Consider the following 118,146-nt stretch of genomic DNA (forward strand, 5'->3'; position numbering starts at 1 on the left):
CCTAGCAAGTGCCGAAGTGGTGTCGCCTGCGCACTCGCAGTAGTGGCCCAGAGCGTAAATTTGAATGACAGGTGACGAGAACCAATCAGATTGGATAAAATAACATGTATCCAATTCTGATTGGCCAGGGACGCAACGACTTGCGCCCCGAGGAGAATCTTTAAGAAACCAATTAGAGACCAGCTTCAGGTCACATGCTGTCCGAAAATTTAAAGTCTCACATAGACATCCATTTGTCCGGCGCCCCGCATGAAACACATTGAAAAACATAGAAAATATTTGACCGATTAAAGCCAGTTTTTATTAAATGCTGATGCTTTTCTTACTACGAGCCAGCACATCGTATGAAAAAAATATTTTATTTATGTATTTTTATATATTTTTTGTATATGTATATTTCTTGAATATTGATGGGGGCGGCGCCCCTGCGCCCTCTATTGACGAGCCGCCACTGCAACACATTACAACAATATTTTTAAAATATATACCCAGAGAGAAAGCTAAAACGGAAGCTTTAATAATATCTGCACGAGGGGGGTGGTGTCCACAAAGCAACAATTTTGTGAACCGTATTGGGCTGTCCAAGGCATGGATCAGGCTCGCTCTGATCAAAGTAATGAAGGGGTCCATAAAGATATGGTGTCATTGGAACAGGGTTACTCTCTTGCCCAGGCAAGGCAAATCCTGCCAAGTCGCAATCTGCTTTTTAGTGAATAGCAGGTACCTTTCCTGGGCTGCAAAGATACAACCACAACAAGGTTTCCGACCTTAACAGCAAATCGGGGAATTTATAAAAATAGCCAAATGCCTCGTCATCTAATTAGTGACACGCATGAATGGATGAACGAGATTCCCACCATCCCTATCTACTATCCAGCAAAACCACAGCTAAGGGAACGGGCTTGGTGGAAGACCCTGTTGAGCTTGACTCTAGCCTGGCACAGTGGAAAGGCATGAGACATGTAGGATAAGTGGGAGGTGCTTGTCCCTCATTGCTCTGGGTGCCGTCGGTGAAATACCACTAATCTAATAGTTTTTTCACTTACCCGGTGAGGTGGGGAGGCGAGCCCCACGGGGGGCTCTCACTTCTGGCTCCAAGTGGGGAGTTTGACTGGGGCGGTATACCTGTCAAACGGTAATGCGGGTATTCTAAGGTGAGCTCAGGGAGGACAGAAATCTCCCTTGGAGCAGAAGGGCAAAAGTTCGTCAATCTTGATTTTCAGTACGAGTACAGACCATGAAAGCAGGGCCTCACAATCCTTTTGAAGCAAGAGGTGTCAGAAAAGTTACCACAGTGATAACTGGCTTGTGGCGGCCAAGCGTTCATAGTGACTCGCTTTTTAATTTTTCGATGTCGCAGGATGTTAAATCTCGCTGCATTTTGTTGGTACTTTCTTGAAAAAAATTGGTCAATTTTGGGGGGACCGACTGTCAGAATATGATGAAACTTGTGTGTCCAGGTCGGAATGAGGTGTCCAAAAAGAGGCAATGAAAACTATTTCATGACTGCATTTGTTTTTATTTTGTGAAGAGCAAAAAACGTTCGTCTCCATAGGACACAGTGTTAAGTGGTCGCTCGTCCATTTCACTTCGCACAGCTTAACGACTCATATCGTTGGATCCCTCTCGCAGACGCTTGTGAGACATTCCGTTCCAGAGTTTGGGAATTTGTATATGGAAGACTTTGAACCAAAAGCAAAAGCATCAAGCACACTAAAAACCCTATTTTTGGTTTAGATATCTAGATGAAACATTCGTGTTCTGGCCACACAATAAAGATGTACTTAATTAATTCTAAATCATCTCAACTCGCAAAAGCCATTTATCTAGTTCACTATGGACGTGGAGGTTGATAAAACTCTCCCATTTATGGATATTTGCTCAGAGCCGGCAGAAACGATAACACACAGCGTTTTACCGAAATAAAGTGCCCTCTGATGCCTATCTGAATGAAGTCCCACCACCACCTCACACAGAAACCCTCTCTCATTAAGACAATCATGCATCGGGCTAAGAATGTGTCAGATGATTCATTCATGAGGCGATCCACATATACAAACACAGAGACAATTTCAACCGAGAAGATGGATTCTGGCTCAGCAATCATTGGAAGGACGTAATAAACCATTTCGGATCTTAACTGATTGTGTTCACGTTTACGGTGACTTTCAGACCGCAGTCCACTCACTGGCATTGACAGTCAGTGGCTCTGGATGAAGAGGAAAGACCCCAGCTGGGCCCCAAAGTGAGAGGGCCAGGAGGTATGCAGTCAACAATGCTTGACTCAGGGAGGAGGACGCCCCTGCCATGCATAGTCCCATGGGATGTTGGCTATCAACAACAAGGCAACTCCTATGACTAATTGGGAATGGGACGCAAGCGTAGGATTGATCACCCTGTCGCTGGCCGCCTTTGGGGAGGGTGAGTAGTATGAAAGGTCGAAACACCCTAGGACCCAAAGGTTCACTACTGACGATGCGCTCCCCAAATTTCACCAGGCTCACTGTTCATGAACTCTTGGAAGTGCTTGCACAAAGGATAGTAACATCTCATCCTGTGTTCTTTGGAATCTGATTTTGTATTCTCCGCAGGGAATGGATTCTTTGCTCCGCTGCAAGTCTCCTATCACCACTCTCCCACTGACATATTTCGTTGTTTCCGCTTAGTATCTTTCACGCGACAGTCAATGGTATAGTGTATAGCAGATTGTATATTAATAAATAGTATAAAATTGAAATGTTTAATACAATGTATAAGGTAATATATAGTATCGTAATTGTATAGTGAATATACAGCAGTGTGGTATACAGTAGGGTGGGTAGAATAATACATAGTGTAATATTACAATGTATAGTAGAAGGTATAGGGTGGTGTATAGTAATACAGTATATAATTTAATGTTGGGTTTGTCTATGGCAGTATATAGTACGGGGTAGACCCGTGTGATGTAAGAGAAAAAGGTTTAGCTGGAAGCATATTCTATTTTTTGCGACATAGAATTGTAATGTATTACTTATTGTTAGTAGCTCAGCTTATTGGAGAGTATATTTAGTATACTGATGATACTATGTAGTTTATACTTTAGTTTTTTACGTGGTGGTTTAGTTACTGCAGCTACATACTATTAACATTCCTTCCCTTTATTAATGCTACCCCTATCCCTTCCCTTTGATGCTGCTAATCCTGCATAATGCACGGGCATAATATGACTTTGAAACCCCCCGCCCATGTCCTACGCATTTCACAAGTAGTGACTAATCCCATATCTGCATTTCCCATAAATATGCTAAAATCCTCTTGATATGCAAATTATTTTGTCAAGGCGCTCTTCCCCCTCCAACCCAGCTTAAATATATGCTCCAAGCCTGGTGGTGTTTTATTTAGATGCTGTCTTTCCGACAGACCTGTTCTTCACCTGAGGACGGCTGCTTGCGTTGTGGCCGAAACGTTGTGAGAATTATTTTAATATGTTTTATTTTTATTATTTTATTATTTCCCTTCTACCTGACTTTACCGAAAGAACCAAGAAAATGTGTCAGATGGTCAACGTATGAGGAGTGAGATTAAACATGTGTAGTGTCAGCAATTCAGAGACTGAGTCTCTAGGAGGCACCGTCTTTATTCACAACTTCCACGGTCTCGTCTTCACATTCTCCACCGTTACTTAGCCTTACCTGTACACAACCCTAACCGTCAAACACTGATGGTGCTGACTGAGATAGGTAACAACTTCCAGCAGCGAAATATCTCGTGAAGATGGCAGCGACGACGGCGACGAGACGACAGCAACGACGAGACGAGTCCACTCCCAGAACCGGCCGCCCTGAGCCCCCCGCTCTCGGCTCTTTTATGCTACCCAGCACGGCCTGGCTCCGCCCTGACCACGCCTCCATTTTCGAACCCGCTAGCAAGTTCCAGGGGCCTCCAGACTGCGTCCTCTGTGACCCTTACCCTAGTACCTCTCTCTGCCCACACCCCGTGCATGCCCTCACCGGCGTGTGTACTGTCTGTCCACAACAGCTATCGCTGCTGTCCACCAGCCAGCGCTATTACACTACACTTATGTGATGAGGTGAAAGAGAATCCATCCTCCAACATTCAGTTTGTCCGATGTGTGTTTGCGGAGGGAGGGGGGGTATGAAAAGTTTTGCTTGTTTGTGAAAGTGGGAGCTGGAGCATGCCTAAATATGATATGAAAAGTGATAAAAGTCTGGGCATGATTCATTCAACAAAGCATCTAGGTTTGATCTGCTCCAGATTATGCAAACGAGAGTGTTAAAAAAGGCAACACAAAGACCACTTTTGGGGAGTCAGAGAAATGAAGACTCACGCGGTAGGAAGAGGAACCAGCCATCAGCCAACAACCACCAGCACGAAGGACTGAACATCTGTCGGAGTGTGGAGCAACCAAACCTCGTGCAGCAGGAGGGTCTGGTCCACTGCTGGAATATGGAGGAACCACACCCACTGCTACAGGAACCTCAAGCAGTGCCACCTCAGAAACTGCGAATGCCATACCCCGAGCTGAGTGTACTGTACGGAGAGGCATCGGAGCAGTGTGTCTACTGCTGGAGTGCGGGGACACGCCACGCCGAGGGCCACATAGTCTCTTTTGGCTGCGAGTTGTGAGACAGCCACGCCCTCTCTATCGTGACCACACTGAGGGGCAAAGGAGCCACATCCACTCGTCTGGCCTCACAAACTCCCACTGTTATAGGTAAGACTCTAGATCAAGGGACGCTGTTACCAAAACCCCGAATACGGATCTCCAATGCACCTGACCCCCGATCAAGTGGCTAGTGTCAGGTGGCGAGAAATACATGGCAGAAGCATACCGCTCCTCCACTCAAAGGTGGACCTGGCTAGGCCAAAAACTATGGGACTGTGGGAGAAACCGCTCTGTCAACCTATCCCCCCCACCTAAAAGTAGGCACACATTTGGTGTACCCCTTCGACATGCCCTAGATCGCACCCACTAAAAAAAACGAGTTTAAATTTACGCATGGAACATACGTCACTAATGAGAGGAGAGTAAAATTCTCTAATTCCCCCGGACTGCCCCAGGTGCCCATAAGGCACCACCTCAAAATATATTTTCATGCCTTTTGGACATGTCCTGACGTGGTAGAACCATATGCAGACATCACTAGACACGTTAACAGAGTCAGCAACACAAACTCTGTACAACCACTCGACTCCAAAACCCCCTTTCATTTCAAAGACACACCCCACTTCAGGCCTTGAAACATCTCGACTGGGAAGGTCATACTGAGTAATTGAAAGGACTCTTACCCTCCCTCCCTAAAACATTGGTAACATTGATTGTACACACTGGCCTAAATGGAACATATCGGTTATAAAAAGGAGGCAGAATCGAAAACAATCTTGAAACCACTTCCTTTTCTGCCCATCCAATCGAGCCCCTCTCCGGATGTACCACGGAGTAGGAACCGAGACAGAGGAGAGCAGTAGTCACCCCGGAGCCCCCGTTATTGGCGCAGAGAGGGGGCGGTGTGACGGGAAGCTGGCAGGCTCACAGCACCTTAACGGCCTAACTCATCTAACACGTGGCAGCTAATCCATAGCACCCTCCCCCCACTTACGCCTCCCAAATAATGTTTTTTCTTGCTATGCTCCCTCTCACCCTCTCCCTCTCCCCCGTTAGGAAATGGCTCCGTCTCCATAAAGCCTGCCCATATAATGGAACTGTAAACCCAGAAGACCCTAACCGTTCAGCCGATCGCATACACCCTCCGTGGAGGCCGTGTACTGTAAGTTGCGGACATGTACAAATGCTCAATAAAAATGTATAAATGGAAAAAAGTGCACGTAGCCTGGCACAAAGCTCCGTGGTAACGTCACCACCACTCATTATGGAATGTGCGTGAGTGTGTGTTTGGAGCGGTGGCACAGTGGTTAGCGCACTGCACTATGAACCAGGCAGACCTGAGTTCGATTCTCACTCACGACTACCACGATCAACCCCAGTAACGAGTATCTGAACCGCTCCTAGGTCGCCCATAGGTTGACTCAGCCTCAAATGAGTATCTGATACGATGTGTATATATTGGTGCTGGGGAGACAAATGCGGTCGGGCGTGGTGCTGGTCACCCACCCCCTCTTGTGCCGTGCCGGCCTTCATAGGTGCTCCTCATTAACATCACTTGTCCTACATTGTGTGGGCTACACAGGGGAGCTTTGTATTCATCTGTGTCTGGGTCTGCTTCAGTCCCGGATGTAATCGATATTTCCATTGATTTAAAAAAAAACTTCAACTGAGTTCAACTTACAACGCCAAACACATTGTCAACATCATCAGATATAAGAAACATCAGCAGCAGCCTTATAGACATTGAGAACAGCATCAGCACATCAACAACATCATCATCACATGAACAATATCATTACATGAAACTAAGTCCGCATCATCGCAAGAACTATCAATACAACAATCACCAACATCACCATCAGGACAGGTGAGTCATTGTGTTGTTAGTGGTTGCGATGTCGATAATGATTAGCACGGTGGGCTACATACTGAGCGAAAGAACGTCAAGATACTTACATGATGATACTGATGACGATGTTGTTTAACGACGTTGATGATGCTGAAACAGACGTTGATGATGATGCTGATTTTGTAAATTGAGGTTGTCGTTGCTACTGCAGTGCTTACGATGTCAATTGTGTTGATTCTGATAATGATGATATTAATGATGCTCATGATACTGCTGATAATGCTGCAGATGATGATGTTCTTCATATCGTTCACCTTCGTCAAATAGAGCAATCATGAGTGCATTTGTGGAGAAAATAAGCAACACAGCCGTAGAAAAGCAGTCGAATCACCTCTTTCAATATTAATAGTATTTGTACACATCCAATTAAATTAGCGTAAAACTCTAGAGCGATATCTAAAAACAGTGTATCAACGGCATTCATGTGTGAATAAGTAGGTGGATGGACAAGTGAGTGGGCGAGTGAGTTGGTAGATAGGTGAGTGAGTGGGTGAGTAAGTGAGTGGGTGAGTAAGTGGGTTGGTGGGTGAGTGAGTGGGCGGGTGGCTGAATGAGTGAGTGGGTGAATAAGTAGGTGAGTGGGTGGAAGGGATAGTGAGTAAGTGGGCGGGTGGCTGAGTGAGTGGTTGGGTAAGTCAGAGAGAGCGTGCGAGTGGATCGGTGAGTAAGTGGAGCTTGTGAGTGAGTGGGTGCGTAAATTAATGAGTAGGTGAGTGGATGGATGAATGAGTAGGTGCGTGAGTGAATGAATGAATAAGTGAGTGAGTGGGTGAGTGAATGAGTTGGTGGGTGAGTGTGTGAGTGGGTGAGTGTGTGATGCGCCTAGTGCAGTAATCATGATTAGCTTAGGTGCATGCCAGCTTGCTTGTATGCCTGCCTGCTGCTCTGCTTGCATGTTTGCTATGTTTTGCTACCCATGCTGTCAAACGCTGCCGTTGGCTAGCCGTCATGGTGAAACAGGAAGTAGAGTGCGTAAGTCTTCTTGCCAATACAAAGCCTCTCCATCACCAAGTCTCCTACTCTGCCTCCCCGTTGGCAGCCCCGGGTTACTGGTGTACCGCGACACTAGGCCAAACCAGTAGGGTATCTCGGAACTGTAGTGGTCCCCAAAGGCATTTACAACTTGCCAAACACTGCCCCACTGCCTTGTGGGTAAACTTCAACTGGGGGAGAAACCCCCTGACTCCAAGTCTGTGGTGGGGACCTGCAATGGAGGTGTTCAACAAATCGGATTTCCGGCAGTCCCCTGCAGCTCTGGCCATACGTCTGTTTGCTTTAAGTGAAGATGGCGGGCATATGTAGTGCACACCCCTAGCCTCACCTGAATCCACTCCTAGCGCAGGCCTCTTGCTCCAACCTAACCTCCCCCCCATCTTTTAAAGCCCTGCGGCAACAGCGAATGGCGGAAGGTGCAGTTCAAAGGATGTGACTGGGAGCATCTAGCCAAACTCTGCAAGTAGGCGGCAATGGAGTGTAGGTCGCCGAGACACGGGATGGAACAGCGTCGTGTCTCCTTGGCAGCTTCCATCGTGTTTGAGCAACCCCCACACTGCTCACCCCTGATATGGAAGGACCTAGAAGAGGTGGACTATAAATTGACTGTTCCATTCACTCCGGGTGGTTAGCTGCTAACACCGGAGTGTCCCATTCAGCGGCCGAAAGTCAAGGAAATCGAAGACTCGTTTGCTCCTTCAAGTTGTTTATTGGAATGTCCGCACCCTCCTGAACTCTAACGAAAAAAACTGACAGAACAGAAGGACAGCCCTCGTAGCCCATGAACTCAGGAAATACATCAACATTGCAGCACTCAGTGAAACCCGCTTCAATAGAGAAGACTCTCTCAAAGAGGTTGGTGAGGGCTACACCTTCTTCTGGAAGGGTGTTCCAGAAGATGCTCGCCGCCTCCAAGAAGTGGGTTTAGTTGTGAAAACCTCAATCCTTCAATGTGTCACTGAATTCCCTTTTGGCATTAGTGAGGGGCTGATAATGTGGCACATTACCTTGGCTGGGGAGGGGGGGGGCACATTGCCATGCTCATCGGTGCTTATGCTCCTACACTGGACACAGACAATGGCGCCAAGGAGGCTTTCTGTAAAGCTCTCGACGCTGCCATTTAAAACACACCGCGTATTGACAAGCTACTCCTCACGGGAGACTTCAATGCCGGGTATGGGCTCAGAACACCAGATCTGGGAGCATGTACTAGGCCGCCACAGGGAGGGTAAGCAGGACAGCAACAGGCAGCGGCTACTCTCCCCATGCTCCGAACAACACCTAGTGATCTCCAATACCATGCTCCAGTTGAAGGATCAAACACGAGAACCCATGCCAATACCCCTGCTCAAAACACTAGCGCCTGCTAGATTACATCATCGTCATCAGTGCGACCAAAAGGAGGTGCTAGTGACCCTAGCCATGCGTGGGGTGGAATGTTGCGACTGATCACCGTATGATCAAAGCCAAGCTCCGAATTTATATCCATCCATGCCATCGAATGTAGGCCCCAGATAAGAGCCTCAACTGCAATGCCCTAAAAAATCCAGCTGTCCCTAACAACACTGCGGCATATCCCCTCCATCAAACTCCCCGCAATCTGCCCAGACTCCGACCCCAACACCGCATGGACTGAGTGGCGCCATCCTTGAGGCAGCCTTCGAATCAGTCAGGTACACCAAAAAAGGGTCACCAAGACTGGTTCTATGAGAACGCTGCCGGCATCCACACACTGCTGCAGAACAAACGCCAAGCCCACAAAGCCGTTACTTTCCAACTCATACTCTCCTACTCTCCAGTCCTCCCTCTCCAAGGCCAAAGCAGAGTCCCAGCGTGCTCTCCGTGCCATAGATGACACCTGGTGAGTCCAAAAGGCAGATGAGATCCAAAGCCTCGCAGACACAAACAACACCCAAGGGTTTTATGATGCCATCAAAGCCCTCTATGCCCCCCCCAAAACAAGCCACCGCCCCAGTCAGGTCTGCTGATGGCAACACTATTTTCAAGGACTGAAAAAATATATTTAAGAGATGTTCAAAGCACTTTGATATTCTCCTCAACAACACCAACCCCACAGACTTGCTCATACTCGACGCACTCCTTGATATACCACCCATTCATGAACTCAACACTGCACCACAATTTTCTGACGTCCACCTGGCATTCAAAGACGATTGGGTGGATGGGTAAATTAGTGTGTGAGTGGACGGTTTACTGGGTGAGTGAATGGGCGTGTGATTGAGTGTGGAAGTGAGCAATTGAGTGAATTGTTGAGTGGATGAATGAGAAGGGAAGTGGATGAACGAGTAAATAAGTGATTGAGTGAGTAGGTTGGTAATTGGGTGGATGGGTGAATGAATGAGTGGGTGGCTTACTGGGTGAGTGAATGGGCATATGATTGAGTGGTTAAGTGAGGTGAGTGAGTTGGGGAGAGAGAGTGGTGGAATGAGTGGTTAAGCACGTGGGTCAGTAAGTAGGTGAGTCAGTGGGTAAGTTCGTGGGTGAGTGGGTGGATAAATTATTGAGGGTGGGTGCATGAATGAGAAAGTGAGTCAGTTGGTGAATGAATACATAAGTGAGTTCTGGAGTAGATGAGTTGGTGAGTGTGTGAATCAGTGGATGATTGTGTGTGTGGGTGAGTGTGTGAGAGTGTGTGAGTGAGTGAGTAAGTGGGTAAGTGGGTGAATGAGTGAGTAAGTGGGTGGATGGGTGAGTGGGTGGGTGAGTGAATGGATGAATGACTGTGTGAGTGAGTGGGTGAGTGTGTGAGCGAGTGAGTGGGTGAGTGAGTGGGTGAGTGAGTAGGTGACTCGTTCAGTAACTGGGTGGGTGGGCGGTGAGTGACAATGGGTGGGTGTGTGGGTGAGTTACTGGGAGAGTGAATTGGTGGGTGGGTGGTGAGTGAGAGTGGGTGGTTGTGTAGGTGAGTTACTGGGAGAGTGAGTTGGTGAGTGAGTGTGTGGGTGGGTCGGTGTGTTAGTGGGTATGTGGTTGAGTGAGAGAGTGAATGAGTGGGTGGGTGATTAGGTGGATAGGTGAATGAGTGAGTGGGTGGTTTACTGGGTGAGTGAATGGGCATGTGATTGAGTGCATGGGTCGGTGTGTAGGTGAGTAAGTGGGTGAGTGAGGGGGTAGATAGGTGAGTAGGTTAGTCGGTGAGTAAGCAAGTGGGTGATTGGATGCCTGAATACGTGGATTGGTGAATGAGTGAATGAGTGAGTGAATGAGTGAATGAGTGAGTGGGTGAGTGGGCAAGTCAGTGGGTGAGTGGGCGAGTGATTGATCGTTGGAAAGAGTGGATAAGTGAGTAATTTAGTGAGAGGGTGAATAGAGCAGATGGTAGGAGAGTGGGTGAATGAATACGTGAGTGAGTGGATAGGTGACTGAATGAGCATGCGAGTGAGTGGATCAATGAGTGTGTGGTTGGGCGGGTGAGATACTAGGACAGTGGGTGAGTGTGTGGGTGGGTTGGTCCGTGGGTGGGTAAGTGAGTGGATGGGTGAGTGAGTTGGTAAGTGTATAAGCTAGTGCGTTGGTGGGTAGATGAATGAGTAGGTGGAAGGGTGAATGAGTGATTGAGTGGGTAGATGGTTGGCATGGTTAGTGAATGAATACGTGAGTGGGTGCGTGAGTATGCGAGTGGGTGAGTGAATGGGTAATTGACTGGACATGTGGGGTGTGACTGAGTAAGTTATTGAGATGGTAGATGGATGAATGTGTAGGTAAATGAGTGAATACGTGAGAGTTGGTAGGTGACTAGGTGTGTGTGCGTCTGAGTGAGTGAGTGGGTGGGTGAGTTAATGAGTGAGAGTGGATGGTTTGGGTGGATGAGTTACTGGGATAGTGAGTTGGTGTTTTGGTAAGTGTGTGGGTGTAAGATTCAATTATTGGGTGGTCGAATGAGTGGGTGGATTAGGTTATGCATACCTGGATGATTGAGTGAGTGGCTTAGTGAGTGGTTTGGGTGATTTTATGGGTGGGTGGATAAATGAGTGAGTGGGTGGGTCATTTCGTGGGTGAGTGAATGGGCGCGATAGTGAGTGTGACATTTTGCTATTTAGTTAGTTATTTCGTGGATGAATTAGTAGTTAAGTGGGTGAATATCTGAATAGGTTATTGAGTCTGTGGGTAGGTGAGATAGTGCGTGGGTGAGTGTGTGATCCAGTAAGCATCTGGCTGAGTGAGTTGTTGAGTGCATGAATGAGTGAGTTAATGGGTGAGTAAGTGAGTGGGAGGGTGAATGGTGAGAGCTTGAGTGCGTGACTGGGTGAGTCAGTGTGGAAGTCCGTAAGAAATGGAGTAGGTGCGTAAGTGGGTGAGTGAATGGCCTTGTGAGTGAGTGGTTGAGTGCGTGGGTCAATGAGTAGGCAAGAAAGTGTGTGAGTAAGTGGGTGGGTAGCTGGTGGGTTGGTGAATGTGTGAATAGGTGGGTGGGTGAGTGAGTGAATGGCTGAGTGAGTGGGTAGTAACTCAATTAGTGGGAGGGTAGGTGGATGAATGAGTAGGTGAGTGAGTGGGTGACCGAATGAACAAGTGAGTGAGGGGTTGGGCAGGTGAGTGGGTGAGTTGGTGAGTATGTGAATGAGTGGGTGAGGGAGTGGTTGGGTGGGTAAGTGAATGAGTGAGCGAATGAGTGTGTGAGTGAGTGGGTGAATGAGTGAGTTTGTATCGGCGATTGAATTGACGTGTGAGTGACTGGGTACGTGAGTAAATTAGTGAGAGGTTGGATGGATGAAAGGGTAAGAAATTAGGTAAACAAGTGAACAATTGAGTGGATATGTGACTGTGTGATTGTTCGAGTGAGTGGGTGAGAGAATGGTTTGGTGGATAGATGAGTGACTGGTTTGGTGGGTCTGGGAGTGCATCGGTTAGTGAATTGAGTGGGTGAATAGGTGAGTGTGTGAGTGATTAGGTGGTTGTGTGGCTGGGTAAACGACTGAGTGAATGGCTGGGTTGTTTAGTGTGCGAGTGAATAGGGGATTGAGTGTTCAAGTTCAAGTTCATTTGTTAGGTATAGCCCTGTAAGCCATTCGGCTCTTGAATCGGGTGCAACCGCAACAAACCAAAAACTAAAACATGAACAAGAAAACATCTTAAAGTGACTGTGCAAACAGAACATCCAAGAAAAGACAGCAAAATATTGCAGAAAAAGCACTGTACACCAACACTGTGTGCAAAAATCGCAGTGAGATGCAAGTCAAACAACAACAACCACAAGACAACTTAGATTAAGGCCACCAGTCTAACTCTGTACTACAACAAACAAACATGGCCAAACCAAAAAACTTTTCGAAAATCACCAAAATAAAGTCATAAAAGCAATGAAACAGTGGTCATAGGAACTGTGACCGAATTTTCACAATAAACGACGTAAACAACATGTACTACCAAACTCTGCAGCCATAGCTGGCTGCATGAGTCACTCCACAACAGCAGGAGCATCAGTCGGAGTATCAACATTTTTCAATGCACCTTTAAGATCAGCACACTAAATCAAAACACACAGCAGCGATCATCCGGAGCGAAACACAGTGGGTGGGTGAATGGGAATGTAAGTAATTTGGTAGGTGAGTGAGTGTGCGTGGGTGGATGAATGCATACGTAGGTGAGTGGGTAAGTTCGGGAATGCGTGCGTGAGTTAGTGAATAAGTGAGTGTGTGAATGAGTGAGTGGATGGGTACGAGCGTGGGTAAGTGTGTGAGTGAGCCTGCAAGTGCGTGGCTGAGTGAGTATGTGTAAGTAAATTGGTGAGTTTATGAATGAGGGAGTTCATGGGTGAGTATGTAAGTGGGTAGCTTAGTAGGTGAATGGGTGAGTACATGAGCTGGGGATTGGTTACGTCATTAAGCAAGCGAGTGAGTGCGTGGGTTGATTAATAAGTAGTTGAGTGGGTGAATGAGTGAATAAGTGAGTGGGTGGATGAGTGAGTGAGTTGGTAAATGGGTGAATGGTGAGTAGGTGAATGGATGAGTGAGTGAATGAGTGTGTGAATGCGTGAGTTGGTGAATGGCCTTCTCCGATGATCTCCACCTTGCCGTGGTGGAGCAGCTTGTGCATTCTTGAGATTCCATTAGCGATGCCGTCTGGAGCTTAGCCATCAATATGGGTTTACGCTCCCGGTAGAGTCACCCATAGCGGTAATGTCAAGGGGGAAGTGTCCAGACAAAGCCATGAAGGGTGGAGCAGGCAGAAGATGACCTCAAGTCACAACGGTTGTGAAGGCGGAGGAAGGCTGCAGCAGAGAGAGGTTGCCAATCGTTGTGGCCTCCATGCCATTGGACTCTGATCTATCTCTGTCAAGGACCGTGTTTGTGGCTGCATGTGCATCTGTTTCCCCAGATTACAAGATGTTACGCGCAGGCGTCCTTTTGAAAGGGAACAATATCTTGCACATCTTGGATTCAAAGCCCTGCGGCAATCAGCAACGAGTGACGAGAGCATGATAGTGATAGTCTGGCAGCAGCGAGCCAGGAACTGGCACACAGGCAGTGGGTGTTTGATTCAGTCGTCTTGCTTGTGGACAGAGGCAGATAGAGCTTTGAGCAGCTGCACCCATGACTGAGCAGCCCTTTTTGAGATCTGCTTTGCTTACCCCAGTAGGGGAAGGGGCTGGAAAAAGTGCCCTAAAACAGGCTGCCTCAAAACTCCCGACTGGATTACCACGTCCAGTCGTAAGAAACAAAGAAAAAATAAATTTGGAGCCTGGAATGTATGAATTGTGATGTAAATTTCAACCAGCGATCGACCTGAGAGACAAATTGTGATCATCATAAGAGAACTGAGAAGATTTTGGATTGACATCTCTGCACTCTTCTGAAACCGGACTGGCAGATGATGGGCACATTAAGGAGGAGAACGGCATTTACACCTTCTTCTGAAAACGTAAACCAGCTGATGAACCCAGGAACCATGGAGTTGGTTTCGCTATTAAGAAAAGACTCATCAGCCACCTCTCAGAACTCCCTGTCGTCATCAATTAACGCCTCATGACTGTCTGTCTAAGGCATGCAAATATACCGGGTCGCCCTATCCCTCTGCTCCCGGTGATAGTAACAAGGGGACAGGCCGGTTAATAAAGATCCATGACTCCTGTCACAACTGGAGGGTTTCAAAACTCGATCTGAATCTTCAATTGTCCTTAGACCTACCCTCAAAACCTGAGGCCAAGATGCCGGGCCGTGGTGCATATGTGAACCCTATAGGTGTTACATGTGCTTCTCATTTCATTTTATCTGCCATTTGACACACACAATTGGAAAAAAAATTGTGCGTGTTTAACAATGCCGGATGCACCAAACACAATTTTTCTTATATAAAGTAAATAACGACAGTCAGCTACCCACGCACGCAAAGCAAGCTCTCGACAGCCAAATGACAATGACTTTTACAGCAAAAAAGTGTAAACTGGCTTGCCCTATCCTTCTCCTCCTGGAGATAGTAACCGGAAGACAGGCCGGTTAATAAAGACAACATGAATAGACAAGTTTGGAGGCAATGAGAGGATACGCTGCATTGTGTTCTGACCTCCTCTTGAGGTTTGAGTGACTCCACCACCAAGGGACACCAAAGGATTGTGGAACTGCAACTCTTTATTTCCAAGTGATTTTCCCTCCTCTTAAGGATCGAGTGACTCCACCACTTAGAAACATCAGAAAGTTATGGAACAGGAACTCTTTATTTCAAATTGTTCTTCTGAGGAGCATTAGTGCATCTGTAATTATGACCAGATGCACACCAATCGACCGCACGTTAGACAACACCTCGCTGCTCAATCCATGTACAGCTTCCATCCGAATATCAATAGATTCCCTGTACCCTGAATTGATTGCTCCACAGGTGGGCGTGGCCTACTGTGCAGTCACGTGAGTTTATGTGTCCCATCCATGGTCATCATTAACGCCATTGATAACACTGTGTGTAAAAAAAATTGTTCCTGGGTTCTAAGTGTTATTTCCTAATTGCGTATGCCTCAAAAGTACAGAAAATGGCTATTATTCCACACAAACTTAGCTTTTTGACCAGGACATTGATATTTTAAAATGTACTTCTTTTAAATGAGAAAACGGTCGAAATTTTTGTTTTCGTTCACGTAAAGTCTGAAAAAAACAACATATGAATCAAAATGTACATGTATTTATACTAAAGTAATACAAAATTACTACAAAAGGTTTAGACACCAAGGCGCACTACCACAGACAGGACTGGCCACAGCGGACCGATTTATCTGTGGGGAGTTATAACGTTAAGTGGCAGCCACCGGTGGACCCCCGGAAGGTGCTGATACCACCACTGCACATCAAATTGGGCCTTATGAAACAATGTGTCAGAGCTGTAGATAAGGAGTCGGCAGCCTTCAAGTACCTTCAAGACTTCTTCCCTAAGCTGTTTGAGGCAAAGGTCAAAGCCCGTGTCTTCGTCAGACCACAGATGAAGAAGATCCTGGAGTGCAGTGAATTCCCCAAGAAGCTCACTAATGAAGAGAAAGCGGCTTGGAACAGCTTTGTTGCAGTGGTTCGTGGCTTCCTGGACAATCACAAGGTCGGCAACTATGTGGAGCTGGTTGAGACTCTGGTGAAGAACTACGGGGCAATGGGCTGTAGGATGTCCCTCAAAGTTCATATCCTTGATGCTCATCCTGATAAATTCAAGGAGAACATGGGAGCGTACTCGGAGGAGCAAAGCAAGCGCTTCCACTAGGATATACTGGACTTTGAACGCCTCTACCCATGATAGTGTAACTAGAACATAATGGGAGACTACATTTGGGGCTGATTCGTGAAAGTGATTTATGGTTTAATCGTAAATTTCGAAAAACTACTCACTTCTAAATCTTTTGTAATAATTTTTGAAATTGCTTTAGTAAAAATACATGTTAATTTTGATTCATATGTTGTTGTTTTCTGACTTGATGTGAATGAAAAGACACAAATTCGCCAGTTTTCTCACTGAAAATAGATACATGTCAAAATATCACTGTCCTGGTCACAAAAGCAAAATTTGTGGGGAATAATAGCCATTTTTATACTCTTTGGTTCTTTCGGTAAAGTCACGTAGGTAGAAAATAAAATAAATCACGACGTTTCAGGCGCAACACAAGTGTCCATCATCAGGTGGGAAAGCTTGTGTTGCGCCCAAAACGTTGTGGATTCCTCCAGTCACGAAAGCTTCAAATCAAGATTAGTAGCCATTTCCTATACTTTTTAGGCATCACCAATTACGAATTAACACTTACTACCCAGGAACAAAAATTGTGTTACATAGTGTCATTATTTGTGTGATTCATTACATTAAGCTCATACCGACTAAATTAACAACCAAATAGCCACATTTGTGAGTGTCTATGCCCCAACCCTGGAATCACAGGGGGAAATGGAGGGTTTCCATGCCAACTTGGACACAATACTCTCAAGTATTCCTAAGGAAGTCAATATTATTGTTCTTGGGGATTTTAAGGCCAGGGTCAACCGGGTCCATGACCTTTGGAGAGGCACAATTGGAAGGAAAGGTGTCAGCAATACCAACTCAAATAGAGTTCTTCTCGTAACCAAATTTGTTTAGCATTACCTCATCATCACCAACATACTCTTACGTCAGAGAAACTAATTCCAAACATCCTGCATGCACCCCGCTCCAAACTCTGGCTTCTCAATGACTATGTCATTGTCCAAGCCAAGCACTGTCGTGATGTGAACATCAGAAGAGCGATGACGAGTGCAGACGACTATTGGACAGGCCATTGCCTGATCCGCTCCACTATGTATATTACACTGATGAAAAAAAGGTTGAGATGGCCAAGACTTAACATCGAGAATTTGCGAGATACCAGCAATGATAGCACTTCCAGAATATTCTTGGTGCAAAACTCCCAAAATAATATCCTGATATCGAAAACCTGGGTTAAACAGGGCCGCATCATTGCGTCCATCGTGTTTTCAATCTTCATTGATGCTATCCTCCACCTCACAGACCAAAATCCTGTACAGAACAGATGGCAGACTCAACATATTCAAGTCAAAGAGCAAAGTTTTCATCACTTCCATCATGGTACTCCAGTATGCAGATGACAATGCCATCATTGCCAACTCATAAGAAGACCTGCAGTGCGTCCTGGATGTCTTCACAAAGGCATACAAATTCCTGGATCTGGCCCTAAACATAAAAAACACAAATTCTCCACCAACCACCACCTGACGAGACACCGGCCCCAGCAATACATTCTGACAATGTCACCCTCGAAAATATGGATCACTTTTTCTACGTTGGCAGCCTTCTCTCCTTTAAAGCAAGCATCAACATGGAAATACACCACCGCCTAAACTGTGCCAGTAGAGCCTTTTTCCTGATTGAGGAAAAGAGTCTTTGAAGATCGTGGTATCTAGGTAAAACCTAAACTTCACGTCTACAAACCCTACTGTATGGGATTGAAATCTGGACCACGTACAGTAGGCACCTTAAAGCCCTGGAGTTGCACCAACAAAGGTGCCTTCACAAAATCATGAGGATAATTTGGAAAGACAAGCACACTAACGCCAGTGTCTTGGAGGAAGCAAACATTAACAGCATCACCACTACCATCACCCAATACCAGTTCAGATGGACTCGCCACTTTGTTAGAATGCTCAACTCCCACCTCCCAAAACAGGTCCTGTACTCCCAGCTAAACAAAAAACAGCAGGTCCCCGGAGGACAGAAGAAGCACTACAAGGACAACATCAGGATCAACCTCAATAAGTGTCACATCAACACCACCAATAGGGAGGACATTGCTCAGGACAGAACCACGTGGAGGAAGGCAGTCCACGAGGGGGTCACACTCAATAAAAAATAACTTTGCCGTGCCACAGAGGACAAGCGATAACAATATAAGGAGAGGCTTACTACCAAAAAGGCCCAACCATCATCCACCACCACCATCACATACCCTTGCCCACATTGCAGCAGAATTTGCGGATCTTGGATCGTCCTCTTCAGCCATCTGAATATCCACAAACAGGACCCACCAGGAGGACAATCATACTCGACCCCGAGTGATCGCCGATGATGGATGAATGGCTGAATGAGTGAGTGAGTTAGTGAAAAGGTGAATGAGTGAGTGGGCAATTGAGTAAAAATGTTCTCCAGAACAAAGAGCGCTACAACGAGTCACATCATTCTATGCTAAGCGAGGACTGCCTGTACTCTGACAACTTGGCAGAACCCTCGTGAAAAAAAAGTTTTGAGACTCAGTGATGCTTTTCTGGGTAAACAAAATGATATAATAAGCATTCTGTGTACCACCCCACACTCCTTCCCACCCTATCCAGGTATCTCTAACACACCCCTATCCTAGTTCCGGTCGTATCTCTATTTACGAACTTCCTCTGTTTTTTTCAACTACTATACCTCCCCCTACCTCCTCCCCCATGACTATTGGTGCCCCGCTCAAGGATCTGTCCAAAGAAACTTGCTCTTCTTTTTCTTCGATATCTTACCTCTGAAAGCTGTAATTTATTCATTTATTTTTCCCAATCACTTTTTCGCTGACGAAATCTAGATTTGTTTTCCTTTCCCTCCCTTAGTCCTGATCTGCCCTCCATTTTTTCTGACTGCTTAACCACTGGCCAGTCCTGTATGTCATGCCACTACCTCTCCATAAATCCTTATGAAACTGAAATCATTTTCTTCCCTTCTCTCCACTCCCGTCTACCCTGTGCTACCTTCTAATTCCCTCCCTTTTCCCGCACCCCTATCTCCTTTGTTCGCAACCTCGTGGTAATCTTCAACTCCTCCCTCTCCCACCACATCTCTGCGACTACCCACACTTGTCGCTTTCACCTATTCAATATTCGCAAAATCCATCCCCTCATCTCACTATCAGCTCCTAAACTACTGATTCACTTCCTCGTTTTCTCTCACCTTGACTACTGCAACTCTCTTCTTCTACGTCTTCCTGCCTACTACTTTACTCCTCTCCAATAACATCATTTCGGATCATTTTAACCTTCCCCACAATACGCTGACTTCTGCTCTACTTTCCCAACATCATTGGCTCCCTGTCGACTTTCGCTGTCTGTTTTAATGTCTCACTCTTGTCTGTAAATCCCTCCATGGGCTTGTCCCACTATATCTTACTTATTGTATCTCTTACTACTCTGTCCCATCCCGTCCTCTACACTTACAGTTTATACCGTCCCTCTCTGTGCTTCCCTCGCCGTGTTAGCAGTCATGATCTCGTTCCAGTTCCTGCTCCCCTTCACTGGAACCAACTCGCACTGCAGCACACGAAGCAATGATCTTTACCATAACAACCTACAGCTTCCCTTCCTCCCTTTAAAACAACCCCCATCTCTTCTCCACTTTCCCATCACCCTGCCATCCCGTGCTTCTGATATTCCCTGTCCCCACCCCCCAGATACGACCATGCCTACCCCAACCCCTATCACTGCCCCTATCGCAAAACCTATCACTACTCCAACCCCTCCTTAATCACCCCACCTGTCCTAACTGTCACCATTACTACACCACCAATTTTAATAACAACCTTAATCTTTATTTTAATTACTATTATATCGTGTACAATTTCACAATAATTGTAAAGCACCTTGGACTAAGGCAATTTACAAATATCTCACAAAAAATGTATACGTTTTATTATTAAGTGTACATGTTTGAAAATTATCCTTTTGTTTTCCTTAGCGGAGCTGCATCGGCCATTATGAACCTCACCACCCTCTTGGCCATGTACCTCACTGTGGCATGGCACGTGGTCGCCTCCTCTGATGTCACGGGGTCGCCCCAGGCTGCCACCTCTGACGTCACATCGGACGCGGAAGTCGTCTGGGAGAACATGAGAGATGAGGCCGTGGCGTTTTGGCGGGAAAACCGATGCGAATTTCCACAAAAGGAATTTTATCCCAGGCAAGGCCCCACTGCAATACACAGTCGTGTCTCACTTAACGAGCGTTTTGTGTTTGTTTGATTTGTTACCATAAATCGCTATCACAAGCTATTGAACTTCGCTCAATTTGTTCCAAAACGAGTGGTTGGCACTCAGGCCTGAGCCAGAGTGCCATCCAGCAGAACCTCCAATTTTTTTGGATTAAGCAGCTTTTTGTGTATCATAAAAATATTGATTGCAATAGATGTCAAACCATGAGATTAAATTGGTGATTGGAGAAACGTATATTGAAAATAGGAAGGGCCCGAGGATGTTTACCTGTGGTGTGCCAACTAGGCATGTCATAGACAATGGCTGTTCGTCACCCAGCTTGACGAACTGTAATCGAACAATCCACCCCAGTACCCTACCGGATACACCGAACCTTGACCATAGCCACCAACTAAGTATCTAATTGTCGATAGTGTCAAAGGTGGCTGAAAATTGAGGCCAACCAACGCTGATCTTGTAGAGGTCATCAGTAATCTTTAGTAGAACCGTCTCAGTGATATTAAACTTCTGGTATGCCAACAGCAATGTTGAATTTGCCCATCGCAGCAATGCTATATGACATTTGGAATCGTACTCGGGTATCTATGTATGTTGAACTTTGTTCACACTATACGAAACCAACCTTACGCTAATTGGCGGTGTAGGGGAAGGACAATAAACTATTCGCGCAATTTTTAACCAGTCTCAGAAACGGCCCTAGCTGAATGAAAGATTTGTCAGGTGGACAAGCAGCAGTGCAAGCACGTCCGATCATGAATTGAGGATATACGTGTGGATTAATTCGAGCAGCGATGTCTTAGTTGGCAGTCATGTGATGAACATCGACACCTCTGACACCGATGTTGGTACTCGGGTCTCGATTTTTGCATTGGTTCCAGGTTTATCAAACTCAGATCGCATACCAAGTGAATGGATTTCGTTCAAGTTAGAAACTGCCATTTTGATCGTCGCCATTTTATTGGCAAAGACAGTCGCAAGTACTCTGCAGAGGCCTGGTTGACTAGTTGATGGGTGGTTGAAGTGCAGCAAACCCTTTTTGACGCCCCACAGTGCATGGGGGTCCTCAGCTGACTCATTGAAGTGCAGAGCATAGAATGATCTGCGAGATCGAATAATACGTCGTTTGTCAGATTTGCAGGTGGCTCTGTAAGCGAGTCAGACAGTCTCGAAACCAGTTTTCTAACAAAGATGCTCCACCCTGTTCTGCATCGCAGTGATCGCCTCTGGTAACAGCCAGTTCCAGCATTATTTTCCCATTATCTTTGTGCTTAATACGGATGGTCTAGTCGTTTCCACGTTGCACGTCACAAGACTGTGATCTGAAATACCTACTTCAATTACAACTTCGATGACAGTTACAGCATCAACGGATGTGAAGATGTGATCGAGGATATTTCCCAAGAGACATGTTGCGCCATTGATTTTCCGGGTGAAACTGTGACTGTCGATAATGTCAGCGAGATCGATACTGATTTTACCACAAGAACCAGTTGGTTTGGGACAGTTCAGATGACCACAGATAATGAAGTGAGAGCCAAGTGACCTACAGTCTAGCAAACCAGAAAGCTAGGAAAATTATTCTGACAGCAGCGATGATGGCAGTCGATAGATAACAGCAATCGTAAGCCCCCGCATGCTCTTCATTATTTTCACATGCAGCAGCTCGATTGACGCGATTGTTAATGAGTCATTCAGGATTTTAACGCAGATGTCTTCATGGTAAATCAGTTCGATCCCACCACCATGCAGGCTGCCAGTGCCAGGCTTCCCGCGATGACGCTCATGTGCAATAGCGTATCAATTACGTGGAGCCTCACACTTAATTACGTCTCGTGAGTCGCCATATACCCAGGTTTTGGTAATGGTCAATATGTCCAGTCCACAATCATTGATCAGGTTTTCCAAAATCCGGCGAAATGTTGGGATTATGGTCAGGGGTGTTGAGACTGAACGGATTTATTTATTTTAATTAATTTTCTCTGTGATGATATTTTTTGTTACATGTATTTTATGTATCCGTTTTTGATTTTTGATTTGCTAAGTAGTGGGGTCTTGTTTTTGTATTATCTTTTCAAGGGACTGGTTAATTGATGTGCAGTGTTGTGGGATACAATGGCATGAATGACGCTATATAAATTACATTATTATTATTTTTGAAAAGAGCTTCATATCTCACCGGATTCCTTAGAAATCTGGAAACGGAAAGAGACACGTAGATATACATTGAAATATATAGATATTAATAGAGACCCACAGAGATGCATAGAGACCCATAGAGATACATAGATACCCGTAGATGTATATATCTAAACACAGACAGGCTCATAGAGACTCGTAGAAATACATAGCGACTCCCAGAGACCCATGGAAACCCGTAGATGTACAGGCTTATAGAGATGTAACTTACTGAACTGCCTCTTCTGGATGTCTGCGATAAAAAGCTTCACAGCTCATCGGATTCATCCAGTCTAAATAAACATTTTGAAAATAAAGATTCTGATCTCTGGATGACACCAACTGAGTATTCTTACAAATTAGACTATCCTGGGAACTGAGTTTTAAAAGAGTTTCAGAAAACGCTTCTCTTTCGTATTGTGCGCGAGTGTATGACGTGCGTGAACGTTTACAATGTTATTGTGTGACTTTACTCTGTGTGTATGTGTGAGTGACAGAGGGGGGATCAGGCATACAAAGGTCAGTGCGCTGTGCTGCAAACCCGGCAATCGGAGTTCAATTCCGCTCACGACCACCAAGATCAGTGACGGTTATCTGAACCGGTCTTGACCCTCCCCTAGGTCGACTCAGCCTCAAATGAGTAGCTTGTGCGACGTGAAAACATCGCTACTGGGGAGGCAATGTCCGTCAGGCGTAGTGCTGGCTACCCAGCCCCTCGTGTACCGTGCAGGCCTTCATAGCTGCTACTCACTGACTGCACTTGTCCTAAAAGTGTTTTACGGCTACACGGGGACATCTTTGTCTTTGTCTGTGTCTATAGGTTTGACGTCTGCTCACGTGTCTACATCCCAGGAAACCAGGTCATGTCGCTGTGCCGTGCTCTCTTTAACATAACACGCGCACTCTGCCACCCGCAAAGCGCCAACTCGGATCTTCTGGACACGTTGCTACACATTGAGGACCTGGTGGGCCAGGAAAACACCACACAGGTGGCTATGGTCTCTGTGTGTGAGTCTGTGGGTCTCTGTGTGTGAGTTTGTGGTTTTCTGTGTGTGAGTCTATGGGTCTCTGTGTGTGAGTCTATGGCTCTCTGTGTGTGAGTCTGTGGATCTGTGTGTGGGAGTCTGTGGTTCACTGTGTGAGTCTGTGGGTCTGTGAGTGGTGAGTCTATGGATCTCTGTGTGATAAGTCTATGAGTCTCTGTGTGGTGAGTCTATGGGTTTATGTATGAGTTTGTGGATCTCTGGGAGAGAGTGGTGTTCATTCCGTTTGTTGCGCCAGCCGAGCCAGGATTAAGAAAAAACTTCACTCAATTTTCACCCATGCAAACGGAGAATAGCACAGACTAATTGTGTTACTAATCTAACATGCAAATGAACACAATACCATATTTCAAAATCACAATTAAGGGACAAACAACATTATATATATGCTCTTTAAAAGAACGATGTTTGTTTCTTAAAATGCCATTCATTGATTGGGAGGGAGCGGTGTCCCAGCTTAGGCTGTGGTGGGTTGGCAATTCAAACTTTGTGGTAAAGTGGATTTTCAAAAATACCTCTCCGTATGTGAAGCACCCACTCACAAACCCACTCATCCACTCACAAACACAAGACAAAGATCTACCATATAGCCTTAACTGACTGTTGAGGCAAGTGCTATTCGCCAGCACCTATGAAGGCTAACACAGCACACAAGGGTGTGGTTGGCCAGCAACTCGCCCAACCGCCTTTGTCTCCCAAGTAGCAATGTTTACACACCGCGCCTGGTACTCATTTGAGGCCGAGTCGACCTAGGTGAGGCCTAGGACCGGTTCAGATAATCGTATCTGATGGTGTCCCTGAACAGGAATTGAACCAGGGTCACTGGATTCGTAGTGCAACCCGCTAACCACGACACTCGCTCCCGACACACCCACTCACTCACCCACTAAACTAATTAATTCACCCAATCAGCCATCCAATCACTCACCCACCCTCCCACCGACTCACCCACCCAACTCACTCACCCACTCACTGCAGGCATTAATATTGAACTTCTTGCACACCATGTCTAAACAATCAAGCTAATCAGAGGTGTGTGGAAAGGATAACAATCTAAACACAAAAAGCAATTCTGAAGAAATTAGTTTGTAATCTAGATGATTTAAAAATGTGACAGCTCCAGTGGCTTCCTAATTTCGTAAGGAAGAGCGTTCAAGACGGCCGCAGAAGCGCATCCGAACATCCGGGATGCAGTGACCGTATTTTGTTTGACGGCGAGCCAAAAGCCGCTGCGAGGATGATCGGAGGTCGCGTGATGATGTATGCTCCTTGACGATATTTGGCAGCTATTGTGGTTCATTTGTGGTGAGCACTTTGTGTAATGACTGGCACCTGATTATGCAATCATTCGGCAACTCGAAGCCAACGCAGGTCAGGGAGCACTGTATAGACGTTCCCAGATCTTGTAGTTCCCGTCATGACCGATGCCGAATAATTGTGTATACGCTGCGGCTGGGTAATGTTTTTTTGTCAAACATCCCAAAAGGTAGTATGCTGCAATAATGCGGCCTTGTCGATCCTATGCTACACCGCCACGGTGTTGGCGACGTCACGACTCAACAGAGGTCGAATGTGTAGTCGAGTTCCGATGTGAAAATTGCAGGACCTAACTATAGTTTGCATGTGGTCATCAAACGACGTGTTACAGTCGAGTGTGGTGCGACGACTATTGAGATGAGAAGAACACTGCATCCGGGTATCTGCGACCCTCCACATTTGATTATCCCACAATTTTTTTTCACTTACTGGCAAGGGAGGTTCCATGGTGTTTTCACTTCAGTCCGAGTGCCAACCAGTGAAACGGCTGTTTTTATTTTTGGATGAAGCAGCGTTTCGTTTCATGAAAACCACACGTGCACTGCTTACATCCACCCTTCAGTGTTCACTTCACTGCGGAGTACAAATAACTTTACCGGGGTCTACCACAATCATGAAGGTCCTTCACTAAGGTCCTTCATGATTGTGAGCAGAAGGCATGGCACTCCAAAAACACAAAGAATAATCTAAAGCCCTGGTCTTTTAATGATATCATAGGCCTTGACCAGGTCAATAAATCAGAGATGTAGGTCCAGTTAACATTGTCTACATTTCTGTTTAAGCATTCCGAAAGAGAAAATGGCACCCATGCACGACTGCCCCAATCTGAAATCACACTGGGGCTCCGCAAGCGTCTCCTCGTCATATCTGGCAAGGCGATATTGGATAATTATTGCCAGAACTTTTCCCGGCATACTGAGGATGGAGATGCCTTGGTAATTGTTGGAATCAGTGCTGTCCTTTTAAAAAAAAAATAGGGAGTAGGCCACTAGGGCATCCTTCCTGTCTTGCGGATCCTGTCTCGTGGACCAAACAGTTGGAATGATGTTATAGAGGGCAGTCTGAACACACACACACAACCCTCCCTCAGCAGTTCCCTTAAAGGATCATCTCTCCTCAGAATTTTACCTGGTTTAAAGCTTTGGATCGCCCTTCACACTTCCTCAACAAATGGCACATTAGCAAACCACTCATAAAGAATGGCGATTTGCTCCAATATTTGAGGCACAGCAGCACCAGCAGGGTCAACCCCACATTGCACGTTGATGTTGTTTAAGCTGAGCGGGTTTCCTTCCCCCAAAACATCACAAAAATTGTCAGAAAACCTGTGAACTATTTTTGTGGGTCGCTGTTTTGAAACTCATTCTTTTCAAATCAGGAGGAGGGGAGGAGTTGCAAGTGATGATGAAATTCACATCTGCAGCTTTCATCAGCTAGACGAGGCCAGACTATTGGGGGTTTGAGTGGGGTCCTTGATGGATGATTGCCACCACAGTCAAAGTATGGTATGCACATCTTACAGATGACAAGCAGATGGTCACTCGAAAGATCAGCTCCACTGTAGGTCCTGATAGAGGACTTGGACCCCTAATCACTGTTCCGTAACAATGTAGTCCAGCAAATGTTCTTGCTTGAACCCGGCGTGCAATAATTATGTTATATGAATGCACCAATGCCAGAACAGCTTGTTGGTGATTTCAAGCCATGGGATGCACAGAAGTCTAGCAGCCTCCTACTATTGTTAGTGAGCTGATCTGGGCTATACTTTTAAATCACTCCAGACCAGATGTCTACGTCATGACCCACTCGGGCATTCAAGTCAGCTAAGAGGACGACTCTATCCCGTGTGGCCACTTTAGCCAGCACATCGGACAGGAGGTCATAAAAGACATCTGACTCATCAGCCATTTCTGCAACCTCCACTGATGTTCATCTTCAGTGGGGGCGTAAGCCAACATCACAACCATCGCTCCACTCCTATTGATGGGGATGATCTCCCACAAAAGCCTGTGACTCAAGGATTCTTACACCTCGCCTCTATGCTCCTACGCCCCTTCATTCTTTTTTTCAAAAGTGTCACTTCTTGTTGTTTGGCAATTTCTTTCCCTGAGTGAAGAATTGTCCACCCCTCGTGGTGACTGGAGCCAAATCCATTCCACCAAACCTCCTGTATATCACATAATTCCAAGCGGTACTAGTCCAGCTCTCGACAGATGAAAGGAAGCCTCTCCTTTGTAGTGAGTGTACAGATATTCCGCCTGGCCGACCTCAGCCTTTTCTAACCCGCGAAGGGAGTGGTACAGTCTGGCTCCGTCAAGTGTGGTTTGGAAGACGGCGTCATGCCTTTCCTCCCTGGGGACTCCAGCACAAGTTTAAGTGGGTGTTTCCATCATGGCTACTGGTATGAATTAGTTCTAAAATGGGGGGTGGGGGGGAGGTTACCGACTCCTGGTACACACTGATCTTGGTACACACGTACATACAGACATATGCACGTCCTACTCACACTCAATTCAGCATCACCTTCGCCTAAACACACCCATCACTCACCGCAACGCACTCAGGTCTGCCTTACTGTATTTACCCTCTCACTGCACTCTCACATATATTGACTGTACTATAGACCGAACCAAACCACTACACTCTATACCACACACACACCAAGTTACACCAAAGACCGCAAAATGTATCAAACACTACTGTAAACTATGCCACCTACTCACCTATTAACACACTCACCCAACCACTCACTCATCTAACAATCCACCCAATCGTACACCAACCCACACCCCCACTAAATTACTCACTCACGAACTAATTAACTCACCCACTCACTGGCTTACCCACCCACTGAATTATCCAGTCGCTCACCCAAATACGTATTTATCTATTCACCCACACAGTCACCAAATCACTCATTGACAAAATCACTTCGTCACTCACTCATCAACTAATTATGTGACTCACCCACTCAATCACTTACTCACATACTCACCCAATTACATACTTACTCAGACATTCACCCACTCACTCATTCACTCACCAACTCATTCACCCACACACATTCACTTACCCACTGAATCATCAACTCACCTCGTAACTCACACAATCACTCATCCACCCAATCACTCAACCACCCACTCACTCAGCAACCCATCCACCGATACACCCACCTGCTAACCCACTTACCCAATAAAAAAAAGAATCCCCGTATAGCCGTAACAGACTAATAGTGGTGTTAGTGAGCACATATGAATATTGATCTGGCACACGAGAGGGTGGTTGCCAGCACCATGCCCGGCCGTCTTTGTCTCTCCAGTGGCGATGCTTACACACTGCACCAGGTACTTATTTAAGGCTCAGTCGACATAGGGGAGGCCCAGGAGTGGTTCACATAATCATCACTGGTGTTGGCCGTGACCAGGAATTGAACTCAGTTTGCCGGGTTGGTAACAGCGTGATAACTGCGACACTACCGCTCACCTTACCCACACACTCACCCACCCACTCACGTGCTCACCCACCCACTTGCTCACCAACTAATCAACTCACTCACTCACTCACGCATCCACCCACTTACCCACAACTCCACTCACCCACCCACTCACTCACCCTCTCATCCACTCACCCACAAACCCATCCACTCATCCACAAATCCACCCACTCACTCACTCACCCACCCACTCAACCACTCACTCACTCAACCCTGTCTGCTCACTACCCCCACCCCATTCGAGGTCTGTTCGGCTCTGGAGCGGCTGGACTCGATGGGCGTCATCCCGCAGGGCGAAGCTTGGTTCGTTCCTCTGAGGGCGGTGCTCACGCACAGAGCCATCTGCTCCAAGTTCTGCGCCTTTGGGCAGGCAAGGCCTCTCTGCGTCTCTCTGCACCTGGCCTACAACTTCATAGCACAGGAGGGCTGGCCCGGTAAGGATCTGATGGCCTGAGCCACACACCCACACACGCACCTACTCATTCACCGACTGACTCACCCACTCTCTCACCCGCTCACTCACCCACCCACTCATCCACTCACTCACACAGTCACTCATACAGTCACCCACTCACCCACCGACTCTCACCCACTCTCTCACTCACTCACCCACTCACTCACTCACCCACTCACGAACTCACCCACCAACTAACTAACCGACCCACTTACCAACTCACTCGCCCAGTCACCCACTCACTTACGCACTCAATCGCCCCCTCATCAACTCACCCACTCAATCACGCACTCACACAGCCACTCACGCACTCACACAGCCACTCACGCACTCACCCACCCATTCACCAGCCACCCACTCACACAGTCAATCATCTGTCACTCACTCACCCACCAACCCACTCACTAACTAACTCACTCACTCACCCACTCACTCCCTCACCAAGTTACTCAACCAGTTACCCACTTACCCACTCAATCAACCACTCACTCACCCACTCAATCAACCACTCACTCACCTGCTCACCCAGTTACTCGTCCAGTCACCCACTCACTCACCCACTCACCCACTCACCCACTCACTCAACCACTCACTCAACCACTCACTCACTCACACACTTACTCACTCACCAACGCACTCACACACTCACTCAACCACTCACTCACATACTCACTCATCCAATCACCAACTTACTCACCCAGTCACCTAGTCACCCAGTCACCCAATCACCCACCCAGTCACCCATTCACACACACAGTCAGCCACTCACCCACTCACACAGTCACTCATTTTGTCACTCACCCACCCAGTCACTCCCTCACCCATCCACTCACTCACCCAGTCTCTCACCCACTCAAACACCCACTCATCCACCCACTCATCCACCCACTCACTCACACACCAACTTACCCAGTCACTCACCCACTCACCCACCCACTCACCTACTCGCTCAACTGGTCACTCACCCACTCACCCACTTGCTCAATCACTCACTCACCCATTCACTTACTCACCTCCTCATTCACACAGTCACTCATCCAGTCACTCACCCACCCAGTCCCCCACCCACTCACTCACTAACTCACCCACCCATTCACTAACTCTCTCATTCACCCACTCCCCCACCCAGTCAACCAGTCACCCACTCACTCACCCAATCACCCACGCAGTCACCTAGTGCGATGGATATATTGCCACTGGTGAGACAAAGGCGGCTGGGCGTGGTGATGGCCACCCACCCCCTCGTGTGCCTTCATAGATGCTACTCACAAGCCGCACTTTTTCCAATAATTTGTTAAGGCTATGCGGGGGATCTTAGTTTTTGTATTTTTTGTGTTTGCTAATACTGTGAAAGGCAATGGTTTGCTGTACTTGTACATACTAATATATACAGCAGGGGTCCTCAAACTTTTTAAACAGGGGGCCAGTTCACTGTCCCTCAGACCGTTGGAGGGCCGGACTATAGTAAAAAAAAACTATGAACAAATTCCTATGCACACTGCATATATCTTATTTTGAAGTGAAGAAACAAAACGGGAACAAATACAATATTTAAAATGAAGAACAAGTAAAGTTAAATCAACAAACTTGCCAGTATTTCAATGGGAACTATGGGCCTGCTTTTGGCTAATGAGATGGTCAATGTCCGGTTCCATATTTGTCACTGCTAGTCGTAACAAGTGATGCAAGTGTGCATCCGTTAGTCTAGATCTGGTTGGAGATTTCAAATGTTTCATTCTGGAAAAAGTCTGTTCACAGACATAAGTGCTGCCAAAGATGGTTGCCATTTTGAGTGCATGGTTCCTGAGATGAGGATATGTCTCAGAGAAGAGAGATGCATATAAACTATGAAGGCTGCTTGACTTGAATGCGTCTTTCAGAGAGTCACAATTCTGCAGTTCAGCCAGTTCCATTTGGTAAATTGTATCCACATTTTCAATGTCAATAGAAAATGGGTTACGGAAAAGCTGTATGTCCTGTTCATGGAGATAAAGCTCTTTAAATCCAAATTGGAACTCCTTTTGCAATTTTTCCAGTGAATCCACACATGTTTTGTTTGGGAATGCAACCAATGGTTTTTCCGCTAACAGATTTTGAGTTGTAGGGAGATGGCAGAAGTTTTCCTCCTTCACTTGTTTGATGAGGAGGCCTAATTTTACTTCAAATGCTTTGACATGTGATTGCATATCACAGATGAGCTTCCCCTTTCCTTGAAGTTGCACATTGAAACTGTTGAGTAGCTCTGTTACATCTGTCAGAAAGGCAAGGTGCAATTTCCATTCTGCATCATTGAGCTCTGGTACTTCTTTGTTTTTTTAAAGCAGAAAAGCTGTAATCTGTGGAAGTAAGTCATAGAAACGTTTCAAAACTCTCCCTCGACTCAGCCAACGGACATCTGTGTGATACAGAACAGCTTCATAGTCAATATTTAGCTCAGACAGAAATTCCTGAAATTGTCTGTGGATTAGTGCATGAGCTCTAATGAAGTTAACACAAGATACCACAAATTTCATAACAGTCCCACTTCAGTGATTTACTACACAGCGCTTGTTGGTGGATGAGGCAGTGTATGGCTATTGGATGAGAATGGTTATGTTTGTCCATCTCTTGGTTAATGCGAGCAATTACTCCTTTCTTAGACCCCACCATGCTAGGAGCACCATCAGTTGTCACACTGGCTAGTTTAACCCAGTTCAGCTCCAAACCATTCACATTTTGGCAAACCTTTTCATAGATATCCTGTCTTCTTGGTTCTTTCGGTAAAGTCACGTAGAAGGGAAGTAATAAAATAATAAAAATAAAACATAATAAAATAATTCTCACGACGTTTTAGCCACAACGCAAGCAGCCGTCCTCAGGTGAAAACCAGGTCTGTCGGGGAGACAGCGTCTGAATGAAACAGCACACGAGTTTGGAGCATATGTAGTGGTGGTGTTGACGTGCGCCGACTGTGACAGTGATGGATCACGGGGCGGCACGGGGTGCGGGGTTGGGCACGCGTTGTAGGCGTGGTATGGACGCGCGCGCCGGGAGTGACAGATGACGGGGCGGCGCGGCGTGGGTGGTGAGGCACGCTGAGATGTGGGAAAACAGGATCGTAGCCAGCGCCCAGTGATTGGTCGAATAGGATGGGTGCTCGCAGCGACGTCCGCAGGTGGGGTATAAAGGGGGACGCGCGAGAGCACTCGGGGAGAGTTATCCAGTTGAAGACCGAAGACGGAGTTGAAGACCTAGTGCCCCGAGACCCCTAGTCCCGCCGTCCTTGTAGGGACCGGGGCCCTGTGTGGCTCGGAGGCGAGACTGTGGGACCCGGGGTCCGACGCCCACGTGGGTCGGGCTGGGGACCCACAGTCAAGACGGACACCCCGGGCAGGGAGTGTCCAGAGTAGCTCAGTGGGCGTTAGTCGCCGAGTAGCTAAGTGGGTGTTGGTCACCCGAGTAGCTCAGTGGGCGTTAGTCGCCAGGGTAGCTAAGTGGGTGTTGGTCACCCGAGTAGCTCAGTGGGCGTTAGTCGCCGAGTAGCTAAGTGGGTGTTGGTCACCCGGGTAGCTGAGTGGGCGTTAGTCGCCAGGGTAGCTAAGTGGGTGTTTGTCACCCGAGATACTAAGTGGGTGTTAGTCACCTGTGAACGAGTTTGGTGAAATAAAGAGTGTGCTACCCGTGAAGTCGTCTCCCGCCGAGTTACTACATTACAACTGGCGTCAGAAGTAAACCTGTCTTCAAGAAGAATGGACACGAGGAAGACTACCCGTACCCACGAGTGAGGTCGGGAAGACGACGGCGTACCGGGGACACCAACCTCGGGAGGAGAGGACGAGGAGTTGCCGCCGATGCAGCACTTCGCGGTGATGGCCGACGCTCCGCTCGCCTCCGACACCAGCCTCCAAGACGCACACTCCCGGTTGGCGGAGTTGCTACTCGCCGCCGCCGCTGTCTTGGCGGACATCTCCGTTCCGGCGAGCGAAAAAACGGCTGCGGGGTTGGTGGAGAAAGCGAGGTTGGAGGGATCCAGCCAAAAGGCGCTTCGCGCCAAAAGTCTGGAAGTTGCCGCCGTTTTTGAGGGGCCGCCATCGATTGGCGGGAAGCACGGACACCACGTGGCCGGAGACCTCCGCTCAGCGCAGCCCACGTCATCAGCGCGCGCCGGAGCTCTCCATTTTGCGCCTGTCGACCGAGCCGACATTTTACACAACTACAGCGGAGCGCGGGAAAATCTCTCCGACGTCGACGACGATCGGGTCCTCCAGCAAAGATTGCCCGCGCTGTCGGCGTTCAAGGCGGATGGGGGCGACTGGGGAGCCTTCCAACGAAGGTTCCTCGCTCATCAGGAAATGTCGGGGTGGTCCGACACCACTGCCCTGCGTGCGTTGCCAGCGATGCTCGACGACGACGCGCTTGCAGCCTTCACATCTGCTGCAAGGTCGTCCCGCTCTACGCTCCAGGCCGCACTACACCTGATGGCGAAGGTGTTCGGACCGCCCTCCACCTGTCGCCACCAGTTCTACGATCGGCGAAAGGTGGCTGGAGAAACGACGCTCGCCTATCGCACGGCGCTGCTCGCCTTGGCGGACGCAGCTTTTCCCCGCATGGACAAGGAGGGGAAGGACGCCATGGTGACGGAGCAGCTGCTGGCGTTGGCCCACGAGTTGGGGGTCCCCATTAATGTGGCGGACGAAATGGATATCTGCTCCCTGGCGATCGCCACGAGCATTCACGCGTACGAGGTCCTCAAACGCAAGCCGGGGGTCGTCTGCAAATTGGCGGGGAACGCGGCACTGGCCGCCACGATCGCCGAACCTCAGCCAGCTGCGGATCAGGAGCAGGCCTTCGCTGCATCGCGTCCGGGGGAGTGGAGAACGGGAGGTCGTTCGCCCACACGTTCATCCCGCAAGCTGGAGCAACCGAAACCTACGACGTCCCTCGTCGTCTGCTACAACTGCGGCCTTCGGGGTCACGTCGCAGCCGGGTGCCGGGCCCCGCGTCAGCGCGCCACAGGACCACGTCGGGACGACGACCAGGCCCACAAGTCATCCCAACAAAACCCGGCAAGTCGCGGCACCTCACACGCTCGGTCCACATACACGGCACGTTCGGGTCGCCGCTTGGCGGTGGGGGGTTCGCGGCTGGGTGCCGGGGGTTCACTTCGGCGAGGGGGGTCCGTACACGGCCCGCAAGCAGTCGAATGGTCCGAATTGGCCCACAGGATAGTGGCTGCGTCGGCCGGGTCGTCCGTGGTAACGGGGTTTATTGACGGGGTTGAGGTCCGGGTGCTTGTGGACACGGGTGCGTCGGCCACTATCATTTCGGACCTTATTTATAACATTCTTCCCGTCCAAAGTAGACCCCTTCTGCCAGTGGACGTGTCATTTTATGCGGCGAATGGGGGATCCCTGGGGATCATCGGCCAGATTCGGGCGACTATTTGCATTGGTGACATCAAATTGGCGGGCCCTATTTTTGTATCATCATCGCTGGCCGTTCCCTGTTTGCTAGGTACGGACTTTTTGTCCAAAATGCCCATCAAAATTCTCATAGATCAGGCCTGTATTGAGCTTCCGTCGGGTCGGCGGGTTGCGTTCTTGACGAGCCCTACCAAAATACGCACGGTTTGTGCGACGGTGCAGGCGCTGGCAACTCAGACTGTACGGGTGCCCCCGGGATCGCAAATGTTGGTACCCCTTCGGTTGAGGAAACCACTCGAGGTGGGTGCGGAGGCACAGGGAGTGCTGTTGGGGCCGTCTAACAGGGCCAGAAAGGGCCTCGACTTAGCGGTTGCTCAAACCATGGTGAGAGGGGACAGTGAGCCGTTCGTAATGGTCCTGAATACGGGGTCGCGGCCGGCCGTAATTGCGCAGGGAACGGTGCTGGCTCACGCCGCGCCGCTACCCGTTGAGGAACGGCTCGTGGCTCAAGCAGATTTCACTGTCGAGTCGCATCCTCCAAGTGATGAGGGGACAGAGTGGTTGGACTCGTTGTGTGCCGGTTCTGCTAACTTGTCCAAAGTGCAATTGGGAGCATTGAGGGGTTTGCTACTCGAGTTTGCTGACGTGTTCAGCAAACATAAGTACGATATCGGCTGCACGGACCTGTTGCGCCACCACATAGCTACAGGGGACGCGGCCCCTATTCGACAGAATCCCTTCCGGCTCAGCCCAGCCGAGAAGGAGCATGTGCAATCGGCGGTTAATGATATGTTGGCGGCCGATATCATTTCGCCCTCTTCTAGTCCGTGGGGTGCTCCTATTGTCCTAGTTAAAAAACAGAACGGGTCCTTGCGGTTTTGTGTCGATTTCCGCCGCTTAAACAAAATCTCGATGGCGGATGCGTATCCGCTCCCCAGGATGGATGAGTCGCTGGATGCCTTGGCGGGAGCACAGTTTTTTTCCACACTCGATCTGCTTTCCGGATTTTGGCAATTGCCACTCGATAACGAGTCTAAACCTAAAACCGCTTTCCGGACACCTGGTGGCCTATTTGAATTCAACCGTTTGCCCATGGGCTTACATTCCGCTCCCGCCACGTTCCAGAGACTCATGGAATTGGTTTTGTCGGGCCTCCAATGGGACACCTGTTTGATTTATCTCGACGATATCATCGTCTTCAGTCGGACTTTTGAGGAGCACCTCCAGCGATTGAGAGCGGTGTTCCTCAGGATGCGTTCCGCTAAGCTTAAATTTAAACCGGCTAAATGTTTTCTGCTGCGGGAATCGGTCAGGTATTTGGGCCATATCGTGAGTCGTTCAGGGATCTCGACAGACCCTGCTAAGACGCACTGCGTCAGCTCATGGCCAACGCCAACCTCGGTCACGGAGGTTCGCAGTTTTATTGGTTTCGCCTCCTATTACCGTCGTTTTGTCAAGCAGTTTGCCACCATAGCCAGGCCCCTGCACGCTTTGACGGCTAAGGGTGTGCGGTTTCACTGGGGGGCGGAAGAGGAGGCTGCGTTCTGCTCCCTTCGTGACGCCTTGGTGCAGGCGCCCCCCTTGTGTTACCCCGATTTCACACAGCCGTTTTTGCTTGACACAGATGCCAGCAACACGGGTATCGGGGGGGTGCTCTCACAGGTGGTCGGGGGGGTTGAACGGGTGGTCGCCTACGGTAGTAGAGTTCTTTCCCCCGCCGAACAACGCTATTGCGTGACTCGCCGTGAATTGTTAGCGATTGTGTTTTTTACACAGCAATTCAGGCCGTATCTTTACGGCCGTCATTTTACGGTCCGTACGGACCATGCGGCTCTACAATACGCTATGCGCGTGGCACAGCCATCGGGCCAATTGTCCCGATGGTTGGAGGTCCTTCAGGACTACCAATTCACGACGATTTACCGCAAGGGATTGCGACACTCAAATGCGGACGCCTTGTCGCGGTTGCCACCGTGCACGGACTGCACATGTTTGCTGGGATCGGCGCGGTGCAAACCCCCGGTCGCCGACACCCCGGGAGTTGCGCTCGCCGCCACTGACACCCCGGGAGTCGACGCTCCCACGGGGAGGGATTCGCTGTTGTCGTTGCCCCTCATTGAGTGGGGCCGTCTCCAAATGTCCGACAGCTCCCTACTTACGCTACGTCGAAAAGTTGGCGCTCCCGAGGTAGGGGATGCGCGGGTCGGTTCCTGGGTGTGCAGACAGGGCCTTTTGATGAAGTGGGACAACATGTCCCGGCGTCACGTGCTCGTTGTGCCTGTTGCTATGCGGGGTAGGGTCGTTCTGGCAGCTCATGAACGGCTCATGCATCTGGGTTTTCACAAAACGCTCGCCCTAATCCAGCGAGACTATTATTGGCCGGGGATGGGTAATGACGTGGCGAACATTCTTAAGGGATGCGTAGGGTGTGCCAAAAGAAAACCGCCACCATTGGCAGCTAATCCACCGCTGCAATCCATTCAAGTTTCGCGCACAAACGAATTGGTTGCGTTGGACATCTTGGGGCCCTTTCCTGCTACACCGAGGGGAAATAGGTTCCTGCTGGTTGGCGTAGAATACTTCACCCGATGGCCCATGGCATGGCCACTCGCCAACCAGTCGGCTGCAGCGGTGGCGGACGCCTTCGTCCAGGGTTATGTTTTGGACAAGGGCGCCCCCGAACGCTTGCTGACGGATCAAGGAAATAATTTTTCGAGCGTTTTGTTGCGCGAGGTGTGCGACCTGTTGGGTACAAAGAAAGTGCGTACTTCCCCCTACCACCCGCAGACTGACGGGATGGTTGAGCGTCTGAACAGGACGATTACGTCTATGCTGTGCCAACAGGTCTGCGACGATCAGGTTGATTGGGACTTACAGGTGCCGGGGGTACTCGCGGCCTATCGAATGGCCCCTCATGCGGCGACGGGGTTTTCCCCATTTTTTCTTATGTATGGGCGGGAGGCCGATCCGGCCATGGACGTCCAACTGGGGATTTCCCAGCCACGTGCAAAATCAAAATTGGCAGACCACATCAAATTTAATATCGCCAAATTGACTGAAGCGCGGGAGGCGGCGAGGTTGAATTCGCGGTCTCGGCAAATCGCGAACGAGAGATTGCATGGGCGGAGGGTGCATACGTATGATTGGAAACCAGGCGATAAGGCCTGGCTGCATTGTCCACATGCACCGTTGGCTACGTCCCCCAAATTGTTGAGACCTTGGAGGGGACCGGTGGAAATTGTGCGGGTTGCACGACCCCAGAGTATACAGATTAAATGGGAAAAACGCCGTTGGTACGTGCACCCCTCCCGACTGAAGCCCTATGCGGCACCGTGTGACCCCGTTCTGTGCCGTAACGACCGGGCGTGTGATGTGACCGTCGACTTGGGGAGGGAGGTGTCGCAGGCTGATCCTCACGTGTCTCCACCTGACCCACCCCCAGGTGCCTCGGGCTTGACGGCTGCTGACCGTCGGGAACCGGAACCCCGCGGCACGCACGGGTCCTCGATGCCTGGCCAATGTCTTCCTGAACTGCCGGCACCACCGGACGGTCAACCGCGTCTGGTGCCGTACGACGGACCGGCAAGGCGGACTCGGGCTAGGGCACAACAATTTTCATGAAGACATTTTTTTTCTTCGACGCCGAGCTCGCCCGGTGTTCCCCTCTGCCGGGGTAATGTCCCGTTGTAGGGACGCTCGGAAAGAATGGGACGCTGCACGAGTCGTTGAAAAAAAAAAAAAAAAAATATTTCCCTTTATTTTTCTTTCTGCATACACATTGGTATTGTCACTCGCCGGATTGTATATATTGTTCTGTTGTCGCGGTGGCATTGGTTGATGGTTGCGGATGGTAGTGTTCGCGTTGTGTTGTGTTGTTACGTTAGTTGTTGTTCTTGTTGTTGTGTTGTGTTACGGGGCACACAGGGGGGTTTGTATATTTTTATAGCAGCCGGGTCGGCTGCGAGCTATGTGGTAGGGGGTGATGTAGTGGTGGTGTTGACGTGCGCCGACTGTGACAGTGATGGATCACGGGGCGGCACGGGGTGCGGGGTTGGGCACGCGTTGTGGGCGTGGTATGGACGCGCGCGCCTGGAGTGACAGATGACGGGGCGGCGCGGCGTGGGTGGTGAGGCACGCTGAGATGTGGGAAAACAGGATCGTAGCCAGCGCCCAGTGATTGGTCGAATAGGATGGGTGCTCGCAGCGACGTCCGCAGGTGGGGTATAAAGGGGGACGCGCGAGAGCACTCGGGGAGAGTTATCCAGTTGAAGACCGAAGACGGAGTTGAAGACCTAGTGCCCCGAGACCCCTAGTCCCGCCGTCCTTGTAGGGACCGGGGCCCTGTGTGGCTCGGAGGCGAGACTGTGGGACCCGGGGTCCGACGCCCACGTGGGTCGGGCTGGGGACCCACAGTCAAGACGGACACCCCGGGCAGGGAGTGTCCAGAGTAGCTCAGTGGGCGTTAGTCGCCGAGTAGCTAAGTGGGTGTTGGTCACCCGAGTAGCTCAGTGGGCGTTAGTCGCCAGGGTAGCTAAGTGGGTGTTGGTCACCCGAGTAGCTCAGTGGGCGTTAGTCGCCGAGTAGCTAAGTGGGTGTTGGTCACCCGGGTAGCTGAGTGGGCGTTAGTCGCCAGGGTAGCTAAGTGGGTGTTTGTCACCCGAGATACTAAGTGGGTGTTAGTCACCTGTGAACGAGTTTGGTGAAATAAAGAGTGTGCTACCCGTGAAGTCGTCTCCCGCCGAGTTACTACATTACACATATATAAGCTGGGTTGGAAACGGGGGAAAGAGCGCCTTGACAAAAGAATTTGCATATCAAGAGGAATTTAGCATATTTATGGGAAATGCAGGAATGTTATTAGTACTACATATGCAGCACGGGCATATGTAGCACGGGCATATGTAGTACTAATCACATTCCTGCATTTCCCATAAATATGCTAAATTCCTCTTGATATGCAAATTATTTTGTCAAGGCGCTCTTTCCCCCGCTTCCAACCCAGCTTATATATGCTCCAAGCTCGTGTGCTGTTTCATTCAGACGCTGTCTCCCCAACAGACCTGGTTTTCACCTGAGGACGGCTGCTTGCGTTGTGGCCGAAACGTCGTGAGAATTATTTTATTATGTTTTACTTTTATTATTGTATTACTTCCCTTCTATATGACTTTACCAAAAGAACCAAGAAGATGAATCCCTGCAGTCACGAAAGCTTTAAATAGAAAGATATCCTCTCCTGTAGTTGTTCCTTTGATGCTTTGCAGTGCAGCAAGCTCTTCTGTGACTTTGAAATAGTCATTCGTCCCACGAATAAAAATTAGAAGTTGTGCAGAATCACGAACATCATTGCTTTCGTCGAGTGCCAAGGAAAAATAGGAAAGTTTTTTTGTAGAGTTTTACAAATGCTGATGCAAATTGTCTCCCATTTCTTCAATCCTCCGTGTAATTGTAGGTCCTGAAAGACTCACTGTACTAAATAAATCGGCATTCTCTGGACACATCTCTTTGGCAACAGAAAGAAGGCATTCTTTAACAAATTCTCCCTCCACGAATGGTCTGCCAGTGCACGCTATTAGCTTGGTAACTTGAAAACTTGCTCGTAGTGATGAAATATTTAGCTGCTTCTGCTTCACAAAAGTATTTTGCTGAGTTGTTAATGTATTTTTCAGTTTAAATATTTTATCTTTTCTCACTTCTCCGACCAAACAATCATATTTATCTTTATGTTGAGTTTCATAGTGTCGACGTAAATTGTATTCTTTGAACACAGACACTATATTCTGGCATATCAGACACACAGCTCTTTCCTTGTACTGCATGAAAAAGTTATCATAAGTCCACTGTTCTTTGAATATCCTACACTCCGAGTCAATTTTTCTCTTTCTTGACATCATTGTTTCCTAGGGAGTCAAAATTGCTATTAGTAAAATACCAATATATATACAGCGCTACAAAAACAATATACCAGCAATAACTTTGCCCACACAGAGACATACAGACTGCACTGCCCATCAATGCAGTCTGATTGGGGGGAACTCCGCCCCCTCTCCCTCTTCCACCAATGACCGTCCTTCTCATGTAGAAAAAAAGTAACAGACAGGCAGCGGCGGCAAAAACACCCGGCGGGCCGGATAAATGTCCTCGGCGGGCCGCATGTGGCCCGCGGGCCGTAGTTTGAGGACCCCTGATATACAGTAACACCTCGATATTCGTTCCTGGAGCTTTGTTCATATATTGAAATTACGTATCTTCTATATAAATAAAACCTTAATCTATGTCTCAAAAAACCTCGAGTGTGCTTATTGACAAGGTAGAAAGCTGACATTTGGTACATATTCTTTGGGTCTTTTGGTAAAACCACATAGATAGAAAAATAATAAAATGAATAAAAAATAACAATATCACTACGTTTCGATCACAACACAAGCAATCGTCATCAGGTGAAAAATATAGCGGGAGAGCTGCTGAGGCAGGAATGAATATATGTCGGGAGCGCTGCTAAGGCACGGTGTTATAAAGTTTTGAGATGGGTGTAGCCCAATGGTCAGTGGGCAGTGCTAGAGATGAAATTTTCATGTAAATGTAAGATCGGGTAAATCTTGACAAACGAAGCTGTAGGGGTGGCCATTGTATTGTGAGAGATTAGCATGTTAATGTAAGAAATTTGCTTGTAAATGTAAGCTCAGAGAGAGCTCGGAAAAAGCCATCTCTACATGGAGATGGAAAAGGATGGCAAGCCGCCATTTACTAACACAGCTAACGGTGGCTGTGTTAGTGAATGTAACTCAGAGAGTCAAAAATAACTGCTCACATAGGTAGGTAGGAAGGGAACAACACAGCCAGTTATGACCTAAGCTGGTTAATAACGTCCTTCCAATGATTTCTCAGTTTGTATCCATTTTCTTGGTCGAAATTGTGTCTGTGTTTAATATATCTGGATGGCTTCATGAACGAATTTTTGCTGATAGCCAGTCGGTTTGCAGAGTACCTTCGTCTTAGAAAAATTGGTGCATAGGTAGTTTTTAGGACAAAAACAATACAAACAATCTGAAAATCCTAGATTTTTTTTTTCAAGGCACCCAAATCTCGATTTTAAGTGCCCCATAAACATGTTTGTGCGTGTCATTCGGAAACCTGTGAAAACTATAAGATTGCGGGGTTTTTTTCGGTTGATAGAGCGTTAAACAGCAAACAATATTAAAGCAAGAACCATTGTTTTATCTTTTATTCTTTTGAGATATTTCAGATTCAAGCAGTTTCGAACGAACAATACGCATGTTTGATGTTCAAATCGTAATAATTCGAAAACGGTAAAAGACAGAAGCTTCCTCTCAAGATATTAAGTTCATTAATTTGTGTTATTTCTCATTTCAAAAAGTAACGGAATATTTAAATCGAGCGGTTTCCAATTGGTACGGCTTTAAATATGAGAAGTTGATCAATAAAATAAAATTGGATTAGATCGCGTAAATATATTAATGTGTCGTTAAAACCACCACCACCCGACACAGCCAACTAGTAAGTGTTGTCACGTGAACAGAACGTGCCAATTCGTCACTAGTACAGCACACCAGTGTGTTGGAGAGCCAAGTCACAACATTTATAATCTGAGTACGACGTTTATATATTTACGCGATCTAACCCAAAAAAAACGCCATGTGGATGATATTGGTCGCGAAAGCCTACGCGATAAATAAGAAATTGAATCAAGTCGTCAATTCTATTTTTTTTGCGGAAAAATACAAATTTTTGAGTAGTTGTTAGTGTCTGATCGTACGTACAAAAATTTGTCAAACATCATATTAGGTTATATTTATCGAAAACTTTGCCTAGCAAAGACAAGCTTCATGAACTATTATTTAAGAAGTTATGACATTAGTATTCTGATGATGCATTCCCAGCATTTGTAACATACCATTTAATTTCATAAAAACTTAATAACTTACCATTCACATTGTAAACAAATGCAATTTATATTTAAAATAATATTTAATTTCATACAGCACACCATTACAATGAAACAATGAAACAAATCAAATAAACAGTGCACTGTAAAATATATTCACACTTACCAGCATAGTCTTAAGGTAGTATTGCCCACCAAATACCTTGGCAACATAGTGCATTGCTGTGCGCTGATTGGCCGAGACGACTGTAAACACTCTGACCATCGCGATCCGCAACGCTCAAGAAACCGTATCTTATTCTAATTTAATTCTTATATAAAATAGTAATGTAGATCGGTTATAAATTATTGATTAATTTCAGTGTATTTTGGTATTATTTTCTTTTACAAATTTTACCATTCAAAAATGGTAATACATCCAAAATTCGTTCCAATGAAACTTCACACATCAAACATTCGCACATCAATATGTTACTATATATATATACGTTAGAGATGATTTTATAAATATATTTATTTTTCCCTGACGTGGTTACCTTTTCTCTTTGTTTACTCCTATGATTTTTGTTGTTGTTGGAACTTGCTGAACCATCCCCGACTGGATATCTGTGAAAAAAAGGCTTCACAGCTCATCGGATTCCTCCTCCAGTCGAAATGCTCGTTTTTGATTCTGACATCACCAGCACGTGCACGCCAAAATCCCTGATGTTAAAGGCTACGGCAGGACGTGTCTGAATTTGTTGATATTAAGATTTAAAATCAATTATCACTCTGCCCTCCCCCCTCTTTCTCTAGCTGAATATGGACTCAATCACGCCGCAGTGAAAGTCACCGAACAGTCGCTCCTCAACCCATCGGATCCGAACTTTGTAGAGGAGCTCATAGACATGGTCATTGACGAGGTGGAGGTAGCACAAGAAGAACTGGGCACCTCTTCTGCCCTATCGTCAACATCATCACAGTCTTCACCACCACGACCATCATCATCGTCGTCGTATGTGTCCGCGCAAGATTCTACAGTCGTGAACGCTGACGTCAAGTACGCACTGTGGGCTCGATCCCCTGCACATTGAGCAGCACTGCCCATTGACTCTTCATTGCCCATAGACTCAGACTCCACACTGTCCATAGACTCAACAACACTGCTCATAGACTCAACACTGCTCATACATTCTAAATTGTCCATAGACTCAGGACTGCTGATAGACTCAACAACTTTGCACATAGACGAAACACTGCACTATTGAATCAGCACTGCCCATAGACTCAGCACTGCCCATAGACTCAACAACACCGATCATAGACTCAACAGTGCCCATATACTAACACTGCCCAAAGGCTCAATACTGCATATAAACTCAACACTGCCCATATACTCAACATAAAGTGGGTGTGCAAATGGGTGAGTGGGTATGTGGGTGAGTTGATGAGTGAGTGGGTTGGTTCAATGCGAGTTGTGTTTTACCTTGTGTGTGTGCGCCGTGTCAACCCCTCCACAGAGAGCTCGCCAAGATCGTGGGAGAACCTCCAAAGCAATCTCTCCGTGGCACTCACATTGAAACCTCCAATCAGGTGTGTTCATCAAAACCTTACCCATCGCGGATTTAGCCGTTTGTGACAATCTTATTGAGATTCTTAGGTTTTTTCGGTAAATTCACGTAGGTAAAAAATTAAAATTAAGGAAAGTAAAATAAAATAAAAATCACGACGTTTCGGAGGCAACACAAGCTTCCGTCTTCAGGTGGAACCGTCACAGCCCGACAGCTGTATCAAGAAAATGAGAGATTACAGGAGATACCACTCCGTATATATAATGGTTGAGGGGGGGGGGCAGGAATGGCCCACTTTTATTATTATGGTAAGGTGCGGCTTGAGACTATGAATAGACTGCATAATAAAAGACTGAGCCTTTATTATGGAGAGGTTCGGTTTGTGACTACGCCTAGCCTACGTAACAAAAGTGTGCATAAAGAAAGCTAAACCTGGTAGAAAGCTAAACCTGGTAAAACAAAACTACCAGGTTTAGCTTTCTACCAGGTTTAGCTTTCTTTTTTCACACTTTTGTTATGTAGGCTAGGCGTAGTCACAAACCGAACCTCTCTATAATAAAGGCTCAGTCTTTTGTTATGCAGTCTATTCATAGTCTCAAGCCGCACCTTACCATAATAATAAAAGTGGGCCATTCCTGCCCCCCCCATTATATATACGGAGTGGTATCTCCTGTAATCTATAATTTACTTGATACAGCTGTCGGGCTGTGACGGTTCCACCTGAAGACGGAAGCTTGTATTGCCTCCGAAACGTCGTGATTTTTATTTTATTTTACTTTCATTAATTTAAAAATTTTTACCTACGTGACTTTACCGAAGAAACATAAGACTATGAATCCTTGCAGTCACGAAAGCTTCAAATCTAGAATCTTATTGAGGTACGGTTCACAGATTGCGCTCCTTTGGCTCGTACGTGTACGTATGTTGAACTTCTTTCACCACCATACGAAGCCAATGTGGTTGACCACGAGATTCCTGCACAGTAATGCATCGTAAATAAATACTGGGCAGGTATTCTATCTGTACTGCTCGCGGTAATGCTGCTACGGAAGAATACACGAGCTGTCTTGTCTCCGTTTTTTCTCCCAGCGGTCAATCGCAGTTCCCAGGTCAAGTGGTATTCCCAACCTCCAGTGAGGAAGGCAGTAAGGTTCAGCCGCCCGTGACTTTTCAGATTGTTTGTATTTCACATACTTTGTCTTATATACTGTGTGCCTGGGTATTTTGTACCATCGGAAACTCCACCCCCACAACTCCCAATTGGTGATGGGTAAGTTGTGGCGAGAGTGGAGAGTTTCACATACCTGGGCAGTGTGCTCATGACTGGCTCCAGTATTACAGCAGAGGTCTCACTCGGAATCAATTAAGCAGCATTATTTTATCATCGGTTGCGTAACGCTGTGTGGAAGTTACTTGGTCTGTCGCTCCACACGAAGCTTCAGGTCTTCTCGTCCACAGTTATCCCTTCCCTTCTCTATGCTTGCGAAACGTGGACCACCGCAATGGAACATCTTTGCCAGTTAAAAACGTTTAGGCTGGCCTGTCTACGATCCATCCTGGGTTTAACCAGGCTGGATTGTGTGAGGAGCTCACAAATTCTTGAAAGATGTGGACAAAGTACCATTGGTGAGCTCCTGTGGCAGGCAAGGCTGCGTTGGCTGGGTCATGGAGCCCGCATGCCCTGCCACCGAATGCCTAAACAAATTTTATTCAGCCAGATAGAGGGGGCTAAACGAGCACGGCACGACCTAGAGAAGAGATGGAGTGATGTGGTACAGGAGGATGTGGAGCTGAGTGGACTTTGCAATGACTGTCAAGATCGGCCTCTGTGAAGGAGGCTCGTGAAGGATGCTACAGGGCAGTTGGAGGCAGTCGCCCTCCAACAACAACGGAGGGTGGATGAGCGACGCTCACAACAACGAGAGGAGTGCCGTGTGGATAAAGTACAGCAAGTTGGCACAGTAGGGAGCACAGGTGGTGCATGAGCCAGTCATCTCAGTCAGTGGCACCTGGGTCTGCCCCGTAGCCTTCTGCCAGCGGGCATTCAACACTGCACCTGGCCTCAACGTGTACATATCCTGGCACAAGGACCGTGGTGACATTACCGCCACTCAGTGGCGAATCGCGGATGCTGCTGATACTTGGTGGTAAAGGCTGTGTGTAAGTGGAGCAGGCTATGTGTGTGTGTGGGCCATGGTGGTGTGAGTGGGGGGAATGTATGTAGCTAGAATAGTGTGTGCAAGAGGCTGGTAACCCCTCCATCTGGTACTTATTCTAAAAGGCACCCCGGTAGAAACACCAAAATAAGCTCGTGCAAGAGGCTGCAGGCGGACAGGCGTTTATGATGCCTTCTGACCAAGCTGCATCTGGCCGAGACAGACTAAACCCCTCCACTCGGGGTTCCTCTAGGTATAGGATACTACTGCGATTAGCCATGTTGGGACTATCATTGCGGAGAAGAGGCTACCACTCATCTGTCGGGAGATGGACTGGTCCCACATGGACCTTTGTGGAATGCAAGATGTCTGACAGTGCGGTTATGGCTCCAGTCATCACGCGTGGTGGAGAGTTCTCTACTCGGGACAGGAAACTGCTAAAGAACAGAGAGTGGCACTTATTTTGAACAAAAGAAGAAAGGAGGTGTGGGAGCATGGCAGTGTGGTATGGGAATCTATAAGTCCCAGGCTACTCTAGGCTCACCTCCATATCAATAAGAGGCAATAAATGGTGGTGGTTGCTTATGCTTTCACCGAAAATGAATGTCAGTGGAGGGAAGTAGACGAGACCGATGAGTCAGATGCCTTCCTTAACCTCCTGTTTCAGGTTCTAGCAAAGTGGCCCCTCAGCATAGTCATCCTGTTGGGTGAATTTAATCAACGGAGTCGGTCATGATGCAGACACCTGGGCTACAATGACCAGAAAACATGGGCCAGATCAGGTAAAAAAAAACGGTAGGAGGCTGCTATACTTCTGTAATAAAAGACTCGGATGCTTCTCTCTGACTCCGTGTCCTTTATTTGGGTTCTTAGCTTTTCCCTCACGGCACTCCCTTAGAGACCCTCTGCTTGCAGCCCCAGGCTGCTGTCACTATTGTAGCCTCCTTCCTCTCTTGCAGACCCGCTGCTAACTCTGTGTGCAGACCCCCGCTGCCAACTCCGTGTGCAGACTCCCGCTGCCAACTCCGTGTGCAGACCCCCGCTGCCAACTCCGTGTGCAGACCCCCGCTGCCAACTCCGTGTGCAGACCCCCGCTGCCAACTCCGTGTGCAGACCCCCGCTGCCACCTGCAGCCTCCTCGCTGCTCCTGCTGCTCCGGGGTCGGTCACCGTTGGCCGACGGTGCCGAACCTCGTTCCCCGTGTATGTGGCGATCTCGCCACTCACTCACTCTCCACCCTACGTGGCCTCACTCTTTCCCAGTCTCCAATCACTCCCTTTCCTCTTCCGGTTTCTCCCCTTATAGACCTGAACCCTCTCCCCCACGTGACGTACTCCTCCCCTCATGACGTCACATCCGGAAGGTCGTTTACGCCCGCATTACACCACCCTCCCCCGTAGAGAAAATCCAGCCGACCTCGGCTGAACAACAACTCAATAAGTAATGCGAGTGTAAAGGACCGAATACGTTAAAGGACACGAAGCATACAACAACAATATAGAACAAGAACACAACACAACAGTTAACGAAATGTGAGGGATTTCGAGCGAGTGCGGGTCGCCGGGCCGTCCCGGACGGTCGGCGGCCCACCCGCCGAGCGGGAACGTGGCAGGGTTTTGAGAGCGACAGGATAAAGTTCGTCCATCGCTATTGGAGGCCTGCCACCGTCCCGGTCCCGTTCAGAGGTGTCCCGCAATCGCGTCCGTGGCGGGGTAGGAAGGGCTGCAGGTCCCGGAGATTCCGCAGCCGTGGTAGGCACCCCGCGAGCGGAGCGTCCTCCCTCCTGCGGCGTCACGGCCGGCTTGTCTGTAAGGGGTACGACAGGCGCTCTTGCAAGGTCAGCAGGCACAGGCAAGGGCGAGTCGGCAGCAACAGACCCCGGCAAGGCAACCTCAGGAGATGACGCATCAGGTCGAGGGGCAACGTATGGCTTCAACCGAGATGTGTGTACGAACCAACGCCGCGATCCAACCCGAACACGCGCCGACTGTGGGTTGGGAACCTCGATGAGGCGAACCGGCCCTTGCCATGGTTTATGTAATTTAGGAGAGGTACCTGGCCGCACCTGTGGGCAATGGAGCCAGGCCAGGTCCCCCGTTTTCCAGGGGCACTCCCCCTTTGAACGTCGAGCACACCGCTCGTTCCGGGCCTGGGCTTTGGCCGTAGCCATGCGGGCTCCTTCCCTCGCCTCAGTGACACGGCGAACGTTGTCCTGAATATAATCAGGAAGAGGTTTAGCAGGTCCCCTCGCTCCGGTTCCCAACTGCTCATCAATTGGCGGCACGTTTTCACGACCGTACATAAGAAAAAACGGCGAATATCCAGTAGCCGCATGCGGCGTCATTCAATACGCCGAAAGCACCCCAGGGATATGCAAATCCCAATCTGATTGTTTTTCACTGACCGTGTGACACAGCATGGCGGACAGGGTCCGATTTAACCGTTCCACCATACCATCCGTTTGTGGGTGGTAGGGGGATGTCCGTATCTTCTTAGTTCCGAGAGCCGCACACACTTCCCCCAGCAATTTCGAAGATAAATTTTGGCCCTGATCCGTGAGAAGCCTCTCCGGCGCCCCCTTGTCCATAACGTACCCAAATAGAAAGGCGTCTGTAATGGACGCCGCTGACTGGTCGGGCAAGGGCCACGCCATCGGCCAGCGGGAGAGGTACTCCACGCCTACTAGCAAATACTTATTTCCCCTAGCGGATGGTGGAAAGGGTCCCAAAATATCTAACGCCACCAATTCATTAACTCGAGATACCTGAATAGATTGTATCGGCGGCACATATGGATGTTTAGGTGGCTTCCGGCGGGCACAATCGGGACACGCGCGAACGTGACCGACGACATATGTCGTCATGCCGTGCCAATAGTAATCTCGCTGCAGCGTCAATAGGGTCTTCTGCACCCCCAGATGTAAAAGTGTGTCACAATGCAGAGTCCTCATCAATTCGTACCGCAATGATGCTGGTACAACAAGACGCCAGCGTTCATGTATCCCTTCCCTCCACATCAGCAATCCATCTCGGAGAGCGGTTTCCGGCACACCCCGCGCACCGAGTCCCCAAATTGCCTTCACAGGTCGCTTACGTAACGTCACCAAGGAATCGTCCAACATTTGTTCCCGAATCCACACAGACCTCGGGAGAAGCAAAATCCCATCAGCCGGTCCCCCATCAACCGGTCCCGGCTCAAGCGGAGCTTCAGGCACTTCAACTGCCAGCGTGACAGGCTGAGGGGGGGTGCTGAATCGGTCCACACCTATGCGTCCCCGACGCACACGCGCAAGGGGATCGCTGCGGCAACCTGGAAAGCGCGTCCGCATTAGCGTGACGCACACCCTTCCGATGGTGAATTTGGAAGGAAAATTCTTGCAGCGTGTCCAACCACCTTGCCAATTGGCCGGATGGTTGGTCCATCTTAAGAGCATCCTGCAAGGCCGCATGGTCCGTGCGGACAATAAACGACCGACCGTACAGATACGGTCGAAATTGGCGGAGAAAAAAAACAATAGCCAAAAGTTCCCTGCGAGTGATGCAGTAGCGGGATTCAGCGGGAGACAAAACCCGACTACCATACGCCACCACGCGTTCCACCCCACCTTTTGACTGAGACAACACCGCCCGAATGCCAGTGTCACTCGCATCCGTATCCAGAATGAAGGGATGTTCAAAATCCGGATAATCCAACGTCGGTGCCGTAGCCAATAGATCGCGCAGGCTTCGAAACGCCGCCTCCTCCGGCGGTCCCCAAGCAAATTTGTGTCCTTTTCCCGTAAGGAGATGCAAAGGCCTCGCGATCGTAGCAAAATTTGGAACAAACCTCCGATAATAAGAGGCGAACCCCAAAAACCGACGCACATCACCCACTGTGGCCGGGGTTGGCCAGTCACGGACACACGCTGTTTTTTCCGGATCTGTGGCCACCCCGTCCGCACTAACAATGTGCCCCAAGTACCGTACGGAGTGTTGCAGTAGGTGACATTTTTTTGGCTTGAATTTCAAATTAGCAGAACGCATCCTGGTGAATACAGCCTCCAACCGCAGTAAATGCTCGTCAAATGTGCGGCTGAAGACGATAATATCGTCTAAATATATCAGACATGTCTCCCACTGCAACCCCGTTAATACCAACTCCATCAACCTCTGAAAAGTGACAGGGGCCGCATTCAACCCCATCGGAAGACAGTTAAATTGGAATAACCCCTGCGGCGTACGGAAAGCAGTCTTTTCTCGCGAGGGCTCGTCAAGGGGAAGCTGCCAGAAGCCCGAAGAGAGATCTAGCGTTGAAAAGAACTTGGCCCCCGACAAGGCGTCGAGAGAATCGTCCATACGCGGCAGGGGGTACGCATCTGCTACCGACACTTTATTTAACTTACGAAAATCCACACAAAATCGCAATTTGCCATCCTTCTTTTTAACCAACACAACAGGCGCGCCCCATGGGCTGTTAGACGGAGATATTATGTCCGCAGCCAACATGTCGTCCACTGCCCCTCGAACATGCTCTCGCTCAGCCGGACTCATCCGACGCGAGTTTAACCGGATAGGGGCAGCGTCCCCTGTGTCGATATGATGATAAAGCAGCGAGGTGCGTCCCAAGTCTAAATCGTCGGAGCTAAACACATCAGAATAACTCGATAATAATTTACGAATCGCACAACGTTGTTCGCCGGAAAGGGCAGAATTCTCCCCACACAATTCAGCGATCCAGCGATCATCTACCGCTCCATGGTGTGAAACACCTCCAACCACCCCCCCGCTGGACAGATCACCACGAGCCGTAAACGCCGTAGTGGTATGTGCCACAACGGTACCAGCCGGCACACACACGCTTTCGGTACTCGCGTTAAGCACCTGCAAAAACGGCCGCTGATCTGGCCGGACAATAGTTTGCGCCCCCACCAGCGCCGATCCGCCCGTAATAGCGGCGGACGGCGACAACAAAACCCCAGAAGCTCCCTGCCGACCAGGCACCGGCTTCCGATATCGTAAGGGAATGAGCATCTGTGAGCCAGGTGGAATATCAACAGATACTTCCGACAACGCCTGCACCTGGGCGACAGGAGCAGGTCGCCCCCAGGTGGACGGTAAAAATGCAATTTTACGGCCCCCCGGTAATTCAATGCAGTTTTCATTAATTCGAATTAGAATGGGCATTTTGGCCAGAAAATCAGTACCCAACAGACAAGGAACCGCAAGGGACCTCGAAATTAACACAATTCCCGAGGCCGACACTCCCCCGATAGATATGTTAGCGTCCACCTGGCCCACAATGCCCATGCTACCCCCGTTCGCAGCGACGCAGGAAGCGTAAGCCGGCCTCACGGCCCCTGGTGGGATGTTCAAAAGATGGAATATTACATCCGAAATGATGGTCGCGGACGCACCGGAATCCACCAAAATTCGTACGTCCACCCCTTGGATCGACCCAGGTACAGTGGACGAACCGGTAGCGGCCGCGACAACCCACCGAGCCAACTTGCGCCACTGCGTTACCGAGCGACAAGGCGCAGAAAATGGCCCCCCGTTATTAACAACATCCGCATCGCATGACAACGGCGATGAGTGAGGTGTCAAGCCTTGCCGGGTGTCTGGTGCGCACCGACTTGCCTGTGCTGGAGAATCTTTCTTGGGAGCGTCCGCTGTCGAGGCCTCCTGCTGGGGCGGACCAGGAACGCGGGCCCAGCAGTCCCTGGCATAATGGCCCCTACGCCCACAGCGGAAGCAATCGATGTCGTTGCGGCGCGCGGCGGGCACCCCGTCCCGACGCGGCCGTATCGGCGGCGCAGCCCGCGGCCCCGGCCCACCCCGGGCCGGCCACGGAGCGGAGGCAGCTGACAGCTCCTGCTGGCTGCTCCCGTCCGGCACGTACACTGCCTTTTTAGGGTCCCACCCTACGGCACCCCCCTCGACGATAGGCCCACCCGTCCACGCCGTAACTTGTTTCCAGCGGCGAAGGTTAAACTGGGCGTCCAGACATTTCGCCGCGGCCCGGGATGTGAGCTTCTCATGACCACACACCGGCATAGGAATGCCGAGATCCCGGGACAACTCCAGCATTTTCCCCAGGATGAGAGGTTCCAGCAGGTCAGGCTCCGTCTCCGGGTAAGCGGCCATAGCTAGCTCCAACACCGCGCCCCTATACGCCACCGGTGACTCCTCGGGTGCGCGTTGTCGTTGCACAAACCGGCGATGAGCATCATCCGGCGGCTCGTAAGCGTCCGCCATTTCGTCGAACACACCTCGCAGAGTCTTCTTCTTCTCGGCTTTTATAGAGCGAAAAAATCTAACGGACTCGTCATCGAGAAGAGTCGGAAGAACTTCCAATGCCTCGGCGTCAGTCCACCTCGCTGAGCGTACCGCTGCCAGAAATCTGCAGGCGAACGCACTCCAATCGCCCCCGATGGAGAATTCCTTGACAGTTGTTAGGTGACGACTGCGACTCCTTGCTCCCTCCAGCCGCTGACTCCTCCGGTGGCAAATTCAACATGGCGTCGCAACGTGGTGTCGACAAGATGGCGGCCGGCCGTCGCGGAGGGCCCAAAATGGCGGCTTCCCGCTTTTCGTCGTGCGCCACGCCCAAGATGGCGTCTTCGTGCCGCGTGGCCGATAGCGGCGACAGCGAAGACAACCCGGACTTCTGCGGACCACCAACATCTCCTTCCGACGCCGCCCTCGGCGTGACGAGCTCACACAACTGTGTAATGATGTTCTTGAGAGTTTCAAGTTGCTCCACCATCTGGCTCCATCTCGAATCCGCGTCCTTTGGAGCAGACGGGTCCGCCGACACGGCGACCTCTTGGACCCCCGGACCCGCACTTGTCCCAGCACGGATCTCTTCCTCTCCCAGAGTCCGGCCGACTTGAGGAGGAAGGTCATCGTCGTCGGAAGATGAAGCCGATGCCGGAGTATTCTTTTTTCTCAGTTGTTTTGCCATGCCGACCCCACTTCTGACACCAGTGTAATAAAAGACTCGGATGCTTCTCTCTGACTCCGTGTCCTTTATTTGGGTTCTTAGCTTTTCCCTCACGGCACTCCCTTAGAGACCCTCTGCTTGCAGCCCCAGGCTGCTGTCACTATTGTAGCCTCCTTCCTCTCTTGCAGACCCGCTGCTAACTCTGTGTGCAGACCCCCGCTGCCAACTCCGTGTGCAGACCCCCGCTGCCAACTCCGTGTGCAGACCCCCGCTGCCAACTCCGTGTGCAGACCCCCGCTGCCAACTCCGTGTGCAGACCCCCGCTGCCACCTGCAGCCTCCTCGCTGCTCCTGCTGCTCCGGGGTCGGTCACCGTTGGCCGACGGTGCCGAACCTCGTTCCCCGTGTATGTGGCGATCTCGCCACTCACTCACTCTCCGCCCTACGTGGCCTCACTCTTTCCCAGTCTCCAATCACTCCCTTTCCTCTTCCGGTTTCTCCCCTTATAGACCTGAACCCTCTCCCCCACGTGACGTACTCCTCCCCTCATGACGTCACATCCGGAAGGTCGTTTACGCCCGCATTACACTTCTGTGCAGCCCATGTGCTTGTAGTTACCGACACCGTGTTTCGGCATCGGCTCATCCACACCACATCGTGGAAGCACACCGGGTCCAAGCAAAAATATCTGGACTAAATAGTGAGGGCCTAGTGTATGAGGATCCATGTCCTTGACACCAGGACTTACCGCTGAGCTTATCTGCCCAGTGTCGATCGGCTTGTTATCTCTACGATGTACCTGCCATTCTTCCACTCCGGTGGTTTGTGTCCATCCAGTACCCCATTCCAACCCACAGTGGCCTGGTCTCATCTAGCTGAGGACAGTTGCAAGCAGAAATTTCAACATCAATTACAGCTGCTGAGGTTTACATCGTCCTCCTCTTGATGCTGAGGAAAAATGGGTGAGTTTCAGGACTGCGAATCATACAGCTGCAATGGCTGCATTGGTATGCAGTCCAGACATCCCCAAAGACACGGACTGAATGAGATTTTCCCGCTGGTTGAGAAAAAATAACAGTCCGATTCCCATCGTCTGCAACATTCAACATCGGAAAATGGGGAGACTTGCCACATCCTTCGCTCGGAGGTATGGAGAGCCGTGCGGTGCTGCCAGGGGGAGTAGTGGGCATGCGTTGCTATGGAGAAGGAATCTGCCTCAGTAGCCTCTAATCACAAATCACTCTTTAATTCCATTAAAAAAGTAACGTGGAGCACCTCACCTATCACCATCCATACGTTAGAGAATGGAGGTCCAATCTCGGACCAGCGTACGCCACATCAGACATCTGCAGGGATGCAGCACATTTCTATGAGGTCTTAAAAAAGGGGAATTCCCTCAGTCCAGAAAAACCTGCTCGAGCTGCGGTGCCTCAAATATTGGCAGGAGTAACCATCCCTTCTCAGTGGCTGGCTGAGGTGCCATATGTGCAGGATTACACGGGGCGATCCAGAGTCTGAGACAAGGGAAAGCGCCGGGCAGAGATTATCTCTCAAGCTAAATTCAGGGGAACATGACATCAATATGTAGTAATTACTCAGGAGGCTTGACGACGGGATCGGAGGCACACTTATTTATTTAACACAACTTGTATACAGTTAGCGAGTATACACAGGACCTAAGGGGTAACGTCCCCTTACTCGGCTAACAGGGAGACACAACATCTAAGCCCCGCTAACCTAAGCCCAAGTCCTCCACTAGGGAGCTAGGGGAGGCTACCTGTCCCAGCCCTGGTCAAGCTGGGATCCGACCCCCTGAGTTCCCAGACCTGCTCGTCAGTCTGGGCTCTCGGGGCCACGCCACCGGCTTGCCCTGGTCGGCCCTGATAAGGACAGCGAGCCAGGGGAGCTCCGGGGCCTATTCTAGCTGGTCTTCCGTCTTCGCTGGTTAAAGCTGATACCTCGACCTCGAGCCCTCCGGCTCACCCCCTCTTATAGTCCGCGGCCCCCCCGGGAGGGGCCCGTGGGGGATGCAGGTGCGGACGTCGGTGTGGCCACCTCCTATGTGTACGGCCCTAACCACGCCCCTTGTGTTTGTTTGCCATCCGCTCCCATACACAATTACACCTCTACATCACCCCCCCCTGTACAGCTCGCAGCTGTCCCCGGCTGCAACAAAATCAGAATAAAGGTGCATGCCTCCCCAAAACCGTGTGTGCCTCGCGTAAATTTAACAAGAACAATAACAGTCATAACAACAACAACAACAGGAAACAGGTAGAAGAAGAAAGAGAAAAAAATAACCCGGCGCACCCTCCCGAATAAATACCCCATTCCGCAAACCCAACATATATACACGCGCTCCGGATGCCCCTCCCCCACTGTCCGCAAGGGCCCCCCAACGGCCGACCTCACAATAGTCTGCGCGTTTTGGCGCGCGTTCTCGCGGCGGGCCCGTCACAAGGGCTCGACCCGGCACGCTCAGTGGTGGTTGGTGACGGTCCGGGTGCAAGAGAGTCTGGCGTCGCTGCCGAGTGACCCCCGACCCCTCCGGGAGGGGTTGGCGGGCGTGGACCCGTCACTCCTGTTGCACCTGGAGATGGAACAGTTGATGTCATGTTAGGCGAGAGCAGCGACGTCGGGGAGTCGGCGGACCCCTCACACGTTTGGCCATGCGTGTGTGTGTGTGAACCACGGGCCGGCGCAATGAACGGTTTCAACCTTGAGGGGTGCACGTACCACCGACGCCTCCCCCATTTGACGCGAACACATTGCGGCCGTAAGACCTGTACGACCTCCACTGGCCCCCGCCACGGCCGTACCAACTTTGACGAGGTTGCCAGTGGCACCTGGGGACAGTGCAACCATGCCCTGTCCCCTGGTTTCCATTTGAACACATGTACCCGCCCCAGCCGAAGCCTCTCGTTCGCCTTCTGGCGGAGTTCAGAATTTTGCACGGCCGCTTCCCGCGCCTCAGACAATTTGCTGATGTTAAATTTAACGTGTTCGGACAAGGTAGACTTCGCCTGAGGCGCCGAGAGCTTCAGCTGGGTCGTCACAGGGGGGTTAGCCTCGCGGCCATACATTAAAAAGAAAGGGGAAAATCCGGTGGCCGCATGGGGAGCCATCCTGTAGGCCTGCAACACACCGGCTATGCGAAGGTCCCAATCTGTCTGGGATTCGGACACCTGTTGGGACAGCATAGACGTGATGGTCCGATGCAGCCGTTCCACCATCCCGTCAGTTTGAGGGTGATACGGGGAGGTCCGAATTTTCTCCGTACCCAAGAGGTCGCACACCTCGTGGAGGAGTTTTCCCGAAAAATTCTTACCCTGGTCAGTAAGCAGCCGTTCCGGAGCACCTTTGTCGAGGACATAGCCCTGGACAAAGGCCTCCGCGATGGCTGCTGCCGACTGGTTGGCCAGGGGCCAGGCCATAGGCCATCTCGTGAAGTATTCGACCCCTGTCAATAAATACCTATTCCCCCTGGGTGTAGCGGGAAATGGCCCGAGTATGTCTAGCGCAACGAGCTCGTTAACCCGGGAAACCTTTATGGACTGCAGCGGAGGGTTGGACCCCCTAGCTGGTGGCTTTCGCTGCGCGCATTGCGTGCACGACCCCAGGAGATCCCCCACGTCCTTTGTCATGCCCGGCCAGAAGAAATCGAGCTGGAGCGTGGCAAAGGTCTTGTGAACCCCCAAGTGCAGAAGCCGCTCATGAACAGCCCATACCACCTTACCCCTCAATGCTGCAGGCACCACGAGCTGCTGGCGGCGGGTTTTTCCGTCCCAGTGCATTAAAAGACCCTGGAACAACCCCCACGAGTCAATGTTCGCCACCCCCTGCCCAACCCCCCCTGCGCGATGGCGCAGAGCGAGGAGGGAGGTGTCCTCCATTTGGAGGCGTCCCCATTCCGCGACCGACAACCCCAGCAACGAATCTCTCCCTTCTTGCTCGATAGGACCCGAAGCCGAAGGCGCATCGGCGGCGGCCACGAGGACCGAATCGGTGGTGACGTTCGGGGGCCTACAACGCCCCGAACCCAGGAGGCAAGCGCACTCCGAAGTGGGTGGCAACCGTGACAGGGCGTCAGCGTTCGTGTGGCGGACGCCCTTACGATATGTGGTGACAAAGTCGTAGTCCTGGAGAATCTCCAACCATCGAGACAACTGGCCCGATGGTTGTTGAACCCGCAGAGCGTACTGTAGGGCCACATGATCTGTACGGACGGTGAAACGCCGACCGTACAGATATGGGCGGTACTGCTGAATGAAATAAACAATTGCCAATAATTCCCGACGGGTAACGCAGTACCGTTGTTCCGCTGGAGACAGTACCCGACTACCGTAAGCCACCACATGCTCTACGCCCCCAATGAGTTGGGACAGCACGCCCCCGATGCCCGTGTTACTTGCATCTGTATCGAGCAAGAAGGGTTGTGAGAAGTCGGGGTAATTCAACGGCGGAGCCCCCACCAGGGCATTCCGGAGGGCGTGAAAAGCAGCCTCCTCCTCCAGCCCCCAATGAAACCTGACTCCCTTGGACGTCAAGGCATGCAATGGTTTCGCGATTGTAGCGAAGTCAGCCACAAACCGTCGATAGTACGACGCGAACCCAATGAAACTCCTGACCTCTCCCACCGAGGTGGGAGTCGGCCAGGAGCTGACGCATTCCGTTTTGGCGGGATCAGTGGATATCCCCGAGCGCCCAACAATGTGACCCAAATACCGCACCGATTTGCGGAGCAAATGGCACTTCTGCGGTTTAAATTTTAAATTGGCAGCCCGCATTTTGAGAAAAACAGCACGCAGCCTCTGGAGGTGTTCCTCGAAGGATTTGCTAAAGACGATGACATCGTCCAAGTAAATTAAACACGAATCCCATTGCAAGCCTGCCAAGACCAGTTCCATTAACCGCTGAAAAGTTGCCGGCGCAGAATGTAAGCCCATCGGCAAGCGGTTAAATTGGAAGAGACCTTGCGGTGTCCGAAAAGCAGTTTTAGGTTTTGATTCGTCATCCAGAGGAAGCTGCCAGAATCCAGATAGTAAATCGAGGGTGGAAAAGAATCGCGCCCCCGCCAAGGCATCGAGCGACTCATCCATTCCAGGAAGCGGGTACGCATCTGCCACAAAAATTTTGTTCAATCGCCGAAAGTCGACACAAAACCGCAGTGAGCCGTCGTGTTTTTTCACCAAAACGATCGGTGCGCCCCACGGGCTGTTGGAAGGGGAAATGATATCGGCGGCTAGCATGTCATCAACAGCCGATTTGACATGATCCTTTTCGGCGGGACTGAGCCGAAAGGGATTTTGGCGGATTGGCGCGCTGTCACCCGTGTCAATATGGTGTCGCAGCAATTTAGTACAACCAATATCAAATTTGTGTTTACTAAAAACGTCGGCAAATTCTTTCAGGAGAACTCGCAGCTGCGCACGCTGCGTGTCGGACAGATCCACAGATCCCGCGCAAAGTGCATCCAGCCATCCGTCATCACAGTCCGAATGCGGTCGCGACGGAGGATCGGTGGTTACCTGACCCACGAGTGGTTCCTCATAGGGCGCCGGCGTTGCGTGTGCAAGCACGGTCCCTTGAGGAACCACGGCCGTTCGCGATCCTACATTAAGGACTGCAATGAAGGGGTCCCCATCCCCTTTCACCATGGTCTGAGCCGCTAGCAAATCGGGTCCATTGACCCCGGCTCGAGATGGTCCCAACAAGACCCCCCGATCCGCAACCCCTTCAGCAAACGGCCGACGCAACCTAAGAGGGACGAGCATCTGAGCCCCCGGGGGTACGCGCACAGTTTTTGTCACGAGCGCCTGCACGGTGGCAAACGCCCGACGCTCCGTGGTGGGGGAAGACAAAAATGTAACACGTCGGCCCGATGGGAGCTCGATGCACCCCTGGTCAATCAAGATACGGATGGGCATTTTGGCCAAGAAATCCGTCCCCAACAGGCACGGAACCGCGAGTGAGGAGGAAACCAAAACAGGCCCGGATAATTTAATGTCTCCAATGCAAATTTTGGCGCGGATTTGCCCAATAATGCCCAGCGAGCCCCCGTTAGCAGCATAGCATGGCACGTCAACAGGGAGCAAGGGACGACTTTGAACGGGAAGGATGTTATAAATCAAATCAGATATAATGGTCGCCGATGCCCCTGTGTCAATTAAAATCCGCACCTCTACCCCATCAATATGACCGACCACAACCGATGATCCCGCCGACGCAGCAACGACACGATGGGCGAGCTCCGACCACTGACCCGGTTGGAGCGCTCGCCGCATTTCAGAACAATCGCGCGCGATGGGCGGCGATTTTCGAACCCTGTTCAGTTGAGCGCGTGAGTGTGTGTCGGATGTGTGCATGGGCCAAACGTGTGAGGTGCCACGACTCGCCGTATTTCTCTGCTGGAGCTTGGGTGGAGACGGCGTGGCGTCCTGACGAGGTGTCGCTCCGCGCTGACGGGGAGCCCGGCATCCTGACGCAACGTGGCCTTGCAGGCCACAGTTGTAGCAGCGTGTGAGCGCCCCAGATGGCCTGGGCTGCTCCTGGCGGCTCGGTCCATTCCGAGCCTGCGGTGCCGCCGATCTCCATTCCCCCCGCCGCTCCACCCCGCAGACCTCCTCTGATGGGAGGGCGGTGGCCGCCATGGCATGGCCGGCCACCCCCTTGGCAGCTTTGCGACGCAGGGACCGCAAGCCCCCGTGGATGTGGCGCGCGACCAGCAGGGACGACATCTCTCCGTCGTCTTGAGCCAAGACGGCGATGTCCAGCTCATCGGCGAGTAGCAGCAGCTTTTCAGCCACCATGGCGTCCACTCCCTCCTCGTCCATCCGCGGGAAAGCTGCCTTTGCCAGGGCCAGGAGAGCCGTTCGGAAGGCCAGGGGCGATTCGTTGGCGCCCCGATGCCGATCGTGGAACAGCTGCCTGCAGTCCGAAGGCGGCCCATAGACGGCTGACAGCAGCTGCAGCGCCAGGTGCAGCGTGGCGCGCTTTTCCTTAGGCGCCGAGGTGAGGGTAGCCAGGGCGTCGTCGTCCAGCATCGCCGGCAGCGCGCATAGTGCCTCGGTGTCCGTCCAGTTCGCCATCTCTTGATGAGCGATGAACCGCCTTTTGAAGCCGCCCCAATCTCCATCCGCTCCCACGAACTCCTTGAGAGGCGGCAGTCGCTGTTGTAAGGCGACGTCCGTGGCTGCGGATCTCGCTCCCTCGTTCCCAGCCGACGTTACAGTGTCGGCGGGCTGTGAGCATGGCATCGCCGGTCGCTCCGTTGTTGACGCACTGGCCGGCGTTGATGATGTCACGGCTCGTGCTTGGCCCTCAGCAGTCACCTGACGCAGGCCGGCCCCGCCCTCTGCTCGCACTGTAGTGATGGCGGGAAATTTAACCGCGAGCCGCGTCGGGGTGGCGGGAAATGCCGGCGTGCGTCGGCTGCTGCCGTCTTCCCGCGCAGCCCCTCCAGCTCCCAGCCACGTGATCTCCTCCAACACGGCGGCCGCGGCGTAGAGCAGCTCCGCCAGGCGGGAGTGAGCCAGCCGAAGTCCCTCGGCCGACGCATCCCCCCCCTCCTGTCGTAGCGGCGCGGGTGTACTCGGCCCCGGCTGCTCCGATCCGACCTCGGCCATCTCTGGTGGTGATTCGGCCGCGCTGTCCTCCCTCTCCGACTCCCTGGTACGTGTCGTCCCTCGTGTGTCCATCTTTGGACGTTTTACTTCTGACACCAGATGTAGTAATTACTCAGGAGGCTTGACGACGGGATCGGAGGCACACTTATTCATTTAACACAACTTGTATACAGTTAGCGAGTATACACAGGACCTAAGGGGTAACGTCCCCTTACTCGGCTAACAGGGAGACACAACATCTAAGCCCCGCTAACCTAAGCCCAAGTCCTCCACTAGGGAGCTAGGGGAGGCTACCTGTCCCAGCCCTGGTCAAGCTGGGATCCGACCCCCTGAGTTCCCAGACCTGCTCGTCAGTCTGGGCTCTCGGGGCCACGCCACCGGCTTGCCCTGGTCGGCCCTGATAAAGACAGCGAGCCAGGGGAGCTCCGGGGCCTATTCTAGCTGGTCTTCCGTCTTCGCTGGTTAAAGCTGATACCTCGACCTCGAGCCCTCCGGCTCACCCCCTCTTATAGTCCGCGGCCCCCCCGGGAGGGGCCCGTGGGGGATGCAGGTGCGGACGTCGGTGTGGCCACCTCCTATGTGTACGGCCCTAACCACGCCCCTTGTGTTTGTTTGCCATCCGCTCCCATACACAATTACACCTCTACAAATACAACGGTCTGGACCACAGGACGGGTTCCACATGATTGGAAGGATGCTCTGGTGGTTCCATCTCTTAACAACTACAGTGTACTGGGAAAAGTCATGGCAAGGCTTATTCAACATCGGCTTGGCAGGCACGCTGAGGAGAGACTTACAGAGCCCCAATGTGGTTTTATACGCGGATGCCATATTCTCTGTCCGTCTGCTACAGCAACAATGGAGGACAGAGGATTGACGCTCATAACAATGAGCGGAATGCCGGGTGGATAAAACACAGTGAGATGTCATAGTTGGGGGTACATTTGGTGCATCTGCCAGACATCTCAGTCAGTCAACCCATGGTCGCTGGATCTGTTCCATAGCCTGCCAGCGGGCCTTCGACACTTCACGTGGCCTCAAAGTGCCCTTATCATGGCATAGGCACAGTGGTAACGTCACCGTCACTTAGAGATGAGTGGCTGGTTGTTATTGTACATTTGGGGGAGTGGTGGCGCAATGGTTAGTTCACTGGACTACAAACCTGGTAACCTAGGTTTGATTCGTGCTCACGGCCACAAACTCTAGGGATGATTATCGGAACCGGTGCTGGGCCTCCCCTCGGTCGTCTCAGCCTAAAATGAGTACCTGTGTAGTATACATCGGCACTGGGGAGACAAAGGTGGTGTCACATGATGTGAAGTCTATGCAAGCGGGGTGGAAGAATTTGTGAGCCGACGCAACATGAGGCCTTGCCGGCATGGCAAGGGCCAGCTTGGGGTAGCCCCCCACCTCTGCCAGGCCTTCGTGCACCACCATCGCGAGTCTCCGCTAGAAACTCCGCCAGGGGTGCCTTGCGTGGCCCTCTGCCATGCTGCCGGGCCCAGCCAAGGGCTCGACGGGGCCACCCCCCGGCAGGTCTCCATCTCTTCCTTAGTCTCCTCATCCCCTTTATAGAAGAAGTGTCCTTTCCTCCGAGTGAAGCCCTCCTGGGGGTACGAACCCCCCTTCCTCTGAGTGCACCAGCGTACGACACATCTCGTCCGGGCAACTATTCTATACCTCAATACCTCACAGAGGGGTTCATTTTCCTGCCCCCCCTCCCCCACCCCGAATTGTTGAATTCGGAGGTACCCTTGCAATCGTCGGTTTATATGTGTGCCTCTATGTAGGTGATTATCTCTATACGTATGTGTGTATGTTGGTGCAGGGAAGGTTTCTTTAAACTGAGGGCATCCCGTTCGGGCTGAGACCTCTCATAGAGTTAGCTACCTGCCTAACACCAGCACTCACTCACGCACACACACAGCACATCATAAACGATATAAAGGCAACGACAGCACAGACTGTGGAACGTTTATTCTTTCACCTCGAGTTTGGCTGGGCTTAGAGGAGCTTTCTGGGGTACCTCGACCTAGTGAGCCCGGCACGGTGGCACTCAAACTCAGGAATGTGTGTGTGTTCCAGCGGAACCCAATGCCTTGATATCCTCCACACACGTCCACTTTCTAGCACACCCTCTACCAGACGCCCTTTTCCAACCCCAATACCTCCCGCTTCCTGATTTCTGCACACTCCGGGACCTAACTCCCTGATTTGCCACTGATTGGGGAGGTGTCTTGCGTTTTTTTTTATAACTAGCACGAATTACGTAATATCACTCCTCCTATCCTCCCTCAACTGCCCCCTCACTACGAATTAGCTTTTAAATTACTTCCAGTGAGAAGTGTCGGTCCCACTGGCGTTGCCCGATGTGTTGGGAATGGCGGTCTTAACAATAACCAAGTGGCAGAGAGAGAGAGCGATAAACAACAGCATGTGTATTCATTTCTATATCGTGCTTGTGCCTTCATAGCTGACAAAGGAACCCCCAGATGAAGGTTCATTTTTTGTGCTTATCAGTATTTGCATGGCTGCTTTGGCACGTATGTATGTGTGTGATGATAGTATGTGGGGGGTTGTGTGCCTCCTGTGAGGGCACCCGCCCCACCGACATTAGCAGGTAAACGTGCAGGGCTTAGCAAAGGGCATTCATTTCTCGGTGGTCTATGGCTTTACAGTAGCATTCTGTGGTCCACCCAACCTGCCGTGTGCCGTGCTGCCCTTCATAATTGATGGTACTGGCTAAACGCACATGCCCTGACCATCTGTTAAGGCTAGACGGGGGATCTTTGTCTTGTCTGTGCAGATTCCCAACGTGGGGATGTTGGCTGCAGTTTGTTGCTCCGCACTCTGCCTGGGCCTTCTCGTGCTGTGGATACTGAGCTCCCGACGCCAGGTGAGGGTAAGTGTGTGTCATAGTGAGTCGTGTACTGATTAGCGCGCTGCAATACGAACCTGGCGACTGGCAGTAGGTCTACATGAAATTGATTTCTCTAAGACGATGGTACTTTGCAACCGACTGGCTATCAACAAATATTTGTTCATGAAGCCATCCATATATACAGACACAGACACAATTTCAACCGAGACGACGTTTTTAAACTCGGCAATCATTGGAAAGATGTCATCAACCACTTTGGGTCATGACTTGATTTGTTTTCTTGTCCACCTCCACCGTCAGCAGTGTGGGTGTGTGGAGCCAGGTGCAATGCTTTGATTCATGTAGACCTACTGGCGGTGTCGGGGCCCTCTCCTACATTAACATTAGCTGTCCCGCCCATCTAGAAACCTTCTAAACAGCTTGCCCTCAGAGGCTAACCTCCCTGTTCCTGATAATGACCGCTTGTGTTGCGATCGAAACGTCGTGATATTTTATTAATTTGTATTCACTTTATTTTTATTATTTTACTGTTATTATTTTTCTATCTATGTGACTTTACCGAAAGAACCATAGAATATAGCACATTTCATCTCCGATGCAGATGACGTCTTAAAAATTGTAGAGCAGTGTTATCAGAGGCAACGCATTCCATAGTCTTGGAGCTGCATTGACAAAAGCCAGATCACCCTAAGAATATAGCCTTGCCCTCGGAATACTAATAAGGAGATAAAAACTATCTCAAGGACTTCATTGGTGTTAGTAATGATGGGCGAACCTATTGACAGCCCTGTAGGTCAATAGCAGCACCTTATAATCAATTCGATATTTGATTGGTAGCCAATGCAAGAACAAGACAAAGGGTGTGATGTGCTCGTGAAATGGTCTTAGTGTAAGCATTCTAGCAGTAGCATTCTGAACGAGCTGAAGTCTACCAAGCACCTTTTTCGGAATCCCAATCAGTAATGTGTTGCAATAGTTGTTGGGAAAACACAAATGCATAGACCATACTCTGTAAATCATCAGGTGAGAGGAATTGACGAAGCCAGGCAATACTTCTGAGGTGGAAAAATCTTGTTCTGACTACTCAATACATGTGCCTCAAATGGCAATGGCTGATCAAATTCTACACCAAAACTTATGACCTCCTGTATACGGGTTCCGGAGACAGTTGTAGAGGTAACTTCTTTATTGCAATCCATCACTCCAACAGTCCAACACTCCAACACTCCAACTCTCCAACTCTCCAACACTCCTGATACTCTGTTACAGCCTAGGTACACAGCCTAGGTACACAGCCTAGATACTCTACTCTGGCTACGCTCTGGAACTCGCCCTCACAAGGTCGTAGAGTCGGGAGTTCCAGAGTCCCACCACTGGCTCTCACAACATCCCAGGGTCCTCAAATGGCTGGTCTTGTGTCTTGGGTCTTGAGCTACGACTGGCCCTGATCGTCCAGGGAGCTCCCCTTTTATGCCTAGTCCCCAACGAGGGGTGGGGCCGTGTGCGCCCCCAGATATCCCACAGAGCACACACAGCCCCCCCCCCCCCCCCCCGTTGGTGGCGCCCAAGCGGCTTAAGCGCCTGGGCCACCCGGGAACCCAACGCCTGGCGCCAAGAGGCTTAAGCGTCTGACCCGCCTGGGAACCCAGCGCCTGGCGCCAAGAGGCTTAAGCGCCTGGCCCGCCCAGGGTCCCAGAGCCCCCAGCAGCCCCTCCATTCTTATGTCACTACATTATCCCCCTCTACGTAGCCTCCAGCCGACCCGGCTGTCAAAAAAAATACAATTGTACAATAAATTATTTGTTAACCATTAGAATGAGTGTGTGACAAATCAAGAAAAAAATGTGAAGACAGCGCCTCTCTCCCTCCTGTGGTCACGCGTATAAAAAAAACTCCAGGCCACCGATGCAGAACAACACTGTATAAACACATATATGCAGGATGAACGCACGCCCCAATCGCCCACTATACATGATGGCAAGGTGAGTGGCGTCGCGTTGGGATGAGAGTTCATGGGCGGGGGTCATGAAAATCTTTGAGTTTGGAGCGAGTCCGAGTGGCAGGTCCATCGGTCGCGACGGAGGTGGGAGGGGACCGACGACCCGCTGATGCGCTTGTGTCCTGGGTCGCTGATCCCGCGGGCAAGCTTGTTCCCGCTGGGTCGGCCGTGGCGGGTTTCATTCCCAAGGCACCTGAGGGCGGGACAGCGGGACCTGCCCAAGAGTTAGAAGCAGCATCATCGCGGCGCGGCTCGTCAGACATGTCGCGCTCTCGACCCCGGAGAAGTGAAGGAGGTGTAGGGTTTAATGTAAGGTTTTAGACGTGACGGGTGCACGAACCAACGTCGCTTGCCATGCTGGATCCTGACACACTGCGGGCAGAGAACGCGAATAATAACAACCGGGCCTCTCCAAGGCTTAAGCAGTTTTGAGGAAGTAGCCAATGGTACCTGCGGGCAGTGGAGCCAGGCGCGGTCCCCTTCTACCCAAACGTGGCGGGACGTGCGGAGATTCCGCAACCGCTCGTTGGCAAGCTGACGGGCTTCTGAGTTATTTTGAGCAGCCTCCCGGGCATCCACGAGACGACGCACATTAGCACGGATGTGGTCGGCAATTTTAGCCTTAGGTGCGGGCTGTTTAATGCGCAATTGTACGTCGATTGGGGGGCAAACCTCCGTACCATACATAAGATAGAATGGCGAGTACCCCGTGGCAGCATGGGGCGCCATTCTATAGGCGGCCAAGACACCAGGTATGTGGAGATCCCAATCAGTCTGTGACTCAGACACCTGGTGGCTTAGCATGGAGGTAAGTGTCCTATGTAATCGCTCGACCATACCGTCAGTCTGGGGGTGATATGGCGAGGTGCGAATTTTGTGTGTCCCTAGCAGGTTGCACACATCCCGCAACAGGGTGGAAGAGAAATTTTTCCCTTGGTCGGTCAGCAGGCATTCGAGAGCACCCTTATCCAGGACGTAGCCCTGGAAAAAGGCCTCCGTAATGGCTGCTGCAGACTGGTTGGGGCGTGGCCAGGCCATGGCCCATCGGGTAAAATATTCGACCCCAACCAAAAGGTACTTACTACCCCGAGGAGTAGCGGGAAATGGACCCAAAATATCCAATGCGACGATCTCATTGACCCGGGAAACCTTAATGGATTGGAGCGGCGGGCAGGACGGCCTAGCAGGTGGTTTCCGCCGTGCACATTCTGTGCTACCTTGCACAAGGTCAGCCACATCGTTTGCCATGCCAGGCCAGAAAAATTCCAATTGGATTTTAGCTAGTGTTTTCTGAACACCAAAGTGCAAGAGGCGATTGTGGGTTTCCCACACAAGTCGCCCCCGCAGGGAGGTGGGCACCACCAACGTGTGGGATTGGGACCCCCCATCCCATTGCATGAGGACGCCTTCCCGGATGACATATGATACGGGGCCCCCCTGCCCCCTGTGACCCTCGGCATCCCTAGCGCGGCGTCTCAATTTGAGGAGGGAGACGTCTTCCATCTGAAGACGTCCCCAGTCGTCCAACCCGAGGCCCAGCAATGCGTCCTGTGGAACTTGCGCGGAGGGAGCCCCGTGGTCCCCGACCCCATCCCCGGCCGCGGCCGCAAGGGATGGGGGCAGTACCCCGTCAGGCTGCTTACAACGCCCCGCACCCAAAAAACAAGCACAGCGCCCATTGGTCGGCAGTCGCGACAACCCGTCGGCGTTCCCGTGTTGAATCCCCTTGCGGTAAATGACAGTGAACGCAAAGTCCTGGAGGATCTCGAGCCAACGCGAGAGCTGTCCAGATGGTTGGTCCACTCGCAAGGCATATTGTAGCGCCGCGTGGTCGGAGCATACTGTGAATTGCCTGCCATACACGTATGGTCTGTACTGCTTTATGAAAAAAACGATAGCAAGCAATTCGCGGCGCGTCACGCAGTAACGTTGCTCCGCGGGCGACAGCACCCTGTGCCATAGGCAACGACGCGCTCCACTCCATTGACAATTTGCGACAGCACCCCTCCAATTCCGGTGTTGCTGGCGTCTGTATCCAGAATGAACGGAGTGGTAAAATCTGGATAAGACAGGGTAGGAGCATCGACCAGTGCTTTTCGGACGGCATTGAACGATGCCTGTTCTAACTCTCCCCAATGGAATTTTACCCCTTTGGCCGTTAATGCGTGGAGGGGCTTCGCGATGGATGCGAATCCCGCAACAAATCGTCGATAATATGAGGCGAAGCCGATAAAACTCCGCACCTCCCCAACAGAGGTAGGAGTTGGCCATGAGCGCACGCAATTTGTCTTTTCGGGGTCCGTGGTAATTCCCGAGCGGCTGACAATATGGCCCAAGTAACGAACCGAATCCCTCATGAGGTGGCACTTTTGCGGTTTGAATTTGAGGTTAGCCGCCCGCATTTTAAGGAAAACTGCCTTCAATCGCGTGAGGTGTTCATCAAAAGTTTTGCTGAACACGATTACATCGTCGAGGTAGATTAGGCAAGAATCCCACTGGAGCCCAGCGAGGACCAGCTCCATCAGGCGCTGGAACGTCGCCGGGCCGAGTGAAGACCCATGGGAAGTCTGTTGAATTGGAACAGTCCCTGCGGCGTGCGAAAGGCCGTCTTTGGTTTGGATGCGTCATCAAGGGGTAGCTGCCAAAACCCCGAGAGGAGATCCAAGGTGGAGAAGTAGTGCGCACCTGCTAAGGCATCGAGCGACTCGTCCATCCTGGGAAGCGGGTAGGCGTCGGCCACAGAAATCTTATTAAGTTTCCTGAAGTCAACACAAAAGCGGAGGCTCCCGTCGTGCTTCTTAACAAGAACGATCGGCGCCCCCCATGGGCTATTTTATGGCGCAATGACATCGGCCGCCAACATATCGTTGACGGCCACCCGTACATGTTCCTTTTCGGCAGGGCTCAACCGGAATGGGTTTTGACGAATTGGAGCGGCATCACCCGTGTCGATGTGGTGGCTTAGCAATTTAGTGCAGCCAATGTCGAATTTGCTTTGACTGAAAACGTCGGCGAAATCGCTCAGCAGCGTGCGTAATTTAGCATGCTGTAATGGTGACAAATCGGCAGAAGTGGAGCAAAGCACGTCGAGCCATCCTGTGTCAGGACCTGGCTTGGCAACGGAAGAGGACTCGCCCCCTACGTGACCCACGATCACATCTTCTGGCGGGGCTGGCGTCGCGTGAGCAAGCACCATTCCCTGACAGATAACGGCCGTTTCCAATCCCGCGTTAAGGACCTGGATAAAGGGGTCGTGGTCGCTTCGCAACGAGCGTTTGTGCACACACGAGGTCCGACACCCGCTCAGCTGAACGCGAAGGCCCGATCACAGCACCCCCCATGAACGCGTCGTAGTCAAGGGGTTTACGAAACCGGAGGGGAACTAACATCTGTTCTCCGAATGGAGGCGTGGGTTCGAACCCCACTTCTGACACCAAATGTAACGGGTTCCGGAGACACTTGTAGAGGTAACTTCTTTATTGCAATCCATCATTCCAACAGTCCAACACTCCAACACTCCAACTCTCCAACTCTCCAACTCTCCAACTCTCCTGATACTCTGTTACAGCCTAGGTACACAGCCTAGGTACACAGCCTAGATACTCTACTCTGGCTACGCTCTGGAACTCGCCCTCACAAGATCGTAGAGTCGGGAGTTTCAGAGTCCCACCACTGGCTCTCACAACATCCCAGGGTCCTCAGATGGCTGGTCTTGTGTCTTGGGTCTTGAGCTACGACTGGCCCTGATCGTCCAGGGAGCTCCCCTTTTATGCCTAGTCTCCAACGAGGGGTGGGGCCGTGTGCGCCCCCAGATATCCCACAGAGCACACACAGCCCCCCCCCCCCCCCCGTTGGTGGCGCCAAGCGGCTTAAGCGCCTGGGCCACCCGGGAACCCAACGCCTGGCGCCAAGAGGCTTAAGCGTCTGACCCGCCTGGGAACCCAGCGCCTGGCGCCAAGAGGCTTAAGCGCCTGGCCCGCCCAGGGTCCCAGAGCCCCCAGCAGCCCCTCCCTTCTTATGTCACTACACATATATTATAACAATCTATATATATATAAAACAATCTTAGACAACTTTAAGTGGGAACAAATTAATTTGAACTTTGGTTTTGTCTGCATTTAATAAGATAAAATTCTTCTGAAGCCAAGATCTCACCAGAGATAATGATGCAGACAATGAAGTGATTTCCCTTACACAATTGGAGCCTATGCGGACATGCATTTGCGTGTCATCAGCATCGCAGTAATATGGCAAGCCCAGATGTCATAGCAGTGTGCCTGGAGGTGCCATATAGGCATTGAATAGAGGGGAGCCAAGTACTGATCCTTGTGGAACATCTCATTGAACCAATATCATTGGAGATTTGTCACCACCAATTGTAAAATAATGTACGCGATTCTACAAATAGGAGTGAAACCACTGTAATGCATGACAAGAAATCCACACTGAGTGTTCCAATCATTCAAGAAGGACCCCATGGTCAATGATGTCAAACGCAGCACTAAGGGCTATCAGGACAATAACACTTGCTTGCTCCCTGACTGCTTGCAGCAATTAATCGTTGATCACCCTCTCAAGAGCTGTCTCAATGCTGTGTACAGCCCTGAAATCTGATTGAAAGAGGTCGGATAAGTTGTACATGGCAAGATGCTGATAGAATCGAGAGGCGAGAGCACATTCCAGGATCTTAGAGAAGGAAGTTGGGAAAAATGTTTGGTAAGCTTGTAGTCAAGACCTGGCTTTTTTAACAGTGGGGTGACTGCCGCCATTTTTTAAGTACCAGGAACTATATCAGTCTCAAAAGACTTGTTGAAAAGGCCAAGAACACAGGGTCCCAATGTGGAAAAGTTATCCCATAGCAGTCTGTAAGGGAAAGGATCCAGTGGACAACAGGTTGATCGAGAACCAACAATCAAAAAGGTAAGTTTGGCAGGTGTAATAATGGGGTTGGGGTAAATCAGATAGAAGGGGAACGGGGGGGGGGCAGATATTAATTAAAATGTTTGTCCTCATGCAGAAAATGATTGATGGTCGGAAATAAGGTTCGTGCATTATCCTTGCTCACTGCAATGCAACTGGGAACTATAGGATGCTTTAGCAATTAAAATGTTGACCAAAGAGACATGGGCCTGTTCTTTAAAAGCTGGTGATGTATGGTTACACCAGACTTCCTCCATGTACGTCAGCATGAAGAACAATAGCTTTTTATATCCTCATTAGCATTGTATCATGGAGAATGTTTCCTAGAAGAGATCCATGAGTTTGGAAAGGTACTAAACGGTCAAGCATAAGTGGCAGTGCAGAATTATATAATTGAGCAGACGCCTTGACAGGGAGATAACATTTCTAAGTGAGGGAAGAGCAGGAGAGGGCCTCCATAAGAGAAGTTGAGGTAATGGATGTAATGTTACGAAATGAAATTATGTCTCTAGTTGATGAACCAGGAGGGGAAAAGGGACATTAAAGATAACCATTGAATGATCAGAAATTCCTGGATCCCAAGAGAAGACACGATTTCTAAGGTCTGTCCACCAGAGTGAGTGGGCTTTTTAATATTCTGAGTGAAGCCAAAACTATTTAGAATGGCCAAAACATATTGAGCTGGTTGTTTAGGTGATGCATCAACATGTGGGTTGAAGTAATCAAGAATCAGAATACGCTCAATGCAAGTACACACCTTGGACAGGAACTCAGAGAATCCAGAAAAGAAAGTGAGGGTCAGCGTGGGAGGGCGGTACAACGACATTACCATTGGCTGGGCCCAACTAGGTTTCTAGACCAATGCCAGGCGCTCAAACGGCCAAAATATTGGTATTGACAGATGACTAAGGTTTTCTGATTTGGTGTGAATTAGTGCCAGACGACCACACCCCCCCCCCCCCCCCCGGTCAAATGACTGGGGCTTCTCATGAAACCTGAAGGGGTGGCCATATTAAGTAAAAAATAATAAAAAGGCCTATGCCAGGTCTTCGTCACACAAAAAGTACCAAACAATAATAATTCAAATGTATAATGCTCATTCCATCCCAGGATCCCAATGTGCAATAATGATTGCAAATTATTGCTAATGAGTTAATTCCCTGCCAACGCCTGACTGGAAAGTAAACGCACATTGAGCAGTGCTCATTCGGTAGACTTGCTTGCGGGTGCCTTTAAAGGGAATGATTGGTTGGTCACAAAGAGCAGTCATCAACTGGAGTGGCATTAGTAACGAGAGATCTAGGAATAATGGGATCAGCAAAAGAGGTCTTGTGCAGGAGTTAGGAGATTATCGTGTTACGACCCGCCCCATGATGGATGTAGGGCAATTTCCTAAGGAGACCCAATGTACTACAGGGGCCAGACAGTAAATCTATTAAACGTAAACTAAGAAACGCTCAACGCGAAAAAAAAACAATCATTATGAAAAGTCAACTGCTGCTTGGCAAGTCACAACATCGCCGTCCCACATTGGCGATGTGGTCACTCCACAAGAAAGTTGTCCTGCGATGTAGATGCGGTTGTTTGGCAAGGAAGCCTCCCGCAATGACAATGTGATTGCTCGGTGACGAATCTGTCCCGTGACGGCGATGTGTTTTGCTCGAGGAGGAAGTCCCACCATGGCGACATCGCCGCGTCAGAGCTCGTCACAGACAGCCTTTATCAGGGCTCCAGCAGGGGTAGTACAGGACATCTCAGAGCTCGTTACAAAGCAGGAAAACTCCCCCAGCCAGCGCCCGCAGCTTCTGATGCTTCGTACCTTGATCAGGTCAGGTGGAAACAACAGCAGCCCGAGGACCAGGTCAGGCCAAGGTAGAGATGGCAGCAGCCTGCAGACTGGAAGCAGACCGGATAGAGATGGCGGCAGCCCAGAGGCCCGGAACACGACAGCAGCACACAGGGAGCACGCTGGCAGCGACCAGGGACAGCCTGGTGAGCAGATGGGCGAGGCCGACAGCAGGCGGCAGGACAGAGAAGCCCAGAGTGCTGCAATCGCTTAGCCAGGCCAGACCCGCGTATATAAAATAATAAAATAACTAACAATACAAATAAAAGTTCCTAAAAATTTAAGACATTCACACAGAATGGTACGAATATTGAGAATACGAGAACAAAATGAAAGCAAACAGAGAGCTAAATGAGAGGAGATGAAAGGCAGAAGAAGGCGAAAGTTATGATAGGCAAGACGAGACACCAGCGTTTCCTGCCAACCAAGGTGTGTAACGTGATGAAGGTTACAGGCAGGAATTGTATCATAGCTTGCAAATGGGGTTGGCATCGTCCCCCCCTCCTCCTCACCTTGTGAGGGGAATTGCTGAGTTTAAAAACAGTTACTCATGAAGCTGCTATGGCTGGCATTTTTCCAATCTGGTAGATGGTGGGCGTCCAAGTAGGCCGCCATTTAAACCCACGGCAGCCTTGTCTCAACCTGCTGATGAATTTCTCCCTGCGTATCTCATTTCCCTCCACCCGTGTCTCACACCCCCCCCCCAATATCTCCGCCTGGTGTCTCATATTCCACGCGTCCGAATGTTTATCTGCAGGTACAGAGCGTTGCAAACCGTCTGGGCTTGGTCCGAATTCCACGTTTCAAGTCGGGGCTGGGCGAGTACACGCAACTCAACAAGGGACAGGCCGACTGAGAGTCCCCGCACCTCCCACTCTCTCACGCCTACTGAATACAACGCACTCACCCACTCAATCACCCACTCACTCACATTCTGACCCAACCGCTCACTCTTTCACCCACTCATTCACTCAATCATCTGCACGCTCACTCACTCATTCATCCACACACTGACTCACTCATTAATTCACTCACCAATTCACCCACCCACTCCCTCATTCACCCACCCACTCACTGATTCACCCACTCACTCACTAACCCACCCACTCACTCACTCACCCACTTACTCATTAATTAAATAACCTATTTACTCATGAATTAATTCACCTACCCACCCACTAATTAAGTCGCCCACCCACTCACCTAGCCACTCACTCACCCACCCACACTCATTCACCCACCCACACTCATTCACCCGCCCACTTAGTCATTCACCCATCCACCCATTCATCCACTCATCTACCCACTCACGCACTCATCCACCAACTCACTCAACCACCCACTCACTCAACCACCCACTCACTCAACCACGCTCCCGCTCACCCATCCAATGATTCATTCACCCATCAACTCATTCACCCACGCACCTAGCCTGGCATATGCGCTGTGGTAATGTGCGTAATTTACCCACCTACTCATACATCCACCTACCCACCCACTCATCAATCAACTCATCCACCCACTAACTCATTAATTTAATCACTCATGAATTAATTCACCCACTCATTCATTCACTCACCCACTCACCCGCCAACCCACCCACCCACCCACTCACCCATTCACCCACCCACTCACCCATTCACCCACCCATCCACTCACTCATCCACCTAATCATGCACTCATCCACCAACTCAATCAGCCACCCACTCAATCAAATAACCAAACTCCCACTCACTCATCCACTCATTCACCCATCAATTAACCCATCCATTCATTCACCAATGCACCTATCATGGCATATGCGCTCTGGTAATGTGCGTAATTTACCCACCCACTCATTCATTCATCAATCAACTCACTCACCCACTAACTCATTAATTAAATCACGCACTCACTCAAATGCATTCACCCACCCACTCATTTATTCACGCACTCACTCACCTACCCACTTACCCACTTACTCATGCACCCACCAACACAATCATTCGCCCGCCCACTTACGCATTCACCCACCAACCCATTTACCCACCAATCCACTCATTCATCCACCCACTCATGCACTTATCCACCAACTCACTCAACCAACCACTCACTCAAACAACCAAGCTCCCACTCACCCATCCACTCATTCACCCATCCACTCATTTCACAACGCATCTAGCCTGGCATATGCGCTGTGGTAATGCTCCTAATTTACCCACCCACTCACTAACCCAGCCACCCACCCACTCATTCATTAATCAATCAACTCAGTCACCCACCCACTCACTCATTAATTCAATCACCCACTCATTCATGAATTATTTCACCTATCCACTCATTCATCCACTCACTCACCCACCCACCCATACACTCATTCACCCGCCCACATACCCATTCACCCACCTATTCACCCACCCATCCATTCACTCATCCACCCACTCATGCACTCAAACAACCATGCTCCCACTCACCCATCCACTCATTCACCCATCCACTCATTCACCCACACACCTAGCCTGGCATATGCGCTGTGGTAATGTCCCTAATTTATCCACCCACTCTCTAACCCAATCACCCACTCATTCTTGCATCAATCCACTTGCTCACCCACCAACTCACTCATGAATGCATTCACCCACTCATTTAGTCACCCACCTACCCACTCACTCAATCACCTACCCACTCACTCACCATCCAATCACTTATCCACCCACTCACGCTCTCATCCACCCACTCACGCTCTCATCCACCAACTCACTCAACCACCCACTCACTCAAACAACCACGCTCCCACTCAGCCATCCACTAATTGACCTACGCACCTAGCCTGTAATATGCGCTGTGGTAATGTCCCTAATTTACCCACCCACTCACTCACCCACTCAATCACCCACCCAATCAATCATTAAATTACTCACCCCCTCCCTCATTTTCAACCCATTAACCAATCAGTCACCCTACCACTTATTCATTCACCCACTCATTCTCCGACTCACTCATTCATCCATCCACTCACTCATCCACGCACTAAACCACTCAATCATTCATCCACTCACCCACCCACTCACCCACCTATCAACCAACTCACTAATTCACCCACTCACCACTCATTCATTCACTCATCCACCCACTCATTCAACCACCCACTCACTGATTAACCAACAGACTCACTCATTTACTCACCTACTTACTCACCCATCCACCCACTAACTCACTCATCTACTCACTCACTGACTCATTCACTCACCCACTTACGCACGCACCCATCCAATCACCCACGCTCCAACTTAGCCATTCACCCACCCACTCACAATACACGGACACACGTGTGTGTTAAAACACGCACGCACCTAGCCTGCACCGCCACTTAGTCGTGAACGGGTAGAGAGATACATACTCATGTAGACATGCATAGACATACATAGAGATACACATTCACATTGATACACCTTTATAAATTTCCACATGATAAGCCACTTCGTTCAGCTATCATTTTGTGACAGGTCGCTTCTGAAAAAGAGCTATATAACTCAGATGTCCTTACCTGGTAAAAAAATAATTTGTATAGTTTACACATATATCTAAAGACACAGACAAAGATCCCTCAATACTATTAAAGCACGTTTGGGGCAAGTGCTGTTAGCAGGCAGCAGCAACGCTTTTGAAGGTAGGCACGGAACACGAGAGGGTGGGTGGCCAACACCACGTCCGGCTTGCCTTTGTCTCCCCAGTGGTGATGTTTACCAAACACCACACCAGGTACTCATTTGAGGCTGAGTTCAGTTAATTGTCACTGGTGTTGGTCGTGAGCGGGATTCGAACTCGGATCGCCGGGTTTTTCCCTGCTTCGCTACCGCTCTCCACATGCACATTAATAGACAAGCACATTCAATGACCCACTTACCAACTTGACTAGTCACCCATTTACTCCCTCGCCCAGTCACTCATTCAGCCACTCAAGCACTCATTCACATCATCAGACGATTATTCCAGAACCCACCCACTCACTCATCCACCCACTCACTCAGACCTCCACTCACTCACTCAACCACCCATCCACTCACTAATTCACCCACCCACTTACCCACTCACCCATTATTAATGCTTTGCTATTTGTATTGTCATTGTACTGTTCGCCTTTTGGTATTGATGTCTGGTATAAAACTAGTGAGACAAGGCAATAAAATAGGCTGTAGCTCTGGTGTAGGCCAATCACTACCAAGAATAATGCATACATTATATTAATTGTCAAAGTACATTTGCGTGTGTCGTGAATGCAGACTCGATGCCTTGCAATAATGGGTGTTTATTTTGTGCATGGATGTCTTACCACCTCCTGTATTATTGTGAAACGTGGACCCCCCAAATGGAGCATCTTCGCTGGTTAGAAACGTTTAGGCTGGCCTGCCTACGATCAATCCTGGGTTTAATCAGCAGGCTGGATTGTGTGAGGAGCTCACAAATCCTTGAAAGATCTGGGCAAAGTCCCATTGGTGAGCTCCTCCGGCAGGCAAGGCAGCGTTGGCTAGGTCATGGAGCCCGCATGCCCAGCCACCGCATGCCTAAACAGCTTTTGTTCGGCCGGATCGAGGGAGCTCAGCGGGCGCGGCACGGCCTAGAGAAGAGATGGAGTGATGTGGTACAGGAGGACGTGGAGCTAAGTGGACTTGCCGATGACTGGTACCAGCGGTGTCAAGATCGGCCTCTGTGGAGGAGGCTCGTGAAGGACGCTACTGGGCAGTTGGAGGCAGTCGCCCTCCAACAACAACGGAGGGCGGAGGAGCGACGCTCACAACAACGAGCGGAGCGCCGGGTGGCTAAAGTACAGCAAGTTGGCACAGTAGGGGGCACAGGTGGTGCATCAGCCAGTCACCTGAGTCATCTCAGTCAGTAGACCCGTGGCACCTGGGTCTGACCCGTAACCTCCTGCCAGCGGGCGTTCGACACTTCCCGGGGCCTCAAGGTGCACATGGCCTGGCACAAGCGTCGTGGTGACGTCACCGCTACTTAGTGGCGAATGGCGGTTGTTGTATTATTGCTGGAAATGGTACAGCCTATTCTTTTTCGTCATCTTTATAACGGCAACAAAGCATTCCATGTTATTACTACATGGTATATTAAAGCGCAATACATTCACCATAAGCAACACATTTCCCGTAGAGGCATAAACACGTGTTCAAATAAATGCAATGCAAATTAATTACAAATGATCGGCACATTTTGCTTTTTATTCACTCAGAAGTTTGGAGACAGCACGGAAGGGACGGATCAGAGGGGGACAGTCTGGAGGCGGGGGGGGGCAAAACAAATACAGATAGCCCCCGTGTAGCCTTTACCGAACTGTTGGGGCAAGATTTGAAGCTTTCGTGACTGCAAGGATTCATACTCTTAGGTTTTTTTGGTAAAGTCACGTAGGTAAAAACAAAAATAAATAATAAAAATAATAGAAATTAAATAATAAATCACGACGTTTCGGAGGCAACACAAGTCTCCGTCATCAGGTGATACAGTAAATGTAGCTGTGACGGTCCCACCTGATGACGGAGACTTGTGTTGCCTCCGAAACGTCGTGATTTATTATTTTATTTCTATTATTTCTATTATTTTTATTATTTATTTTTGTTTTTACCTACGTGACTTTACCGAAAAAACCTAAGAGTATGTTGGGGCAAGCGCTGTTAGCGAGCACCACCTATGAAGGCCGGAACGGCACAGGAAGGGTTGGGATCGTGATGTTTACACACCGCTCTGGGTACACGGTTGAGGCTGATTTGACCTAGGGGAGGCCCATGACCAGTTTAGATCACCGTCACTGGTGTTGATGGTGGCCGTGACCGGGAATCGAACTCGGGTCTCTGCCGGGTTTGTAGCGCAGTGCTGCGTGCCCTTAGTATGTGTTGTCACGTAAACATAACGTGGCCAATTCGTCACTAGTACAGCACACCGGTGTGTTGTAGAGCCACGCTACAACATTTACATTCTGAGTACGAAGTTTCGCCAGTAATTAAAACTAGCTTCATCAGGCAACAGACAGATTTGTGGCGGGTTTTAACGACACATTTATATATTTACGCGCTCTAACAAAAAAACTATTATAGATGATATTGGTTGCGAAAGCTTACATGTCAAACTCCAAATATGTAGGCGCCAGGGTCTGGATCGGGATCGAACCCGCGACCTCCTGCATATCAGGCGAGGAATATGTCATCACACCACCGTGGTGCCCCTTAAGTAAATAGATAACGTATATTACTTAAAACTGTATAATCACTTCCCAAGCTCCGGAAAGCCAGTAAAACTGTGGTGGCTGGGTTGGCCACGATCGCCACTACTTGTAGCTGGCAGTACTATCTCAGGCCAGTAGAGAGCGGAAGGGAGGCCGGATCGGCTCAACAATAATGATGCGCAGTTGGCCCTGGGCAATCCCTGGGGGGAAGCATCGGGACCAACGGTTGGGACCCCAGGCCCCCGGAAGGGGGCTGGGGGATGAGCTCATTCTCCAGGACCTTCGAGAAAATTCTGGAAGGGAGGCGTGGTCAGGGGCGGAGTGAGCCGGGACCCTGTATATAAGTCAGGGCTCTGAACGGCTCGAGTCAGTATCGTCCAGCTGAAGAGGACTGAACATCTGAAGCCCTGAAGAGAAGACCCCTATCGGCAAAGCGGAACCCCTGTCTTGGGTGAGGCTGGAGCTGTACCAGTGAAGCTCCGAGCTTATAACCAGTGAAGACGTCGGTGAAGACTCAAGCCCTGGCAGGGTAGCCGTAGGAATAGCCGCAGAGGCGAGCTAGCATATCGGGTGAAGGGGCCGTGTTATCTCTTCGTATTGTAGCTCGTTGAGTTGTTAAATTGATATAATAAAGGTGTGGCCTCTAAGTGAAAGTTCCCTCCAGTTTGTTACCCACTACAAAACAAATACAGTCCCAGATCACACTTAGGCAACAGACAGTCCCTCAATAAAATTGCATGTTACAATTTAACTTCCAATACAAATCATGTTAGCAAATGTGACTGCATCCAGCACGAATCTTCACCCGCCCACTCACCCCCCCACTCAACCTCTCCCCACTCACCCCCAAACTAACTCTTCCCCACTCACCCCTCCCAATCAGCCTTCCCACTCAAACCCCCACTAACCCCCCTACAAAGGCTCTCCCCACTCACTCTCCCACTAACACCCCCCACTCGCCCCCCCCCCCCCCACAAATCCCTACCACTAACCCCCACCACTCACCCTGCCCCCCATCACCCCCCCAATCACCCACCACTCACCCTCCCCACTTACCCCCTCATCACTCACCCTGCCCCATCACTCACCCCCCCATCACTCATCCCCCACCACTCACCATGCCCCTAATCCCCCCCCAATTCACCCCCCCCTCACTCACCACCCACTCATCCCCCACAATTCACCTTTCCCCCACACACCCACCTAACTCACCTATCCCACTCACCCCTCCACTCACCCCTACCAATCACCCAACCCACTTACCCCCCAACTAAATCTGCCAACTCACCTCCCCCTCCACTCACCCCCCCCCCCCCCCCCCCACTTACACCCCAGAGGTCGCAATCGGGTACCCCATACACGTGCCCTATCCGATACCCGGCTACCCGTACCCGGCCGGGTACGGGTACCCGTTTTCGACCCTGGTGCGGCCGGGTACGGGTACGGGTAGCCGCACGTGACTCACCCCAACCAATGAGTGAGAAGGCCGTGAGTCACTGGTGAGTAACCGTTTGTCACTCATTTCCCAACGTCTTGTCTCTTCTCACAATTCAAGTTCCTAGAATCAACCCACCCGCGCCTGCAATCGGGTACCCGTACCCTACCCGATACCCGGCTGGGTACGGGTAGCCGGGTATCGGGTAGGGTACGGGTACCCGTTTGCGACTATGGTGCGGCCGGGTACGCGTACGGGTAAGGAATCAAAACCCGTTTGCGACCTCTGTTACACCCCCACTGACTCAGCCCTCAATTAACTCTGCCGCACCCACACCTCCGACTCACCCCTCTACTCACCCCTGACCCCCGAACGAACTCTGCCCAACTCACCCCCCCTCCCACTCACCTCCCCACTCACCCCCCACCACTCACCCTGTCCCCACACATAGGCCTCAGCAAGGTAAGGTAATTGACCTTTTTTACCGGGTAAAAGGGTAAAGGTGTCGACATGCCAAGGGGTAAGGTAAAGGGTAGGGTAAAGGTAGCTCGAAAGAATTACCCGGTAGGGTAAAGGTAGCGCGGAGTATTACCCGGTAAATACGGTACCTTGTTTACCGCTAAAAGCTCCGTGGCGCAGTCCATGGCCTCCATTTAATAAGTAATATTTTTAAAAAGTTTTTAAAAACACGCTTTTATGAAATGTGCTAGTAATGGCAAAACTCCACGACTCCAGGAAGTATATGAATCCAGGAAGTGGCCCCGAAGCTTGCCATAACGTAAGGGACCGTGGCCAATTACAGCCAACGTCAGTTGACCGTTGACAATAAGATCCAAGCCGAAACATAAAATGTAAAAAAGAATGTTTAAAAATCTATTTCTTATTTTTTTTATGATAGAATACAGTATTGTCATTCGTATGAAACAAGTATACGAAGTTTGCAGTCGATACCACATTGAGAAGTAGGTTAAAATTGAGTTACAAGATTTGAGGATACAACAACGACGAGTTCAAAGATAGCGTGTAAAATTGTAATCGAGAGTATTCTATATGTATATAAAGCGCTCTACCTAGCATTTACCGTTATAAACCTTTTTCATGTGAAGTACACCAGTAATTACCCTGTAATCGGGTAATCTGTACGGGGTAAGGGTAAAGGTAGGCTCGTTGCTTTTTACCTTTTACCTTACCTGCTAAAGGGTATAAGGTAGGGTAGAGTGATTGTATTGTGGTAAGGTAAAAGGTAAGGTACTTTTACCTTACCTTGCCGAGGCCTTCCCTCTCACCCCTCCCTCTCACCCCTACTACCCCCCGCCCCACTCCCCCTGCTCCCACACCGTTACCACCCCCCACACACCTCTTCCACTCACCTTCCAACGAGCTCCCCCCAATCACGACTCTCACCCACAACCCCACTCAAACCCCACTCATCCCCCCAACTTACTCCCACTGACCCCTCCAACTCACCACCCCACGCTCCCCCTCTCCTCTCTCCTCCACTTACCCACCACCACTCACCCTGCCTCCACTAACCCAGCCCCCCTCCCGGCCTCCCCGCCACTCACCCCCCCACTCACCCACCAAGTAACTCTGCCCCACTCACCCTCCCTTCCACTCACCCCCCCTCCACTCACCCCCCCTCCACTCACCAACCCCTCCCCCCCTCCACTCACCCCCCCTACTCACCCCCCCCCCCCTACTCACTCTCCAATCACCCTCTACCCACTCACCCCCCAACTAACATGACCCCACTTAGCCTCCCCACTCACCCCCCCCCCATTCGCCTCCCCCACACTCACCATTCACCCTGCCCCCCCCACTCACCCCTCTACACTCACACCCCCCACTCACCCGTCCCCCCACCTTATACTCCCCTACCACTCACCTCCCCCACTCACCCATAACAATCACCGCCCCCACTCATCCCGTCAACTCACACCCCAACTAAATCCGCTCACACCCTACTCACTCCCCTCATTACCCTCTCCCAAATCACCCCCCCCCCCACTTACACCCCCCGCTCTCACCTCCCACGACTCACCCAACCCTCCGCCACTCACTCCCGCTGCCACTCACTCGTCACCACTTCCTGCCCCCAATCACCCCCCCCACTCACCCCTCCGACTCACCCCCTACTACTCACCCTCTCCCCACTCACCCCCTATCTAAACACGCCCACCTCCCCCGACTCACCCCCTTATTCTCCCCCCCTCACCCCTCCCCCACTCACAGCCCACCCTCCCCCCCCACTAACACCCCCCACTAAAACCCCCCACTAACACCCCCACACTCACCCCCCACTCACCCTCCCTCACACCCCCCCCCCCCACTCACCCCCCCTCACACCCCACTCACACCCCCCACACTCATACACCCACACTCACCTCCCACTCACCCCCCCCTCACACCCCACTCACACCCCCCACACTCACACCCCACCCACACCCCGCACACTCACCCCACACACTCACACCCCCACTCACACCCCCACACTCACCCCCCACTCACCCTCCCTCACACCCCCCACACTCACCCCCCCACTCACACCCCCCCCCACTCACCCCCCTCACACCCCACTCACACCCCCCACTTACACCCCACTCACACCCCCACACTCACCCCCCCCCACTCACACCCCACCCACACCCCGCACACCCCCCCCCTCACACCCCACCCACACCCAGCCACACCCCCCCACTCACACACCCACTGACCCCCCCCACTCACCCCTCCCACCCCGCCGTTTCTGGGGCACGCGACTCCCCGTGACGTCATCGGCGCGAGACGCTCCTCGCGTCGGGGCTCTGACGCTCGCTCTGACGTCTCTGCTACTACTACAGCTGCTGATGTCTCTCGTGTGAGATCACCACCACCACAGCTACTACTACTACAGCTACTACTACAGCTGCTGATGTCTCTCGTGTGAGATCACCACCACCACAGCTACTACAGCTACTACTACTACAGCTACTACTACAGCTGCTGATGTCTCTCGTGTGAGATCACCACCACCACAGCTACTACAGCTACTACTACTACAGCTACTACTACAGCTGATGATGTCTCTCGTGTGAGATCACCACCACCACAGCTACTACTGCTACTACTACTACAGCTGCTGATACTACTACTACAGCTGCTGATGTCTCTCGTGTGAGATCACCACCACCACAGCTACTACTGCTACTACTACTACAGCTACTGCTACTACTACTACTGATGTCTCTCGTGTGAGATCACCACCACCACAGCTACTACAGCTACTACTATTACAGCTGCTGATGTCTCTCGTGTGAGATCACCACCACTACTACTACAGCTGCTGATGTCTCTCGTGTGAGATCACCACCACCACAGCTACTACTATTACAGCTGCTGATGTCTCTCGTGTGAGATCACCACCACTACTACTACAGCTGCTGATGTCTCTCGTGTGAGATCACCACCACCACTACAGCTACTGCTACTACTACAGCTACTACTACTGCTACTACAGCAGCTACTACTACAGCTGCTACTACTACAGCTGCTGATGTCTCTCGTGTGAGATCACCACCACCACTACTACAGTTACTACTACTACAGCTACTACTACAGCTGCTGATGTCTCTCGTGTGAGATCACCACCACTACTACTACAGCTACTACTACAGCTACTGCTACTACAGCTGCTGATGTATCTCGTGTGAGATCACCACCACCACCACTACTACAGCTACTACTACTACAGCTACTACTACAGCTGCTGATGTCTCTTGTGTGAGATCAACACCGCTACTACAGCTACTACTACAGCTACTGCTACTGCAGCTGCTGATGTATCTCGTGTGAGATCACCACCACCACTACTACAGCTGCTGATGTATCTCGTGTAAGATCACCACCACTACTACAGCTACTGCTACTACTACAGCTACTGCTACTACAGCTACTACTACAGCTGCTGTTGTATCTTGTGTGAAATCACCACCACCACTACGACAGCTACTACTACAGCTGCTACTACTACAGCTGCTACTGCTACAGCTGCTGCTGTCTCTCATGTGAGATCACCACCACCACCACTACTACAGCTACTACTACTACAGCTACTACAGCTGATACTACAGCTACTACTACTACAGCTGCTGACGTCTCCCGTGTGAGATCATCACCACCACTACTACTACAGCTGCTACTACAGCTGCTGACGTCTCCCGTGTGAGATCACCACCACCACCACCACTACTACTACAGCTGCTACTACAGCTGCTGATGTCTCCCGTGTGAGATCACCACCACTGCTACAGCTGCTGCTGTTGTTGTTGTTTACCCAGGCGCAAAGCCTCGCCCTATGCCTTCTTTGTCTGTGCATATCAATGGAGAGAATAAATATAGCAGCTGTGTAAATCGATGTACAGGTTGTAACATTACAAGGCGGAGGGGGGCTTAGCCGTGCGGGCCCTGAGACTGCTGCCTCTCGGCTGATTTTTTTTTAAATTCTCGTTTTCGTTTGTCCTCAGGCCCCCTCTGTTTGCTGCACCTCGCCGAGGAGAGACTCCGCGCATTCCACTCTGGTCAGCCCACAACGCAAACCTCGTCCCACGGCACAATCGCGCCGGTGTCTATGTAACTTTAATTTACGTGACCGACTCCTTGTGTGTGTTTTGTTGTTCTGATCTCTCTCTTTGCCTCATTGCTTTTACGTACAGTTTGCACTGCGGATTGGTTGTGATACAACGGAATAATGAGCGGTATTTTAGAACCGCAGGAGGAGGACATCTGATGGGCTATCACGCTCTTTTTCACAGATGTCCAGTAGTGACTGAGGGGGTCCAGCAAGTTTCCATCAACAACAAACAATACAGACAACCATATGGTGCCACAATAGAGACAAAGGTAAGCGAGTCATGATAAATTAATGTAAATAAAGTAGTTTTTTTTTTTTGGGGGGGGGGGGTTAGATCGCGTAAGTATATAAATGTGTCGTTAAAACCCACCACCACCCGACACAGGCCTGGTCTTCACCTGATGACGGCTGCTTGCGTTGTGGCAGAAACGTCGTGAGAATTATTTTGTTTTATTTTATTATTTTTATTGTTTCCATTCTACATGACTTTACCGAAAGAACCAAGAAGATGAATCCCTGCACTCACGAAAGCTTTAAATCGAAATTTTGTAAGGGTTGTCACGTAAACAGAACGTGGACAATTCGTCACTAGTACAGCACACCGGTTTGTTGGAGAGCCAAGCCACAACATGTATATACGCAAATATTTACGCGATCTAACCCAAATAACAAAAAACTTACGTATGATATCGGTCGCGAAAGCCTACGTGTTAAAAAGTATACAGTACAAATTGTACGCACATAAATTCCCACCGATTTTTCCACACCAAAATGCAAGCTTGGGGCAACGGAGCAAAACTAAAAAAACTGAAACATTTACAATGTGGCGCCTACCCCACACAAGGCTGGCCTGCAGCCCTTACTGCTGCTGTTATCGTCTTTGGTGATTCTCGTGTAATTTGCCTTCATCTCATAATAAAAGTTTTTGGATTAAATCGCGTAAGTGTAAATGTGTCGAAACTCTCCACCACCCGAAACGGCCAATCAGTAACGCCAAATAGTTACTACTTCAGCCCACCGGTGTGTAAAAACGTGAATCCACAACATTTACAATCTGAGTACGACGTTTCGCTGGTAATTACATCCAGCATCTGGCAAATCGGCCCGATCTGAAATGTACTCGGATTGTATATGTTATGGATTCACTCTTCAACACACCGGTGAGCTGAAGTAGTAAGTATTTGGCGTTTTGTTTATGTTACAAATCTTTTACTGATTGGCCGTGTCGGGTGGTGGAGAGTTTCGACACATTTATACTTACGCGATCTAAAACTAAATCCTTTATTTAATTATGAATATTGGTCGCGAAGCCTATGTGTTAAACTTTTCTACGTCTGTCTGATTACTTGACCTCGGTCAGTCTTAAGACTAGTCCAGCAGTGCTCTGCCAACTTTCGCGGTAGAGGTGACGGTGTTTTGCAGTAATCCGAACCAGTTGAGTCATTTGCAAATCCAGTTTTTTCTTTTACAATGTCATGTTTGGCCAATGCCAGTTTCAGTGGATTGTTTGGTGAGGTCCCGTTGGCAGTGGTTGTACAACAAGCACATGCAAAACAACTAACATTTGTAAATAACACTGGCCTTATTTGGATAATGTATGTTGAACTTTTTTCACACCGTGCCAAAGAGCCCTGCAACTTTTTGTAGTACAGGATCAACGATTACCATGTGTTTCCCAATTACGTATTTTTAGAGTAATTAAAAAATAAATAAAGGGTAGACAAAAAGTAAGCACACAATCTTTATTTTAACGAATTACACAGGGTTATTGTCATCTTAACTGGATGTAATTACCAGCGAAACGTCGTACTCAAATTGTAAATGTTGTGGATTTACTCTCCAACACACCGGTGGGCTCAAGTAGTAACTATTTGTTATTTTGTTTACGTGACAAATCCCTTACTAATTGGCTGTATCGGGTGGTAGAGGGTTACGACACATACTCACGCGATCTAACCCACAAACCTTATGAATATTGGTCGCAAAAGCCTACGTGTTAAACTAATCACGTATTAAAACGCGTAACAAATCAGATATCTAGGGTTATTTAATTTAGTTTAACAAATGTTCAAACTGACTGCCATTAACATTCTATCGAGATATAACTGCTCAACCCGATCTATTAATGCTTTGGTATTTGCATTGTCCTGTACTGCTCACCTTTTGTGGCATTGTTCTTTGTTCTAACACTGGTGAGGCAAGGCCAGAACGAAGGCTGTAGCTCTGGTGTAGGCCAACCAGTTCCAAGGATAATGCGTACATAATTTTCAAAGCATATTTGTTTGCATGCTTTACCACAAACATGATGTGTAGGTGATGCAGACTCGATGTCTTGCAATAATGGATGTCTCTTTGGTGTTTTAACATCTTAACACCTGTATTTTTGGGTCATCCCATATATACTGGTTTTAATTCTTAATCCTTATACACATCGGTGTAGTTTGCAAGTAGTTGTTTGGGTTCAGCAGTTTAATCTATGCCACCCTTTTGTTCATCAATGAAAACAAGTTTTTACAGGTAGTAAACTTTATTTATATTGTGTTTAATATATATCTACAGAATCAATCACATGGAGCAGAGAGACTCGACACAGCCTGGAATTAAAAGGCACCAATGCGCCCTTTGTTCATACAGCACGGATCAGATGGGCAATTTGAAGAAACATCAGAGAACACATACTGGCGAGAAGCCCTTTAAGTGCACTGTGTGTGGGAAGGCATTTAAAGATGCACGATCTCTGCGTATTCACCAGAGAACACACACTGGCGAAAAGCCCTTCAAGTGCACTGTGTGTGGGAAAGCATTTACACGGTCAGGAGATCTTGACAGACATCAGAAAACACACACTGGCGAGAAGCCGTTCAAGTGCACCGTATGTGGGAATGCATTTTCACGGTCATCACATCTTGACACACATCAGAAAACACACACTCATGAAAAACCTTTCATATGCACGGTGTGTGAGAAGGCATTTAAAGATTCAAGATCTCTGCGTATTCACCAAAGAACGCACACTGGAGAGAAGCTCTTCAAGTGCACTGTTTGTGGGAAGGAATTTCCACGGTCATCACATCTTGACAGACATCAGAAAACACACACCGGCGAGAAGCCCTACAAGTGCACAGTGTGTGGGAATGCGTTTACACGGTCATCGCATCTTGAGACACATCAGAAAACACACACTGGTAAAAAGCCCTTCTTTTGCGCTGTATGTGGGAAGGGATTTTCACATGCAGGATCTTTTCATATTCACCAGAGAACACACACAGTTGAGATGCCCTTTAAGTGCACTGTGTGTGGGAAGGCTTTTACACAGTCAGAAGATTTACATATTCACCAGAGTAAACACACAGGTGAAAGGCCGTTCAAGTGCACTCTGTGTGGGAATACATTTACACGGTCATCACATCTTAACAGACATCAGAAAACACACTTCGCTGAAAAGCCCTTCAAGTGCACAGTGTGTGAGAAGTCATTTTCACGTTCATCACATCTTAACAGACATCAAAAAATGCACACAGGCGAAATGCCTTTGACGTGCAATGTGCGTGGGGATGCGTTTACAAGGTCAGAAGTCCAAAACAGTCAAGAGAAGACCCACACAGACTGGAATGGCAAATCCACAAGTGAGAGTCAAAGTGCTGCAGTGACCCCATCTCTTATTAAACAGGAACCAGAACAATATCCCCCCTTTTCAATGTGGCCAGGAGTGAAGGTGGAATGTGAAGAAGTGAAAGTAAAATGTGAAGATGAAGATTGGATTCCAGGACCTGACCTCCAGTTTGATTGCGGCAGCATGAAGCATGAGCAGAACACACACTGGTGAGAATTCATTTATACGGTCAAAATGCCGAAACAGTCATGGGCAGATCCACACGAAGGCTAGAGAAAATCTTAAGTGCAGCAATGAACCAAATGAACTAGAGGTAAATCCCCCTCCCCTTACAACGTGGTCAGGAGTGATGTGGAATGGGAAGATGAATATTTGGCTCTAGGACCCGTGGATGGAGGCAGCATGAACCAGGAGGATTCGGCCTGTGAGGGAGAGATGACCCCCAGGAGTTTGTGGATGTGGAGGTGTTGATGTGATTTACGGAAAAAAACAATAGGAGCGCCCTGGACGCGTGAAGTGGGGTCGAGGAAGATCTGTAACCAAGAACGTGACCCAGAGAAGCTCCATCGTGTTCACGTTATTCACAGGCTTCTCTCCCTACAAGAATGCATGCAACTGTAGGCGTAATCCAACCAGTGAAAGCTTTCAGTAAATATGTAATTTCAGTGTAATAATGCAATATTGTCGATTTGCAAAGAAGTAGGGTTTATTTTTCGTAATATAGAAGTATAATTTTATTGTTATGCATGACACGATTTAAATTTTCTGTTAACTGTTGAACATTACCATTAAATTGGTTGTCATATGTGGCTTTGCCTTTCTGCAATGCTCCCTCTTTTACACATTTATTTTTCAGATTTCTTTAACTTCACACACACGGTATACTCGACACAACATACACATCCACCACACGCACAAATCATACACGTAGCATACATATACAGTGCGCACACAATACAAACATTCACAACAACTGCCGTTCACCACTAAGTGGCGGTGATGTCACCAAGGCGCTTGTGCCAGTCGAAGTGAAATTTGAGGCCACGAGAAATGTTGAATGCTCTGGCCGGAGGTCACTGGGCAGAACCAGGTGCCATGGGTTGATTGCAATGACTGGCCGATCAAAATCAAAATATGTATTCATAATGGATGAATTCGATGAGCTATAAAGCTCTTTTTTGCAGATGTTAAGTAGGGCCGGTTCAGACAACAAATAATAAAAAAAACGCAATAGGAGTGCAAACTAGCATCATCACAATTCATTAGCACAGGGGTGGGGAACGTCTGGCCCGTGGGCCGTATATGGCTCGCGAAACCATTTGGTCTGGCCCTGCCAATGCAACCGCAGGCGGGGACTCGAAATTCAATAAATCTAGGAGCAAACCTGGAAAAGCAGTTGTGAGTAGCAACATCAATACCAGCGAACATCACACGCCTCACCAAAGAGAAGCAGTTCCAGCCATCACATTAGGGGTGAGTTAATTAAATGTTTGACGAAATATAACAGGCTAATTTTTAAGTTGATAATTTTGTATGGCCCGCGAATTATTTTATAAATATCCAAATGGCCCTTGGCAGAAAAAAAGTTCCCCACCCCTGCATTAGCAGATAGCCCGTAAGTGGCCACTGCACATTTTGTCATTTGTTTCCACTTACCTCTCTTGTGCCAATATGCACATCCTTATGGCACCGATCTCTTGTGTCAAGCCATTCTGTTAGGTCTTCCTCTCTTTCCTGTTCCTTTAATTTATTCCGAACAATACACTTTAAATTTTCTTGTTCATCCTACATGTGTCTAAATAGTGGCAGTTTATTTCTCATCACTGCCTGCATCAGGTCTTCTATGTTCAACCTTTTTCTTCTATGTTAGTCACTCTTTGGGTCCAGCTTAGATGTAGTATCCTACTATATCAATACATTTCTAGTGGCAATATCTTATATCTATCTTTTTTAATGTTCAAGTCTCGCAGGCATACACAGCTGTACTGAACACGCATGTTTTAAAGTTGTTCAGTTTATACTTGTAACTTTTTCTTGCATGCAAAGTATAGGAAAGGTAAACAAATAACTTCAAAAACATATTTAAATGAATTAAACTTTATCTTGCCAGGTAAAGCCCACTGCACTAATCGTTTCTTTCCACAAGCGACCTGGCTACAAATGATAGCTCAACAAAGTGGCTTATGTGGAAATGTATGTGGAGTAAAATAATCTAAATGCATCTTCTTGGTTCTTTCGGTAAAGTCACGTAGAAGGGAAGTAATAAAATAAAATAATAAAAATAAAACATAATAAAATAATTCTCACGACGTTTCGGCCACAACGCAAGCAGCCGTCCTCAGGTGAAGAACATGTCTGTCGATAAGACAGAGTCTGAATGACACGTCCTAGGCTTGGAGCGTCTATTTAAGCTGGGAGGGAGGAGGAAGAGCTTCTTGACAAAAATAATTTGCATATGAAGAGGAATTTAGCACATTTATGGGAAATGCAGGAATGCGACTAGTGCTACTTGTGAAATGCGTAGGAGGTGGGCGGGGGGTTTTCAAAGTCATTATGCCCATGCGTTATGCAGGATTAGCAGCATCAAAGGGAGGGGGTAGCATTAATAAAGGGAAGGAATGTTAATAGTATGTAGCTGCAGTAACTAAACAACCACGTAAAAATCTAAAGTATAAACTACATAGTATAATCAGTATGCTAAATATACTCTCAATAAGCTGAGCTATTAACCGTAAGTAATACATTACAATTCTAGGTCGCAAAAAATATAATATGCTTCCAGATAAACTTTTTAAACTTTTTCCTTACATCACATGGGTCTATCCCGTACTATATGCTGCCACAGACAAACCCAACATTAAATTGAATACTGTATTACTATACACTACCCTATGTCTTAGAATAATACATAGTGTAATATTACACTGTATTATTCTACCCACCCAACTGTATACCACATTGCTGTATATTCACTATACAATTACGATACTATATATTACCTTATACATTGTATTAAACATTACACTTTAATACTATTTATTATTATACAATATGCTATACACTATACCATTGACCGTCACGTGAAAGGTACTAAGAGTAAGCAACAAAATATGTCAATGGGAGAGTGGTGATAGGAAGCTTGCAGCGGAGCAAAGAATCCATTCCCTGCGGAGATTACAAGATATATAGTCAATGTCAGTGAGTGGAACGCGGTCTGAAAGTCACTGTAAACGTGGACAAAATCAGTTAAGATCCTAAATGATTTATTATGTCCTTCCAATGATTGCTAAGCCGGAATACATCTTCTCGGTTGAAATTGTCTCTGTGTTTGTATATGTGGATCGCCTCATGAACGAATCTCTCATGGTAGCCAGATGGCTTGCAGAGAACCTCTGTCTTGGAGAAGTCAATATCATGTGAACCCACTGAATTATAACAGTGATCTGCCATGGCTGAGGTGTTTGTCCTGCTGTGTTTCAAGTCTGCTTTATGTTCACGGATGCGGTCCGAGACATGTCGTTTGGTTTCTCCAATGTAACTGCTACCACAGAGGCAACTTAGTTTGTAGACGCCAGGGTACTGTATGTCTGGAACCACATCTTTTACAGACGGGACCAGATCACGGATTTTATGTACTGTGTTGAATCGGACCTAGATCTTGTGTTTAATCAGGATTTTGGAGATCTTTTTTGTGACCCCAGCAATGTAGGGTAAGGTGATGGTCTTGAGAGGCTCCTCAACAGGATCCTTCTTGATGGTTGGAGTGATGGCTTTGCAGATTGTGTAGTCGGAGTAACCATTAGCCTTAAGAGCTTGGCGTACGTGTTTGAGTTCACTGGCAATGTGTTCCTGGTCGGAAATGCATTGGGCTCTATGGTATAGAGTCTTGATGAGGGAATTCTTCTGGGATGGATGGTGGTGGGAATCCGGTTTTAGGTAAGCATCCGTATGGGTGGCTTTCCTGTAGACAGATACTTGTGTTGTGGTTATTGCAAACATGATGCCTTGTATAAAGGTGTCCGTTTTGTACCAGTTTAAAAGGGTAAAAACCTACTACTATATTTTTCCACCAGTAAAAGAGGTATCAGTGTAAATGCTTACCCCGAGCTCTCAATACTCTGATATTGCACTGTGTTTGAGTTGTACGCCTTCTGGTGTCATCTGGTCCAACACCAATGGGGACTAGGCTCTAAAGAAAGCCGTCTCTGGTGTGGACCAATCAACTTCAAGGACAGTGCATATTATTATCATTATCAGAGTTGCTTCTTTTTGTTTGCATTTTTGACTACTTGTGTTGTAGTTATTGCAAACATGATGCCTTTTATAAAGGTGTCAGTTTTGTACCAGTTTAAAAGGGTAAAAACCTACTACTATATTTTGCCACTGGTAAAAGAGGTCTCATAGTATCGATACATTTTTAAGAATCAAATTTACAAATCACATTTGCCACGTATTGTGTCAACTTGCTGTGTTTTAGCTGCCCAGCACTCTGCTTTTTGTGTGAACGTCACTGTCGTTGGAGGGCGACTGCCTCCAATTACCCAGTCGTGTCCTTCACGAGCCTCCTCCACAGAGGCCGATCTTGACTGTCTTCGGCAAGTCCACTTAGCTCCACATCCTGTACAGCATCAGTCCATCGCTTCTCCAGCCCGTGCCATACCCGTTTAGCCCCCTATATCCAGCCAAATAAAAGCTGTTAGAACATGCAAGATTTCTGACCCAGACAATGCAGCCCTTGCCTGTCGAAGGAGCTCACCAATGGGACTGTTCAGATCTTCCAATGATTTCTGAGCTGGCACAATTCAGCCTGGTTAAACCTAGGATGGATCCTAGTTAGACCAGCCTGAAGGTTTGCAGAAGTTACTTTAGGGGGGTCCACGTTTAGCATGCATCGAGAAGGGAGGGTATGACTGGCTGAAAAGACCCAAAGCTTTGTGTGGAGCGACAGACCAGGTACCTTCCACGCAGTGTTACGCAGCCTATGAAAAAATAATTCTGCCCGACTGATTCGGAGTGAGACCTCTGCTGTCAAACTGAATCTGGTCAGAAGCACACTGCCCAAGTATGGGAACATATCCACTCTCTAAACAATTGACCCATCACGAATGGGGAGTTGAGGTGGTGAAGTATTATATGACACAAAATACCCACGCAGGTGCTTAGATTTGGTGGGGCTAGTGGTAAGGCCCCACCTGTTAGTAGCACGCTCCAGGTTCAGGAGCAGCACCTCAACTCCTTTCTCTGAGTGAGCAGCAATCACCAGATCATCAGCATACGTAACATGGTTTACCAATAGGAAACTATTCTTCGACCGCACCCGGGCATCGATCAGCCTCCTAATGCAGCCAGATGCTACCCCTGTCGCACCCCAAGGTGAACAGGGAATGGCTCTGACTCCGAGCTACGTAGCTTTACCCGGGCCTGCCCACCATCATGAAACACCCCCACTCAACCATCCCCCACTCTCCTATTCCCCCTCCCCCTTTCGTGAGCGTGGGCGGGCAGTGGGGGGGGGATTCCCCCGCTCATGACGTCACAGGGCCCTCCCGCCCCACCCATGTGCCACCACGTGATGTCACGATACACCTGAACCAGGAAGTGGGTCAAAGAGTCAACTTGCTCTACTCACCTTTCACTTGGATTCGAGGTGAGATGTTTGCATCGTGGTGGTAGCTGGTTTTTGTTGTTGTTTACCCAGGAAAGACATCCGTTATTATCTTTCGTACGGATATCAATTGTCTGTCGAATCGATTTCCAGGTTGTAAAATAAGCACCTTAAATTGTTGGGCATAGTCAATGTGTAAAGGAGAGCCGACACAAGGTTGCAGGGGGTTCGTCTTTTAATCCTTTTCTCCCATCCACACCTGTCCCCAGCCATCCCAATCTCGTTCCCGCCAAGAGGCCCCCTCTTCCCGCCCGTTCTCCCCTTATATCTCCTCGATTACCCCTCCCACTAACCCTCCTATTGGTGGGAATCCTTACCCTGACACCCCTACAAATGCAAGCCTGGCCTGCTGCTCTAGTTTGCTGTAATCTTGTTGAGCATTTTTTGTTGATTTGTTTTCACGGAGTGCAATCAAAAACGATTAGCACGGTTGCCTATGTACGGTGCGAAAAAGTTTGAACAAACATATAAGCCTTTGATCTCAAATATGAAACAAAAGCGGACCGAGCATGAACAACAGGAATCTTTGACCCCCGTAAGACAACAATAATGTAACCTTAACCCGCGGTGTGCTGGTCAGCTCGTCAACATTGCGGTTATTTCTTATTTACTTATATGCATTGGGTTTAGTCACTTGCTTACTTTTTCTGTATTTTTGTGTTGTAACTTGTGCGACCCGCCCCGACTGGACATAGCTTTGTAGCTGAACGGATTCCTCCAGGATAATTAAAGATGTATAATAGTTGTGAAGCACATTAGATTAAGGTGCTGCTGCTGTACATACATCTATATAAGATGTGCAGATACGGTATTGGCAGGAGTGGAATGGGCATCTGGACGTCCTGAAGATGCACAGGAAGTCCGATGGCTATCACCCTGTCAAAAGGGGAAGCACTAAATACGAAAACAAATACGCAAAATTTCACGTATTACTCAATCGTTTGAAAAGTAAAGGAGATTGGAAAAACATACGTAATGCGTTTGTTTTCATTTCGATATGGACACATATACAGACACTACTCTTCAGCTTGACATAGTTTAGGGCCCCCCAGCATTGTCACAACCTGGCCCTGGTAAAAGACTATGGAGGATCTTTGATGGGAAGTGTGACGCGTGAGTACTGTGTGAGATGTATTTAATGTGAGTGTATATTGTGTTTAGGTGTGCTGTGTGTAAGTGTAAAATGCATGTTTATTGTTTGTGATGTGGCGAGATGTTATGGTATGAAGGAGGTTATGCGTTCGATCCCGTCCCTGACGCCTGTGTAATAAAGGTCGTTGAAGCGACTTCTGGAATCCGGTCTTTATTCGTCTTTCATTACAACACTCCTTCACGCTGCTGACAGACAGCGTGAGAGGGATAGAAAGAGAGAGACGCGTGCAGCCACGTGGCAGCCTGGACCCCCGCTCTCGCGTGGCCTCTTCCCTTCGTTCGTTCCAGTTCTGACCACGTGTTGTTCGTCTCCACCCCTATTTAATACCCGGGTCACGTGGTACGTTTCCACCAATCCTGGTTAGCCTCTATGGAATCTTCCAGACTCCACCGTAGGCTCCCGGGACCACGCCCCTGACTCGTCTCCCCATTGGCTGTGGCTAAAGCCAGCAGAACCAATCCTCTACTTACAGCTATCACCTTTCCATTACGTCAGGCACACGCCCCTAGGCTTCCCCCCATTGGCTATGGACCAGGACCAGCAGAGCCAATCATCGTGACGAGTTGTGATCCGTCAACGACCCGGATATATCCTCACATTACACCTGTATATTTAGAGATTGCATATTCTGCCCATGGTCGTGTGGATCTTTCTCGGAGTCCTCCAGTTTTTTCCTCCACGTAAAAAAAAATGCATTTAGATTATTTATCTTCTACACATTTCCACATTATAAGCCAATCCGTTGAGCTATCAATTGTGGTCAAGTCGCTTCTGAAAAATAGCTAATAGCTCAGTGGCCTTTACCTGGTGAATAAAATAGTTTTGTGTATTGCGTGCGATGTGTATCTTTCTGCTGGGTGTACTGCGTATGAATGTAATATGTATTTTTATATTAAGTGTAATGTGTATGTATATCTGATGTGTGTGTTGCGTGTGAGTGTGTAATGTGTGTATAATGAATGTAACGTTTACGTATAAGTGCTTGGTGTCAGTGCCGGATTAAGCTAGTGCGGGGCCTGTAGCATATGTTTATAAAGGGGCCATAATAAACAAAACAAATATAAAAACACAATTTCAACTTGCATGGTGAAGTAATTCTATTTTTTCATTGGCTATATTGCCAGATAATATGACAAATCGCTAACCTTAAACACCCAGTTGTTCATAAAAGTTTAAGGCAGTATTGTACTATCGTAATAGAGCAAGTGCAGAATCACTGAACCGGAATTGATAGCTTGAAAGCATTTAGCGCGGGGACCTTGAAAGTGCGGGGCCCGTAGCATATGCTACTTTTGTTCCTAGGATAATCCAGCACTGCTGAGTGTATTGCATGTCGGTGTGTAATGTGTGTGTATATAGAGTGTAATATGGATAGCTGCTGGGTGTACTGTCTGAATGTTTAATGCCTGTTTGTATATTTTGTGTAATATGCATATTGTATGTAATGTATGTGTGTATATTGTGTGTAATGTGTATGTATAGCTCCTGGGTTTACTGCGTGTGAGTGTATAATGTGTGTATATTGTGTTCTGCTGGGTGTACTGCATGTAAGTCTATGCTGTGTGTATATATAGTGTGTAATGTGTATACATACTACTGGTTGTACTGAGTGTGTAATGTGTGCATATGTAATGTAGTAACTCGGCGGGAGACGACTTCACGGGTAGCACACTCTTTATTTCACCAACTTCGTTTCACAGGTGACTAACACCCACTGTAGTATCTCGGGTGACAAACACCCACTCAGCTACTCGGGCGACTAACGCCCACTGAGCTACTCGGGTGACAACCACCCACTGAGCTACTCGGGTGACCAACACCCACTTAGCTACTCTGGCGACTAACGCCCACTGAGCTACTCGGGTGACCAACACCCACTTAGCTACTCTGGCGACTAACGCCCACTGAGCTACTCGGGTGACCAACACCCACTTAGCTACTCTGGCGACTAACGCCCACTGAGCTACTCGGGTGACCAACACCCACTTAGCTACTCTGGCGACTAACGCCCACTGAGCTACTCGGGTGACCAACACCCACTTAGCTATTCTGGCGACTAACGCCCACTGAGCTACTCGGGTGACCACCCTGCCGGGGTGTCCGTCTCGACTGTGGGTCCCCCAGTCCCGACCCACGTGGGCGTCGGACCACGGGTCCCACAGTCTCGCCTCCGAGCCACACAGGGCCCCGGTCCCTACAAGGACAGCGGGACTAGGGGTCTCGGGGCACTATGTCTTCAACTCCGTCTTCGATCTTCAACTGGTTAACAACCCCGAGTGCTCTCGTGCGTCCCCCTTTATACCCCACCTGCGGACGTCGCTGAGAGCACCCATCCTATTTGACCAATCACTGGGCGCTGGCTACGATCCTGTTTTCCCACATCTCAGCGTGCCTCACCACCCACGCCGCGCCGCCCCGTCATCCGTCACTCCCGGCGCGCGCGTCCATACCACGCCCACAACGCGTGCCCAACCCCGCACCCCGTGCCGCCCCGTGATCCATCACTGTCACAGTCGGCGCGCGTCAACACCACCACTACACATATATTGTTTGTAATGTATATCTGCAGAATCAATCAAAATGGAACAGAGAGACTCAACAAAGCCCACTTCTAAAAGGCACCAATGCAGCCAACGTTCCTACAGCACAGATCACATTAACCACTTGAAGTCTCACCTGAGAACACACACAGGAAATAACCCCTTCAAGTCCATGTTGTGTGGGGAAGGCATTTAAACAGGTATCACATCTTAAAAGACACCAGAAAACACACAGGCGAAAATTCCTTCAAGTGCACCGTGTGTGGAAAAGGCTTTACACAGTCAGGATCTCTTCATATTAATCAGAGAACACAAACGGGTGAAAAGCCATTCAAGTGTACTGTGTGTGGGAGTGCATTTGCACGGTTAGCAGTCCGAAACAGGCATGATAAGATCCACAAGGAAAGGAAGGTGAAAGCACCAAGTGAAAGCAAAAATGCTACAATGAACCCATCTCTCAAGCAACAAAAAAATTAAGAAACCCTCAGCTTTGAAACGTGGCCAGGATTGAAGGTGGAATGTGAAGAAGTGAAGGTGAAATGTGAAGAAGTGAAGGTGAAATGTGAATATGAAGATTTGGTTTCAGGACCCGACCTCCAGGTAGATGGAGGCAGCGTGAAGCAGGAGCATTCAGACTGTGATGGTGAAAGATGACCTCCAGGAGTTTGTGGATGTGTGGATGGACCTTTTTGGATAGAGCAGAGGAGGAGGGCCCTGAATGTGTAAAATGGAGTCTGGGAAGACCTTTAACCAGGAGCGTGCCACAATGAAGCTCCATAGCATTCATATTAATCACAGGCTTCTCTCACTACAAGAACGCATGCAGCTGTAGATATAATCAAACCATCGTTGAACTTTCAGTAATTACGATCTTATTGCAGTGCAGTTGTGAAATATTCTTGATTTTCAAAGTAGTAGCAGTGCCTCTTTACACACTTTTATTTAACTTGGTGTTGACTTAAAGCTTTTGTGACTGCTTTCAGGAATTCATATTCTTTCGGTCTTACGGTAAAGTCACGTAGATAGGTTCAAAGAAAATAAAAAAATAAACTACGACGTTTCGATCGCAACACAAGCGTTTGTCATCAGGAAGAGGGGGTTAGCTTCTAACGGTGAACTGTTTAGAAAGGTTTGAAATGGATGTAGCCCAAATGTCAGCAGCGAATGTTAATGTAAGTACTTTGAAGGTACTTTGTAAACCCACTGGCTATCAACAAAGATTTGTTCATGAAGCCATCCATATATATAGACACAGACACAATTTCAATCGAGAAGATGGGTATAAACTGAGCAATCATTGGAAGGACGTTATCAACCAGTTTAAGTCGTAACTAGCTGTGATGTTCCCATTCTACCACCTGATGTTATTTGTTATTTTCGGCTCTCTGATTTTACATTAACAGGTTAAATTTCTCACCCTAACACAGCCACCTCGCTCCCCGAGCTCGAGGTTGTTGCTTTGCGATCTGCCATTAACATGCTAATCTCTCACATTAGCATAGCCACCTCAGGGCGATCTTACATTATCATGCTAGTTTTTACTGGGCAGCCCTATGATTGGTGGGAAAACCCACAACTGTCGCGGTCGCTGCCCACCACTTACATTAACATTGGCTGCTGACATTTGGGCTACGCCCATTTTAAACCTTTATAAACAGTTTACCCTTAGAAGCTAACCCCCTCTTCCTAATGATTATTTGCTTTGGACCTATCTACGTGGCTTTACCAAAAGACCCAAAGAATATAAATCTTGAATTGTCACGCGAGACGAGTCTGTGCAGACAACTTCAGCTATCGCCTCTGGGTTCCACTCTGTTTCCAGGCTATTCTCGTTTAAACCCTTTCCTCCAATCACTTCAAACGCTTGCCTCCCAACCAATAACTTTGGAGGCCTCTTTCCAATCGGAGACCTTGGCCCACTATTGAATAACCGTTATATTATTTCAAGTCTTTGATGCTTAATATTTTCAGATCTACGAAGCCTAACGAGCTGACGTTTTTTGCACAGACTTGTCTCGTGTGATAATTCAAGATTTCATTTTAAAAAGTCTGGTTCAGGCCTCGTCGATCCTGTGCCTGTTCGTGATTTTCACTGAATTTGTCATTAATACTCGTACATTCTGCCCTACCATTTCAAATCACGAATGGTCACGCCCAGCTACGAGGGGAAACATCTTGTCTAATCAAAGCGGCTGCCGTTGTTGAGGAGCCTCTGTCCAATGGAAGGCGTGCTTATATCACCACTCGTCATGGCCCCGAAGCAGCCGCTGTGGTTCCCTCTTCTTTTGCGCAAGACTAACAATTAAATAAATACTATTGCTATTATTAAATAATTACATAGTTATAATCGTAATAAATAGTATCGTTTGCTTCGTCATGGTCCTTCCGATGCGCAGAGTGCAAAACGCTTATACTCAAGTTGAGCGAGCAGGTGAGAACCGTGAACATGATTTAAAATTAAATGCCGTAATGTTATCCCTATTTTGATTGGCTAAATGTTATAATTATGATTGTTGATATAAATGCTTTAAGTTAAAGTGATGAATCTGTGCACGTTGAATACGGTGTCGGGATATGCACTGTTGTGCATATGCGTGCATTGTTATAGCATTGCAGTCTATATGTCTTACCATCTTTTGTACTTGATGATCGCAAATACGACAAACGTGTATCAGGTTCTAAATGTCATTTCACTACTTTGCAATCGGGGTGATCGTTATTGTAATAACCATGCTGCGTGCTATTGACCTTTCATTACGTAGACTGTTTTTGCCAGTGATGTGCGGTGAGGTCAATGGCTGGGGAGGCACTGGCGAGTATCAGACCCTTAATTTACACATGAACCCGGTAGAGGTAGCTTAAATTCACCATTCAATTGGCTGATTGCACAATGACTATTGGTTAGGCGACCGTATGTTTCATATTTCATATCAGCATTCTTTACAACACATGCATACAGGTAAGTTACGTATTCAATTCACGTTTTATAGGCGAATGCAGTTCCACTATTCTTAATGAAAATATATATTGCATGGTCTTACCTTTACTTGTTAATTAAAGCCAATCGCCTATCCTTCTGGACAAATATGTCAGTGACTTTGTTGTAGATGTTTTAAAAGTCTCTACGTCTCAATAGAGATGATTGCCAGGGATGAAAGTCGTCCTTGGTCAGTCCGATTCCGACTGTTTTGAGTCGTTTCAAAGCAGAGAACGACCTTTCAACAGACGCTGTTGTAGCTGGTATAGTGAGCACCAGCTGGAGTAACTTTGTCGCCTCGGGAACCATCTGCATCAGATCATTTTCGGCCAAAAAGCTGAGGAGCTATCCGGGTGATTTGCATTCGTTCCTCACCATTTGTGAACTATACAATCCGATAAGATCAGCCTTTAGTCTAACAAACTTGCATATTTTGATAGGCTCTGCAGTTTGGTGTCATCGAAATGTTATGACATTTAATACAATTTCGTGCAATCGACCAAACCAAGGAAAGTTGGCTCACCGAAATGATCAAACTTAGCTTTCATTTGAACACTTATATTGTCCAGAATGTTATAAAAAAAAAATTCCTGTAATCTCTGATCAGCTGTTTACTTCATGCATTGTCTGTCAGGCCAAGTGTGACGCATTTCTGCTCGAATCGATCATAGAAACGCTCAAACTCTTGTCTCTGGCGTTGCACAACTCCCATTGTCGCAGATTCGCACACAGCAGAATCTAATGTCCATTACTTTATTTTGCAGCACACGAAAGAGTGCATCGGTTTCATAAAAAATGCCCTCATGCCATGTAGAAGCAGGTTGATGCTTTGACAGCCAGAGATTATATCCGGCGGCCATCAGCAGCGTGTCATTGTCCCAACCATCGGGATTTTCGCTCATAATCCGGAACACAGCATGCAGATCAGATTGGTACATGCTGATCATCTGCACTAGTCTCGAATTTGAGCTCCATCTCGTGGGCGCTGCTCTTGGTAAACGTTGCTGCACAACATCATCCAGTAGGTGGATGCGCTTGGTCAACTCATTAAAAAACGTCACAAGTCCCTCAACTTTTAAAAAAACTTTTACACTCTGGCATACATTTTGCTGAATGCGAGAGCACCAGGTTCAATTTGTAAAGCAATTTGGCTTTGAATGTGAGTTGTCGATTTGTCATGTTTGTTGAGGCTCCTTGGTAGATTTTTCAAGTCACAAAATCCCGCATTAGTCCAAACGTCGGTAGTGGGGAACAGAAGGCAGGGAAAGCAGTAAAGGCGATCCTTCGAAGCACAGCCACACAGCCAGTCTTATTGTTGGTACCACTCCATTTGAAACGACCGTGTTATTTTCTGTCCCTTCGTTTGAAGTAGGTCCTTCAGCTCAGGCATTGGTCTTCCATTGTTTATCACTCCCTGTTTTGATTCAAAGTCCAATTGAGACATTTTTAAGGTTAAATATAACGTTTGTCATTTTTGCAGCTGCTCGAATTTTTTTTTTGCTAGAGCTAGCCTCACGTGGAGGTAGAGCGAGCGCCAATTACGTGGGCTCAAGATATGAGGCAGATGTAATGGCTGCCTCCCCTGGTGCTTTTTCATTGCAGTTTTATGAGACCAGCGAGCCTAAATATCTTAATACATACGTGAAATAAGTTACCTGGACTATGGAAGGCGAGGACATGTAATGAAGGGGTCTACAAACATTACATTGGTGACATACAGATAGTAACAGGCATGCGCTTATTGCCCACGCCCCATCCAGTTTGAGGGGTTGCGCAAACAGAGGGGAGGCTGAGCGCGTCGCTGCCTCACCTCTCGTCTCTCCCTGTATTTGCAGCGGAGCTCCGCAAATTTGGCGATGTTGACTATAACAAGTAAACCCGTAAAAACAAAGTTTTTCACTATAAATCCTTTATATGCGTGGCGGCTAGAGTCTTCTCGTCCTCTGGCTTGAGATGGCTGCCACCTACGGGTCAGATGATTGTCTGCCAGTATTAAGCAATTGGTAATTAAATATTTAATTTGTTTTCCCTAAACAGTGTAAAATTTTGGGAATTTTTTTTCACGAACATTCATTGTCTCGCACAACGAGTCTGTGTGGAAAATGTCAGCTCGATTGGATCACGGGAAGTGGGTTAAAAAACGACCGAAAGATTTGCACGGTCGTAAGCAAGCACGCAAGCACGCAAGCAAGCACGCAAGCAAGCAAGCAAGTGAACTTAATATAAAGGATTTAAAAATGAATGGAATCATACAGAAATGATATTTATAACAGATCAATGGAATAATCTTAATATTTATTTTGTTATTATTTTTACTTTTCGTAACCGCTATTTTCACTGGAGTATGACAGGTGAGGCTCTGCCTCCCCTACCTCCCCTGATAGCAATGCATATACTTTCATTTACAGTTACCAATCTCACAGTAGTGAGATGTTAACTACCTCGCCTGGGGGTCGGTGGGTTCCATGCTGACCCTCGCATGTTCTCCCCGTGGTCACGTTGATTTTTCTCCAGGTCATCTGGGTTTTCCCTCCACATGTGTAATGAACAACTTCCGCGACACGTCGTGTAGAGGGTACTCTCTTCTTTATTCACATTCGGGCACACCACAGGCCAACCTTATCTTCATTCTCCGAGTACACGTAGATGTAATAACAGCCATAGAGGGTTCACGTGGGGATTGGCTTGCCGGTCCTGCTTGTAGCCAATAAGGGTTGAAATAGGGACCATGGCCCATGCGTCATCACGACAGGTCATCAGGAGTGATTGGCCTAGCCATTCGGGGCCCCAGCCAATGGGGAGCCGGATGTGGGGCGTGGTCCCGGGATTGACAGGGAACCATCGAGAATGGTCGAAGCTGTCTATGTACGATTGGCTGGGGGAACCACGTGACGAAGGGATTAAGAGCGAGTGGAGGGGAACGATCGGGGGCAGACTGGAACTAACGAGAGTAGGGTCACGCGCGGACGGGGGCTGGGGTTGCCACGTGCGTGGTGGGGACTTAGTGCGTGGTCTGTCCTCTCTCCGTTGTCTGCCAGCAACGGAGAGTGAGTGAGCAAAGTGTATTGTGGAGTGGAAATAAAAGGACCGATTCCGAAGCCGTCTCTGGAAGGATTATTACACTGGTGTCAGAAGTAATTCTGCGACTGTTTGGACGATCATCAAGATGTCTAAACACCTCAGAAAAAAGAACCTGCCCGTGCCTCTGTCGGAGGAAGAGGCCGAGACAGAGGAGGATGAGCTGTTGGGAGCTACAGCCCTGGTGCCGCCGACTGACGACGCTCGCCTCGACGCCTCTCAGCGTCGAGCGCGGGAAGATGCGACCACCGCAGGACCGAGAGACGAATGGCGGCTGATGGCGGAGCAGATTGAGTCGTTGCGCGCAATTCTGCTAAGCCTGGTGACCGCGGTGGCGTCCTCACCAGCCGTGGGTCGCCAGATCGCCGATCAGCTGGATGCCGCGGGAAGGGGTCCTGCTATAGAAGCGGGACCCGCCATTGCTCCTGCCACGCGGGAGGACGCCGTCGTCTTGGGTGGGGCGGCTGCGCCGGAGTCGTCGGCCGCCATTTTGGGCGCGCCTGCTACCACGCGGACGCCGGACGCCATTTTGTCTGTACCGAGCGGAGAGCGGGAACGGCGGCCGGAGACGCCCGCGGCACGCGCCTGCCACCGCGGACATCGCCTTCCACAAATAAAAGAATTTATCGCCGGGGGCGATTGGAGTACTTTTACGTGGCGCTTCGAGTCGACTTTTAGATCTGTCAACTGGACGGAGGAAGAAGCGCTGGGAGCGCTACCTACGCTGCTCGATGATGTGTCTCTGGGAGTCTTCCGCTCCATTCCGGCGTCCAAGAAGAAGACACTGCAGGATGCGTTCACAGAGATGGCGGAATTTTACGACCCGCCGACATCGGCCACCAGAAAATTTATGTCGCGTCGCCGGGCACCGGAGGAATCGCCGTTGGCCTATCGGGGGGCGTTGATGGCGATGGCCATGGCCGCCTACCCCGACGCAACGGCCGAGCATTTGGATCCACTCATCCTTTCCCGCATGCTGGAGTTGTCTCAGGAGCTCAACATCTCTCTACCAGTGTGCGGCCACGAACCGCTTTCATCGCGGTGGGTGGCGCGCTGCCTGGACGCTAAGTTTAATCTCAAGCGGTGGGACCAGATGGCGGCGTGGACGGGGAAACCCGAGATCGACGGGCCGCCTCTGGGGTGGTCTCCGCGACTGGTTGTCCACTGCTCCGACGACTCGGGCGACGACGACATGCTGGCTGCTGCTGTCCCGCGTAGGATTCCGGGCCGGCGGCTGCGTGACCAGCGGGACGACTACACGGCCCGACCGCGTGCGAGGGCCGGGTCGTCCGACCACCGGCCGACGTCGGCCGCGTGTTTTAAGTGCGGCAGACGGGGCCACTTCGCCCGTGACTGCCGCTGCCGACCTCTGCTGTCGCCTCCTCCGCCAAGGGGACATCCATCTCCTCTATCTGCCGCGGAACTGCAACAACCTCGGGCGAGTCGGCACAAATCGGACACCTGGCAGGTCATGTCACATCACTCATCCACTCGCACTCATTCTTACACTCCTAAGGCCGATTTTACTTCTCCTGCTCCATTGACACGCTCTGCTACACAGTGGAAGAAATTGGCTCGCAGGATTGTGGCTGCGGCGTCGGGCTCGTCGACGGTACGTGGTACCATCGACGGCGTTGACGTCCGTATCTTGGTGGACACTGGCGCATCGGCTACCATCATTTCGGATGTAATTTTTCATTTGTTGTCCATTCCTGCGTCGAGAATACGCAAGGTTAATGATGCGTGTGTTGCCGCCAATGGGGGGAGCATGGGTATCTGCGGACAGGTGGATGTGCGCATCGCTATCGGAAATATTACCGCCGCAGGACCTGTGTTAATTTCTCGCTCGCTAGCTGTTCCATGCTTGTTGGGGACGGATTTCTTGCGCCGGATGCCGTTGCGAATACGGGTCGACCAGGACTGTTTGGAAATGCCGGGGGGTCGTAGGATGGCGTTCCTGCCTTCCCTGCTGGCCAAGGCGCCTACAGGTAACGCAGTTACTGCTGTAGTTGCGGCTACGGTGGAAGTTCCATCGGGAGCGCAAATGCTCATTCCGCTACGTTACCGAAAACCGCTTCAAATGGGAAGGGGTGCGAAAGGCGTGCTATTATCCCCATCGAATTCCGTATCGAAATCCTTTTCTTTGGCGGCGGCACAAACGATTGTGCGCCCAGGTCAGGCACCTTTCATACAGGTCTTGAATGGGGGACCTGATCAGGTTGTTGTTCCGTAGGGATCGGTGCTGGCTCACGCCACTACCGATTTCGCCTCTTGTGAAAAACCGCCGCGCGCTCGGATGCCTGCTGATGGGTCTCCGCATGATCGTTCACAAGAACGCTGGATCGCGGATTTATGCGGAGAGAATTCTTCCTTGTCAAATGAACATAGGAACGCCTTGCGTTCGCTGTTGCTGCAGTACGCTGATGTGTTCAGCAGGAATGATTTGGACCTCGGACGCACATCGCTTTTGTCGCACCATATTGAAACCGGTGCATCGCCACCTGTCTGTATGCACCCTCACCGCATGAGCCCGGCGGAAAGGGAACACGTGCGTGGGGCGGTAGATGAATTGCTGGCGGCGGATATTATCTCGCCATCCAACAGTCCTTGGGGCGCGCCCGTCGTTTTGGTTAAGAAAAAAGATGGTGGTAAGAGGTTTTGCGTTGATTTCCGCCGGTTGAACAAAATCTCGGTAGCGGACGCGTACCCCTTACCGAGGATGGATGACTCATTGGATGCTTTATCGGGTGCTAAATTCTTTTCCACCCTTGACCTGTCCTCGGGCTTCTGGCAGCTTCCCCTCGATGACGAGTCAAAACCCAAAACGGCATTCTGCACGCCGCAAGGCCTCTTTGAATTTAATCGGTTGCCGATGGGCCTGAACGCGGCTCCGGCCACGTTTCAGCGGCTCATGGAGTTGGTGTTGGCGGGACTGCAGTGGGAAACGTGCCTCATATATCTAGACGATATAATTGTCTTTAGCCGCACGTTCGAGGAACACCTCCAACGCCTTGAGACAGTTTTTCAAAGAATGCGGGCGGCTGACCTTAAGTTTAAACCGAAGAAATGCCACCTCCTGCAACACTCCGTCCGTTATCTGGGTCATATTGTCAGTTCGGACGGCGTATCCACTGACCCTCTGAAAACGAAGTGTGTACGTGAGTGGCCCACACCCACCTCAGTGGGTGATGTTCGGCGGTTTATTGGATTCGCTTCCTATTATCGCCGCTTCGTTAAGAACTTTGCGACGTTGGCAAAACCATTACACGTTCTGACTGGCAAAAATCAAAGGTTTAAATGGGGGGCGGAGGAAGAAAGTTCCTTTATGGCACTTCGGGACCACCTCGCCACGGCGCCTACGTTAGATTACCCAGATTTTTCACAGCCGTTCATCCTTGATACGGATGCTAGTGATATCGGCATTGGGGCCGTTTTGTCGCAACGTAAGGATGGGGTTGAGAGAGTGGTGGCGTATGGCAGCAGGGTTCTGTCCCCCTGCGGAAACGCGATATTGCGTGACAAGGCGGGAACTTTTGGCAATTGTCCATTTTGTTCGATTGTACCGACCGTACCTGTATGGACGGAAATTCCTGGTCCGCACTGATCATGCGGCTTTGCAATATTCCCTCAAGTTGGATCAGCCGTCAGGCCAATTGGCCCGGTGGTTGGAATCGTTACAGGAATGTTCCTTCGATATAACGTACCAAAAGGGAGCCTGTCATGCGAACGCTGATGCGCTCTCAAGGCTGCCGCCCGTTCCTCCGTGCACTTGCCTGACGGGCACGCACCGCTGCGCCGCACCGCCCACGTCGCCCTGCCCGGTTATGGGGGCGATAGCGAATGAGGACGACGCAGGGGCGAAAGCGAAAGAGGAGGACCAGCAAGTGTCGGTGGACACCGATGACACCTTACGGCTGCCGCACGCGGTCTGGTTGCGCGAGCAGGAGGCCGATGCCTCGCTGTCTCCACTACGTAAATTGGTTGGGAAACAGAAATCGCAATTGGCGGGCTGGAAGTGGCAGATGTTCCGGGGTAAGTCGGGATTGCAAATGTGTACCGACGGGGTGTCTGACCGACCACGCTTGGTGGTGCCTACTTCGCTTCGCTACGACCTGCTCCGTGCTTTGCACGCTGATAAGTTGATGCACCTTGGCGTCCAAAAGACTGTGGCCGCGATGCAAAAGGATTTTTTCTGGGCCGGTATGACGGCGGACATCAATGATTTTGTCCGCTCATGCCATGACTGTGCGAAAAGGAAGCCGCCTCGGAACCGCTATGTACCACCGTTGCGTTCCATTGAAGTGTCCCGTATTAACGAATTAGTGGCTCTCGACATTCTGGGGCCGTTTCCCCCGTCGGCTAGGGGCAATAAATACCTTCTGGTCGGGGTGGAATATTTTTCTCGATGGCCGATGGCCTGGCCTCTGCCCGACCAAACGGCAGCGTCCATCACCGACGCTTTCTTGAACGGGTATGTCATGGACAAGGGGGCACCTGAAAGGCTGCTCACAGATCAAGGCCGGAATTTCTCCTCTAAATTGCTTAGGGAAGTTTGTGACGCGCTAGGTACAAAGAAAGTTCGCACCTCCCCATACCATCCACAAACAGATGGTATGGTGGAACGATTCAATCGTACCCTTTCCGCTATGCTTTGTCACACGGTCAGTGAAAAGCAAACCGATTGGGACTTGCACATACCAGGCGTTTTGGCGGCATACCGCATGGTTCCGCACACGTCCACGGGATACTCACCGTTTTTTTTTATGTATGGCCGTGAAAATGTTCCACCAATCGATGTGCAACTGGGTACGCCGAGTAAACAACCGTCCCGCTCCCTGCCTGACCACGTGCGTGACTCGCTTGAATGAGTAACGGAAGCGCGAGAGGCTGCCCGGTGTGCGACGGCCCGTGCTCAGGCAAGGAACGAGCGGTGCGCACGTCGATCGCATACTCGCATGCCTTGGTCAGTGGGAGACCTGGCGTGGCTCCACTGCCCCCAGGTACCAGCGGGCACATCCCCTAAACTGCACAGGCCATGGCGGGGGCCTGTGACGCTCGTAGACGTTCGGAACTCGCAAAGTATCCGCGTTCAATATGGCAAACGTCGGTGGTATGTTCATTCTTCGCGACTTAAACCCTATGTTGACGCGCGTGTCGGTCCTTCATCCCCAATAGCTGACCTGCCGGGTTCTGCTGGGTCGACTACACCGCTGGACACGCCCGTTGATCCCAGGGGGGATTGTGTTGTGCCTCCTGCAGATGAACAGGTTCTGAGGGCTGGGGAAGCCCCCGCTGCCCCCCCTCCAACGGGGCCCGCCCTGGACGTGACCAAGCACCAACAACCGACTTCTTCTTCGAGCCTGCCACCTCCTGTCCATCCTGAAGCAAAGCGATCTTGCGCTGGGAGCGGAGAGGGTCCCGCGTCGCGTACGCGGTCGAAATCTCTTCCGTTTCGTTAACGTTTGATCGTTTCTCTCATTCCCTGTCGTTACCGCGCTGCAGGGGCGCCCTAATGTATGTTGTGATTTTTTTTATTTTTTTTTATTATTAGGGGTGACTGTTTTGAATGTTGTTAGGCGCGGGGACGCCGGTTCACCCTCAAATTGTTAAACGCACCTTGGTGCCCTAATAAGATGTTGCGGAATTGGTTCTTCACCCTTTTCCCAGCCGAGACGTCTAAATTTTTTCACCGGGGGGGGGGGGTGATGTAATAACAGCCATAGAGGGTTCACGTGGGGATTGGCTTGCCGGTCCTGCTTGTAGCCAATAAGGGTTGAGATAGGGACCATGGCCCATGCGTCATCACGACAGGTCATCAGGAGTGATTGGCCTAGCCATTCGGGGCCCCAGCCAATGGGGAGCCGGATGAGGGGCGTGGTCCCGGGATTGACAGGGAACCATCGAGAATGGTCGAAGCTGTCCATGTACGATTGGCTGGGGGAACCACGTGACGAAGGGATTAAGAGCGAGTGGAGGGGAACGATCGGGGGCAGACTGGAACTAACGAGAGCAGGGTCACGCGCGGACGGGGGCTGGGGTTGCCACGTGCGTGGTGGGGACTTAGTGCGTGGTCTGTCCTCTCTCCGTTGTCTGCCAGCAACGGAGAGTGAGTGAGCAAAGTGTATTGTAGAGTGGAAATAAAAGGACCGATTCCGAAGCCGTCTCTGGAAGGATTATTACATAGATATTAGCATCCTTACAGGCTACACGTGGTCGATCCCACAGCGTGGTTCCGTCCGTCCACTCCCGGCCTCGCCGCTGGTTGACGGCGTGCAGGCGAGGGTGGTGGGACTTTGCAGGAGATCTGCCACGTGGCCGAACGACGGAGAGAGATGACGGCGAGCAGCGACGCAGTCTGGACCCATGACTCCACACACCGATCACGAGTCCTCCTCCGCCCCCGCTTATATTGCCACAGGCGTGGCTAGGCTCCGCCTCCGGCCACACCCTCTCGGCTAGCCCCGCCCTTTACCTTTGGCCCAGATACCTCTCCCTTTGGGATTGGATTATGTTTATAGTGGTGCCTGTGTAGTGACTGTTTTTCACTGTATGGTGCTGGGGCTTGCGAAGCCACGGCTGGTAATGTGTTGTCATTACAGGCAGCCCGGGTTACGGGATGTCGTACCAGCCCTCGCAGGGCTTGGGTGAGCGCCGGTTAGCGTGGAGACACCGCGAGCAGTGTGCGGTGCAGGCTTCTGGTGAGGGAGCGAGGGAGCGTCAGCCAGCCAGGGTTACCTTGGGGCATGATACGCTGGTTGACCTGCTGTCACGTGACCGGACGATATTGGATGGGCGCCACCGGTGGACGGGGGCCGTGGGGCAGTCACGTGGTCCAAAGGAGCTGTCGGGAACCTTCGAGAAGGAGCTCGAGAGGCCTGGAAGGTGGGTGGGGTGAAGGGCGGAGCCAGCCCCAGCCCGGGGGCATATAACGAGGGCTCCGTGAGGAGCTCAGGGTTCTTCTTGTACTGGTGTTACAAAGATCCACGTTGGGGAGAAGAAGCCTCTAGCCATGCAGTCCGGGACCCCGTTTGTGGTCCGGACTGGGATAGCGAACCGCGTCTAGTTTTGCCGTAGCGTGGTTAAATGGGGATTAACACGCAACACAACACGATCTACACTCGGGTCTAGATCGTGTTGTGTTGCGTGTTAATGCAGAATGAATAGTGTTGTTCCCAAGATAACGTCTGCGACTCAGTTGGACTCACTACACCTGTACCAGTGCTCCCCTTTTCCATCCAGTAGATGTCACTATGTCATTACACATTTATAAACATGTGCTTCGAGTATTTGGCTGCTATAAATTTCCACCTGATAAGCCACTTAATAATTTTTGGCCAGGTCGCTTCTGAAAAAGAGCTATATAGCCCCACTGGGCATTACCTCGTAAAATTTAATAGTTTAAGTTTCAATAGTTTTCAGGGTTAACAAAAAATTAGGTAGGCGAGCATGGGCAGGATTATGATGCACACGAGGGCCCTGAGCTCATCCATGCTGCTGCTAGAGAAGGGGACGTGCATCTCAGCCGCCAGCTGCTGAGCCTCGTTGCTTGTGTGGCCCCATGGTGAGCAGCAGCGGCACGAGCACCCAGGCCATGAGCCTTGTGTTGAACACCCCTACAATGGGCAACATGGCTCACTCTCTCCCAAGTCCCTCTTCCTGGACTTGAGCTTGAGCCTCTTCCAGAGGGTACGCAGCTGTTGCAGGTCCCAGCTCGCCATCCTCCCTGCCGTCGGGGGGGAGGGGCACGATGCCAAGTCCAGAAGGCACGCCTCCCTCACGAAGAAATACTTCGAGTAGTACTGGGTGCAGATGCATCTCAGCATGTTTGCCATCTGGTGGTGCTGCTGACTGCTAATAGTGGTGATGGTGACTATTGATGATGACCGGTGGTGATGACAACTCTTATGGTATAGTGATAGAGGTAGTGATAGGTGTTGATGGTAAGTGATGGTATAGTGAGAATGGTGATGGTTATGATAGTTGTGATGGTATAGTAATTGTGGTATTGGTGATGTTATAGTGCTAGTGGTAATCATGGTATAGTGATATTGGTGATGGAAGTAATGTCAGTGATAGTAATAGTTGTGACAATTAGAGGGTTGATAGCGTTGATCACAACAGTCGTGATGGTGGTGATGCTTGGTATGAGCGAATCAGGTAGTTAATGTTGACTAAACAAATTCGCCTCTATCCCATCTGTCCATCCAATATATTTTAACACAGCCCATCAGCCCCACAACTTCTGCCAGTGCATGATAATATCAATGTCTGCCAGGTGTGGCTGTGCTAGGCTTGTTTTTAATGAGCCAGTACCCCCTCCACTTTGCAATAGTTTTACTCAACCATGGTGGAAGCACCCACATACAGCGAGTCCTCCACTTACCACGGGGGTTGCGTTCCTGCAAATTGCCGCTTGAAGCAAATTCTCGTTAAGTAGGAATAATGGTGAAATGTTTCCATTCCAGCCCATATTTTCTTCAAAGTTGGCTACAGTACACTGTTTTGCATGTTTTTTTTAATGTGTTGTGTTTTTTGTATTTCTATGAATATGATACGTGTGACGGTCATTTATCTAAATATAACGTGTGTGAGAGAGATATGAAGGGTGAAAGGATGAAGGGAGTGAGATGGCGCAATGCATACAAAGATGCTGGAACAACGCCTGAGGAGGACACACCATGCATCGCAGAGCGCATCAGTCCAGTACCAGCTTCCAGCATCACCAAACAACGCTGCCAACACCGACGCCCATCCAGAAGAGTAGTCCATCACGCGCTGGGCTCGCGTTGTGGCAAGTAGTCCGTCATGCACTAGACTTGTGTAACAGCTAGGAGTCCATCACATTCTAGATCCCTCGCGATATAGCGAGTAATCCATCATGCACTAGATTTGCGATATAGCGAGTAATTCATCACGCACTAGATTTGCGATATAGCGAGTAGTCCATCACGTGCTAGACACCTTGCTTTATAGCGAATAATCCGTCACGTGCTAGACACCTCGCGATATAGCGAATAGTCCATCACGCACTAGACTTGCAATAGTCAGTAATCCATCACATGCTTGACTCACGTTATAGCGAGTCGTCCATCACGTGCTAAACTCGTGATATAGCGAGTAATCCGTCATTGCATGAGGCTCGCGTTATAGCGAGTAATCTATAAAGTGCTAGACACCTCGCTTTATAGCAAGTAGTCCGTCACGTGCTAAACACCTCTCGTTATAGCGAGTAGTCCGTCACGTGCTAAACACCTCGTTATAGTGAATAGTCCGTCACGTGCTAAACACCTCGTTATAGTGAGTAGTCCGTCACGTGCTAAACACCTCGTTATAGTGAGTAGTCCGTCACGTGCTAAACACCTCTCGTTATAGCGAGTAGTCTGTCACGTGCTAAACACCTCTCGTTATAGTGAGTAGTCCGTCACGTGCTAGACACCTTGCGATATAGCAAGTAGTCCATCATGCATGAGACTCACATTATAGCGAGTAGATCATCACACACTAGACTTGCAATATAGTAAGTAATCCATCACACACTAGACTTGCGATATAGTGAGTAGTCCATCACGTGCTAAACTCGTGATATAGCGTGTAGTCCATCACACACTAGATTTGCAATATAGTGAGTAGTCCATCACGTGCTAGACTCGTGATATAGTGAGTAGTCCATCACACACTAGATTTGCGATATAGCAAGTAGTCCATTATGCGCTAGACTCGCGTTATAGTGAGTAGTTCATCATGCACTAAATTCGCGCTATAGTGAGTCCATCATGCACTAGACACGCGTTATAGCAAGTAGTTCATCATGCACTAGACTGGCGCTATAGTGAGTCCATCATGCACTCGACTCACGTTATAGCAAGTAGTCCATTATGCGCTAGACTCGCGTTATAGTGAGTAGTTCATCATGCACTAAATTCGCACTATAGTGAGTCCATCATGCACTAGACACGCGTTATAGCAAGTAGTTCATCATGCACTAGACTGGCGCTATAGTGAGTAGTCCATCATGCACTAGACTCGCGTTATAGTGAGTAGTCCATCATGCACTAGACTCTCGCTATAGTGAGTAGTCCATCATGCACTAGACTCGCGTTATAGTGAGTAGTCCATCATGCACTAGACTCGCGTTATAGCGAGTAGTCCATCATGCACTAGACTCACGTTATAGCGAGTAGTCCATCATGCACTAGACTCACGTTATAGTGAGTAGTCGATCATGTACTAGACTCGCGTTATAGTGAGTAGTCCATCATGCACTAGACTCACGTTATAGTGAGTAGTCCATCATGCACTAGACTCGCGTTATAGCGAGTAGTCCATCATGCACTAGACTCACGTTATAGTGAGTAGTCCATCATGCACTAGACTCGCGTTATAGTGAGTAGTCCATCATGCACTAGACTCGCGTTATAGCGAGTAGTCCATCATGCACTAGACTCGCGTTATAGCGAGTAGTCCATCATGCACTAGACTCGCGTTATAGCGAGTAGTCCATCATGCACTAGACTCGCGTTATAGCGAGTAGTCCATCATGCACTAGACTCGCGCTATAGCGAGTAGTCCATCATGCACTAGACTCGCGTTATAGCGAGTAGTCCATCATGCACTAGACTCGCGCTATAGTGAGTAGTCCATCATGCACTAGACTCGCGCTATAGCGAGTAGTCCATCATGCACTAGACTCGCGTTATAGTGAGTAGTCCATCATGCACTAGACTCACGCTATAGTGAGTAGTCCATCATGCACTAGACTCGCGCTATAGTGAGTAGTCCATCATGCACTAGACTCGCGCTATAGTGAGTAGTCCATCATGTACTAGACTCGCGTTATAGCGAGTAGTCCATCATGCACTAGACTCGCGCTATAGTGAGTAGTCCATCATGCACTAGACTCACGTTATAGTGAGTAGTCCATCATGCACTAGACTCGCGTTATAGTGAGTAGTCCATCAAGCACTAGACTCGCGCTATAGTGAGTAGTCCATCATGCACTAGACTCGCGCTATAGTGAGTAGTCCATCATGCACTAGACTCGCGTTATAGTGAGTAGTCCATCAAGCACTAGACTCGCGCTATAGTGAGTAGTCCATCATGCACTAGACTCGCGCTATAGTGAGTAATCCATTATGCACTAGACTTGTGTTATAGCGAGTAGTCCATCACGCACTAGACTCGCGCTATAGTGAGTAGTCCATCACGCACTAGACTCGCGCTATAGTGAATACACTATCACTGCTAGACTCGTTCCTGCTAGACTGATCTTAAATATATAATTTATGATGTGTTTTAAATGTTGCATGTGCAATATTAACATTTTAAAATGAAATAATGGTTATGTTTGTCACATTGCCTAATCAGGAGGGCTGATGGTTAGGGTGTATCGAGTTGCGCTGGTGTTCGACCACGCAGAGCCCTGGCTGTTAGGAATGTCAGGTTTTAATTACTCCCTGAGCTGACACCGACCACCCCAGGCAGAGGAGTTACAGCCGTGGAGCAGGCTACCACAAAGAACATCAACCGAATAAGAATCAATACAAGATCACCCACACACATCCACTCACACCTACGGTCCCTACCGCTTCCCCGAGACACACACAGAAGCTTTTTTTGGGGGGGGGGGGAGGGAGGGGGTCGTCTACCCCCCTAAGCAACTCTACTTCAGTTCCCACGTTCCTCCTCCAGGGGTTTCCCCCTCCCCTATGCAACTCTGCTTCACAAGAGTTCCCGTCCTCGGACAGTGGGAGATGTCCGTGGGCAGCCCAAGCGGCCATCCCGATAACCCGATGGTAACCGACTTCACACTCACCCTCCAGTGTAATGACGTCCTGTGACGTCAGGCGGACCTTCCGGTACAATGACGTCATGGGAAGTGACGTCACGTCCCCCGGAAGTACTTAACCTGGAACCCGTGATGTGAGCAGGGTCGTGAGAGCCAGCGAACGTGAGAGAGTGGAAGTCAGGACCAAGGGGAGGGTAGCCTGGCACGTGGCTAAAGTGACTGCTTCACCCGGCCGGCCGATATTGGCTTATCCCTCGGCCGGTGCAGAGGGAAGAACCCCCGGGTAGTGCGTGCGTGTTATCCTCTGCGGCGTGGCTGGCTCTGCTCTTGGCCACGACCACCTTCCAGAATACTCGAGCAGGATCTGGCCCCCGACCACGTGACCACCCCTAGCCCCCACTTTGGGGCCCTTGGTTGACTTAACCGGTCACGTGCCCTCTCGGGTCAACCAGAGTGCCATGGCCAATAGTAACCCCTTTCCTACAGCCGGCACTTCCAAACCCTATCCTGTAGGGCTGGCACTGCAAGCTTGATGCCATCCAGCGCTAACACTCAGGGCTGACCAAGCCCCTCCAGGGCCATCCCGCGATGTCACTACGCATTTATAATCAATGACAATTTTTACGCATATGATCAGGAGCGATTATTGTCAATTGTAATGGATAGTTATTTCGACTCTGAATTCAAGATAATTTATTTAATGAAATCAAACAATAGATTGGCACGTTAACAAGTTATTATTGATGTAAAACTTTCGTGACTGCAGGGATTAATATTCTTGGTTCTTTCGGTAAAGTCACGTAGAAGATAAGTAATAAAATAATACAAATAAATGTTTTTTTTAATAATACAAATAAAACAAAAAAAAGTCTTTTATTATTTTCCTTCTAATGACTTTACCGAAAAATGTTTTATTTGTATTATTTTATAATTTCTCTTCTACATGACTTTACCGAAAGAACCAAAAATAAGTTATTATTGGCTTTTACATTGTCTAGGCCTCTAGGGGTATAAATCAATCGTGATAACATTTACTGATTATCTTTTTATCAGTTACAGGCAATTGTCAGGTCTTAGAAATCAGATCTTACCGCAGGATACAGTTCTCAAAATTGAGAAATATGAGGCACGAGTTAGGAAGGAAGCACTCAGACTCTTTTTAATCGAAGCAACATTGATATGAACTTAGATTGACATCGAAAAATTGAGTGTGGCACTATAGTACACATGCAAATATACGTACTCGTCAATTCATGCTAAATGGTTAGAAAAGTATCAATGATCAAATCACAATTATGCTATAAAAGAAGTAAACCAGGCTGACACCTCAAAATAACAGTATTCATGCAGACATACGTGCTCATAAATGCATACTAAATGGTTTGAAAAGCCTCAATGATCGAATGCGTGATGTGGAGTGGGTGTGTGTGTGTCAAGGTGGCAGTTGTACATGCAATTAACTAATTAAGATGTGCAGAATGGGTGTGAGTCAATTCATGTGTGCTTGTGCGAGGTTGGCATCACAATCTGTAAGGAGTGTGGTTATATGATGAGTGAGTATATAAGTCAGTGTTCATCTTCTAACTTCTCTACCAGAAATTACTGCTGAATAGTAGGCTTGGTCTACTGCTGGAGGGTGCTGCGACCATGCTGCCTGCTGCTTGTTCATAGGATTGTCTGCACGTCACGCTTGATCTGCAGCTTAGGCACACTGCGGCCTCGCTGGCCGGCATGCAGGTTGCTCATCAGCAGGTTGGTCGCACGTCGCGACACTTGCCCTGACACATTGTGAGTTGGTCACCACTAGTCTTGGTTTGTGAGCACCCTTTGCAGTCCACGCTCGGAGGTCAACGGCGTGCAGGCAGTCACAGGTTCAGGTAGAAACTGCACCTGACAATTTGGACACACTCCAAGCCTCTTCACACCTCATGCAATGTCAGTCAGGCTGACTTGACTACAAACAGAGCTCTCCAGTCTATAGCTTGAACAATATTTCTGTGCACACTTAATATTGGTGCGTAACTCAAATATCCACTTGAGTAAGTTGCTTTATGCCGCAATAGACGTGTTGCCAACACATTCCCTGGCACCTCTGACCTGAGTACTGTTTTATATGAAGAATATTCATTTGCACCTCAATAGTATGCTACTCAGAATATCTTTGTATAAGGGAGAGCTGTATGAGGATCCACTATGGATGCTTATCAATGATTTTCCTCGCAAAACAACTATACAGAGTTTGACTGCAAGAGACTCAACATGTAAAGAAGAATATAAAGAAACATTGAACAGCTTTCAGGAACACTCTTTAGTCTGCCTTAGCAAGACTCAAACTCTTTGATACTCGGAGCCTTTGCGCTTGCAAGACTGATTAATGTGATGTTTGTCTTGTTATATAGAAATATCTGCCTTATTTAATTTATTCCAGAGGCCATTTAAGAGTATGAAGCTGCTCCTAGTCACACCCTCGAGCATCCATACGATCATCCTGAGTTAATCTCTGATTTTGGCTCTGCAGACATTCTGGAGTCATAAACTCGTTCCTGTTTCCGCTCTCCTGCCCTTCGGAGGTCATCTCAAGATCTGTGTGAATACCGACCTACTTTAATTACTCTTGTGATGTCTATTGGCTAATGAGTTCGCTCTTAGTTTTGGTTATCCCATGGTGTATGTCTGTTGATGTGTCACACATGCATTGAGGTGTGAAAACAGCCTCCCTATCTCGTTTATGTCTTGTTTCTCCTCTCCTATTGAGCCTGGTTGGCAGTAGCGGTTATCTGAACTGGTCCTGGTTCCCACCCCCCTTCCCCCAAGGTCGACTCAGCCATAAAATGAATACATGATGCTGCATGTAAAGATCACCACTGGAGAGACAAAGGCGGTCGGGCGTGGCTCCGGTTATACACCCTTGAATACATATAAATTATTTGGTCGTGGAAAATTAGCATAAACATCTACAT

At 49.4% G+C, this 118,146-nt stretch overlaps 2 protein-coding genes across 8 annotated transcripts; both read left to right on the forward strand.

Moving 5' to 3' along the window:
- The first annotated feature begins 6,281 nt into the window (after positions 1-6,281).
- On the forward strand, positions 6,282-77,373 carry LOC144737489 (uncharacterized). 2 transcript variants are annotated; one of them, XM_078620204.1, is made up of 8 exons: positions 6,282-6,476; positions 20,187-20,408; positions 23,435-23,603; positions 28,712-28,901; positions 43,022-43,265; positions 43,726-43,798; positions 63,284-63,373; positions 72,881-77,373. In XM_078620204.1, the coding sequence occupies exons 1-8, from the start codon at positions 6,409-6,411 to the stop codon at positions 72,977-72,979; spliced, it is 1,155 nt and encodes a 384-aa protein (XP_078476330.1). In that variant the 5' UTR covers positions 6,282-6,408; the 3' UTR covers positions 72,980-77,373. The 2 variants fall into 2 exon arrangements, with proteins under 2 accessions (XP_078476330.1, XP_078476331.1); XM_078620205.1 differs by having other exon boundaries at positions 6,284-6,476; positions 63,284-63,379.
- A 5,164-nt stretch (positions 77,374-82,537) lies between these two features.
- LOC144737488 (uncharacterized) lies at positions 82,538-88,797 on the forward strand. Of its 6 annotated transcripts, none has more exons than XM_078620199.1 (4): positions 82,538-84,031; positions 84,269-84,322; positions 84,557-84,644; positions 86,935-88,797. In XM_078620199.1, exon 4 carries the CDS (start codon positions 86,945-86,947, stop codon positions 88,199-88,201), a length of 1,257 nt encoding a protein of 418 aa, XP_078476325.1. In that variant the 5' UTR covers positions 82,538-84,031; positions 84,269-84,322; positions 84,557-84,644; positions 86,935-86,944; the 3' UTR covers positions 88,202-88,797. The 6 variants fall into 6 exon arrangements, with proteins under 6 accessions (XP_078476325.1, XP_078476324.1, XP_078476326.1 ...); XM_078620198.1 differs by having other exon boundaries at positions 82,538-83,966; XM_078620200.1 differs by having other exon boundaries at positions 82,538-83,907.
- The last annotated feature ends 29,349 nt before the right edge of the window (positions 88,798-118,146 follow it).

This window comes from Lampetra planeri, chromosome 70, assembly GCF_965212315.1.
Source record: "Lampetra planeri chromosome 70, kcLamPlan1.2.h2, whole genome shotgun sequence".
Classification (NCBI taxonomy): Eukaryota; Metazoa; Chordata; class Hyperoartia; order Petromyzontiformes; family Petromyzontidae; genus Lampetra; species Lampetra planeri.

What these genes read in the sequence shown, in the direction of transcription:
- LOC144737488 (XM_078620199.1), top strand. Translation starts at nt 86,945, where the DNA reads ATGGAGCAGAGAGACTCGACACAGCCTGGAATTAAAAGGCACCAATGC.
- LOC144737489 (XM_078620205.1), top strand. Translation starts at nt 6,409, where the DNA reads ATGAAACTAAGTCCGCATCATCGCAAGAACTATCAATACAACAATCAC. An exon ending in CAAAAGGAATTTTATCCCAG is followed by an intron (nt 20,409 to 23,434) that starts GCAAGGCCCCAC and finishes CTGTGTCTATAG; the next exon opens with GTTTGACGTCTGCTCACGTG. An exon ending in AGCACAGGAGGGCTGGCCCG is followed by an intron (nt 28,902 to 43,021) that starts GTAAGGATCTGA and finishes CTCTTTCTCTAG; the next exon opens with CTGAATATGGACTCAATCAC.